The 118,237-nt window shown below is 28.1% G+C and overlaps 2 protein-coding genes across 2 annotated transcripts; both read right to left on the minus strand.

Annotated features, from left to right (window-relative positions):
- Positions 1-26,153: 26,153 nt before the first annotated feature.
- LOC112592165 (cAMP-dependent protein kinase catalytic subunit beta-like) lies at positions 26,154-30,495 on the minus strand. Its single transcript, XM_025336165.1, has 4 exons — positions 30,235-30,495; positions 28,510-28,787; positions 27,144-27,536; positions 26,154-26,322 (listed from the first exon to the last, which is right to left on the minus strand). The coding sequence occupies exons 1-4, from the start codon at positions 30,493-30,495 to the stop codon at positions 26,154-26,156; spliced, it is 1,101 nt and encodes a 366-aa protein (XP_025191950.1).
- A 4,249-nt stretch (positions 30,496-34,744) lies between these two features.
- On the minus strand, positions 34,745-107,399 carry LOC112592155. Its single transcript, XM_025336155.1, has 11 exons — positions 106,832-107,399; positions 89,862-89,898; positions 63,539-63,721; positions 50,116-50,269; positions 42,396-42,613; positions 41,340-41,476; positions 41,061-41,215; positions 40,141-40,219; positions 39,220-39,382; positions 37,980-38,145; positions 34,745-37,011 (listed from the first exon to the last, which is right to left on the minus strand). Exons 1-11 carry the CDS (start codon positions 106,843-106,845, stop codon positions 36,776-36,778), a joined length of 1,542 nt encoding a protein of 513 aa, XP_025191940.1. The 5' UTR covers positions 106,846-107,399; the 3' UTR covers positions 34,745-36,775.
- Positions 107,400-118,237: the final 10,838 nt, after the last annotated feature.

Consider the following 118,237-nt stretch of genomic DNA (forward strand, 5'->3'; position numbering starts at 1 on the left):
TAAACAAATGGCACTAAGTAAATATATCTAAGAAAATATAGTTAAAGGATAACAAATAAAAATATACAGTGAAATAATACACGTACCTATGTATATACGTTTTAGGTCGGAGTACTTACTCTAAAAAAGTCTTATTTGCAAAAAAGTCTACCGTATAATGTCGGCAAAAATGGTAGAACATGATATAATATAATATAAAATAATTTTTAATATTTATTTATTTTTTTTCATTGAATAAAACATAATAATATAAGTACAAGGACCGAAAGTAGAAATAAAACGATTTTAATCGTGGGTGAAGAAGGACAGACTACAACTCACCCCAGTCACGGAAAATATAACATAAACAATATTAGTAGGGAATGGATTTTTATGCAAATGCATATTGGAAACAGCTATTTGAAATCTGATGAGAATTTCTCTCAATTTAGATCATTCTTATTAAAAAATACTAATTGTGTTTTACATATTTTGCATAATTCAACATTTTTACCTTATTTACATATTTATAATTTTAAAGTGCATATTTATTATTTATAACGCATATTTTTGTAAAAAAAAATATAAACTTTAAAATTATTAAAGAAATACTTCTTTAAGTAGAAATTTTAGTTAATATTACTAAATATTACCAACAGTTCTAAAAAAAAAAAAAAAAAAATGATTACAATCTCAATAATAATATGTGAAAGGCCTATACAAATGGAGATATTAAATTTTCAATAAATATTTATTTGTTGAGTAAGAAATAAATATAATTTACATAACATGAAATTAATTGTTTTTACATCACGTATACTTTATACAATATGTTTTACTATCTAACAGACAAAATCAAAAGTATGTACAGATTATTTTAACTATTATTAAATAATAAATTATTGATTTTTAAAATTAACTATTTTTTTTCAAATAAATATTTTATTTATACTATTAATAATATTTTAATTTTAATAATTATATTTTCTAGAGGTAATTAACTTAAAATTCTAAAAGAAATTAAAAAAAAAGAATTAATATGAATAAAAAATTGAGTTTTAAGTATTAAAATACTTACAAGTTATAACTTTTAGTTCCACCAATCTTTTATTTAAATTTATAAATAAGATAAATAATATAAACATGAAATTTTTGAAAAAATGTTTTTTTTTCACTTTCCAAAGCAGAATATTTTACAGAGAATTTAAAATATAATAATCGAATTTCAAACAAGTAGTTAATTATATTAAAAAGTATTAAAATTTAGAGAAACGGAATGGAGTGTATGGGTGGTTACTCTTTGTAGGTATCACGCAAAAAGGTTGTTTTACTATTCTACTCATCAGAATTTAAAATAATTATAATAGTTAAAACTTTATAAGATATGAAAATACATATTACGTACTTAAATTTAATTGAAAAAAACACTAAAAAATATGTGATACTAAAAATAATCATAACTCAAACATAAAAAAATATAATGAAAAATAATAAATGCGTTAATTTAACAAAGTAAAATTTTAAGAATTAAATGATTTTATAACAAAATATAGAAAATAATTTTTTTCAAAAATATTTTATGTGTTGTTTTATAGCGACTTTAAAAAAAATCTAAAAACACATTACCTACTAAAAATTTTAAAATTTTTCGGTAAAGTGAATATTTCTATCTCCTTGTTTCATAAAATCTTTGTCAATAATCTTTTTCTATTTCATATTTTTTTAAAAGTATTTTAGACAAATTACTATAAATAGTAATTTATTGATTAATACATAAAACCAGAGCCTACCCGCATCCACATGACATACACATTATTCGATTATCTTGTATCAAACACGGGAGGGTGCTCGTTAGCACAATAACTATATTACCTAAATATTTAAATTAATTAAAAGAGATCGATATCTGTTTCTATTATAGATTGATCTTTTTGACGCGCGAGTTTAATATTACGGTCGACCACAGCAAATTATAACTGTTATTTTATGTGTTATTAGATATCATTATTATAACATTATTATCACTGATTGAATTGAGAAACATTAAGTAAAGGAGTTCAATTCAACAATTTAAAACAGCGTTTCATATGCAAAATAATTCAACACAGTTATGAGAGGGGCAAAACCCCCCACACTCCCCAATCATCACTAACTTTTTTTTAAATATTACATTTCTATTTTTTTTTTTTTTTTTTTTTTTTTAATTAATGTCAATGAACATTTTGATTTATTTTCACCTAAATATTTAACTATTTCAATTAAATTAGTTGTCACTTAATACAATTGCAATTTTTCAGAAAATAAAAACTTTTTAACAAACTGTATTTATAATATCATTGACAACAATTTAAATCCATATTTAACGAAAAACTAATATAGGTATTCGATTTAACCTCCTCCCCTCATTTCAATAAAAAATAATAGTTGGGATACAAAAATAAAAAATAAAATATTAGAAGAGCTTCCCATCTCTCCAATTCGAGTTTTAATTATCATGTACCTATGTCTTGAAAATATTTTTATTATAATGTAGTATAGTTATTTTTAATTTGAATTTGATTTCGGTTTTTTCAGTCAGTTTTTTTTTTTAAATTATTAAATGATATGGTAATTTAATTTTAAGATGCCATACTACGAATCTGAATATTTATTGAAAATTATTGTGCATACTTTACATAGTATTGAATATCGAATCAGTAGTGTTCATTGTCATTTGGTTGTGCTTATATTATAAAGAATACAGATAGTTTGAACGGAAACAAAAAATATAATTTTAATAAACACACACACTATATATAATACATGTATTATTATTTTATAACTTTAATTAGAGATGTGGTAACAAAATAAGTGTTGAGAACTATTATCAACACAAATAATCGACATTGTTGTTTGAACGTTATTTATTTATATATATATATATATTTTGTACTAAATATGTAATGTATTTTATTGTTATGTATAAATTACGATTTTTAATTGAATATAATAAAGTGATATTAACTAAAATGTTAGTTTGTATTAATTCAATATAACATGCCAGTTTCGGTAATTTAACATTCTTGACTTTTAAATATTAATTATTTATATATTATCGTCAGATAACATGTATTTTTCATCGGGGAATGACATTTACAAATTTAAAAAGTTCTTATTTTGTAAAATATATCCATCAATGATAAGCATTAAACATAATACATAGGTAATTAGCATTGGACGAAGATTAAAAAAAAAATATATATACTTAGTTTATGAATCTCAAAAATATAATCAATTAATTTTAAAATAAAAATCTATAGTTGAATGCTAATAGTCAAAGAAATACCACTTCATATAATATGTTTTTATTTGATCAATAAAGTTACAATATATATAATTAACAATGTATTTGAGTGCCAACAGTAAAATATTATTTTCATAACTTCAAGATTTTTTTATATCACGTTGATTTTTAGTTAAAAATTCATGAAATAAATAATTTCTTAGTAGTTATTGCTAAATAAAAAAAAATTACTTACATAATAAAATACTGTTTTTTATATATACAATATATTGATATATTGTATAATAATATTTTATGTTGAAAAAAAACCATTACTAATTTTAAGAAATGTAACAAAAAATAGTTTAAGATATATAATATATTTTTAAAATAAAAGAAAAAAATTGTTTCATTTATAAATAAAACTAACATGTCAAAACACGACATTTTGTATTATTGATAATATAATTTATAAATCTTATTATATTTTATTATTTTGTATTTTACAGATAAACACACATGTTTGACATCTTTGGAATGGTTTAAGTAATCAGAACATATTATATTATAAGAACTCGAAATGAAATCGGAAAATTAAGAAAATCGCCATCCAAAGGAAATATTTTTAAAATAAACCACTGTATTTACGTCACAATAAAGAATTAGGGATTTCTTTTGACTTTTCATTTTAATATTATGTTGTCACAATTTCATTAAACCCATATACTATTGTGAAAACTGTCAAAATCGAGTCAACCTACATTTGATGAGCTTACGCTGTTTATTCCAGCAGAAGAACGTGCTAACCGAAGTTATATCAAAATCGACAAGACTAGAATCCATCGACATGTTAAAAAAATAATAAAATTTTATGAATATAAATATGTATACAATTATTGTTATATCGTTTCTTATTACTAAGAATCAAACCTCAACGATCTAAAATTAAACTTAAAAAGAAAATGCTATTATGAATTTAAATCAGAAAAAATTGTTAATTAAATATATATATATATATATATATATATTTGTAATAACTACCTTATTTTATTTTTACTATGACGTATTTATGTTAAAAATTATAGAATTTTTATTTTAAATTTTAAAAATATTAACATTTCTATTTTATTACATTACTGTATAAACATGAAAAGTCAAAGTTGCAAATTATATTACGAAAAAAATCTCAAATCTATAGCTTTATTGTTGATTTATGAAATTTTTGAACATGATATTGGCCTTTTAATATTATGCATTCAAAAAATGAAAATCCAAAAATCTGCAGTTAAATATTTTAAATTTTACTCGTACATTCATAAAATAAATTTATGACTTACATTTACACTAAATAAATCTATAGCAAAACTAATAAAAATATGCAAATGCAACAAATTTTTAGCTATAATCATAGTAAAACTATAAAAATTATATCATGACTTATGGTATTATAAATCATGCTTAAATATGATTTAATGAAATTAAATTTAAATCGTTTTATACTTTATATGAACAAAACAGCTTCTACACTGTATTGTAACAGTTTATCTTTATTTGGTACAAAAAAATTACTTTTTATTTTTAAAATGTTGTTTAACTCTAAGGATCTATATGGCTATTTATATTGTAATATACCTACTGTAGATATAAATAAACTAAAATACTTTTATTTTTTTTAAGATTTATTTTCAGTTTTCACATAGATGGAATTTTTCAAGAAAATAAATTTCATGACATTTTAAAACCCTAATTATCGGATAACGAGATTCCCGTTTTTATCCTAATAGCAATAATCAGAAAAACTATAGTCGGCATAAAACGAACAACATTGAAAATGTTGTCTCAGTTAAGCAGGTCATGTTTTGGAGACTACGTGGACGTATCGATTTTTGTCGATTTATGTACTCATCACATGATCTCGACATTAGACACGAGACTGAAGTCAATATTAGCTGTCTGTTGGATAACGCGTTTAGGGTAGACACTTATCTATGTGTATAATATTTTGTAACATGACCGACTTAATAATTACGTTACCTAGACAGTAAACAACCGTAAAAACACTTTGGGTTGAGTCGGCGCTTGTTATTAATATTCGTGTGTTGGACGATCCACTTTAAAAGGGACAAGTGCGAGTAAGAGAATTTTAATTGAAATTGTATCGTTTCAGTTTTATTGTACTATAAATATTGTATTTTCTGTCATTAATAATTTAATATCGATGCTTCGTGACGGAATTTCGTACGAAAACTATATAATATGAGTAAAATGAATAAATATTATGCATTATGCAATATGATAATAATATTGTAAGTGTATGCACTATTTTCAAAAGTATTTACTTTTTAAACATAACTAGATGTTTATTGCAATACGTCATCGAATAAAAATTACAGTTTTATTGTATTTATAGTTGTTATTTTTATGTTTTACATTTTTCATTACATACATTTTTAATTTAATACTCCAATAGTTAATATTTATAAGTATTTACAACTTTTATGAGTGGAGTGGAGTGAATATAGAAATATTTAAAAATAATAATACCAATTATTAATAAAATGTATTTTTACCGAACCAATATTAAAAAAAAAAAAAATATCTTCATGAAATATATCTATATAGAATATACTAATAACTATAATTAGATAATAGGTATGTGGCTAAAGAGTATTTCAATTTGATGATTTTTTTTTTCCAAAGCTGTGTTTAAATTATATACAATACACTTACTATCCACTTGCTTTAAATAGTATTTTAGATAAAAAAAAAAACTTTTACATTTAGATAATTTAGGATTTTTTTGTTTATAGCTAACAAACCTTAAGTCATATTTTTAGTTTTATTTTCCAATACTTTACTTTATGCTTAAGGTTACCAAAGTTTAATATATATCATAAATACCAACTGATAAAATATATCAATATCGATTAAATATATAATTAAAAACAAACAGAAAAATATTTTCTTCTACAGTTCTTCATAAATTTACAATTTTTACCAAATTATTAAATTTTTTCATGTAATTAATTATAACTTATAACGTTTTAATTATCCTACTGATGATCCTTTGTTGTGTAATAAATAATATACGTGCCATACATTTTGTACATATACTGCATATTAATTTGTATACTAATTGAAAAACTTACTTGGAAATGGGCCCACAACGTTCATATTTTTTTTTAAAAGAAAATTTGTAAGTGGATAATTAATAATATACTTTTCATATCATATTATGCAGTAGTCCTATCACACCCGATATTTTAGGGGTATGATATAGGAAATTTAATGATAATTTGAAAAAGAATAAGATGTTTAATACTAAGTTTATTAATTAAATATTTCAAAGTATTTTAAAAGCAGTCTCATTTTATTGCTAAAAATGGTTGTTGCGTAATAAAGAGATTATATGGAAATACGTTTTTGAGGGGGACAAACTTACGCGAGTACATTATTTTACAGTAGATTTACTAAATTTTCACTCTACATAAAAGGTGATATTATAAGTGTCATAGTGTAATTATGTCTTCGATGTCGATACTCTATAGATTTTAATAAACAAACGAAAAAACAATAAATAAATCTATGCGAATAAAATAATATGACTTGATTTATCATTTTAAGTTATCAAAAAAAATATAATTAATTAATTAATACGCTACGACATATACATTCATTCATTTCTCCTGAGTATACTTATACGTACATGATACAAATCTGGTAAGTCTACTGTAAATATTATCTCTGATAATTTATCCTGCGCGCAAAACCGTTTTCGTGGAAAATTATTACGATGTGGGTAGCGGTAACTACGTCAATTTATATTGAGAAAGACCAATTAAACGCGGTCAATATTAATCGTAAATCATTGAAACACTGTATACGTCTTCGGAAAAACTATTTCAAACAGAAGAATATTGGGCACTCGTCGTTCTCACGCCTTGTGTTTAAATCCCAAACAAAAATCGATCGCGGATAGTAACCGACTATAGCGTGTAGTCACATTTACAGCGGACACAGACCTGACCTGATGTAAGCTTTCGGGCGCGCGTAAATATTGTCTATAATATATATAGCGTATACGCGTATTACGGATTTCCGGGGCGGATAAACAACAAACGGCCCTGTCGCACATTCAACCACTCGAAATCCAATTATTGGCAAGTAGAAGCGATACGATAATATTATCATAACCTAACCTGCCGGTTAACACGCGTACGCTGTCAACGCGGGTCCTCGCACCGGGGGGGTAAGTATAACAATAACATTAAACGGTTTCTGCTGAGCGATATAATATATTTTCGTCAGCTGCACAATATAACGAACAAATCCTTAATAAACACGACCGTTCGACGCGTATACGGCCCACACACGTCACACAACAATAACACATAAGCGTATACGTATACACGCCACGCGGGCTATCAGTTGAACATTTTATTATACCGCCAACGCGCTTTACACACTCACACGGCCCGGCGACCAAATATTGACACGACGCGGTAAACTCGCTTTCTTCATTTTCTTCTCCTCCCCCGTGGCGCCCTTCTCGTGTTTTATTGACGGGAATCCGACGCCGGATAGAGCTTACGGTTTCCGCACTCCGTGGTCTACGTGCACGTATTACGCTGCGAGTCACGGCCGGCGGTAACGACGAGTGGATTCGTAAGACGTGTTGTATCGTATGATGTCGCACCATTACCACGACCGCGGTATCCCGTGATAATGCGTGGTTAGGTCACAGACATAACGTCGGTCGCAGATGGCAGTGCAATAACCGGGCGGCGATGGTGACGGTTTGGAACCTTCGGTGATGATTATTCCGTGTTTGCATTACTCATTCAAAATCTCGTTGGACTCGAATTGCAGGTTTCAGAAAACGTCCGTCAAATCGGATCTGAATGTTTTTGTTGTTCGTTTTTCCCAAATTTCTGTTCCTAAATCGTTTAGAGTGATTGTATATCATATTCGAAGCGTTTGCACATAACATTATCGTTTTCTTTATAAAAAATCATTTACAATAAGATAATATTACGCGACAGATTGAACCTATAAGATTAATTGTTTACGATACTGCATATTTACTGAAATCTTTAATTCACAATATTTTATGTTTTTTTTTTTTTTCAGAACGTAAAATTTTTAGTGTGTGTATGATATTATAGTAGTCGAGTCTATCGTTGTATTGTCACGAATTCGTCGTGTTAGATATTTTCGAAGAAATTTGTAAAGTCATGATTATTATTATTGACTCTTCAAAAAGATTACATCATTTTCGGGGGAAGAGTTTGTTTTTTTCCACACCCGATAACAAAACCGTCGATAATGCGGCGCAGAAATACTGACTACATGACCTATATAATAATATAATATACCTGTATCAACGCCAAGTTCAGCGTATCCAAGACAACTAGGCGAAATATCAATCTCCAAACCAAAATCATTTTTCAATTTTATGAATTTTGTTTTTAGACCTCGTTGTAATATTGGGAAATGGTGATTGTGCGATTTTTAGTGCTTGAAATTTGATTCAGTAATATTATGTACAGTGCATGTGCGTAATCCGTGTTGAAATATATGAGAAAATTACATGCAATTTGAGCTACGTCTAAATATTGATTTTAGAATTCTGTGCCATAACAGAAAACGAAATGGTATGTGTAATATTCTCCACACTTTCAATGTTAAATTTGATTTTTTTTTATAAATTTACTGAATTCACATAAAATGCGACTGTATTACACTGATATATATATATTTTAATATCTGTTCAATGTAATATTTGTTTACGACCTATAATTAACAAGGTAGAGACGAGATCGATTACCTGTCTTTTATACATCCTTTTTAATCTATTTTATCATTGTACATACATTATTTTTTTTATAAAAGTTATCAATTCATATTTTAATTATCGACATTTTAATATCATAGGATTGTACATCAATATTATGATATTTACAGTTGATTCGATACTGATCGCGTAAAGGGTTCAAATTTCACAAAGAAATTTCTTATTTTTTTTGTGTAGGAGTTATGATTAGAAATATTGATTACATATATTATTTAAAGTGCTAGGTATAAAGACTTGTTATTTATTTGCAAATTTCACATATCGGAAAGTTCTCTAACATAAATCTAACAAATGGACAAAATAAATATTATTGAGTTAAAAATAAAACTATTATTAATCATTTGAAAGTGGCGCCAATTGCTATGTTTGTTAACTTAAAATTGCATGGATTGTATCATGCCCTTTTTTTCTAATTTGATATGATATACGTTACCGAAATAAGTTTTTAAATGTGATGTTAACTGAATCCTGAAAAATCTGTAATATTATGTACTATGCGAAAATATTATATTGCCATATATATTATATATTAGATTTTTAAGCGTCAGTCAAAAAATGAACTCTAAACGTGAAATGTTTATATAATAATAAAATAAATGGGTTTTTGTGCATTGACATTTTTTAATAACTGTTATATTATCTTTCAGATTAAAAAATCAATAATATAAATTAAAATTTCTCAAAAATGGAAATTATTTATTGACGACAAATAAAAACCATCAATATTTATTTTAATATCTAAAGTGAAACATACCATTTACACGTTTTTTACGATGTTCGCTATAGTAAGAGTAAATATTCACTGCTGCAAGTGTATTATATATTTTTAGACGTATATTTTGGTGTGCCTACATAATTTTAATGTTTTTTTTCGGCATAAAAATCTCAGGCCTCCGTTATTATTACACTGGAATGAGTCAGTTTACCGTGTGTATGTTGCACCGCTTATATATCATGTACACTTGATCCCAGTGGCACTGAAGTAATTTTTAAATTGTATTACATTGGACGCACACCGACTTTAACAAAATAAAATGTAGTAAAATTAAAAATATATTACTTATTAAATATACAGAATGTTTCATCAAGAGTAAAGTTTTTAATTTTGCTAAAATCAATTTTATTTTATAATAAATACATTATAAATGATATTTATTGTTTTATTGTGAGTTGAGGTTTAAGTGTGAAACATGATATTGCATATGATCCCCCTCTTATCACTTAGCACACAATGACTCTGTCAATGCAATTACTAGTCAAATTTTTACAGACTTGCCCAGTAAGTTCACTGATAATTCATTGCAATTTTTGCTTAAGATTCAATGAATTTCACGACTTGTCTGTATAAAAACTCACTCTGTAGTCTCGTGGGGTGACTTCTGTCATCAATTGCAGCTTATAGTTAGACTCATCCACAATAATCACAAAATATATATATTATATCCTATTGTTATAATTACACACTTTAACTTACGATGTTGTATCAATTATGGGTTAGTATAATTATATTGTACATATTCTATCCGTTAAAACACATGAATCGTACTATTTTATAACTATAATCTGTGCAAAAAGTATTAAAAGGATTATTTTAAAGTTTTTTTAAGAGTGTGCAAAACTCAACCCCTCTCTCATACTCCTAAAAAATTATTTCTTGCATATAAAAATATAGTGTCGATAAAATATATACTATATAACTTATTATTATGTTTATACCTAACCTATTCAAAGTTAAAAGAACTTTTAATAACATTTTTCGTACATACCAAAAAAAAAAAAATAAATAAATATATATTGAATACAACAAACTTATAAAATATAAGAATTACAACTTAATATATTCTTTTTTTTTCGATAAAACTTTTTCATCTCCAGTAATACAATTTTTAAATTTAAATTTGAAGCTTCTTCAAATGTCCTTGAACCACTCCTGTTACTTTTCTTTTAGTATATATCGACCCGGACAGTCTAATGAATTAGTATTATCATAGGTTATATAGAAAATAGAAATGTAATAAAAAACCTTTAACGCATTACATTAGTTTTTGAAAAAAAAAAAAACTGAAATTAACCTGTTAATATTACATAATTTTAATTCTTTAGCCTGCAATTGACGACTTAACTTATCATGTGCGTAAATATTATTCGACTGTATTGCCGCGCCGTATATTGACCAGACGACAAAAATGAAAACAAAATAAATTTTAAAATCCATTCAATAAATTACCGTACCGGTTATTATTATAAACTGTACGTATAACGGTATTTGTAATAGTAATATTACGAATAATAGCAAAAAGATAAGAGCCATAATACTACAACTTTTGAGGTTTTAATCTAATCGTCTAATCTAAAACACCAGGAAAACCCCAATGATTTATATTACAAGTAGGTATGTATATTATTGTCAATGGAAACAACTTTTTAAATCTATACTAATAATGTACCTATAGAATTTTTGACAATACCTATTAACAAAATTTAGTATAATTAACTGCGCGTTTCTTATAGTAGAGCTGCGCATTTTTAATTTATAATCATGCAAAATATGTTCTTACACTTCAAACGCACGTTAAAATAAGTACTGAGATATTAGTCATCGAAATCTGTTGATTTCACTTGGTGATTTGACGATATAGTCATTTTCCGAACGCCCTATTGTAGACAGTGCCTATCTCCTTCAAATATCTTGCCGTCACGTTCTCGATCGATTTGTAAGTTTAACTGGAAAAAAAACGGCTGACCTTCGCCACCATTGTAATCGTAGTAACACAGTATATAATATTATCATGATACACTACTCGGCACATAGTATTTCTATTTGGTGCCAAAATTACTGAACTTGTTAACGTTGGGCTCTAGAACATAGCACATAACATTGTTCATGTTAAAAAAAGCCTAAAAATGTGAGCTAGAGAGACTCATGACTTACTCATCGATGTATATGAAGAATTTTGTTTTTTACCGATTTCTACCCTTTAAAATCAAAATTTTGAAAATTTTTTTTTAAGTGCACGGTGAAATTATAATATTAATCTACCCTCAAAATTTTAAATCTTTAGCTCTGGGTAATAGGTTTGGCTCTACGATAATTATTAATCAATTACTTAATACAATCTTGTTTATTTATACAGATAATATATTATCAATATACCATTTGAAAATTTAAAACTATAAAATTACTAAGGGTTATTATTGGTTATAGTAAAATAATTTATTATAATTGTATATAGTATTAGGCCTGTATTTTATGGTATGTGTTTTAAAATACCCAAATGTCTGTGTAAAAATTTATGTAGCTTACATCGGACGGAGTTGAAATTGAGTAAATCTAGTAGCATAATTCAATTTGTTACGGGCTACGCATCGTGTAGGATTAGCTATAGTTAATAAATGTATCTACTTTATTATAAAACCAAAGGTTTAAAATGGATGACCACCATACAAGCCTACAGTTTTCGACCAATTTTCATGAAGGGTCCATCAATAAATTCAACAAGATCTGTAATATAGTACCATAGGCCACTTTTCAATACATATTTGAGTATGGTTGACTGACGAAAAACTAATATATATATTTTTATTATTATTATTATTATTTATACGTTTTTTCCATTGGTTACACAGAAAATAAAACAGTTATTATGATAGGATAATAATATAATTTAGATCTTTTTTTTTTTTTATAATTGATCAAATCAATTTGAATAACTATATGTTAAAAATCAGTGAAGTAGATATTATGTTAACCGAGTTAAATAATGAATAAATCCATAGGCATATAATTTGTCACGGGTAACGACGTGTAGGATCAATTTGGATATTAAAATTTATATGGTCGTATATTTGGTTTTCAATGACGACGTGAACACGCGGAGTAAGTTAGAGATCAAACGAAAGACCTACACATGCCTGAGCATACATTATAATATGACGTGTATAAAATATACACACAGGCCATGAGAGAATTTCGATAGATTAGTTTGGGTCAGTTTGAGCGTGTGCACTGGATAAAAGTTTAAGCTTTTTAAACTTCTATTCAAAATTGTTCTTTGATCGTATAAGTATTACGTAGGAAACTATTTTACTTATTGCAATAGTTCTATAGTGTATACCTTAAAGGATTATATATTTATATGGTACCTATTAAATTATGTCTGCATGTATAGATATCAGATTATCATCGTTTAAACAAAAATAATGTAAGTTAAATATTTTTCTACATGTATCACATACAATATTCTTGTGTTGCAATTAACGACTTTAATTTTGAAGTGTTTGTTATTGAAAATGTTGATGTTTTCATAAATATTTGATGTTGTACCTCAACAATAATAATCGATATAATTAATTTTATTATGATGGTTTTCACGAATGATTACGTTGTATAAACTAAAATCGATACGGCTTCATTATATTATGAGAGTGTAAGTATATTAATTTTAACACAGCATGGAGTTTTACAATAATAAAATTGTTCATAAAAAAAAAAAAAAAAAAATCAAGAACCGAAAAAAAAAATTAAATCTGGATGAAAATATTAAAAAGACAATCAATAAAATATTTAAAGTTTCTGAAATTCTTTAATTGATTCTAATAAAAACTATAAAAACTACTATATTGGTTTAAAATTAAAATTAAATTATGTAATATTTTTGTTAGACAGAGACAGCAAATAAGCATGAATATGAAAAATATGTAATTATGTAAAGACATAAGCTGATATGCGTATTTTTACGTAAAAATACGCTTAAACTAACATGATACTATATATAAAATGACTACCTAGGGAATATCCGTCACCTAAGCGAGAAATCTCTGTAAACAATAATTCGATTTATGTAGTTTTATTAATAATCGAATTATTAATAAATTAAAATAATTGAGTATAAATTTCACATTCATTAGAATGGTATTTTCTTTAATTTTTCTAATAAAAATAATCAGTATTTCCCTTATGATGGTAATACTGTCTAGTCGGCTTATTAAAACTCCATTTAGACATGAAGTTAATTCAAAACATTCTACGAGTATACGCAGTGACCGATATTATTTAATTTGTAAATTTTTAATAAAAATAACATATTATATCATCAATATATATACATACATAATTAGATTAAATATCAAAACATATTTTATATGCATTTCGGATTAAATTATGCTTGAATTAAGTAAAAAAAAAAACTTAAAATATTTGCAAAAATCCTAATTGATATTTCAAATGTTTTTAAAAGTATTGTGATTATAGTGTCGCTAATGTATTTTTAGATGGAAAAAAATTATATGGTTATGTTATTATGCAGTGTTAAATTTAAGATCACGCGATATCGTTATATGATATAATACGCCAAATCAAAGTACTTAATTGTGTGATTCAAAAATATGTTTATTATGGTCTTGTAGAAACATTAGAACCCGATATTATCCTATGTACTAATATAAAAACGACATTGCATACTCACAGTTTTATTATTTCTGATTTGTAACTTTGATTTATAATCTAGAGAACGAATAATTTTCAAATAGTATTTTCACACAGCTTAACAATAATAATAAAAATTGAAATTTCTGTCTGCCACAATAACACTTTGGGGTCCAAACTCTAACCGTTGAAACTTTATGGCTACATGTAAAAATTAATTACGGAATAAAATAAAGAAGTGTCATTGCACGTGTTACATAGTATTGTGTTCTATAAAGTCAATTAAAAGTATAATTGTACCAATATTGAATGGACCATGTTTGAACCCTATAAACACAACTGAGTTATTTGTACGTTACATAAAAGTTGTTTTATTATTGTTGAACTTTATTAACTAAGTAATATAAAAAATATATTTTTCAATCAGAGTCAATATTGCCTGTAATATTGCATTTTATATTATATATACTATGATAAATTTAATACATTACGACGTGTGAGCAGTGAGCACTCACAGTACTAACATAGGTATTTTATTGATTCCAAAATACTCTTTTTACGTTATAATATATTTTTGTGTTTCATTAATTCGTACCCAATCAATTTAAGTATTTCTTATTAATATTAACGTCTTACGCAAAGAAAACACAAGTCAAATCAATATGTTAAAGACCGACTTTCCATTATTCTCTTTCATAAATCAATATTTCAAGTCGTCGTGTTCAATTTTTATGTTTTTGTTTTTCGTTTACCATTCTATTGTTATCCAGTCAGCAGTACTTACTACTACTCGTAAATATTTTATAAAATTATAAACTCGGTATTACAATTGGATTTCACGGCACACTATCTACCTTGTTACCTTGTTGCTTACAATTATAAGTTCTGTACTCAGATCGTACGCACGACGATCTGCTAAAAATTCTGTAGGATCGCGATCAACAAAACAGTTTTAATAGAAATAGAATTTAAAAATCAACAGTTTAATTTTATTTTATTTATTTCGTTATTATTATAGATTTTCATTACAAATAAATGGATTTAACACGGTTGAATAGAATTCACGTTCGAACGCGTTCTTTTTCCACACAATCAACGAATCCGAACCGACTGGAGCAAAATCAATTCGCATAAATTAAATATACAACACTGTCGAATCTGTGATAAATTTATAGCATTATGTACAGCAGATCAGTTTCTACATGAATCGCTTTTCAGAAATTAATTACGGTTTTTATTTTTTATTTTTTTTTTATTTCAGTTTACACATCGTGGTACATCGACTGAATTTACTCTGTACCTACGTATAGTGTGCATGCGTTGTATATTTTTTCACGTGTTAAATAGGGTGTAATCGTTTTCCGATAAAGGTTTCCGATTTACATAAAAAAAAAAAAAAAAATTAATAAATTATTTATGATATTTTTTTGAGAACCCCTAATTTTAGCTTTATCCGGCGCTATTATTATATTTTTTATTTAAAAAACCAAACATAAATTACAGATTATAGATATTATAAATAGTTACAGATTAGCTAAACCTACCTCACACTTATGTAGCCAGTGATAGAGATAGGGAGTTGTAAATACTACTGAATTGTAAGTATTATTATTATTTCATCGCGGTGTTAACCGCAAATAATTGACGCGTTATTGTTTGCTGTCAGTCTAAACCTATATGTTGAAACCGCGGTCTACGACAATATAAACAAAAAAATTAAAATAATTCAACTTCTATATAATTTGTACACGATTCAAGGTGAACCGTTTTTATTATTTAATGATAATTCAAAAATGTTTTGATTATTCATGTGCAAAAAATTTAAATTTCTTATGTGACGTCAAACTAAATACATGGATAGAACTTTCCAATACACTGCTAGATTTTTTATTTAAATGTATATAATTTATGGGTACAAAAATGAGCACTATGTACCACTTGTATTTCATTTGCTCCTTAGCAAAAAACAGAGACTTTTATTTATATGTTACATAAAATATTTAAATTGTATGATAACATTGGTTATATTTTTCACCAACTAATATGAATAGTGATTTTGAAAAAGCTATGTTTAATATGTCATTGATTAAATTATTTGTTTGGGATAAATTTAGTTGATTTTCGATTTTACTTGACTCAAGTATAGCATCGACAAATTTAATCTCTAAATCTAATTATCGTGTATAAAAATAAGTTTAAGATTGGTATGTGGTTACGTCATACTTTTGATTTATTATTATTTATTTTTAAACACCAGTGAATTAATAACGAGTTAATTATAGAAGATTTTATGCCATTGCAGTGTCCATTTGATAATCACACTCCAGTATGTTTACAATATTTATTGAACAGTTAAATTTCAAATGCAAGTACGTTCTTTCCTAAGTTATCAGCGAAAGAAACTATTTCATTAAAGAGAACCACAAATGCATGTGAATCATTTTATTCGGACTTCAATCAATCGTTTCATTAAAACTCACCTACAATATTAACGTGAGTTCAGAATTTTATAAATGAAATGCAAATCAGTGTTGATTATAAAATGTCAAATGTGAATCAACCAAAAGTTCTGTAAAATATAATTAATTTAGGGCAAATAAGAAATGAACAATACACTTAACAGTGCATTCACGGGCACTTAACTTGGTTTAATTTTATAGAAAAAACTCTTTTTAATATAATTAATTTTGAATGTGTTAAAATATGTTTTAATTTTCGTGTTTTTTTATATAATTTTAATTACAATCATTTAATGCATTATTTTTCATATTCGGACGAAGAACTTGTGATGTTTCTAATCATTAATATCTATACTTACATTGTTTATACCTACTATTCATTTAATTATTTATATGTAATAGCGTATACATTGGGAAATACATGTAGTAAGATATGAAAAAGATAATAATTTATGATCATTAATCAATATCTGTGATACAAGGTGAGGCACGTACATCGTAATTATTACTATTAAATTTGAGGGATTTAGATTAAGGGGTAGGGGTTCTCGAAAAATATCTTAAATAGTTTATTATTTTTTTTTTTTTTTTTTGACAGAAATCGGAGTATAATTTTTAAGGAAAATAGTCATGATGATAACGGGCAAGGGTTATTTGGCGTTAAACAAAAAACCCCAGTTAAACTTACTGTTCAATAATTTGATAACCTAATATTGTACACATCTGTTACGCAAAACCTTATACATTGTTAAAATAATAATAATATGGTGAAAGCATAAAGTTTGTTGATTTTTTTTTCTTTAAAAACATATTGTCTGTATAAAATAGATAAAAGAGTAGGAAAACCAAAAATGTGTCATGCGTATGATAGATTAGGTTACCTAACCGTTATCCATATTTTCAAGAGCAATGATTATTTGTATAGTTTTTATGTGTTAGTATTTTGTTTGCACACATCTACACAATATTATTAAATTAAGTTGTTCTATCGTATCACAATTTAATATAAAAAAGTATACGTAATATGTAGCTATAGGTACCTTGCTGACCCGCTCAACATTTGCATAGCATATTGAGTAAATACTTTAAATGCAAACTGATTCGGAAATTAAAATAGAATGATCAATTGTCATTTTTATAAGGAATATAATATTATAATTTTTAAAATGATTGTTTCGTTTTGTAATATTTTCATTTTCAATAAACAAATATAACTAGAATTCGTTTCACTTAATATTTTACTTCTGTAAATAACAATAACATTTAATACATTGTAAATAAACTGAAATTCATTCTATGAAATTATACGGATTATAGTTATATTTTATTTAAACAAAAAAATGCATAAATCTTTCATTCTTGAAATCATTATTTATCAAACAATAAAAGCAATATTATTATACTGTATAAAATAAATTGAGCAGACTTCGAAATTGAAAAACTATATTTGCCTTTAAATAATATTGAAACAAAATATGTATCTATAAATTATTTCGATGAACAAATAAAATTAAATAAAGTTGACTAGATATTTTTTGGTGATATAAATATTATTATTAAACAGAAAAAGTTAAAAAATAAATTAATCAAAATACCAACTTCCTCATTGGCTATGGAATTCCACTCAAAAACAATTAAATACCTATTAAACTCTATAATTTTTTTTCATAATGTATCGTATATAATATTATCAAATACATATTAAATTATACATACTATATAGGTTATTGATTTAATTAATTTGAAAATGTTAAATACAGTTCTCTATGCCTATATTTTTAATTTACGAGTATTCTATAATATAAATAAAATAAATGACTAGTGTAGCGTTATTGAAAATTTAATTGTGCACAAATATTTCAAGTTGTTAACACTTTCTAGTTCATTATTGAGTAATTGCTTCATTTAAATAAAAAAAAATCACAAAGTAAATATTTATCAAGAAATTAAAATTGGATTTTAACACAATTTTAATCCTAAACTTAAAATTATGTTCATAGTTAAAGAAAATATTTATATAAGTTCTAACTTTTCACCAAACTTTCAATTAAATTATTTCAAGTATGCGTTACTTTTTCAGACTTTCATGTCTAAATAATAAATAAAAATATAAATACGCTGCTTCCAATCACATCTATTTTTGAATTAGAACATTTATCTAGATTATATTACTTTATTGGTAAAATGAAAAAAATAAAAAATATATTATTGTTATTATTTACTGTAAAGCATATTGTATTTAATACTGTTAAAATGAATGATTTATTAAAGCATTATATTTCATAAAAATGTAAACTATACATTTTTATTTATTTAAAAGTGATCACAAACTTATTCTTACATGTATACATTTTAATTTACAATTATATGGATATCCTATGTAGTTACTTACTTGTAATTTAAGACAATATAATCCTTTAATTTTCTTAATAAGCAGAGATGACCTCAATGTATTAGCTACACTTTATATTTATAATCTATAATTGACTTAAAAAAAACTAAAAAGTACTCATTAACTCATCCTTCACTAATTCAGAAAAGTTTTAACTATCTAAAGATTCTCCTTTTTATACGTCTTACCATTATACAAAATCTTCCCAAACTTTTCAACAAAATAAAATATTGTTACCCAGCCAATTAACCGAAACCCAAACTTAAACTTTAATAATAATTATTAAAAGCTAAGCATATGAATATTCTAAAAATAAACATGAATACAATAATTAGTTTTTTAATGCTTGGAATTGAAGTTTTTCAGTATTATTATTTTGAATAATAAAAAAATAAATAAATATTTTTAAGATATTTAATTTACTAACAAGGGATTCCTGAGTAAAAATTTTAAACTTTTGTTAATTTTATAAAATGCAGTAAATTTTGAGCTATTAAAACTATATTTACGTAGTTTCATTTCATTTAATTTTTCGATAACGCAGTTTTCAATAGTTAATTGAACTGAAAATGATCATTAATTCACCTTATTGAGGTACTACCTAGAGTTTGTGCAAAATTTTAACTAAATAATTATTTGAATAATTTCAAAACATTGTTATTCGAATAATTTTCAAATATAATACTAATATAAAATGTGTATTATAGAATGATTTTAATTCTTTTAATAAGTCTACGTTTATGTACCTCAGTTATAACTACGTATGTATTAATTTCGAAGGATTTATTTTATGCCTAGTACAAAGTTATGCAACATTTTATCAAAATAATTATTCAAATAATTTTTGATAAGAATATCTATACAAAAAATATATTTCCAAATTATTCGAAACATATATATATAAAATTTCATACAAAAACGTTCTACTCTGCTTACTAACAGAATCAATAATACGGTTGTCGCCTCGTAATTTATAAACGGCGATATGAGATATGACGCACGGTAGAAAGGATTAGAGAGGACTTTTTTCGTTTTGCTGACGTGTTTTTATTGTTGTTACTAAACACATACGCTCACTAGTCGCGTTTTGTGTACACTGAATAACGAAACATGGTTTATCAATATAATAAAATATAATATTATGATCGCTGACGTCACTCATTTGTCTGCAGGTACATAGAGTACTTACTTCATTATGGACATGTATCAAAGTACTATCCAATCGTAAGTCCGAATCTAGCTCACGTTAAATATGTAATTCAGAAAAATTCCAGACCAGACATAAGCATTTTAAATTGTTCAAGTAAAATAACTTGCAATATTAATAATAACAATACTACATACAAAATGCGAAATAATAGTAAATTAAAAAAAAAGAAAGGAACTAAAAGTTTGCACCAAATTTATTATACTATTATGTAACAAATTATTACACCACTTCTTCTGTTTACTTAGTACAGTACATTTATTTTTTTATTCAGTCAAAATTGAATATTTAATTTAATTTATTTTTGTTTAATACATAAATTATTTACTTACGTAACTAATTAGTAAATAATAACATATAATACAGTACAAAAGTTACTGTAACTTTACTTTACTGATGTAAATAAGTATGTATAAAAAATATTATGACAGTACTAAAGTTTAAAAAAAAAAGGCAAAATCATATAACAAATTAATTGAGTTTCTAGATGTATAACTATAATGATATTATTATGAGAAAAGTTTGGTGATAGTGACGTAAAACATATAAAATATAACTCAGTAATAAAGTTTGAAATCGACATTTCATGAAATTATTGCGTTATGATAGATTGGTTGAATATAGAAACATAAAATGCAAAACAAGCTAAATTTGTTAGTTTCGCTAAAACATTATTTTTATTGAAAGTAGATAACTAGTGATGATGTAATTTATATTGATTTCAATATTGAAGCATAATATTTAAATTACAGATTTAACAATAAATTACATAATAATTAAATAAGTTATTTGTTTTTCTATTTTTGGTTAAAAACTATAACACCTGAAAATGTATGAAAGGGAAATAGGACTAGTAGTGAGGGTTATGGAAAAACAACAAAGTCTATTTTCTAACAACTATTACTATCGGCGATAACAATAAAGTATAATAAGTGTAAGCGAATCTTATATTTATGAATAGTTTTATGATAGTCGATGCACTGCAGTACAGCAGCACGAAAAAGTAAAAATCATTGAATATTATAATAAATAATTTTAAGCCACTCCAAATAAGAGTAAAAATTGAAATCATCTAAAAAAAATATAAGTTCTGGGTTGAACGGGCTTTAAATATAAAATATGGATTTTTATTAATTAACAAAAACTCAGGTTATAATCATATTGGTTATTAATAAGTAATAATAATCGCAGCTAATTTTATAATGCAACAGTTAAAACAAAAATAATATGATTGTAACATTCATTGACAGATCAATCGAAAAAAAATCAAAAATTTAAAACCATTTTGATGAAATAGTAATTGAATAATGAATTTATTCAGAAATAAATATTATTTTTTTAAATTAAAATTTATCAAACTAAATTCTCACAATTTTATCAGATGGTTAGATAAATAATCACAAATTTTTTATTCAAAAATTGTAGTAATTTTATGATTTTATGGTAAGTATATAAATATTCGATCAATATCTAATTAATCTTTTTCAACAAAAATTTAATAAAATAGTTGCATCAAAACTATAGTAATCAAAACATGTTTTTTATGCATTATTTATCAGACATATGACAACAAGAGGTTTATAGAACATAGTTTACATTAACAATTAAATGATTAAAAACCTGTGTAAAATAAAAAAATTATAATTTATTTAATAGCTGGTTCATTTAAAAAATTATCTACCAATTTAAGTTTGATACTCCTATTTTTATTTATTATGTAATTTAGAAACTTTGAAAAATCAATAAGACTTTACTAAACCCAGTTATATAATTTCAGAATAACATAATTCTATAGGTTCGTATTCATTTAGTTGACTAGATCCAAATCATAATTATATTATATAAATGTATACGTTGTGTCAAAAATATTATGGTAATAATTTATCAATGAAATTATAGAAAAAAATACGTAAGTCATAGGTACTATCTAGAAAAAAAGGACTTCGACAGTAGTGTAGCTAAATAGCCTATACGTATCGCCGTGTAAACAAATTTTTCTAATTTTATTTAGTAAAAACATATTATTATTTTACTTTAGCACGGTAAGAACAAGTAACACGATATAATAACATGCCTTGGTTTTCATTTACAATACGTTAATATCATAAAATATTTATACTTTTGTAATATTGTGTCGAATCACAATAAATAATAAACGAATAAATTCTAATAAATAAATATTAGAATATCTATTACTTTCTGTAACACAATTTCTTAATTTGAGTAAAGTAAAAGGTTTAATGTTAATAGCTTAATCGATTTTTTTTAACTTAGTAAAGTTAAAAAATAAATAAAAACCAAAAATTAACTTTATGCTTAAATTAAATTATATATTTCTATTATTAAATACCCAAAGGATAATCTAATAACATACGTTTTAAATATAACTTAACTGCAATAACATGGAAAGTTCATAATTTAATTAACTCTGCATAACATCTTAATAATAATATTTCATACATAAGTATGAAGAGAATATTTTGCAATTGATTTGGCTATTTAAAAATATAAAACTGGAAATACAACTCTGTCATATATATTAAAGTATGTTTTGATTGTAGAATGTAAATACCTAGAATCACAAATTATTTTACTTTAAAATTTAAGTATAAAAAAAAAAAAATTGACATAAAAATATATTTTTCTGATATTTTCTTACCTTTAATTGCAATAATATACTGTAAAAAAATATACTCTTCTAAAGTTAATTTAATTTTTTTGTTAAATGGTTGTAAGCTTATAAGACTGTAACAAAACATAAGGGTATTGTTGCTTCTTCAATTTTTATTAAAAATAAAACGTAGGTAAAGATTGTTTTGGAGTTTTATCTGTTGAAAATAGAAAAATAGAATTTATTTTATTGATTATTTTGTGGTTGGTTAGTCTGCTGTGAGGTGTATGATTTGAAATAAGAGATTAGATAAAATCAATTTAGTCTTTTTTTCTAAGGAGATTTAGATATTTTTTACCGAAATAGATTTTTCTCATTCCAATTAATTTATATCAAGCTGTACTTGTAATCAGATTAAACTTCTGAAAAGTTTTAATATATAACTATAATATTTATATTGATAAAATATATATACTTGAAAATGACTGTTTTATTTTTTTGAAATTAAACCTTTTATAAGCCCTACAAAATTAGATTTTTAAAATCTGAATGCTTAAAATTAAAAATGTGAATAATATTACTGAATTAAAAAATCAATTAGTAACAAAGTTGATTTCAGTATTAATTTTCATGATGAATTCAAAATATTTTTTTTTGCGTTTTATCAAAAAACTAGATTAGTATTAATATTAAAATTTTGTGCAAAATATAGATATTCAGTAGCAAAACAAAATAATTACTATTCATGTTGTGCATTATTGACATATGCACGACAACAGAGATCCGTTATTCATTCATTTTACACTACAGTCTTATACCTTATTGATATTATTACTTACTACACACATATTGCCATGACTTACACTTAGAAAAATTCCTATATTGAACAACTTGAAAACAATCAGTAATGAATCTTCTCAATATAGTTTTATAAACTTTTCTTAGGATTTGTTAACACTTTTAAAACACAACAAACAACTTTCATAATAACACAATACGCTGCTAATTTATCAATCGTAAAACGCATACAGTGCTCGAAGTTATAAATTAATTTACTACAGCTGAATTTAGTCTGAAGTGTATTTGTTTGAAAACAAGAAGGAAATAAAATATATTGATTTAATTCTTAATTGCAGACTTAAATGAAATAGTCACATTAATCAAATCGTACAGAAGTACAATCTTTTAGATATTTAAATTTTAAACATAAAATAATTAAGTATTTTTTATATATTTTATTGAGTTGTACATAAAAAAAAATGTGTTAAAATGCCTCATTAATTTTAATAAGTTTTAATAAGTCAATAAATTATGTTCAAGAAACCAAACCGTTAACTTGTTATTAATTCAATTTATTTAAATATGTTTATTGTTTAGTAATTACAACACAAGATTAGATATATTATAAATACATGGGCACCTTTTAGGAGAGGTTACCATGATGTTATTATCTAATAACGTAAACATTATAAAATAAATTAAATTAAGAAATGTATAGGTTCTTAATAATTAACACTAAATAATACATATTTATATATATTTTTTTTTTATACTTACTTATTAAAATGTATTTTAATTAACTGTAACATATACCAATACAAATATTAATTACATAAATAATAATATTTAATTATAGCGTGTTTATATTTATATGTTGAGATAACAGTACACCATTATTTAATTTAAATTTTAGATTTTTTCATTTTACCTCTTCTTACCACCTTTTAAAATGTTGTCTATGAGCACTCATGTGCATATATTATTTATAATAAATTGTATACAAATGTATTTACCTAACATAAGCCAATGATCAGTAAAATCAGTATGTCGTCGTGTATCTGTTTGGAGAAAGGAGACTATTAATAGTTATTTGTAATGTACATTTAATAACAAAATAATAGAAATCTTAAATTTAGGTATCTTAAAATATTTATTAATCCTATATTATACACACGAAACACATATTTGTAAAGAAATTAATGTGAAGAATTTTGATATATTTAAAATTTATCTGCTACAATTTAATTATATAAACATAACAATTTAAAATTCCATTCTTAGATCATCAGCTCAACAACAAAATATAAATAGAATGTTAATATAATATAAACTTATATAAATATTATATCTATTTACCAGGATCTATTTTGTATTATTAAATACATTTATTCAACTAAAATATTATATTATATGATATTATTTTTTATTTTTATTTTAAAATGTACATCATAATTTTTTTTTTTTTATATATAACACCGTTTCATTGAGTACTTTTATTTTCTTATTTATACATAAACAATCATTGATAAAAACAGCTAATGCAACTTGCACTAAAATAAGTTATGATTAGCTATCGAACAACTATCGAACAATTAAAAAACATTATACGTTTTTATCAGGACGATTGAGAATAGTGAATACTAAAATTCACAAAGAACTCACAGCTGATTCAGAAATACTAATACAATCGAAAAAAAAAGTTACGAGTAACATTGCCATATAGGTAATCTAATTTAATGAAGTAAAAAAATTTAACGGAGTGATTTATCGTTGTATTTTGTTGATTTCATTTATATGAAAAAAGTTATTCAAGATCGTAAAACTTAAAAATGGCAGATTTAAAAACTGTTATAATGTTTTATGTCTATGATAATGAAAAATCAAAAAAATTGATAAAGCGTAAATTCAATTTCTCTATATTTAGTAACCAAAGTTAATACTTTATACACATGTCAAGTGGTTTCTAACGCACTATTTAATAATTTGAAAAATTCTTTAGAAAAATAGATACCCACTAAAATGAGTATTGTTGAAAAGTTATTATTTTATTTCTTTTATAATTTTACATAGATACTTAAATATTTAATTTAGATTACGAATAATGTCGAACATTTTAATGCCAATATACATTTTTATTCCATAATATGCGTGTTGCTTATTTTACTTATTGTTTTTTGTGTTCAGTTAAAAATCGGCAAAATAAGTTTGATCAACTCCAGCACACACAAAAGTAGCATCTTCTTCTACATAGACTTCGAAATTATGCGTATCTGAAGGACTATTATACGTCGGTATGAACGGAGCTACCATATGTTTATTATACAGCATAATCCAATCTATTTTGATAAACCATCTAAAAAAAAAAAAAAAAAACATAATAAAGAATTAATTCTAACATGACACATGTACGATAGATTCAATGTGTGACCATATTACTTAGCACTGATTTCTATACACCCAATTCGTTTTATAATTTTCTAGATATTATTGGAAAACATAGTTATTTTAAATCATAATAGAGTTGCTCTTAAAATCACGATATTTTTAAACAACAAAAAATACTTTTTTTTTTTGCCTATTTTAAAAATATAAAATATTAACCAACATAAAGTTATATTATCTACTACAAAACAAAATCGTATGTTAGATTAGCTTTTAAATATAAACGTATTTTAATAGTTAAAAATAGACATTGACAAGTAAGGTGTGTTATTTTTTTCATTCAATAGTTTTTATTGTAGTGTAAAATGAAAAATAATAATATCTAAAAATCGTATGCAACATTAATTTATCAAGGACATTATTATTTATTAGTAACATATTGTAAACGTAAACTGTAGTAATAGTGATACTAATAAAATATCACACAATTAACACACTGCAAGAAATAATTAATTTACTTGTCACACAATGAATCGTCTTTAAATACAATTCACATAAAACGCTTATTTAAACATATTCAATAGGTTACCCTTCAGCAACCAAATATTTTCCAAATTTTTGAAGTACTATTTTCTTTACAAACATATAATTTTTAAAAATATAATAAGATTAACATAATATACGTTTATAAATTTATATATTTTTAGCACGCATAGTATTACATTGTAACATATTAATTGTTAAATTATATTTATAATTACATCTACCGTATAAAATAATTAAATATTTTACCGGTGGTATTTAATATCAGTAATTCCTTTTGATAAATTTCCATATCTTTTTGAGAGATCAACTCGTAGTAAGTTTTTTACGAGATGTGAAAGGTTTGGAGAAAAATTGATAGGCATTTTGTAATTCCCACCTAAGATTTTATAGAACAGCTTTTTTTCGTTTTCAGCATTGAATGGTACTGTTCCAGCAACCATTTCAAACAAGATTATGCCCAATGCCCACCAGTCTACTGGTTTTCCATATGATTTGATTGCTATGATTTCGGGTGCCAAATAGTATGGAGTACCACAAAGTGTAGTTGTTCGATTGGAGGTTATACGCTTGCTTAATCCAAGATCTGTTAATTTTATGAAACCAACTTCGTCAATCAACACATTTTCGGGTTTCAAGTCCCTATCAACAATAATAATATGTATTATTTTTGTATTTATTAGCATGTGGATGTCACGTCTGCATGTGATGTTCTTGTTTTACAAACGTTCAGCATTGCAAATTTTCGTACAGTAGAACCTATTATTTATTTTTAACTTCAATATTAAAGAGAATTACCTATTATCAAAGTTAAAAAAAAAAAACATAATCAGTGATAAAGCGTTGACTTTGTTTTCGATATTTCAATTTTTAAGAAAGATATATGATTACGTAACATAACTTAAAATTTTTATATTTAGCTTAAAAAAGAAAATATCGAAAATAAGCCAACGCTTAACCACTAACAATGTTATTTACCTATAATTTTAATATTAGATCGATTCATCTTAATATTAAAGTTAACTACACAAATGGATTCTACCAAACTCAAATGTACTATACTATTTATTTTTAAAACAGAAGTTACACATATATTTGTAATGTTCTCTAAATATCTGTAAAAGAATATTATTTACATAAGGCCTATCGTAGGTTTTGATTGATATTTTAATTTTAAATTGAACTAAAACAATGTAAAATATTAAAATTATAATATATACAAATTTAAATATTAATGAAAACCTAAAAAATTACTTAGATATTCTCACCTTTAAATTTTATAATGGGTCAATCAACAATAACATGCTATGTTGTACGTTAAGAAAATGGATCACGGTCATAAGACTTTAAGACATAAGATATTTATTAAAATATTATGAATCGCTATCTGTTATTCAGTAGCTTATGTAGGTTTATGTTAAGGATACATTTAAATACAGTTTTAGAAAATTTTCAGAAAATACGACTTTAGTCTATAATATAGGTATAATTATATATATATTATATTACAGACGACTACCCTCAGAAATAAACCCAAATCTAACTACTGCTACCAAGCTAAACCAAAAAATAATTTCTAACATCAGGTCTATTGTTTAATACAATTATTAATTACCTATAAAGTATATCCAACGAATGTAAGTATTCAAGTGCTAGGACCATTTGCCCTGCATAAAACATAGCATGTAATTCGTCTAGTACTCCTCGTTCGCTCATTAAGCTGAATAAGTCTCCCCCCACTATAAATGGCATAATAAAATATAGATTGCACACGTCCTTTGCACAATACTCCATTTGTATTATGAACGGATGGCGTAAATTTGATAATAGCTGTTTTTCATTCGTTACATGTTGTAAATAATTTCTCTTTAAGATTTGCTCTTTTTTCATTATCTAATAATAATACATTTAAATACAATAATAATTGATACTTTACCGCCAATAAACATTATCGGACATAACACAATTGCATTAATGGAATTAGACTAATAACTAGGTATAATAAATTTAAGATGCTACTTTACTAGAATCTAATATGAAATATGAAAATACGAAGATCTCTAAGAAAATAGAAAAAATGTTTCGAGTATCAATATAGAGTTAAGCATCTATACAAAATTAATTAAACAATTTTTTTTTTTAATCAGTTTTCAACAATTTATAATAGATCAACAATTAGAACTATACCAACTGATAAAATACAAATTATGCGTAAAAACATCCGTTAAACAACTTGGTTCGATAATCATTACTTGCTGAATTTAAAAGGAAAATAAGAAGGTAGAATGTACTGCATCTTATAGATGGTAGCTGATGAGATGATGTAGATGTTATGTTAAAATATGAATGAAAGCTGATGATATAACAAAATAGGTATAACATTGATGGATTAAGGTTACCAAATGCATGAATATTTATAAATAACAGCTTATTATTTTTTATTTTTTTTTTACAAAAAATCAATAATACACTTATTATTACAGAAAACAATAAAGTTTTAAAAAAAAATGTCGCTTACATAATTTTAAATCAATATAAAACAACATTTTTTTTTATATTGTGTCTCATTTTCTCTTTTTATTTTTAAATGACATCTTATATTTTTAAGTAAAAATTATGGAATTTTTACTTAATCATTAAAAATTAAATTTAAAAAATTGTTTCCAATAATGTTGTTAATATTTTTTTGTAACAATAAGTATCTTAGTTATAAAAATCACTCGGTATATCGTGTGGTCTACAAAAATAAATATTTTTATCTATTTTATTACCAATAGGTACAAAAAGGTAATAACAGGTAATTGGACATGATTTTTAAGACACGAATAGATGAAAATTTATAAAACTTTTGAAAGTCAATGATAATTATTTTCACTTTGATGGTAACTAATAGGTCTTATTAAAAACAAAAGTAATGTTGGTAGATATTAAAACTAAATATTTTTTTTTCGTTTTAACGGTAACGATACATGACCAAATTGACATTTATAGTTGATAGGTATATTGTATATTATAATATCCATAATATCGTAGTTGAAAAATAATGATAACGAAGCTATCGTTACAAACAGACGTGTTTTTATGTTGCAAATTAACAATAGATTTTATGCATAGATACATTTCAATAAATTACTATAGTTGAAAGAAATAAAAATAAAATAAATTAGCTAAATTCCTATATTCATTTTTCATATAAATAATAAATCATAACGTATTATTTTAAAATAAAAACCAAGTATCTATTGAAAGTCGAAAACTTTACAAAACATAATACGTATATGTTATATTGTTTGTGAGAAGTTATATTAAAAATTTATATAATTAACTTCCTATTCCTTACTTTCATAGCTAAGAATTTATTTGAATCCAATTTGTGGTTGACTAACATAACACGCCCAAAAGCGCCCACACCAATAGTCTTATGTAATACAAAATCATGAAACGAAGACTCGTTCATTGGTTGTTGTTTTAAACGTTCTTCAAAATTTTTCTTTGAACATTCTAAATAATCTTGAATTTTATTTATATCTTCTAGTATGCAATCGTTATTGCGATCAGCACTAACTTTATATTCAACATTTATAGGAGAACTTACGGCCATGATAAAGCCGAACGATTTTAAAAAAAAATTTTCAACCGTAATTCATCATGCTTAAACGAGTTGAACTATATTATTGTGAACACCCGTATCCATATACATTATAAATACAAATGTCTACAGTTACCAAGGTGTAATTTATTGTTATAGCATCAGTGTTGTCTATGAAAATAATAACAGGGGTATATAGCTGGTAGACCTTAAATCATTAAAGATAATATTTAAACTTTGCATTGTACCTATTTAGAAGTGTGTGAATGAATAGTTTTCTACATCAAATTGTCGATTGTAAAATATTGGCCAACAATATCCTACTGACAAGAAAAAAAGTGTAACAAACAAAATATTATCATATTATAATGTATTTATTTAAAAAACTACATTATACCAAATTAGATTGATAATTTATCATCACAATTTTTTTATATAATATCGGAAAAAGATTTACGGTTTCCGACAGAGGTGTACCTAAATAGCCTATCTAGATCGCCGTGTGATCATAATAATATATTATATTTTATTAGAAAAACAAATTATAAATGTATTTTGTTTCAATAAAAATTGATTACATGTCGATAAAATATCTATATTTTCCCTTACAAAATATTCGAATCAAATATTTGTATAATATAGTTATTTTATCTGAGCACAAATAATTAAATAGTTTATAATAATATTATCATTTTACTTTTTACATTGAATTTAAGTGGTTTGATATTTTATAACATAATTCATAGCTTTTATTATAAAATAGTAAAATATAAAAATCGATAATATTTTAATATTATAGTTATTATTAAGAACAAAGTATTTTATTGATTTATCTCGGTAGCAACGGCTAATTTTGTTTTAAAATCCATCGTCCATCGTTTATAGTACAATTTAAAATACAATTATCTATCAGATATAATAATCATTCTTAAATTATTTTTTTGCTTAAATTTTTATAGGTACGTATTATTATGGTATATTATATTATTATAATGTCTAAAATTACTGATAATTTTCTAAAATATGTTATTTTGATTAGAATCATGTTGTAAAAATTATTTAAAATAAAATTAATCGTGAACTAATTGTACAAGATAAAACAACTACTCTAATATAATATTCTAAATTAAAAATATAATCTAAAAAAAATGTTCAATTAAACTGATAACACATTATACCCAAATAATTTAAACATCAACACTCAAAATTGGATATAATAATTGTTAATTGTGTTATTTAGTTATAATATTCAAATCAACTTTGATGATTGTAATTTATTTTTCAAAAATATAGCTATTGAATACTAAAAAATATTATGAAACAATAATTTTCACATTTTAAATCTATTTTTAATTTTAATTTTCTCGGTCCGGTTATTTTATAAACACATTTACTTATACTTGCATTCAATATATTATATCACTCAATAACAAATTTAAACAAAGAAAAAAGTGGGTAAGTAAATAATTGCTCTGTTATGAAATAGATATTGGGTGTATCCCGTAATTAAGTTAGTCACTGTCAAGTTAAATTTTAATTCTATAATTTAATGATATATACATACAAAGAACAATTCCCAGTGGAGTTGGCCTATCAGTAACTATATACCATTAAACATTAAACAAATAAAAATGTTATGTTATCTATATTTCCATTAAAATAATTTATATAAAAATAAGATTAGTATTTTAATAGGTTGAAACAATTGTTGCCAGAATATTGTATTTGAAAATGGAATAACAAATTTTAAATATAATAATATACACAAAAACTAAAAGTTCTATCAAATGTAATTAAATTAAATCAAAGTAATTAAAATTATTATTCTTCGTTTAAATATATATTTCAGTCAAATTTTAACTTAAAATGTTTATGAATGAAAAAATACGCTTTTGTAAGTTCTAGATTTTTGAATTTGAGTAACCACTGTCAATTAACAATCGTTAGTCAAGTTATTAAGCTTTAGGTAAAATTGAATATATTTTTTTAATTTTAACTACAAAATAATTTTTTTAATTTTTGAGATTTCGTCGAGCTTTTTAAAATTTAAGCCTTAAGCACTTAAATTATACCTATATTTTTAGTATTTTTATGCTTAAAAACTAATTTTAAATAGTTTATAAAAAATTTTAAAAAATCTATATATAGTAATAATTTTAAGTATCTACAGCTATTTATTTTTTTTAATAACTATAAAATCAATTTTTTCAAACACTAATTTTGCGGTTAGATTTAAAAGTTAACTTTTAAAATAATAAATATAAAAATATGTTATTCATCTTTACATTTAAATATAAAAACGTAATTAATTTCAATTTTTCTGGAACACTTTTCTTTTGAAATACTAATTTGAAGTTTGCTCATTACCTGTGATAGGGTCTAATGGTAGTAAAGATTATCCATTGCTGTCTTTGAAAGTTCTTTGTGATGATTTCGTGTTAGTTATGCAGATTTGTGAAATTCAATTTTAACTTGGTTGATTTCCACGAAACAATAAACAGGGTATCAAACAGTGTTTTTTTAAAAACCATGAACGTTAAGCTCGTATACTAGTTAATTAATGATTTTAATTAATATAATATTGCACTACAACGAGAATATGATTTATTATTATAATATATTGTATCACTTAAATCCCAATAAAATAATATGATTGATGAACTAATAAATTGTACGTAGTAAAATAATGAAAACAGCTGTCAGACTATAACCGTTATAATATGTTTTTTGAGCTGTTTAACGGATTATTAGCATTTATTTTAGTCCATTTTTGTTTAATTATGTCTAGTATTGAGTCTAATTTAGTATAACTTCCCCAGCAATATTTATCATTAACTATCACAACGGTCGCAATGCATAAGATAAATTACCATATAAAATAATATGATAGGAGCTCTATACCTATTACGTACAAATATACCCACAAAGGCTTGCGTAATCGTTTGTTCCCGTTCGGCATGCGAACATAACAGCTACAGAATATATAACATTGATATTATAATCGTGAAATATGCAAGAGTGACGTTTGATAAACATTCTCGTACAATATTAGATAATCATTATTAATTGAATTCAAACAACATCCGTGAGGTCCCCCTGCATATGGAGGATACCACAAGTTGTTGCAACGGCTCTAAACCAGTGACAATATTTTGAAACTTATTAGCAACTATTAGCAACCAACATTCTATCATTCGAAACCATATACTTTCACTACGGTTTGAGTTATATTATTTTGTGAGAAGCGACGTAAATCTCTTTACCAACGAAATTGTTATTTCGGCTCTAAACTAAAGCCAATATTTTTAATTCGAAAAAAATAAAATTGACTGAGAAGTTTTCCGCTAATGTAGTGAAACTTATAATACATTTTTTGCACATATTGTTTGTGTTATTTTTTAACTATTCTCTCAGATATATTATATTTTTTTTGAAGTTATTACTTATTATTCACATATTTACAAAATAACTATATTAAAAAAAAAAAAATATGGAATTTAAATAAATTAAATTATTCATACACTTAGATTTTCCACTCATAATCACATTAACCACTATAGATAAGTAAAGTGTATTTTTAAAACTATTAAAATGTTGCAATTTGTAAATTTAAACCATAAAACTGAACTCGTTGAAATCATTTTGTTTTAAAACTATAAATAATATGCATTATTGAATAATACAATGATAATAAGTATTTCTTAATTAACAATAATCCATCATTCATTGTTTTTTAGAAAAACAATACTATAGTCTACCATAAAATTAATTAATTAATTATTATTAAGCAGTGTAGGACATAATATATAATGTACTATATTATAACTTTATTAAAATTGATGACGTATACTTTACGCGTACCTTAGTCTATAAATAATTATGTCCAGAAGGCAAAAATTTATCATTTTATAAAATGTTAGTAAACAAACGAAAAATGCACGATTTCAATACTAAAATTATATTTAAAATAAATGTATCATAATATTATTATATTAGGTTACTAAAAATAATTTATATATTATAATATAATTACTAATATTCTGATAAAATAATTATAATAAATATTAAAATTAAACATTATGGAATTATGATATAAAAAAATGCATTTTGTTTTTATACCAAAAACACTAAATGCCCTGTACAGAGCTTAAAAAACTAGTAGGTCTATTAGTACAACCCCTATATAAAGAGCACAACATAATATTTTCTGACTGAAATATTTTTACACGACTTGATATTACATTTTAATTCGCTCGTCCTAACCACGCAGAAAAAAGTAATAAATTTTTTTTGCCTTGGAAAATGATTTTGGAAAAAAATGTTAATAAAATTAATACCTTTCCGGGCACTCATTCCGGATAATCGTTTTCACGTTCTAGTCGCTCGCATTAATTAGTTGCTCGTTAGATAGAGGTTGTCCTAACACATCGTGTTTACGCACGTGCAAACACAAAATAAAAAAAAATATATATATAATTATAATCTAAGATACAAATCTAACTTATTTAAGAAGATGTTTCTAATACAATAATATCATATGAATATTTACAAGTGACAAGTGAAATGAAAAATTCTTGCTGTTCTTCAAATTGTTATTCATCAGCTATAGAAACGATTGATAATAATAATATAATGACGACGCAATTGATTATTAATAATAATGGTTTCAAAGCATTATCGTAGAACGTCACAATTTAAGATACGATTTTAAGTACTATGTATAATTAATATATATATAATGCTTAACTAGGTACTATTAAAACGATTTCATTTCGTTAGTGAAACCGAAATGAATCGCAATGACATACGTGAGAGAATATGGAGCGAGCTTTTATGAGAGGTAGACACGGTGGATGAGTGAAAAATGATTTTTCTACAGTATGTAGATCGAGAGGTGAATATATATCATTATAATACAGAGACACGTAGGGCGAATATACATGTCAATGGTTCGGCGGCTGTAATAGTTTCTATCGAATCTATTGCATAATTTCATAATATTTCGTATCAAAATATTGATGTACCAAAACGAATTTCTCGATGTATTTAAAATAATTTTAAAATCTGTGTGTCGTATGTAACAATTTACATTTCGAAAATCTTCGCGTATCCAAGTATAATGTATAGGAGATCAGGAAGTCATAAAATCGTTAACAAGTCGTCGCTGACCATGGGCATTTATCGCAGAAACTGAATAACAGCCGAAAATATTATCATGAATGCCTTTCGAAAGCGAAATAAAAATACATATAATATTTAAAACTGTGTAATATGAAGAAGCCACCGACCGGACATGACCGTTTATAATATTATTGTAATTATGTTTTCAAGAATAAATAGTATGAACGCATATGTTGCACGCTTATTACAGCATCAGCAAATAGCAACTATTATGATATTATGGTATACAAATTAATTGACACAATATTATTTATTTACTTTCTTTTTTTTTAGTATGGCCCATTTGTTTTATTCTCTTCGTCTTAATAATAATAATAATTGAAAAAGATTTAAAAAAATTACATTAAGATGTCGTTGATTTCGTATAAATAGTGCATTAAACCTGACTTAAATTATTAAAATATAATTTGTCCCGTGAAACATGATTAAAAGGACAGTAAATATTTTAATTATTATTATATATTATTAATATTATTATCACGTGTTTCAGACGAGAAATCGCATACAGACAAGTCGAGAAATATTCAGTTAAACAACATCAAATGAATATTACGGATCGATGCTTGCAAGTGAATATATTGATATTATTATTTAAATAATATTATAGAGATGACAAACAAAAACGACAAGGCCCATCTAGAACGCCTAAAGTGTCCGCGAGCGTGCCGGGGATAACGAATTATCGACTCGACAAAAACAACGTCTGACTGTAATTTAAGAATGCATAGCGTATAATATAATTATATTCTTTTAAAACAAAGGCGAGAATCGTTTCGTCTGTACGCGATCTAGTCACGGTAATCCTCTGTCTTCTTTCAAACGTCTGCAGCGCTGCAATACCATATGATAACAACAATAATAATAATAATAGTAATAATAGTAGTTACGATTTAAAAATATATATATATATATATAAATGTATGTAGAAAATATGATAATATTAAGTCCGATATGCGAGTGATGAGAGTATTAACTATAGTATTGTATACACACGATATTATGATATGATAATGTTAAATGTTTTTGTACCTGACGATATTTTGTAAAAAAAAAAAAAAAATACAGGTTGCTATTCCCATACCCCCCCTGCCGGTGGTCAAGTCGACCCCCGTCAGTTTATTCTGCCCTTGTGTGTGAGGAAACATCTCGCCGGCGCGGCTGCGATCACGTGATGAGCTGGATCATTGGCGCACCCCTTGACCAGTCGTTTGGACCGGTAACACATGACGGTCAGCGCCAAGCTGAGGAAACACAGCACTGTGGAGGCGAGCGCCAGCAGACCGGCTAGCAAGCCGGACCTCACGCACACTGAATTCTGGCTGTTGTCCGTGTAATATCCTGTGGTTCCTGAAAATCGTAAAATAAAATTTTATATCAAATTTTATTTTGTAATAGGCGTAAGGCAGTGGCACAGAATTGGCTACGTCAGCATAACGTACTGCACGCAAGACGTTCTATCAATGCAATAATTGAGCAGTTTGTTCTGAGAAGACCGTCATTAAACCATTTTTGCTGTTGGTTGCTAACAGCGATTCCTCGCAGGACGAGTAACGGAAAGACCGAGTTCGAGGAATTTATTTTTATTTACTTAAACGTAAAGAGATAATATTTTAAGCGTTTGTTAACTTAAATGAAAAAACTACGTTAAGCATAAATCCTATATCATCCTTGTACGAGTATAATATTAAAACATTTGACCTATGGAGTCCATCACTACACGGTTTCGAGTTTTTATTAAGTCACAATTATTTCACGAATTTATAAGTATGTATTTATAATTTATTTGATACTATATGATATTAATATTAAACGCGTACATTTTGTTTTGAATGTTAATAATTGGCTATTGTTAGTTTCTGAAGAAGTTCAACGGCAAATAACTTAATTTTCATATAAAACAAGTCATTAATAATTGACGTGACATTTAACCAGAATGGGAATGTAAAATTATTATACAGATTTTTGAGCATCAGATAATTATTATTATGTTCACCTATCATAGTATTTCACAAAATTGGGTCCGAATACCTATATAGGACTTATCATAATAAAATTTAAAAAAAAAATAGTGAAATCAGATTTTTACCTCCAGCCACACACCACAATCGGCCATCCACCTCATAAACATTATTTTATAAATATCACAATTTAAATTAGCTACCAAGTTAATGCGAAATAATATAATTTAATATTATAGTAAAGTATAAATTGAACAAAATAAATTATGAATGGCTTGAAATAACTTAGGGAGGCTAAGCTGATGAGTGTATAATAAGTTGTAATAATAACAATAATAATACAATTTTTATACTCACTGTTACTAAGTGCACTAGCGTCTTCGCTGTTTTCGCCCTCTTGGAGCACTCTCAAAGACTGGAACAAGTTGATGTTCTGTGAAAGGGCCGCCGGGGTCGTTGCTACCTCCACGTCAGTGGACCGTTTCGACACGCTCTTGGCATTCCTCCAGTGACACGGTTGACTCTGCACGTGAAGATAAAAACAAACGGAACGAGACGATTAGTTTTTTTTATATACAAAAGTCAATAAGGTAAATTAAATGTACAAAGTACAATGTTATGTTATATTCAAAAGTCTATCGATAGAACGATCTAATCGAATGTCTATTTTTTATTCAGTATACAATCGTGATTTAGTAAAATCTGGTTTCAGTGCGCTATGCAGTTATTCGCAATATTATTATAGTAACAATTTACAAGTAATAAAATGAATCAATGGTATTAATACTGCCGTTTGTCTTATGATTTGTTAGAATGTTCTCCATTTAAGTGTCCCTCAAAACTATAATGATTTTTACTCATTTTTCAATCGCACGTGTAATTGATTTGATTTGATCGGTTTTATTTTTTTTTTTAAATAAAGAAAAAGTGTACAAGTTAATAAAAACAATTCATTTATACTAAGTGAATATAACATCGTCGAGTTTGAAATTAATAGTTACCTAACAAATAATAAATCGAACTAAGTTTAAAGTTAAAATGTAAAAAAATATACACTTAGCTTGGTTTAAAAAAGTTTATTTAATTTATATTGGGCGCCTACGTACATCGCATAAAGAGCATTTTATACTTATTTATAAAATTTAATATTATTCAATCAAGAGAAATAAGATTGTAACATTTTCATATTATTTTCATTTTCGTTTAAAACGTGTATACAGTAATATTGATAGTATAAAACTATGAAGACCAATAATTACAAACATTTTAAATATTAACTTGATGGATTATTTTTAAATCGACTGAAAAAAAGTCAAGTTATTTTTAAAGTAAATAAAAACTAGAAAAGTTATTATTCAAAAATTAATGATAAACAAATCAAGTTAAAAAATAAATTAAAAATATTTTCATATTAACTGAAATGTTTTAATTAGCTAATTCCCACCTTTGAATCATACTATTACAGCGAAACCGACTCTACTAAATTTATTAAAATATATTATGTTGTTGTATAATGGGTACTGATGATTTCCGGTCACATTTGTTACTGTTCGATCAAACGATCAACTTAATGGCAAAATTCGATGTGGTGACTTACCGGACATCTGCCATGACACATCCGGACGTCACATTCAATGTAAAGAGCCGGTGACCCGGTGAACCTGAACGTTTTCATGTAAGCAAACACTTGGGTCTCAAACACTTGGCTTTCGCTCCACGATCCTCTGAATCGGCTGATCAATTTGTCGTCGACAGGGCATCTGCAAAGAAAAGATAAAGTGTTCGTCAAGTCAGAGATCAAAAATACACTGTTTGCCACTTTTTCACAGTTGTCATGTGGCTACTAACATATTGAAAAAAAAAACGTCGTTTACGAGGGATTTAAATAGATGGTTGTAATGGTATTTCAAGAATAATGAAAATTTAAATGTGTACAAAGTATTCAACTGGTAGTTGTATGTCATCGCAATTGTTAGTATAACATTATAAATAAATAATATAAAAAAAGTCAATTAAATCATAACGACACTTATCGGTTGTTTTTCTGTAGTTTTATATTGTAATAATCGCATAATATAATATAGAAAAAAAAAAGTAAAAAAAAATTACATGATACATTATTTTTAATATTTATACTTGAAAATTATTTTATATATTATTTTCTAAACATCTACATATAACTATTTATAATGCAAAAAAAAAAATAAAAATATTTTATTGTTTTTGGTACCTCCGTGTGTCTATATACACAATAATAACTCGGAGATATAACGTCTTATTAAATTTATAGCTATAATTCATTATTGACTATTTCGACAATATTATTCATAATATCATTATTGTCCACGAATGGACCGATCAAATACCCGGCGGTAAAATCCTATCCGGATACTACGACAGCAGCCGGACGCCGTAAATATCACTCTATATTTGTGGTTTATAAAACCGCCACTAACGTACTTTAGTTATTGCATGCGATTACGATGTCAAAAGTTATTATATTATGTTATTCGCTCACCCGTATTGATCGATGAGTTGAATCTTCTTCTGCGCTCCGTTGTGCGCATAACAATCGTTCACCACAATATCGAAACCATCTGCAATCACACCCGGTAAAACCGTTAACAAAAATATGCAATAATTCGTTCGATAATACGTAATAATAAAATTTAACAAAACGATAATATAATACGGTTATATTATATAACTCGGCGCGTTCGAGTGCCGAGTTAACAGCGGGAAACATCAATAAACGCACGTTTTACATCCCGCTGAGGCAAAGATTGTGTAAATGTACTTCAGATTTTTTTAGTTTTAAGCAACGTGTTGAGCCGACATTAGGGTAGAAATAATTATAGAAGAATGGCTCATCGAGAAACGCACGAGTGTATGCAATTATAGAGTATGCGATGTAAAATGGGTTGAGCACGCAAAACTCCTAGTAATGACAACAATAACGATATTGTTATTATTGTTATTGTCACGGACAGACGTTGCAGGGTATCTTCGATACCGTGAAGTTTAGTCGTCTACGATGATAATTAATTATTTTCCGTTGGATTGTAAGTTATATTTTCCATAATTTTTTACTTAACTATTAAAACACATTATAGACGCCTACATTACTTTTGGATAAGTGCAGTTTAGTTATCGTTTGCTTTAGTGAATATGATATAACATTATCACATTGGATTTAGAAGAATATATATTTATTTTTTTCAACCATAATGGTCAAAATTAAAAATTTGATCGGACCAATCAATATATAAACCTATTTAGAAGCCTTCGCACATAACGTTCAGCTTATATCCATGTAGCAGGCAGTCAGCTATGTAAATTATATTGAAAATACCACTTTGATCAAGAACGCAATCTCCACTGTGAACTCGACTATACTATTATTACATGTTAATATTATTAGTTATATTTGAACATTACCATATTTGCTCCTCATGTAGATGATCAAAGTCAGCGGATCTCCGACGCGTACAGGTCCTCCAACCCTGTTTCCGGTAGTGCCATATCCGTACCGTATCTCCATGTAACACTCAGGCGGCGACAGTGTAAATACGACCGGATTGCCGGTAGCCACTCTGAGAAAACAGAAGACCAAACCACGTTAACATAATTTATAAATACGAAAAAAGTCGCCTAATTATTTTTGTTGAATATTATAAGTCAAATCAGTACAATTAAACGGATATCATGTATACGTACTCAACGTCTAAAAATGGAAATGTCACAGTCTTCCAAAAATCGTAGCCGTATTCACAAGTCACCTTGAAGTGTTCGTCCCATTCCTCTTCAATCAGCGGATTGTATTGGACGGTTACGGTGTTCCACATGAGATTTTTCTGAAAATTAAAATAAAATCTGTCAATTAAACAAATTGTAATAGAGATAATATAATTATGATATCGTGACGTGACGTGAACATAATATGATAACAAAACCTCGTTATTTATGAATCAAATGTCAGACAATAAGTAATTATATATTATTATATTATATTATAACTACGTTTATAATATTATAATATGTCATATAACTTTAAGCTTATCCAATATCAAACAAAATGTTCAAATGACCTTGACAGTTAACCTTGCTCAATATCAAACACAATGATAAATTCAAAATAATTAAAAACTGCAGTTATTAATTATTGATATACAAAAAGATAACCTACTTATTAACATTTATTTTTTTTTTACTTTTATTGTTGTATATTATATATATATATATATAACAAATTATGGTAACAATTTTTTTTTTGAATTATTAAGCACAGATTTGATTAAAACATAGTATATTTATTAATGAATCAAAGTCCGTTTACAAAAATAAAAATCCATCCAACATGAGCACTACCATTTCATCAGACAATATCACGTTTCACCATGCCTTGGAAATAATGTCCATTGTTAATACTGTTTAATATGTCTGCGCGTACAGAAGTTCAGCGATCAATAATTAATAAGTAATTAATTCTTCGAAATTTCTAATTTAGACCCACTCACACTAATGTTCATTTACTTGCCAGTTGTCATACACAGGTAAATCACCAACATAATGTCATATAAATTTGCTTACAATATTGTTATCCATAAAGACGTATATTGGACAGTAGTCCCCTAAATAGTATAATTGACATTGATTTAAAAAGCAATAGCCCAAACAAAAAAATCAAATTTGTTTGCGTAAATAAATTCAATCTAATAAATTCTTAAACGTATGCCTTATAAGGTTATATTACTCTTAGTCTCGGAAACTTACCGCTGGATTCTTCCTGGCGTCCTCTTGTCTGGAGTTCTTTCCCAGCGTACCGCAACGGTTCAGCTGTATATAAAACTCGTAGTAATCCCGACCAGTGCCGTTGATATAAACGCAGTCCGGGTCGTATGAATATCCAGACGAGTACAGCAGACCGCCGAAGGAGCCGTTGAAACCGATGCGAATTTTCATATAATCATCTTGGCACTCAGCTTCGATATCTGCGAGAAAGATTGAAAACAAAAAAAAAAACATAAATAATAATAAAAACAATATAGATACACTTGGTATTAAATTACTTCTGTTGAAATGGCGATTATATAACATAATCACATAAGTAGAGGTCAATGATAATTACTACTTAAAAAATATATTCAACTCTTTAAAGTTAATATAAGTGTGAAAACTATTTCCTCGACTACTTGGTAAAAAACAATTAACTGATCACCATCTAAATTGCACACGGTTTAGTGAACAATATGACTTTCAATTTAATAATAATTAATCGTTTTGTTAAACATTCATCCTACCTTATACCCACTTTAGAAGTTTTAAGTAATTGTACGTGTTTCTGTACAATATCATCATAATTTTAACTAAGCATACTACTTGTTTATAGCTAAGTTATTGTAATATCGTATAATGAACTAATTATGAATATAATTTTTAGTCGAGTTAAAAAAATAATAAACAAATAACTATAGATGTAGTGAATACCCGACTTCAGAAATTCGCCTATACATATATGCAATGATCGCAACTTGTACTCAAAAGAGCATTTCTAAAAACGTTTTGGTTTTCCAGTTGGCCCCAACGATATTATATACGTACGTTCTCGTACGGAATAGTTTTCAACGGACAGTGACGAATGTGCAGTGTATATTTTATAATGCAGCAGATTTGAGTGAAGTGATGCGTTCTTCCGGAAAATTCCGTGACGGGATTAAAAAAAAATGTCTATTGCAGAGGAGTTTCGACGTGACAATCAATAGTGTATTGTTGTATACTTAGGATAGCATTTTCGCTGACATATATGTATATTATTAATATATCACTGCTTTAATACCTAATAATAAACGATCCATAAGTAAAAGAGGACGGATATCCGTACAATTTTCCAAGTTTATCTAATCGAATTTTAATATTATTCTCAAACACTCGTCATAATTACGGTATATAACTTAAAGTTCTCTGTGTTATACGCATTATTTAACTCCGAATTCAGTCTTGGAAGATGACATTTTAACGTCAGTTAATCTAATAATATTAATTAAAGTTATGTATATAAATAGAATATAATAAAACATAATTTTAAAAACTACAATTTATCCAAGTTACTGCGAACATAATAATACATATACTTACAAATAAACTTTTGTTTTTTTAAGACAAAGTTGGTACATTGTAAAATGACCAGCATGCAAAATTGTAATAACCCCTCCGCTTAACAGTGCGCCATTTCAATAACTGTGCCTACTGTACTTTTTATACATATCTACATACTGCAGAGTGCAGCTGTTACCAATAAAAAAATACGAACCCGCAATAAAATTGTATTTATTTTTATTTTTGTTTTTTTGTCAGCATAACATTTAAACATGGAGCGAATATGACTTATTGTTACATTTCTGTTTAATAATATCGATGATTATTAATTTCTTTCGTTGGTCCGATGTGTGTAACCCACCAAACCATGCACTATAATAAAACAACCGGTGTACCTATCTATTTTTTATTAATTTTTTTTCAATGCGTACCTATGCGTATATACTGTTTTTCTTTCGTCATCATCGTGGAATGCACAGTATATCACCGGAAATAATAGTATACGATAACGGTAACGCGCGTCGCTCGTGTAAGAGGATAATATGTCATCTTAATACACCAGCTAGCACTATTATAATAATTTTATATTGTTATAATTTAGACGTCGCTGGTTTATAGAACTGTTATTAGGTGTTTTTTTTTCTTTTTCACTCGGGTAGTCACGCAGATTTTATTATTCCAAATTGTAATTTAAACACAGAAGATTTTGAGCAAATCCATGGCACGTTTTTACGCAAATTAGATCCGTAATCTTTACCCACCAAGTGATATTCTTGCACACTGAAATATCCGGTATCAGGTACACTTATTAACGGTGGGCTTTTGGTTGAAACAAAACGATGACGAAAAAAAATAAAACATCAGACCATAAATATTATGTTATATAGTGTGCCATTACGATGTAGTTCTGCGATAATGTTCTTCAGTACACAATTATATGTTAAATTGCTAGAAAATTATCGATCGGTTATCACTGCCATCATCACTCTAGCTGTTTCTATTTACCATCAATATACGTATATATTTATGTTTTCATCATATTAAAATGTCAATTCTTAACGGATCTCCAGCTGTTTGCTATATAATAATATAGCTGTAACAACATCGTTTCATAACATCTCCCGTTACAGTTTAATGGCAATCGAGAATCCCGTGTAACAATCAAATCAACCACTCGTCTGTCTGAGTTTTTCAAAGATGAAATTGACAAAGTATATTTAAGCCAAATTATTAGACTTTTGAAACGATGTAAACGATCAGCTGCTTGTAAAAGTAAACAGGATGTTGTAACCTTGAGTTTTAAGCGACAATCCCGCTAATAAAGAACAACGGCATAAGTTAGAATATTACTGTGATTATACACTCTAGCTAGGTCAGTGTGTTTCTAAAACTTCTTATTTCATGCCACCCCTTCTAAATTTTAAGAATCTCTTAATATCTAACTCTTATTATTTTTTATTTAAAAATTAAATTTGAGTATATTTGACCGGTTGACATTTGCTTTTATTTTATGAATCAACTTCATAACATCAAATAATCCCCCACCCTAAGTTGATAAACACTTTAGTGCATAACAAAATCGGTAAAATATATATTTTTCTAAGACTGTAAATTTTAAAGTAAATATTTCATTTAAAACCGGATATGTTTTCGGTTATATACAATAAGAAGTTTATTAGTTCTAAATTGTGGCAGAAGTAATAGCTAGGTAGTTAAAATAAGCAATTTGCGTCAACAACACGTTTTCATGACCTCATTGTTACATAACCACCCGGTGTTCTAATTTGTGATCAAATTCGGGACGAGCTCGTTAGGTCCTTATCGCCACGTTATATCAACATAAGTTTTTTGTCGTGCGAATCTTTATGCAAATTTTCAGCTGATGCTTTAGATATCATCTGATCGTCATATCGATTCGGATACACATGTCTATACGTCTATATAATAGTATATTATCATAATAGCCCTATGAAGGTATACATATAGATATATATATATTTATATATACACGAGTACACTTGTACAGTACCTCTGCCTATTATTACGCGTATACAGGACAACGACGACGAATAATTTGCGGTTGTGGACCCCGTGGGAGACTTAAAAATAATACTTTATGGTCCATTAATTTCTTTCAATAGGACTATTTAATAACGAGTACGAATTTCACGGTTTGCCTGCCACGTCCCCACCAACTCCGGAGGTGTATATATTTATTATTTCTATACATGGATATAGGTATAGGTATATAATACAGCCAATACTGTCACCGCCACCGCCACGAACAATTTTTAAATCAGTTCACAAATATTTAAACACGGACCCGTGAAAATTTTACACGAAAATTAAATATATTCATCTCGGCCATATAATATAATATTATAATATCGTCATCGTCGTTGTCGATGACGATGCGTCACTGTATTATATTAATACAATACTGCAATAATATAACATATAATATGCATTATAATAATAATATACTGATGCAGTCACTATCATCATTATTATTAATTTCACATCCTTTGCACGTTTAACAAGCAAAATGTATACTATATACATATGGGTATGTGTAATTACAGTGTTTACGTGTATATTGTCATATTGCGTCGTGTGTGCACAGAATATGTACGTGGCTGAAGGATCGCTGGACTCTTCATTTCCTCCCCCGGAGACTACCCAGGTGAATGTTAATGTTGTCAATTTAAAAATTTTCTCCATCGATTATAGTTGATGCATGTGGCTTACGACCGTTGCAAGTTTGTTAACAATAATGTAGTTAACGAACCAAACTCCGCGTACAGCAACGTCAAAACGTTTAGACGTATAGTATATTATATTTTTTAAGCTAAAGACTTTAATGCATTAAACATTTTCAAATGTACACTTATCAAAAAAGGTAAAATATTCATTAATATAAGCATACGATAAAACAACTAAAAAATAAATAAAAAATATTACGTAAATGCATGAAAATCCTTGCTTTAATTATAGGTGTGTATGTGTGTGTATATATGGAGCAATTATAATATCGTATCTATAGCCATATATCTATGGCAGTAGACAATTTCTTAGAAGAAACATTTTAAAGAAAATCGAATTATTTTTTTTTTACAAACTAAGAAAAAATAAGGATATAATGTGTATAATAATTAGTAATAAATAATAGTTATAAAAAAGTAGAAAATATCAAGAGTTACTATTGGCAGAAAAACTAAAAATAGCAATAAATTTAAAATTGTTGATGTTCAACTAAAATAATATTATTACCAACTGGTTTACAATAAAACGAGAAAATTCACCTTGCATAAACAATTCGAAAAAATAAATCCCAAAGATGACGGTTAATGACTTCTTTAAGAACTTTTTTTTTCAGCTGTACTTAATATAATATAAACACAAATCGTCTATTCTTTTTAAAATTTAGTTCATTCCTCCGCGAAATTACATTTCATACGACCTCACAGTTAAACGCGCGTGCTTACAATAAGCCTATTATCATCCACCGTGTGTAGTAGTACGATTGCGACGAGCAAAAGTCTTTTTTTTTTCATATTATTATTATTATTATTATTATTATTATCATTATTATTATTGTTGTTATTTTCTAATGCACGTGACTCGGGCATTAAGTCGTCAACGTCGTTGTATAATGACTGTCTAATGCAGTAGTTGGTCCGTAGGGGTCTTTTGTTTCCTTTTGGCCAGAAACGGCGAGAGACGTGCGGGGAGCAGCGTTGGGCACATAGATTGTGAAAATATTGAAAACCACCAAAGCGTTTAAGCGTGCCGACACGATGAATTTTACGGTTTAACCTTCCGAGTACAATAACACAATATTGTTCGGAAAAATTGAATGGCCGCATAATGCGTACATCATAATTTAGCTGTTATCACTAATCACTCCTAAGTCATAATATAATAATATTTTAATCATCTCATACACAGAAAACTACATAATACACTTCATACACGCTATAGAAGTTGTAACGCGCTCGCCATAATATCAATAGTATATTCGAATTTATAGCAGCGGATAATGCAAAGAGATAGAGCTCTTTAACTATTTATTTTTTTATAATTTGAGAGCGGAATGCTTTATACCGATTATTTCAGAAAAAGGAACACGAATATAGCATGTTGTTTTTATTTTTTTTTATAAAGTATATTTTTAGCGTACTTTTTTTATAGTTTTTAATAAACAAAATTGTATTGAAAAAATAATACTGGGCCCTTTTAAGTCTTTCGTGTGAAGACTCAGAAAAATATAAACTAATATACATTATAGATGCATTTAATTAATTAAAATTATTTCTGTTCCGTGAATATAAGTCAATTTTAGTTCCAAAAATATATCAAAAACATAGCTGTTATTTCTAATAATTTTGATGTACAACATGAAATATTATAATATAAAAAGCTCTACTCAGTAAACACTCTTAAAAAATTTTATCGCCCTTAAATATTTTCCACTCAGCTCAACTGATCCTTTTGTGTTATATGAATCTCGTAAGTGTTTTCTCGGTACGGAATTTTTTTTTTATTTTCTATAGAAGTAAACGAATAATATTGCATTGCATAGCCGTTACTTAGCATAATAACAATAATAATAGAAATAATAATAAACAAACGCCAGGTTTAAACAAGTGAAAGCTCACAGATCGTAATACGAGTACAATATTGTACACCAGATATATTATTATAATATCCTTCTGTTATTGAAATGTGTCGGCAACAGTTACGGTACCGATGATAATATTATAACTATTAAATATTTATGATAAATATAATAATATTAATAATTATTATTATCTGAGTCGGTTCAGTGACCATAAAGTCAAAGAGCGGACGTCAGCTTCAATGTTATGCGTGTTTATCGCGATGGCCTCTTCGTAATAATATAACAATATTATGATAATAACACGCAAAGAGGGAAAAATAAAACCCGTCTCAATATGTTCGTGTAAAAGACTTAATACAATATAACGTAGGATAATAATATAATAACGATAATAATCACAATGGAACTCAAACGAAAACAGATATAAGTATGGTCATGAAATGGGTTTAGTTCACATAGTATACTAATTAGTAATTGGAATTAATATCCTAATCGCATGCTGTGTACGGGACGTTTCGCAACTGCTGCAGTTGTAACAAATTGTTAGTTTCTCCTGAAACTATACAACTATTATCGATGTTAGCATTATTGTATTACTGCAGCGAACCCTGTTCACGAAAACTACAGATATATAAAAATGCAAGACATTTGATTCGATCCATTATCGTTGCCAACAAAATGGTCGCTATTCGTTATCTAAGGGTGAGTGTTTCTGTTATTAGTATTAATGAGGACATTTGAAATAGATTAAATATTATTATATCAAAATACTTGAATTTAATTATCATATCAGTTTAATTTTCGAAAATTGTACAAACATATTTTAGATAACAAATAGCGGACATTTTATTGGAGAAATTATTTTATGAGTACGAGTACGTAAAGGCTATGCCAATCGGACGTGTATAGGTAATGGCAGTCGGATATTTAGTATTTTTCTATAGCTGTGGTGAAAACGATATTGAAAGCTTAAAAGTACCGACCGAAATTATGATTATATTATTTCCGTCAAAAATGTATTCGTATGAATTACAACTGTTCCTGACATGTATACAGTATAGAAAGAGAAAATCAATGTAGGCACGCATATACGGTACATGTGATTTTCTAATAGGATTGATGAACAGCAGGGTTATATAATATATTATTTAAAGTCCAAATGTCGATAACGAAATTGGGTTAAGTAGAGAAAGGCTAATGAAGGAAAACTATTAGTTTTATTCGTTGAACCAAAATATCGTATTGAATATTATTCATATGATTTGCACCACAATAGCTAAGTTAGATAGTGGAGGATTTTTTTTTGTAATTTACCGAATCACCGTAAAAAATTTAGTGTATCTACGTAGTTTGCATTGTTATTATTGAATACTTCGACATAGTAATTAATATATTGTTAGTATTTTTAATTCTTAAAAATTTTCACGAAAACTCGATTAATTCTTATTAATTGTTTTTTAAAATTGTGTATCTACACTAAAATGTAATTATTACAGCATATAAAATTATAAAAAAATATATCTTTCATCTTTGTTTAGATAATTTAATAACGACATGCATATATTTTTATAGTATGTCGAGTCCGATTCCGAAACAACGTTAAAAGCCTACGGTGGGGCTGTGGTAGTTTTATTCCACCATTGGGCTTCAAACGAAAACCTAAGACTGCAGCGAGACCGTTCGTAAGTCTACATCGCTGCAGCCATATTTTACGACGTTATACTATCATAAACCTATTCTAGCTATTATCGCGTAAGAGAAAAATTAAATACGTACGTTGCACACGTGTCTTGTTATTGCCGTGCCGCCGTCCGTCCCAACTCTCCACGGTTTGCAGTCTCCAGTCGAGCACGGTCGAGTCGGCCGGCGATATGGGTCTGGATCGGAGCTGAGTAGTGACTGGCACGTAACTGTCACCAACGAACAACACCTGTGAAACGATGAAAAAAAATTCGGATTAATTGAGTAAATAGGTATAATTGAGTTTTAGCAGCTGTTACACGCTGTACTTAATATTATTATATTTTACACATTTTATAAAAATAAAAATTGTTTATATTGCAGTGATAACGTAAAATAAACTTTAATCGAACTCAATTCTTTCTACAGGTAGGTATTACTAACAACAAAATGACCATACGCGAACCTGTTAATTAATTCACAACACTGGACTCGTGTTGTGCGAAATTGCGTATCGCTGCAGCCGAGGTGGTCGTCGGCCAAACACTTCGCAAATGATGGTCTTAACGACTATACTATTTTTTTTTTTTTTTTTTTGTTATTGTTATTGCCACAGATTAAAATGTGTATAATATTTATTAAAAACGTGAACGTCACCGTTTACCGGAAACCGGGTAAGGTAATGTACACCGGGATCCGACAGTGGCGGCCGTAAGTATGATATTTAATGTTGTAGGTATGTTTGTATGTGTGTGTCGGTCTTAGGTACGCCCACCGGGATGTGGTTGTGGGAAGATGACCACCGCCGCGGAATCCGGACATGTTCCATTAACGTCGTTCGCAATTACCCTTCAGTTTTTTTAGATAGCTGAATGTCTAAACATCCAAACGATTACCGCGGACGCCTTTGTACACGACAATCTACTAATGGTATAATTTACCGTTATTAAACAATAATACTATAAGCGCGTCACTCCGTGTAAAATATACACTTTGAGCGTATATACAGTATATATGTGTGTATAGCGAACACGCGCATATTCATTTGCAGTTTTTCATTGTTTGAACCGTTTCTATTTATTCGAACTTGTGTTTAATTCGTCTATTTCTATAATTTATATTGTATGCCTTATGACCACTTATACGACAGGTATGAAATTTAAAAAAATCACACGACGGAAGTATAGGTATTAGGTATCTACATGTATCAAGACACCAAAATCAAGCGATTGGATATAGAGCAGAGATTCTATAGGCTACAGCACTCAACGCCTCGTTTAAACTTAGCCCTAGCGAGTTTATACTCGCCCTAAAATATCTACTAATCAAAGTCATTAGCTAGAGAATATTCCATGAGTAGTTAACACATTTTTTCAACTAGTGGAAAGTATTGAAAATTGTTCACATAGTTATAAATATAAGCCTTCAATAAATATTTCATCCCATACTTTTATATCTCAGTTCGCGATTGACCAAAGTACATTCAACTTTCTACCCTACACTAAGTAGCACATTTTTTCAGAAATATTAATTATATACACATAGGTCTTAAAATCCATTATTTTTGTTTCTCTAATGTAAAAATCTTTAAAAACTTTTTTGTGATTTGGTCAAACGGCGTTCTTTTCTATTTATGGTGAATATGTGGTTTCTTATCTACAAAAAATTGTATTCTTGTCAGTTTTTTCCTGTACAAAACTGTTTTCCTATACAATTTTACAATATCACTAACAACACCGACAACGGCAGCAGGTACTAATATAGAACTCTCATATAAAATATTGGTTTTAATTATGATAAAGTCGAGGGCAAATTGTGAATATCCTTGCCATAATCCTTATTTCATTAGATGCTCTTCAGAAGTATCACATATCTTCAGATTATTTTAATATTTTTAAAACATGTTGATTGTCATTCAATGCGCATAAAACTTATTTATTTATGTGCCCCTTATGATCCGCGGTTCCACAAAAAGCTTCACTGCAATAATTGATCGTCTATTTGTCTCCAATAATTGTAAATTATTTTGAATCGTTATTTAAATATGTATTATTTGAATTTTTTAATTCACATTTTTCGCAGATTCCATTTAATTGTCTGAGTTGAACGACTAACAAATCTAATCTATTGAATCATTTAAAAATCACGTGTTTGCGGGGCCCTAGTGTATTATAATAATAACGATAATATCAACTATGTGATACATCGAATACGTGATGGCCCGCATTGCGTTATCTAGGTCTCTCGAGAATCAATCAATTTAATAAATTTTATAGGTGCGTCATACATAATATACTTAATATAATAATACTGTGTTTCAATATATTAATAACTAAGTGAAAAAAAAAATAATAAACACGTTTCTGACAGATATGGCGATGGCGATGATGATTGAATTATATTTTTATGACGTGCGATCCGCAGTAAAAAAAAAAAAAAAAAAAAATAATAACAAACAAGAAACTTCAGAAAAAAATGAAACCGCGCGGCTCACGTACTCCCAGGCCGTAAGAAACGCACTTAACACGCGCGGTTAACGAATTAATTTATCAAGGTTAGATCGGTGGCGATTGTCGAAATAACTGTAACATTTAAGTGTGTCAAAATATGTGATACCTACTGAGAAAAGGAAAATAAAAAAAACGTATACCTATAATAAAGTGTCCGTTTTTATACTTTGATACCCCATTCTTGTTCACGTGGTAACCGCCGCGATTTATCTCATCCGAACCGTAACAAATTATTTTTTTAATACTACGGCATAAGTAAACGCGCTAGAAAAATATATGTATCTATAGACTTTAATTTGTTGCGAAAAAAATTTTAAATTCGCAATGATGTTTGTATAGTTTTATTAATAATAATATTAATATAATATGCTGCGTCTTCGCCATTAAAATTATTCATTATACATATCCTATCGTACGCAGTGGATCAGTGGTCATCTAAAATGGATACGGTTGACTCCAAAAACCACTGATCATAACATTAATTATTTACTACACATATTATAATTCGTGTCTGTATGCATTTAATGGAAATCGTGGAATTTTTAATTTACTTAAACATATTTTGTTTATCTTTTGCAAATTACATTTTTTCTTTTAAAGTGCGTAGACTGTGTACGAGTCAGTCAGCATTGAAAAAATATTACTTAGTATAAATATCTATTTTTATTGTTGGTAAGTCATTTACTAATAAATCAGATACATAGTAAAACATATAAATACATAGTTAAATTTAAGCAAAGTTAAAATTAATAATATATAATTGGTATCTTTTAAATATATAGGTATACTTACTAATATTTATTATAAAACATTTTTTCAGCAGAAAATTAATAAAATTTAAAAAAATGTAATTTATAGTATTAAAATGATCAAACGTAGTGATTAACAATACTTATAAATTATAATACATTTTATTGTTATAATTCGAGTAATTTGATATGTTGGTGTGTAATAATATAAGATACAATTAAATCGTTCTGAAAACAAATACACTACACCAAGAGTTTTGCACAGTGTTGCACCATCACACAATAACTTAAGTAATTAATGTAAAATATGTATAATTATTATTATATTTTTCAGATATCGGAGAAAACTTTTGATTTCTAATGACTTCAAAGAGTCAAACCGTCGAAAAACCAAAAATAAAACTTTGTAGAACCATTTTAAGATCACGCATATCTACCGAATTCAGTACCCTGTAGTAGTGGAATAATCTGTCGAAAACTGTAATGAACTGTAATATCGAAAACAATTATTTCTGTGGCGTGAGTGTTAATTGTGTCGAGAGCTGCGTAGTGTATTACGTACAGTTTTTAGTTTACAAAAGACTAGATACCATTCAAACCACTGCCAGCGATAGTAAAAATAAAAAAATGATAAATAATAAATAGATAATAATAATACAATAGGTGTAGTAGTGTGTTTAAGTTCGCTACGGTATTTAGCACGTTTATATTTTCATCTCTGAACGTGACATTTTATCGCTAGCAAGATTTTTCTCGTATATAACATATGATATATAATATAGGTAGGTACTACTAGGTACTTAATTGGGACTTGAAAAAAAACCTACTTAGATGTTTTTATATTTTTTTTTATACCTTCCCAATTTAATGATAATATAGTCGTATGGTATTTTTTTCTTGTTTTGTATGCATTCAATATACCTATAAATATCATTATGCTGTCAATAAAATATACAATAATAAACAACAGTGACGTACTGCACTACTTAAAGAGTGCCCTGTAAAAATACCAACTTCTGTTTTCAAATGAAAACTCCCTTTTCTACTGTAAATTCGAAAACACATTTTTTGAGCTATTCCCAACTTTTTGCACTAAAGATAATAGGTTTGAAAGATATGGGGATTTGAAAATGTTAGTAATTATTTTAATATTACTGGTTTATGAACCATTTGTAAGAATTTTAAATTAGGCTCATCAACATTTTTAACTATATTTTCTACTAAATAATTAATCAGTAATAATTTATTGTTTAAAAGAGAGCGTGTGTTTTTTTTTTTTAATCAGAAGTTTGTATCTTCATAAGTGATTATTACAAAAATATCAAACAATTTTAAATACAATTTTTAGGTATAATTAAAAATTCCAAAAATCATAAATTTTGAATAACTATGTTATTGAATTAAAAAATAGGGGTGACTAGGTGATCATGTTTGGTGAATCAATATAATATATACTATGTTTTACTGCACAATCTACAGCGTTTCGACGAACGTATAATCAATGGCAATGATTGAATACTGTGAAATGTTTTTTGATTTTCTTACGTTATATAATATTATATACGGGACAGAAAAATAATATTGTCTGGTCCGTTTTAGACCTTGCGTTATCAGACAATATCCATTGACTTTGCGGCGGAGACATCATTTAAATTGCGTCGAATCAATATTACGCAGACGAAAGTCGTAAAAAATAACAAGTTGGCGATTTGACGTATAATAGTATACGGAGACTTTTGTCGGGATTTTAAAACGATACTTTTATCTTTCAGAACTAGCTGTACATAGAACACAACGCATACACAATTAATTTTCGAAAACTCTGTAGCTACCATATAATATTATATACTCACACGCTTAAATCGACGTCACAGTGCGAATGGTATTATTTCGATTTTCGAACACAAGCCAAAAATAATAAAAATAAAATTATACTAATAAACGTGCACAATAGTATACTTGACAATGTTATAATAATATAACGGGTTGTACGTCAAAATTATTTGGCAAATTGTATTATTCAAAGAACCGAAGTGCAAATACTACTCAATGATTCAAACCGATGAAAATAATCGACCTTCCCGTATGGTACTGCAGAAACAATATAACAATTAATATTAAATTATACATTTGGTGTTATTATTATTATTGAATGCCTAATAGCATACAATTTAAACACTTTTCGGCATGTAATTTAGATTTCGAATGCACCAAATAATGATAATTGTGTTATTAGTATTAGTAATAAATTATAATTTAAAACTAGAATAACATAATATTATGCGTTACTAATGCTAAGCCAACCAATGCACGATAAAACGATTGAATCCGGAAGTGAAAACTGAAACGAAAATTCGAACGAAAAGCACAAGAATATCATTACTTAATTCCCAATAATATCGACTTACATTCTATACGAGATACTGGTCGCTTATCGCCACAACGGCGCATAACCTAACGCTACAGCTACACACAACTGTGTAATATTCTATATCATAATGTCACGAAATCATGATGTTCATGATAATTATGTATAATATTACAAAATAAGTCCATATTTACGTGGACTTTTATCAAATCCCGAACGTGTTTTGAAACCGAAACACGCGTATAATATACATTTTGTGAAATATGTTTTAAATACAAAATAAAATAATAATATAAATTATAAACGTATGTTCAAAAACAATAATTTCGTACCTATTCGACAAAATATGACAACGAGTAAATTATCATTGAGTTTTATATTAATTTTTATTATTATTATGATAGTGTTGTAAATTATAATAAATCATAATAATCGTACGTATCTATGGAAACTTTTATGCATATTATGTGCATTATACTGTAGTATAGCCTATTCTTATTTTTTGTTCATAAAATATGTATATAAATAAATAAATATATATTTATCATATATTATAGACCATTTATAGGTCCTTTGTTGCCAATATCAAATTCTTCTACTCCTCTCTATTATTAACATAGTCCATGTCTTCGTTCCCATCTAAGTCTCATCTCCTATATGTCTCCTTTGACTACATCTAACCACTGTTGTTTTGGTGAACCATCACTTAGTCTTTTCCTGTTCACTTTGTTCACAAGTACCGTCTTATTGTCAATACTGTAGTCGGTTCTCCAGGCGTGACTTACCCTAGATATAGCCTATTTACTAATTAAATGTCATGCCTAATAAAATCATATGTGGGCTTTAGATATAGTCACACAGTTGTTAATAAAATATAATATATAATGCAAGTAAAAAATTCCAAGAGGCTAAGATAGCATAACAGTTTATCAACCAATACCCAGTATTACTGATTCTATCACTAGTTTTCTGAATGAGCTTAAAGCTTTATTGAGTCCTTAAATTTCTTTAATCACTTTCTTTTTAAATTATTTCACAACAATATATCCCAATAATTTTTAGCAATATTAACATCCATCTTATTTACAATTGTTTATAAAATAATTTCGTTATTGTGATTTCAGTTATGTAATAATACCAGCCAAAAGGAACTTTTGCAATTGCCTAGCTATATTTAGACTGAAAGCTAAATAAAAGAATTAAATATTTCTGCACAGACGTTTTCAGTTAATACCAGAAGGTATTATTTATGTATTTATCTGCTTGTATTGCTTTTACCAGAACTAACAAAATATGCTTACATCTACCGTCATAAGAATTTCCGGTAATTTGGTTTAAAATATTAATGTAAATAAATGTATTTGACTTCACATTATATTATTAACATTCCATAGGTTTTTTTTTTTTAAAAAATAAAAACACTCAATATTTCATTAGGCGTACGGGACGCTGATTTAACATTTTGACGGTTGATCGAACAAATGCAGCGGAATCATTTAAAAAAATCATACGTCAGGCATATTATTACGGATACATAATAAATAGTGGAAAAAAAATCGCAAACAACAAACAGTATCCCGCAGTTATAGTTTACTGCAATGTTGAAATATTCTCGAAAATGTATATTCATGATATTTACTTATGGCATAACTAAAACTTTGTTAATGGATTTTAAATTTGGATTTTTATACCTATTATATACAAAATAAGCATATTATATGTATATCTACAGATCGCTATAAAAATCTAGATCTAAGAAGTCATGTGCTTTTATAAACAAATTTCATGATCGTTTATTTACTAATTCAAAACTTATCTTCTTTATCGATTCCTGGTAAAACTCAAAACCACCCAAAGAGTAAATGATATCTATAAAGAGTGATCTCTTACAATATTTCAATGATTAATAAACAAACATAAAAAAGAACAATGTACGAGATAAAAGAGAGGTAACATAATTTAAAAGTCGTTATTTATCAGTACCAAAATAAAATTCAATTTAAAGGTTCATTTATATGTGAAAAATGTCAGTAAAAAAAAAAAATAAGTACATAGAGTGTACAAAAAGTTTTGATTCAAATTTAATACGGATAATTATTAATGTGGGAATAAGTCGAAACATAAAAATTAAATTTTTACCAAGTTAAATGGACCATTTAATTAATACTTAAATAAATTGATAAATTAACACTATATATATTTTATTTTTTTGTAAGTTTCAAACGATTTTCATTTTTTTTTTGTTTAGGTAAATAAGAGTTTAGTGTTATTTTTGATTTAATATTTCCTTTTAATAGCTGCGCAGTGTACACCATTCAATTATAATAGAGAGTGTTATTGATGGTTGACATATTTCATCACTATTTTGAATTTTTCTTGATATGATTTTTTTTATTTGCACATCACATAATATGCTAATTGTGTCAATTTCAAATATATTGTATACAACTCATAAAAAAAAAAATCAATAAAAACATGTTTGAAGACCGTACTCGTTTAAACTTGTTTCATACACTATATTATAATAATATGACAATAGAAATCGCATGAAAAAGCTATCGATCGAGTCCTTATTCCTGTCAACAATGTATCTACGCATACGTAAAAAAAGCAAAAAATTACAATAGTTCACGAGTTTGTCAAAAATATTTAGCTCGTGAATTCCACACCTATGCTTACGGTTTATTATGTGTATAGAACCACGCAAATTCTCCGACAGAGTGTTATCGTTGTTACAATATGGTATTGAGTTAGATTATTCAACCGAATGGATCCGTTTCCATCTCAATAAATAGAGAAAAAAATTCAGACATAATCTGAGACCATTAGACCAATAACTATTAGGCATGTAATATACTGTGGCTTACAGTGCTGATGTTCAATATTATATAAGCCCAACTATATATTATAAAAGTAACAGATTTATTCCGATAAAACTTTCAAGCAAATTTTTTTACGTGTCTATGCGTTTTGTTCAAACCGACCGTTTTATTATCCCCACTGAATACTGACGGCTGCACAAAATATTATATTAGTATTGCGTAGAGCTACAACGTAGTCGAATTATTTTATTGTAAAATATTTTTCTTTTATTCTCGTTTTCTTCCTCTTCTAAATATTTTTGTTTAAGGCAGATAAAATAAAACAGTCTCCAAGAGACGCGTTGACTATTTACATATAATAATATTATATTAATGTTTTCTAGTGGTTTTTATGAGATATTGTTCTTTTTTATTTGTAATAACCGTTTTTCGAAATGTAAAAGAATTAAGCAACTCAATAGATTTTATATCATTTAATATTTTTTCATAACCCTCAAAACTCGAAACTGCACTGTAATATTATGATAATAGTACTTGTATTATTATTTCTTCCTGCTTAATAGTTATAAATATTACACTTGGACTTGGAATGGCTGTATGAATTATGCATATTTGTTTACTATTCTACTATTCGACTAAAATAAAACACGTTTTATCTATGAACAGTCAGAAACAGAAGGCAGTAACGGAATACTTTTTATTGTCTTAAACATTTTGTAGACATTAAATATATTAATATTATTATGACTTATAAAAATAATATTTTGCAGACATTTGAAACACTAAAAGATATTATGTTTTTCTACGCTTAAATATTATTAATATCTGTTATAATCTACAACTTGAACGTACACATAGAGAATTTTCGTCCAGAAGAATCCATTTGTGTTTTTAGTTTCAATATAATATTATACTGAATTTGCCTATTATCGAATATTATGTTTATTAATCGTATACTATTAAATAACGATATTTATAATATTTTGCTCGTTTAAGAATATTTAACGATAACTCACATTCATTATGAACTTTACCATCATGAATAACAGTCGTGAATATTTTTCAAACAAGAAATATTTTAAATTATCATTGACTGATTAAAATTGAGTATTAGATAATTGTGAGACGTCTAATAAAAAGTTTCATTTAACTGTAATAAAATTTTTTTTTCATATTTTTTTTTTTTTTAATTAACGTTTAAACGTTAATTACTTTATGCTTTCTATTGATCTAGTATTAAAATATTATGTAGGTAGTGGTTTTTTTTTCCTTAATGCAATTTCGTTTCTAATGTTTTTCGTTGTTCTGAGAAAAATCAAATGCAAAGCCAAACTGTGTTTATAATATAGATAACAACGAGATGATTACACTGTATACACATATATAATATATAAATACAAATTTGGGTTCAACAACCGGATAGGTAATAATATTATTAAACAGAAAATATAGTATCAGTAATAACAATAATATAATTATTATTGTTGCTGTCATCGCCGTTATTGTTATTAGTGTTACAACATGTAAGTGTCCGATGAAAAAAAAAACGCACTTGCAATTGGATTCAGAATGGAAAAATATTTGAAAAAAAAAACCACACAGTAATAAAGATTTGAGACAGTAATTGCGATTATTTAATTTGTATTTTCAGTCATTGTCTGTAGTAGACTTTTATATGTGATAATGTTCAAACAAAGTACGATAACAATAAGAAACGATAATATTTTAGACAAACGATTTTACATCAAAAAAACAAAAGAATAAAATACTTAATATAAATAGTAAATATATGTAGTATGTGGGAAATTAAAATTCTAATAATTTATAACAATATTTAGATTATATTAGCTTACGCTATCCCGCTATAACTGATATATAGGTAATTAAATTTATATAAAATATTATATTTATTTTATTTTTATATACATACATTACACAGGTATTAGGTATTTTTATAAGTTCTACATATTTTAAATTTTTTATTCATACATATATTGTTAGGCGCTTATTTATAAACGATTAAAATTATTATTTTTGAATTTTTCAAGAATATTTATTTTATGTATACTGAAATTTTTAAAAGTCAAATAAATAATATGGCAACGTTGAACGTAAATTCGTTTTCAATCGTATTTTTTTTTGGGCTTTTTGGGGTCAGCGGTAAGTTCTTTGTTAATTTGAAGTGTTTTCAATCGTTCGGCCAAAAAGGTATAACATTTTCAATCGTTCAATAGCCAATATAAGTAATACCAACCAAAGTTTTAACTTTTGACTGATAGTTGAGAATGGTATATTTATTTCGTGATTTTCAATTTAAACCTAAAAGCCTAAAAGATTACATACTCATATTGCATCAATAAACAATAATAGAAATTTAATTCAGTAAAAAGATTTAAGTTAGTCTATTTACGGATTTTTTGATACTTGATAATTTATTTTTTATATTCTATTTATTGTGTTAAAATCTTATTTGTATTGCTAATATATTTCTCAAATCTCGAGTCTTTACTTTAATGTTTTTTTATTAGAAAATAAAAAAAATTATATTCGAAAATTGAATTATATAATGATTTAGAAGAAAAGTAGACATCATTAATTTTACAAGTGTTTAGATCTAAAATTATCCTAATGAGTTTCTTGTAAGCACAAAATATTTTGTTTTATTGAATTAAATTTCACATGCATACGTAGAACATATTGATCATTCAGAAAACTTACAGCGATATAATAGGTACGCAGAGTAGAATGTTATTCAAATGAAATTTTATTTAGATAACATTATATACGAATAAATTACTATTTGGATTTTGGATTATTTTTCACAATTATCTGAGTACAAATGTATTCGAATAATTTGAAAACATAATTATTCAAATAATTTTCTAAATAAAATTTTGCACAAATATGTACTTAATACAATAATAGCATCTTAGATAATGATACATTGTTATTAGTTACTATTGAGGAACATACAGCATACATGTAGACTTACTAGAACAATTACAATTATTTTATAATATTTTATATTTGTATTGTGTTTGAAAATTATTCTAATAACAATGTTTTGAAATTATTTGAATACATTTTTATTTGAATAATCATAAGAAAAATCATTCAAATAATTATCTAGATAAAATTTTACAGAACTCTGTAAGTACGTGACATCTCACGTAATAATAATTGCATATCGAATACTCATTTATAAAGAGGCACGCTTCCAACTCTCGTTCAACCCTCGTTTTATGATAAACCTTTGTCTATCAAGTAAGGATGGATTGAATTTGCTCCTGTGGCCTATTTTTAACTTTGATTTATGCGGCACTCTAGGACCCTTGCAACTATAAGTCCTGTATTTACGCGGGTATACTTCCGCACCATTATGAACGATATAATTTACGAAATGCCTGGAGTATTTTGCTATCATAATTGTATTATAATAAAATATCAACTGTGGCAGTGGAGTTTACACATTAATTTGCAATGACGTTTTAAAACGATAGATTTTACACGATGTACCCAATACGAAAATTAATTATTTTTAATAATAAATATTATTCAGATATTCCGCAACGCACAGTATTATGTACAACCTCAGCTCGTGAATGAATACTGTTGTACGTTAGCAATGTTTTTTTTTCATTTACTTATTAATATGCTGGTTGTTTGTTATATGTTGTTGAAGCAACTATTAGTGCGTTATTAAAACTTTCCCGAGTCATTATAATACAATGGAGTCCTTTTTGCCACCCGTTTTCCAAGAATCACGTCCTAACGGTTTGTAATATTTACACATTGTATAATATACATAATACATTTGATGTATAGGGCAAAAATTGCTAGTGTTTCGTGCGCGTTGATGTTAAATATTAAATATGAGAAACTAGTGACGTCACTTGGGTATAATTTTTTTTTCCCCGGGAACACGATTCTGAAAGGAGATTACCAAGTGTTAAGTACCTATACATAATATTTATATTGGACAACCCAAAACGAATGATACGAATGACTTTGTAATATTATTATTATTATTGCTCGCTTATTATTTGTACATCGGGTACGAAAGTATAATGATGGTAATAATCGCAATAACAATAACATTACATTAGTAATATGATATCGACACTGAAAACGAAAAAAAAAATGGAAGTACCGCACTTTGAGCTTATTCCGTAAAAGATCGGCAACGATATTCAAAAACGAATAACAATTATATAATTATAGAGGTATTTACACAGTCATGTTAAGACATATATCAATTTAGCACACATACTCATACGTAACATCATATAAAATAAAACACAGTATAATATATATATATATATAAATTATATCTAACGCTAACGGTACAGCGGAATAGTCCCGAGCAAATAATATTGTTATTTTATTGTTCGCAGGCTGGGAACAAACACAAATCGACATAATCAATGTGTGTATAAGTAATATTGATGATAGAGAAACGTAACCCTTATAATATTATTATTTTATAAATTTCATTAAAACGGCCAGAAACATTAAGCTTATAGTATACTGTTATAATATCACGTCCAAGAGGTTCGGAATATGGTAATAATATCATATATTTCGGTTTGATTTTCACCCCCGCAGCAACTCGAGAACGATTAAAATGTTTTCAAGTAATTCACCTAGATCCTTTGCCTTGCAAATCGTAGACATGCTTATCAAGCCATTATCTCCCAGTATTTTTTTTTTTTTTTTACAGCTATTGAGTCAAGTATTTTATATTAAATTTGATTAGATTTTCATTATACTTTCATTTAACACCAGAATACTTAAACCCGAAAAATATTGTCATTTCAGGAAAATTGAACTTAGATTTTAGACGACTCCAGTGAGATTAATTATTTAACATCAGCGATACCAAACTAAATCATGTGCTACCACATAATATGATAAAAAAAATTGTTTATGCCAGGACATCCGGATTTGATCTTAGAATGTTATAAATATTTAATCAAATAGTTATTAAACAGCAGATTTTATTTATTGTTTCAAGGTTATTCTTGCATTATAAATTATTGTATTTTATAGGTAAAATAAATTTTCACTTACCGAATTGTGTTCGCTACCGTCGTGAGATAGAGCTTCCCTGGTGTCATTGAGCACGAACACATTCTCCCTGCCGACATCGTCGACACCTTCTTCACCGTTCGGATAGAGTTCCGTTGGTCCAGCGCCACTGCCCACCACCATGCCTCCTTCCGTGGTGATCGATTCCTGGCATAGCACTCTCATCTAAAACGGCACAAAAATAGTTAATAAGCAAATAATTGGCTGTTTATTTTATAAGAAAGAGATCATCAACCAATAATTTTTTTCTAATCACTAACAGAAATATGTATTATTGATTTTTAAACTGAATCACAGTAAGAAATTGCAGTATTTGCGTTATTCCTATAGCGATTTTCAACATAAATAAGTATTTGGTTTACCAAAAATTAAATTTCTTTTCACTATCGCCTCTTTTACGAGTCCATCCATTCGTATAGCTACAAATATTTTACGTGTATTGGTAAAAAAAACAAAAGCGACATTGGGTGAAGACGGCGGCAACAAGGAAGAGAGATAGAAAGCGAGAAAGATGGAAACTGCAAAGTGATGATAGTGGAAGCGACCGAAAATCGTGTTAATCCTTCGGATGACTTGTCGCATTGACGAGAAAAGGACTTTGGCCCCGCCGCCGACATGGGTCGTTATATTATTATCAATGTGTATATATATATATATATATATATATATTATGGCTTTGAAACATATTAATTTGATTGGATAAGCTATATACATCGTGACTCTTAAACACTGTGGTCTTGGCAGGCCGGAAGAGATGATCCGACACGATCAACGAACCGCTGCAGCTATATTATTGTATGCAGTCACATTCTGCAGTTGAATTATGTTTAATGATGATTAACAATGGCTTAGTATTCACGAATTTTTTATTGTTTTGGAAAGGGTTGTGTAATTGTATAAATTATATTAAATAAAAAATATGTATTTTTACAATTTGCTCTGCAAGGGAGAGGATAGAGCTAGGTGGGGCGAAATTGCACTCTGGAAACCGTTTGAAATGTTATAAATTATAATTATACATACATAATATATTCATATACACAAGGGTAATCCACTAAAACTGGTTATGATTTACATATTTATATATAATTTGAAGGGTTTTTATAATACTTAAAAAAAAAGTCTGTTTTCGTGTTTTATTATAAATAGTAAGTTTTTTAGATATTTTTTTATTACTACGTACATTTTTAACTCCATGATTGGAATCAGAATACTCTTTCAAAAAATACCAATGTTGAGTATTGAACGAAATATAGACTTCTAAGTGTATATAAAGTTTAGATGAATAAAACTAGGAATACGACTTATACGAAGTATCTGCAGTCCCTTGTCATTTTTTTCGATATTCAGTACCTATATCAAATGTTTTAGAAAAATATTGGCTTTTATACAAAATGGATATTATTAACTATATTTCAGATGAACTTTGCACGAAAAATGTCGATTTTTGATGCTTACATGTTATAATGTATAGTAACTATAAATATTCACCCTTTACGTTATTTTATTGACATACTTGAACCAAATTTCTATATTCTTTTAGAGTTATTATTGTGTACCTATATTTTTCTTACCGCTATTGTTTAACCGGCAAATCGTGTACTACTTTATTCAAGTTGTATATAGTACTATGTTTGAGTTTTTTATATGTTACTAAAACCAAGTCCGAATTTTATTAAAGAGGAAAGGTGGTTAAACTATATTTTTTTGAAATTTAAATCGAATAACGTTACCAAATTTAATATTTTCAAAACTTAAAGTGTTTAATAATACTAAACATTTTCAATGTAATAAAGAGAACGGTTTAATACAAGAACTTCTTTACCATTAGGCACGATCAGACGAAACAGATGAAAGGAACTACCTACCAAATTTATGCAGTGTGCAATATAAAGGATCGCCGTTAGTTATTATTATTTGTCGTATATTACTCTAGGAAAATCTTTAAATAATCTAACAATTATTAATGTTATTAATGTTAATGATTTTGTATTATGATGGATAAATCATAGACATGCAGTGGAAGGAAAACAATTATTAAATTATAATCTCTTGATGCTTGTACTCAAACTATTGCGCGCTGTCTTTTAGCATTTTTAAGTGCGCTTCAAGCTCCGATGAGTAAATATTTAACTCGCAAGCTATATAATGTATACTCTGTCTTGCTATTGACAATATAAAAACATTAGGTACGCACGGCATGACACGACAACTAGTGAATATCATAGGTATCGGGAATAATGATAATAATGCGATTCGCGTTTTAACACATCGATGTGCCGAAGACGTGATCCAGTCCACCCGAGCACCCACGTCGCTAGAATGCCGTAACAATATATAATGTTATATATTATGTTTTATTATTTATATGATGAATATCACCTGTGATGTGTTTTATAATCTAGATCTACATAATGCCGTCAGTGTTGTATAGGGACCGGATTCGTATGCATTTATATATTTTTTTCTGAATAACGCTAAAGTAAGCACAACAAATGTTTCACGGTGGTGTGAATTAAAATATAGACATTTTTAAGTACACATTTTAAAATTTTAAGATTGTATTTCGGTTATTATGTGATAAAACATACATTATTGAAATAATTAAGTATCGCAATACACTTTAAGAAAAAAATATTATTTTACTATTTTAGATATATTAGCCAACAGGTAAATTCATAAAAAAATATAAACATTGTCTCTTTTACAATCTTATGGTTTGGGAGATAATAATTTATATTATGTTTTATTGTTAAACAAAATTGTATTGTAAAAATTTAAATAAAACATTGTTATTACTAATCCATTACCCACGATAATATCATATTGATAATAATTTATCCAAATTCTAAATCATTACCATAGTGTTATTATATACAATATAATAATTAATAATTATTATGCAATACGTGCATAGGTTATATTTCATAAGAATAAGTCTACATCCATAATTTCACACCACTTTTATATTAATTATCATAAATCACAAGCATATCATATATATATATATATATTATACAAATCAGTGTCAAGCGGCGAGCGAACGTGTTTATTGTACACATTACACAATAAATGATAATATAATACATACATGTGTCACAAGCGGAGGCGGAAGAATGGACGCAATTGATATAAATTACTATACAATTGAAGTACTTAAATACGTAGGTACTTATTATTATGTTAGAATAACATATATGAATAACAAAAATATTATTCGAGCAGTGAGCTAATTCGGACTAAATACAGGAGCGGATTTAAAGCTTTACGAACTATGTGGCCACATAGAGTGACAAACTTTCGAGAGTGGCAAAATTATGTTGAATAATTATTTTGTTTTGTTGTAATAAAATAATACAATTTTTTCAGTTGGTTTTAAAATTTAAAAATGTTGAGCGATGTATTGGGATTTTGTATTTATATACTTTTACCAAAATAATGTTTATTTTTTCTCAAGAATATTGACTAAAATATAACTACCAACTTCAATTATAACTAATTTCTATCACTATTTCTGTGTCATTTTTTTTGCTGTCCATATTCTAAAAGTATATCGTGGACACTCAAAATCTAATATTAACAAAGTTGTAGAAAAAAAGAAAATAATGTACCTATAATACAATAATATAATAGTTCAATTTACATGTTACATATGGTGAATAATATAAAATAAAACTAGTAACACAATATTCAAATGGTTATTACCATAAAATCATTGTAATTCTTAAAAGGCCTAACTGCTGTTAGTCGTTATGCAATGAGCCTGAAAAACAGTAGGCTGTTTGGAAAAATAATAAGTAGTTCGCAAACAGGCTACCTCATTGCAAAGAGCCTAGTATTTTTGAAAAAAAAAAACTAATTATCCATATGGCCTACGACATATACACACAATGACACAAATATAGTATACGATACAATATACTCTCATATCATTATTACTTTTTTGTATACATTCAATAATTTTTAAGTCGCATATTGTTTATGTTCTCTCTATTCGGCGAACGTTGCAATGACATCGATTAAAGACTGTATTAAATATCTAAAGTAATACACAAAAAATACCATATCGGTTTTTGAATATTGTTGTCTTTAAATGATAAAATAACTATACTATTGGGCCAATAATAATGATTATTATAGATTTACACGTTGTGATATTATATGGTTTTACGAAAATTCGTTAGTTTGCAGTGAAATGCCAAAATTCCATTACATTATTGTATTATAATAATATTACGATTACGTATTTTTGATATTTATCTCGAGCGCATACAGAAATAAATACCTGACGCGGATAGGCGATGATAGGCGCCTATATTATACGATTAAACGGAAGTCGTAGATGATGTACACGAAATAATAATAATATTGTCTTCTGGAACGGTACTTATGTATATTATTCCACGGCCGGACGTTCGCAATAAACCCAACGTCCGGCCACAGTCATCTTCTGATCTGTGCATAACCGTCAACGTAAATAGCCTTGAATCGTTTTATAAAATAATTCCGGTGCGATGTAATCGTCAACTATGGGTACGCAAGAAGTAGATTGTCGAGTGTCAATAAATTATCTATGATTGTTGCAACGAAATATAATGTAAGTCATAGTGATTTAAAGAGACCGCAAAAATCATTCAGGACACTGAGACCACTTGAGAATTAACCCCATTCGCTACCAATCGACCAACATACGACATTTCTGTTTTACATATCGAGATTATGAATGTAATAATGACCTTACAACAAAATTCGCATATTATTATGTGAAACACAATTAATTTTAACAGAACGAGTATTAAACATTATTATAATTATTGATACACATTCGAAGGGGTCCTTTTGAGGTGCCTTTCAATGGAATATTATGAAAAAAAAAAAAATGTTTTTATAGTTTTCGATAAATCGATGAATAGGTTTAATAATATAATTACGATTTTAAATTTGTTCCTTTCTCGCCATAATACTCTTAAATTATTTTCTAAAAACGCGTCAATGTCACCAAAGTTGCAAAAAAGTTTTGGCGATGATCATATTTTCTGCGAAAGACGTTTTGGCGAATGGTAATTTCGGCATCACATCATTGATTTTCGTATTATACGTTTTTGGTTCGTATACAATGTATATACACAACGTGGAAAGTTGAATTTTGTATAAATTGCTTTTCGACAAATAAATGCGTAAAACCCAATCAATAAAAAAAAACACACACACACACACAACACACATACACATAAATTTATATATATATATGTATACATATACAAATATTATTTTACAATTTCGCCAAATCTACTATTCTTCGAAAAATACGTTAACTAAAATTTTGTTCGCTATACTTACCCAGGCATTTATAAGCCCCGAAAAGGCATTTGGGAAACTTGAATATTAATTTAAAATAATACATTATTATACTTTCTCAAAACGTCGTACAGATTTTTATATAATTTATATCATCAATATTTTTACAAACAGTTGCCGGACGACGAAATTATTATTTATTTTTATTAACAACAAATATTCACATAAGTCGTGATCCTATTACCTACCACGTTTTTTCGTCCTCCGGAGACAAGAGCGCAATTATATTTACGGTCCTTATTTGTTTTAAATTCCATATTGCCCACGCTTTTTTACATGGTATAAAATTAGTACAATAATAATGGCGTGTAGACTACACAACCAGACGTCGGCGTGTGCACGGTAATCAAAATAACATACAGAGTCGCGATTCGCGTGCGAACAACTGCCGTTTCTCGAACGCGGCGCGTGTGAGAGCTGCGGCGCGTTTAACATAATATTACAATAATAATAATGTAATGTGATATAATAATTGGTTTCGTTTAATCGTTATTCTACACACGTGCGGGAAATATCGTACGCACCGCCGCCGCCGTAATTAAATAAAACATCTGTGAGAGTATTATTATTTCATTCGAGTGTTTTTTTTTTTTTGTAGTAGTAGTAGTAGTAGTGCTCCCGCGAGTAAACAATAATTATTATTATAATTTTATTATTACAAATTACAATCGCCGCCTCCAACTCGCTGTTATTTTAATAATATATTATATAATACCGCGTGCATAAAAAAAAAAGAAAAAAAAAAGAATAATAATAATAACAGTATACAGACGTACGCTGTAACGTGTTATCGGTAAACTCTATTCGTGTACGACGTCTGTACAAAGTATTAAAAGTATAGCTGTTGTAGAATATTTCATTTTCATTCCGATTCGCTGAAAAATACATTGCCGTATCGTTTACCACATTCGACATTCGCGATCCCTCGTACAGCTTTTTCGATTTCGGCTTTTAAAATTTGATCTCGATTTTTGTTCATAAAATCACACTAAAAAGGGTTCAGTTAGTATCAGTTTTAGTGGATGTATGTAATACTACAATATATAATATCGCTTGCGCTTGTCGTGCAAAAATAACTTGATGCGATTTTTATTAATATTAACTAGTTGATATTACAATCCGCCCAAGAAAAAACACAGCTAACATAAATTACAGGACGCCGTGCTTAGCTTTTGCAGTGAACTGATACGACCACGATGGGCAATCCGTCCGATGCGCATTGGGTATAACACTCGGTGTATTTTCGAACGTGGTTTAAATTACCCCCCCACATTTTCGGATATCTCAAAGATCGAGTAGTTTTTGAATCTATAAACTTTTAAAACACAGAAAAATTAATATTCGGAAGAAATGCTCTCCGAGTTTTGAGGAATATGTATGTAAAGTTTGATTTGAATTGGTTCAGTTATTTCCCAAGTAACAAGCTCTATCCAATTGTATATTTATTAGAATTTACAGATATTATATAATAATGGGATATTTTGTCATCGATCGTTTACTATTTTAAATTAGAATTTTAAACATTAAATGATAAATTTTCTTTAATTAATATTATTATTATTTACTTTATCTATTTTCTGTTTCTATACTTAAATTTTTGACATCTTAACATTTTTTACCACTTGCAAATACTATTATTTATCTGTTACCAAAATATTAGTTCAATTTCGATCAAATCAAAATTTTGTATTAAATCAGGTAGAGTTGAAGATTCACTATACTAAGGTCTATAATGTTTTATATTCATTATATTATTACATAACTGTATAATACAATTTTTTTCAAGTTATAACTTCGTCGTTATCTTATTTCTAATTGTTATAGTATCGATTTATAATTTATTTAATAAAAATTTATCTCAATTAGTATTACTGATTTGCATTGCCATGGTTATTTGTTTAATATTATATATTTGCTTAGTAAAAAAAAAAAGTTATTAAGTTCTTCTTCTATTGTATTATTTTTTTTTTCAAAATGTATGAATTTGACTGGTATAACTTCGTTTTGCCAGCAAATTCTATTCATGATGATCATTGTTTTAATGAAGATAAAATGTAAGCTTAAATATTTACTGCATTGTGATATTTTCATTTTAACATAACTTGTTTAGGGGTATGAAAGTAACTTCTGGGGTGGTAACAATTAATAAAGACCCGAAAACCAATCGTATAGGTATAGCAATAGGTGGAGGACCTCCTCACTGCCCTTGTATATACATTACACAGGTATAGATATCGCTTTACTACATAATATTTTATAACAAATATCGATTTATATTTTGTGATGCATCAAATTATAGTCTTAAGTAAATTGTATTATATGAATGATATTATACCTTAGATTTTGGAAAATTCACCAACTGCATTAAATGGTACATTAGAAAGTGGAGATGAGCTTTTAGCTATTAATAATGAACGTATTAGTGGACGTAACAAAATGCAAGTAGCACAAATGATACAATCAAGTGTTGTAAGTTTAATAATTCTACTTATTCATGTTAAACTAAATTATTTTTATAATATTTAATGTGTGTTCATTTAATTAAATGCAAGGATCAAGTAACTTTAAAATATAACAAATTATATGCTGATGTCCAACAAGGCAAAACTTTGGATATTATATTAAAAAAAGTTAAACATAGGCTAGTTGAACGTATATCTGTCACGACTGCTGATTATTTGGGTATGTCTCGTGCAATACTCATTCATGACAGTCTTGTTAAACGCTTAGAACAGTTAGATAACTTGGAACATGCATATCGTTGTTTGGTTGATCACACAGAACGTGTACTTAGTGCGTTTTATGCTCTGACCCAATGTTATAAAGGTGCATATTATCTCAAGTTGTAGTATTCTGAAATCTAAACGATCAGTGATATGAGTGTTTGCCAATATTTCATAAAAAATATTGTCATTATTTATCTGTATTATATTCCAATAGAATTTGGAGACTCATTTGCAGAAATAGGTGTTAGGGAACCACAACCCAGAGCTAGTAAATCTTTGATGCGTTTTGCTGAATATCACAGGCAAATGGAACGTCAAGGTCAGATGTTAATCGAAGTTTTAAAACCAGTAAGTATAAACAAGTTTATAGTGTTATGTTTAATATAAGTAATAATTCCGGAATAGATATCTAAGTCATTTGGCACATACTTGAAAAAAGCTATTCCAGATACCAAACAAACAATAAGAAAATATGCTGATGTGAAATTTGAATATTTATCTTACTGTTTAAAAATCAATGAATTTGACGATGAAGAGGCTTCTAGTTCATCAAACGGTTCTTTATATCGAGTTATAACAGGAAATTATGAATACAGGTAGTTCGACTAATACAAAACAAAATATATATACCCGTTTGAATAATATCTATAGAGAGTAAACATTAAATAAAATGAGTTAAGAACGATGTTATGTTTAAACTATATTATCATGTACATTTATGTAGGCTTTTATTGAGATGCCAACAATCAGCAAGAAAACGATTTCTTGCTCTTAGAGAAGACGTTTTAACCAAAATCGAACTGTTAGAAAACAAACACGTGCATGATATTGTAGATCAATTCCAAATAATTGCCTCACAAATCGCTAGTTATAATCAAGAAATAAGTTGGATGATACTAGGAGGAAATAACGATAATAATGAACCACCGCTCTTTCCTATTGAAATGGATTTGAAATGTACTGCATTTGAGTATGATTCAGTGCAGCCAGTTGATGAACTTGATTAAGATGATCTTGATGGCGTAAAAAAATATTTTTGTGTTTTTAAATAATTCACTGTATAAATAATATTTTATATAAATTATAGGAAAGCTTAATAATCTTAGAATAAATAAAATTTTTTCAAAAACGAAAAATAAATAAAGGTAAGTAGGTACTTTATAATACATATTATTTTTTGTTTATAAAGTGTAAGTAATCGACTAAAAACAATAATTCTGTTTCAGCTTTAACATAATTACTACAATATTATTCTTGGAGACAAATTAATGTAAATTAATGAACCTCCTTAAACAGAATTTTCCCCGTTACTTTAAAGACTTTAATTTTCTTTTTTAAATTAGTCGGAAATGATATTTTTCTATTATTTATTCCACTAGTTTATACGTATATCAATATTTATGTGTAAAATACACTTTATATACATGTCTACTAATCATTTTCAATTTATTTAGTTATATTTTAATTTACACTTTAAATTTAATATCTTAAAATTTTACAGGTTATGTTATGATTTATGACTAATGATTGTGTTGGTACTTGAGCAATTAATTTCAAACTTAAATTATACGAATTTGGATAAACAATATTGTATTGTATGCACAATTAAATATATTATGTATAATACTAAAATGTATATTATGATAAAAAAATTGTTTTATAAAAATATAGTATATAATGCGTATTACTTTAAACTAAAAATTATTGATCACTTAAAAAAAATAATTTTTAACGATAAAAAAGATGTATAAATATATTGGACAATTGGAAACTGAATTTAATATTTTTAGATTATTTCCCAATATACAATTAATTTAAACTTATAAACTACAATATAAATTCAAAATAATTGTTATACTTTGCTTAAACTATACCTACCTATAGTGTTATGTCTATTTTTATTTTTATAATTTGTGATATTATTTCCAAAACATGTAGGTACACTGAATATAGATATTAATTAATTTAAATTTTACATAATTTAATTTAATTTAAAATGATTTGTTAGCATCATAATATTAAATGAACATAAAACATTTTGCATAATTTCGTTACCAAAATAGTAAACGTGTATACTATAATAAAATTTGAGATGTTAAATTTTCGATCGATTTATTATACAATATTATGATAATCCTGTTGTAGTCGGTATGCATTCAGATTCGTTACATGTAAATGTAATATACAACGAGGGGAGCTATTGGTTTTTACGATAATCTGCGTTTATATTTATTTTTTATCTTTCCGTAAACATTTTCTCTTGCTGGGTTGTAGTAGTTTAAATTGTAGAATAAAAAGGCGTAAAAAGCTCGAAGCGTGGTGCGTGCACTTCTGAAGATTGAAAAGCTGATCGCAGAATGTACTATACATATTATGTATGCGAGTAATTTCAAGAGAATCTCGAAGAACCATAAGCAAACAAAATGGCGCAACAACGATTTAATAAATAAGCGAGCAATGGTTTTCAACAAAATCTCGATCCTCAACGATGTTTTATTATCGTTACTAAGTCCCTCAACTCTACAGTACTTTCATTCACAGTGTTCTCGACACTTATATACGTAAGCTAATTTCGATATCTTTTGGAGTACCAAAAGCGTAATAGTTTAACCTTAGGAAATATTAACTTCAATTATGATTTTTGTTTTTGCTTCAATTAAAAATAATTTACAAACTTGAAAACTTTGAAATATAAACATAAAAAATTTTTACTTTTATAGTAAATATCGTACTTATGTACTGTTACTTTTATAAACATACTTAGGTAAATAACTCACTTATTGGTTATAACCTACTTGAGCCAAATAAAGAAAAATTTCCACATAATAAAAAAGCGGGGAAGGATTTTGATACCAGGCAACAAAGGACCGATTAACAACACTAAAAATTTTCAAAGCCGAGGCAAGGGTGGCTGAGGTTAGCCTAAAAAGTGAAAAATAATAAATTTATGACGACAGAGCAAGGGCAGTCATAGTCAACATCTAATCAAACTAACATACGTATGTGTAACCAATAGTAAAATTTTAAAACTCGATAAAATTTAATATTCAAGTAAACAATATCCAATTATCAACTCGATACTCAGTTGTATGACATACACATACAACGATGTTAATGTATGTAAAATTGTATTTAATGAACAATAGGGACGAGAAAGAAAGCACCGCGAAAAGAACTTCCCCTTATCAAACGTCGTAGATACTAAGCAAAAATAAATCAAATAATAGGAAAGGTATCTTTTTAAAGTTAGTAATTTACGCCTTTTATGTATAGGTTTAGTCGTGGTCCCTGCCGCAAAACATGAACTTTTAGATGCGTATTATTACATTTGTAAAAACTATAATACTCCCCGCAACTACGATACTATTATTGTTAACGAAAAATACAAAAATATATCTATATATACAAAGATAGCACTTGGTGTACAGATGTTTAACTGTTATGGTTATTTTTAAAATTTTTCCTGTACTGTATCTAAAATAATTGCAATAAACTATACTATTGTCAATAAATTATTATGTCGGTAATACAGCGTATTTGCTTGAGTAGATTTGAAAATTTATATAACCTTGTACCTATTGTTGTTTTTAAGATTTTGTATTGTTGTGCGATTTTTGGAATTTTCAATGTGTTTAAGTACCTACGATTTTTTTAAATATTAAAAGCCTTACCATTATCTATTATACTTATTAATGATACAATATTATCATATTATATTCAATTATACATACTTCAAATACCATTTGACTATATTATAATTATAAACACTGATACCGCAAGTGCATATTTCAAAACCTTATTGTACCAATAGGTACAACTATATCTATCTAGACCCTACCTAACTGCTGTTAATAATTACCAGTTATCATAAACGGGCAACTGATAGATGCACTTTTCTTATACCATCACCATTATAATATTGCACTGTATAGGTACCTATTACATGTATTATGTAATTATTTCTCTTATTTATATTATTATTATTATTGATTATTATCTATTTAAAATAATATTTTTTTAAAAATTCGTTACAGTCCAAAATAAAGTGTAACTGGCCACCATTTATAAAGTATTTATAGATACGTATTTATTTTTTTCAGAAACGTTCTCAACTTATCTTTAAGCCAAAATAAATTATAAATAACTCGGACGGGTGGTCTTGATGGATATTATTTTTATTTTATTTTAAAAAGTAAGACTATTTGTAACTAAGTCGGCGACGCATATCATTTCACACTAAATAGAATAATTTTATCGTGTTCCATCATTATTACGACTACTGATGTATAGGCATTCGGATCAAAGATTCAAAGGTGAACAGAGGTCATCAAAAAGAATACCTCAACTGCGGCCAAGACGATTTGGTATTTATTTATTTATTTTTTTATTATTATTATTATTATTATTATTATTAATATTATTATTATTGCTGTGTAGGATACTTACACATTTTTTTTTATTTTTTGTTACAATCGAAATTGCCATTTCTTACACGAGATAAATTACCGTGGCCAATAACCCTAAACAAATCGGACTTAAAAATATCTATCAAATTTGTAAAAAAATACAGATATTTATAACCATTAGCCATAGTAGTAATAAATAATAATCAATACAAATGACTATTTGAAAATTGTTTAATGACATACATAACTATTAATTAACATTATAATATTATAATTTAAAAATAATAATTATTTAAAAAAGATAAATATGAACAATATGACATATTATTACATTTATTATAGTCTATAATTAATTATTATACAAAGCATAAAAAAGAGTAAAACAATAGTAAAACGGTAAATGATAATAAATATAGTATTATTTCATTGTATAATCTTTAAGTAATCTTATTTACGAATCATACAATCTCAATCTTTGGAAAAAATAATCATAGTGTTCGGGTTAATTAATCATATCTAAATTAAGTTTTTCGTATATATATACAGAGAATAATAGTATTGGAAAATATAGTGGGCATAATAATTCTAAATTATATTATGTAGGTAGATACCATTTTTTTTTTATAAATCTTTAAACAATCTTTAAACTTTAAAAAAAAAAATTGAGAATTTTAAGAACATGCTATAAACTTATTACTAGTTGGTAGTAAGTAATCATAACTAAATATTTATTTTTTTTTTTAATTTCGAATCATTTATTTTTTTTGGCATATTTAATAGTTTGATTTTATATTTTATCAATAATTTTGACTTTTATAACTTCCGAGTCCTAGCTGTGATCATCGTAAACATTTAAATGTCCCATGGCATTCAGTGCAAAATAAATCACGAATTTTCGATATTAAAAACAATAGTATGTATTTTTTATTTTTATGTATAATGTGCATCGTTAAGTAATATGCTAAATAGCTTTATATAAAATAATGTGAGGCGCAAAGAAATGAAAATGTTGCTAATAATTTTGTCCAAAATTCGTGCGTTTCTAAACAGGACGTTTAATAAATATGCTTAAATTATAGTAATTACCTACGACCTGCTTATCTCGTATTTTTAACGTTCTCATATATTATTATAGTTTTAAGTTTATGTGTGTATTGACGTTAGGTATTTAGTATAAATTATAATCGCTCGTTTAGTAACCGTCGAAAAAATAATACGTTTATACTTATTTCATTATAATATTAAAAAATTCTAAAACTATACATTTTTAATACACACGTTATAAGTACATATTTTTTTTTTACCCCGCATTATTATAACGCGCGATGTATGAAGAAATAATAATATATTTTACGAGAAGACTTTTTTTTCGCTATATTCGATTTGCCGGCCAACTCAAGCAAAACGCATAGGTACGTTAAATATAATATTACATGTTCGTCGAAACATAACAGTATCTAATCATAATTTTCGAAACGTTCGATATAATATTATTATTTTAAGCCGTTTTTAAAGATATTTAATAATATTAATATATAACGTACGTCCTACATGCATCACAAACGTGTTCGTCTTATTCCGTTATCAACAGTATGATTAATTTGCATAGTAAGATACCTATAATAACGCCATGATAAATTTACTTTGAACGAACAACCGTATAGACTTAAATACAGCGAGTCTTATAAGTATTACCAGTTTATAATACCTTTATTTGAATTGTGTAACCTTTGAACTAGACTTTAGTTACTTGTAAAGTACGTATACCTACTAAGCAATAGCTTGATACTAGGTATATATTTATTATTTATTTCCAACCACTATTCGTGAAGTGTGTAAAATATTGTTAAACGTGATAGAGTTAATACATAGACCATAAGCGTTTATTATTGTGCTGCGATAAAAAAAATATATTTAAATATATATGATGTTATGTTTCAGTGAATGCGTTTTTATAATTTTTAGAACGTTTTTCTTAAAATTTAACTATAAAGATAAATATAAAATAATATCTTATACAGGTTTAACTTGTAACGGATTCTTATGGTAGATAGAACGAGTTAATCTTTTAACCAATGTAAGCAATAACTTGAGTTTTTTTATTTTTATCAAAAAAATTCAATACCAAGATATTTGAAAACAAAATAAAAATCGTCTCACGTAGACCTTTAAGGGGAGATAAAATAAAAATAAATTTAAAAACTAAGTCAAAAAGTCAATATTATCAAATTTTATTCATTAATAAATAATATATACTTTGAACTATTGTAATATATCGTCGCGGTGCCGTATTGCACAGCAGGTGACACCGAGTGACTGCAATGTCGCGTTATTGGAAAATCTAGAAACTTCTCAATGGGATGCGCGCTATATTAGCATCGGAAAATATTAAAGCATTGCGCATCAACGAGGTGCAATAAAATCGAGCAAATCGTGAAGATTCCTGACAAGACACGACGAGTTTCGCAACTACAACGATGGAGCTGCACATATTCTACTTGCGCGTACGCAATCATTTACAATACATAATATATTGACGATATCATTAAACTGCCATGTCTGAAAGCGACACTGACGTCTTATTGTTTGCTGGACGGACGTGTAATAATTACGCAAACGACGTAATAAGACAAAAGTACAAACAAAAAACAAAAACGTAATCTGTTCGCGGTATAATATGATAAATTTTATAATTTATTAGTGAGCAGTGCGCACGCGCCGCGAATTATGGGCCACAGCGGCAATTAATTATCAGGTTTATTACGCGCCGAGTAGTCTACGGGTCATCGGACAGTGGGCACAGGGACTGTGTATGCAAATTGATCGTTTGTAACAACAATAATGATAATAGCGATATTGTGTTTCGAGACAATAGCTTCATAATAATTAGAAGAGGCCACCGCCACAGACAACCGCACAGACGTATTTTACTGTATACCGCTGCAGCAATATATTATTACCTATACCGTGTGTGTGTGTGTGTACATAATACAATTTGCACTCAACTATAAACCTGTGCATATGATATCACAGTATACAACGTGTGATATAATTAATAACGCGTACAACACCGACACCCTTGACGATACGTATCGCCCCTCGCCATCGCCATCGTCCGTCGCATTGACCGCGCGACGTCCGTCGATGTTGCACAACGGATATTCGAACGATTGTACACTGCAATATTATATTATTAATATTATGCGGCCTCGAGTCACGGTCCAGATAGTCTCGTGTGTATGTGTGTTCAGCGAGTTTACCGTGGTCCTTGATCCGATCTAAATGTTTGATTAAGAAAAAACCACGTATCGCACAACGCGCAGCATCGCGGCATCCGGTGCGCGTAGGTACCTATGTTTCTCGAAGATCGCGGTACTTTTCCAGCCGTTCGCAGAACTAATCATAACGGCTTTTTTTTATGTCATGTATCTACACGATTTTCCTGGAAAGCTACTTGTGACCCAAGCACTTCCGTCGACCCATAAGCCATGGTTTATAATAATTATATGTAAGGCGCGATTACTGCAGGTGCAGCTAATGTTTTCACCGACCCGTTTTTTCCCCGCGCATGAGCGTCGCAGGAAAATCATTGAAATTAATATTTTTTATCTCTTGCCATACGGTACACGGTGATTTAAAAAAATAAAAAAATAAAACGAGTTGATATTCACAAATGTAATAATTTGGTGGACACAAACCTAATAAATAATTATTGTTTATTAAGAATGGTTTATAGAGGGAGGGATAAGTTGAATTTATGACGATAATACGTAATCAACTTATTTTCAATTGAGCATTCGATAAATATCTTCTCCATGTCGACTTACAACTTTCTGAATTAAATGTATATTGTTTATTTATTTGGACTTCACTTCTTAACGTTGGCATACTTAAATTTTTTCCCATTAACATTCCCACCTTATTTTAAAATATGTGTATAATATAAAGACAATACGCGAATGCATAACGCCACCCCGGGACAGGTCATCAAATTTACATGCTCTGGTTTTCTCAGGCCCTTTTTCACAACCAACCTGAGTGATTAGTGTTGAATATATACACGAGAGTGTATATACGTATATATTATATTTCATGTCTGTGTGATGAGTGAATTAAAAAAAAATAATAATTTGGCCGGAAAACCGTTTTCCGTCATAACTGGCGCGTGTCCTATCGGTTTTGGTATTTGATTGTTATATTGAATATATACATCATATTATTATTATAACAAAATAATATTATTATTATGTACATATAAATAATTTGTTGCCAGCAGCACCGATCAAAATTATACATGATAATTGACCAATCATTACGGTCACCGTCAATTTATCCTTTAATTAGATTATAACCCACGATGTTATGTGGTAATAGCATTAACTAGCATTTACTGTTTAAATTAAAGCATCTTTTGTACAATAAATTGTTAATCAAACGATTTTTTTTTAAATAATTTTAATGTATCTTCATCTAAATTAACTTAATTTAATCTAAGTATTTAATTATGGTACATGATGTACAATATGGATGAATTGATTTTAGTCACACAATCACATGAATCTTAAACAGTTTACATTCGACTCGACCACGCGCAGTCTTCCATTTAAGTCTCTCAGCACAAAATTTCGATATGACTTATTATTATACGATATCATATATTATGTAAAATTCTCGTGGTAAATAAATACAGGGCTGTAAATTTATTTAAACACCATACGAGTACAATGTTATTCTAACGGATTACGGTTGACATCGTCAAAACATGATACATAATAGTTAATACATTATATAAATCTTAAACAAATTATTTAGTTAAGTTTTATCAGGGATTCCTTTTATATTATTTAGTATATAAGCTCGAGTTGATCAAAAAAATCAAAGTAAACATTATCATATATTAAAATATTATACATAAGTATAAAGTTATTTAATAATTTATAGATATTAAGCTGTAATAGTCTAATAGTCTATATGATTATACATTTATACAATATAATACAATTAAACAAATTAGATTCAAAATTATTTACAGTATTCATTACTTTGTAATAAAAAATTATTAAATATAAAAACGTTTCTATACATAGATTGATTAATAAAAACTAATTTGAGACTGATTGTTAGCCTTTCTATTGGAAAAGTTTAGGTTATTAAGGTTACGAAGAGACCAACAATGAGCTTTAGTTTGAAAAGAACAAGTACAGTGGATGTAAAAAAGTTAACGTTCAAATGCCTAAAGTTTTATTATAAATCTTTATTTATTTGCGATTTTCCTAGTATCATATCCATATGGATAGGAGATTGAGAGACTCTTAGAATCGGCGACCAGGGCAGTTCAAAAAACGATTCTGAACCCAATCGATCCGTTTCGTATGACATTAAGTGTATCGTTATCATAACTATATCGATATAGGACTAAAAACAGTAAGACATTATATTATTATAACATGGTGTACTGTGAAGTACTAGAAGTTATATTTATTCGACCATACAAAATATATCTGTGCACGTATATCTATCATAATTTATACATATCTGCGACCAGCCCGCGGAGACGGACGGATGACAGGACGCGTCGCGTCATTCTTTGGTTTCCTATCGAACGGTATTTCTGCAGTGGAACGAGAACAATGTGCAAACGCATCCGTACACCTACATACACGCACATGCTTATATAATAGTTGGGTACACATTACATACAAATGCATGCTGTACCACTGGTCGGAGGTAAAGTTCCGTGTTGTCACGACCCAATATAACAACGCGATGGAAAAACAACAATAAAAAAAAAAAAAAACGACAATGGTTTAATATTATAACGTTAGATATTATTATATTATTGTGCATTTGTAAAAACACGCGCGCACACGCGCGTAAAGGACGAGGATACAATGTCGTTTTGTTAATTTTCGGTGTACAGTTATGCGAGTACCAATATGTGTACAAATATTACTATTATTATTATTATTATTATTGCTGTCGTATGGGTATGTATACATAACATGAAACGTACGTGCTTTATACATTGTGTTATCATCATTACGGACGTGTTTGCGCAAAATCGGACACACGCGAAGCGATCGCGGCGCAAAAATCATATCTTTATTGTTGTATACACCTTCCTAGGTATTTTTTTATTATGGCGTGTGGGCACGACGTACGTAACAATAATATTATAACACACAAGAACCGTATTTGCACACTGTGACAGCGGTGAATCGGAAGTATACACAATAACATGTGTGTGTACGCGTATAGTATAATATAATATCTTGTATAATAGTGTTGTCCGTGCCAATTTATTATCGTCATTATCGCCGGCATCGGTTCCAAGTGTGTATGTCTGTACGTATATATAGTTGTCATTTTTCGTCTCGTTCTTCGACACAAACACACACACACAGCGCGTTAAGTCTCTCCGGATGTAATACGTATATTGTGTATTATATCGTATAGCGTATACAATGCACAAAAATTATACGACGAGTGTCGTACACTAGATTTTGGCGGGGAGGGGACAGCGTCGCGTCAAGACGAACGCGAGAACGAGGACATTGACGCGCGTCCGCCAACGGAATTTACCGATCGGCAGAGATCGCGATCGCTCACGCCAAGTGCGAATCGTAAAATAATAACAATATATAATAATATAAAAGAGAGCAAACAAGTGCGCGCGCGGAACGAGCCCGGCGAGATGATGATAAGAGCGTAGAAGAACGACCATAGTACAACACAATACCGACGTCATTATGTGTGTGTGTGTGTGTGTGTGTGTGTGTATAAGTGTACATAGGTACACACGGCGCGGTCGTGGAAAATGTCAATGACAAACGACAATATAGTGCAACGCGACTGTGTGCAGCACCTGTTTCCCATCGAAATCTCACGAACCAAATAAAAGTGCCCCATTGTTACAACAATCGATAACGTGACGAATTCGCTCGGCATTGTGTACCGGCAGCGCGAATACAAGCCGCAAAACACATTTTATATTATTTTATTATTATTATTATTATTATTACTATATCGCCCGCCGCCATCGGTTCCTTCCTATTCCATCACTCCGCGGTCGAGACAACTTACTCGGTAGAGGTATATGTAGGTACAAGTGTATATAATAATATATAATGTTGTTACACGCTATTCCATCTCCCGTTTTTCCTCTGATTTTCGTCTTTTTCCTTCCCGTCGAGTCTTCGTCTAGCTGTACACACTTTTAACAGTACCACCCATCGTCGATTCGTATGTTTCCATTTTACTATATATAAGTCTGTTCACGATACATTCTTCCTCATTATCACTATCAATCATCCAATAAAATTATTGTCATAACAAAATAATAATAATACAGTTAAATTCCCGTTTTATCCGCGTTATAATATTGTTTACCATTAAATAGATAGTATTTATCTCTTTCTCTTTCTCTTAAATACATGCTGTATAATATCTTTAAGCATCTCACGTTATTAATGAACAACAATTTAACGCGCACGTAACACCTAACAACGTCTATTTTATTTTAAAAATGACAGTAGCCGATAATTTATCTGAACTTTTCAAAACTACTATCAATTTTGGCTCTAATTTTTTTTATTATTATTATTATACGTATAATTGAGTGGAGAAGTTCCCTGCTCCAAAATTGAGTACATCAGCATTACGAATTAAAGTGTTTTAAATTCGAACGCTCAAAACGTCATGTACACTCCTCAGAGATAATATCAGCAGTTCTCTAGTGAATAGTAGTAAAATTTGAACGATATAATAAGAATACGTCTTCACAAACTGTATTGATCACGTCAGGTGATGATCATAATTATTTCAATAATCAATTAACTATGTCATTGAAGCGGTGGGTCAGTGCCGTGTATATAATATGCATATTATTATGTTGTTATTATAATATACTTTATTGTGCATGTATTTAAATATTTATAACGGTATATGCGGTGAACTTTACTGCAAATATGATATCGACGACATTCACAAAAGAACGTTAATATACTATAGTTTAAGGACACGGGAATTTTGCAATCGACAAAAAAATCTGAACGTTTGATAGATACTTTGAAAAACTACAAGTCACGTAGGTATATCCGAATTTATGATGTATAATATATTGTATTTCAACACAACGGATGCAGTAAATAGGTTTTTTTCAGTTTTTTTTTTTTTTTTTACCAAACAAGAATACAAGATACGTATCGTAGCTCACATCGATTTTGAAATTATATTCTGTGTATCAGTGTCCATTGTGTGGTGTGTCACGGCGGCAACTCACCGCGCTACAACGACCTTTGGTCATTTTATTTTCGTAAGACTGTGTTTTACAATCTATAATAACTATAATAATAATGTAATTTAGTATTGTATCTTGAATATTACATTTTAAACACATCCGGTTGTTAAGAGGTGACGACATGTCACGTAACTTTATAAACGATTCATTAGTTTCGGTGCTCTTCCGGTAAAAATTCTACATCGATAGTTAAAAAATAAAAGTCAATGGTATCATTGATTGTCTACGACTTTGACCTTCCTCATATTATTATGCCAACCACATAATATTATGAAATACTGATGAAAGAAAGATAAATTGTCTTCATTACTGCCAATATACCCACAAAACTCTTGATCACGGCTGGATCGGAGGCGGTAAATCTTCGTAAAAAAATGGAACGTGTGTGTGCTGTTTGTCACGGGAATTTCTAAAACCTTAACTTGGTTATTACTTATTGGCAGACAGAATACGACTGAAATTTACTGAATCCATCTAATAATATATTTTTATATTGTACATGGACATTTCAGTACGAAAAAACATTCCCGAGATGTCGCTACATAGTACAAAGCCGAAACAAATAATACATCCTATCACAGCATAACAATAATATTATATACCGTACGTATCTAATCCCAGTGAATGAATCGTCATTAGAAACTGGACCGGATCTTACAAAAAGAACAGATCAACAGATATGTCAGTGAAACGTTATGTGAATCGTGGTCAGACGACAGAAAAGAAATCCGGTCGTACAAGAAGTACGTACTGTTTTAATCGTAGATACTTACTTAATGTAAAATGGGTGGGAACAAAACAGTCTGCATGTACTTACGATGTGAGCTTCTATGATCAAATTAACTGTTTTCTGTAAGTCGATTAGTAAATTTCGACAAAATTAAATAAATATAAATAAAAAAAACATATTTCATACTGTTACTTGATGTGCGAACTGTAAAAAACTATTTTAAAATTATTATGAAAGATGTATCTTTAATCAAAAACGAGAATTAACGAATTTTGAAACGATCGATCGATCGGTGCAACGTCGCACCGGTGCGTCATTGGCATGTGTCCTGTTCTTTGAGTCGCAGAACTGTATACAATATTAATAATATACCAGCTGAATATCGACAGGTCATTGGCGGCCATAATGATGACAATAATAATAGTAATGATAATAATAATAATATTATTATTATTATAATAGGATTACAGTATTATAGGTACTGCGACACTATTACCGGTCGAGCCTGCGATTGATTTGTGCATATTATTATCTTCATTTATTTTGGAAAACTGTTAGCGTTATTTTTTTTTTTAGCGCATTAGAAAACACCACTACTGTCAATAATAATATATTTCAATAAAGGTTATTTTATTTGCCTACCAAAGTCAAAACATTATTACTTTCAAAATAAGCTTAACCCTTTCTAGTTCTAATTATATTCAACGGAATAGATTTAAATTAATAATCGTTTATACATTTTTAGTAAGGCATCATAAAAAAATTAGTACTCTGCAATCTGCATTTATAAAATCATCATGTATTCCAACGTTATGCGTGCTAAATATTAATATTTTGCGTTAATAATTGACAAGAACGGAACAGTAATATTATGTATGTATCGATAGATGGGGATAACGACCAAGTATATCGGCTTCTGTATTTGACTTGATTTCCAGGATCGTGTATGTTTTATGCAATTTAAAATCTAATTCGTATTGAATTTGATACTAATAAAAAAATAGTGTTCATTATATAAGATTAGAAGTTTTTTTTTAATACTGCAGTGAATAATCAAAAAATTAACTAAATTTATGATATTATGTCATTAATTTTTATTCTAATTTTAGTAAAATATAATATACACTATACAGATATACAATGTACCTACATATTATATTTCAGTGTTAAACTTAACTAAAATAAACTTATCTAAATAGTAAATAACGCATGATGTACTGTAACAACCGTTTAAAACTTACAATTATCTACTGTGTAATGTTTTATTTAATTTTTATTGTATTTCTATAGTAAAAGTAAAAATTATAAATGCGATTACTGATTATGATTTATATTTTGAACCATTACATAAAAATAATGATATACTACAGCTCATAGCAAATTAAACATATATTAGGCTAGTCAATTCTCTAAACTTAACTTATTTAGCTTATAGTCCCAAATCTCGATAATAATAATAAATTAATTTTAGCTCAACTGTGTAAAACATTTTAGTTAGTATGTTATTATAATGTAATATCTTATTTATGACCATACTGAGTTATTTTTATACGATCTTAGGGTAAAAAAAGTTTGGTGATCTCCAGCATAAGACAGGTATCAATTATGCAGTTGATGTCTATCGCGATTCTATTTATTTAGATTGTTCAAATATCGCTAAAATGTATACTAAAATTCAATATTTGTATACCAGATGACAGACACACACGGCATAGTAGTAAGTGCAGTTGTAATAGAGAATGGTATTTTGCTATGTATTAATAAAAATAACATAAAGTATCGGATTTTGCTTTGCCGTAGTCAAGGACGAATGTTTTAATAATAAAATGAGAGTAGATTACAACGTAATAAAATCGACGAATTCACATAAAACTTTTGTCTGAATTTTTTAAATGACTAAATGATGCACAGGCGTAAAGATTCTCGATTTAACCGTTTGACATTTGTAAGGTCTCTCGAAATATGTACGACACTGAGCTACTGATGTATTGTATAATATTATTTTTATACATGAAAAATGTATTATTTCAATTTAATTTTCATTCTATGTAATTATTATGCGAGAACAATGAATCGTGAATACGTTTTTCAGTAAATTTTTGACTTGGTCACGATTATTTCTTTCAAAAATTACACCAAAATATTGTTTATTAATAATATATAATACAAATACAAAAATATCTGAATTATGCTATGTTATTACTTTCAGCTATGTATGTGTATAATTTATGTATATGTGTTACGAACATTATTTTTACGGTTCAAATATAAAATATATTATGTAAATCATTCGCGCTAAATACACCTACATTTATTCAAATATATTACATTTACAATGTCATGGTTTTAAATCGCAAAAACGTTACAATAAGATAGGTAGATACTATTACAATGCCAGTCGTAGTATAATACATCACACATCGCTACCCTTTTCGACGTCAAAACGGTACTTTTTAAGATTCTGACCGGAAGAACATTATCATTGCAATTTCAACATTTATTTATTTATTTTTTTTTTTGTTAGGATCTTAAAGTATATTTTTATATAGGTTATGCAATCGCGTTTCTAAATCAATTGAAAATCGGTTGGAAATTACACTTTACTACGTTAATTATATCATAGGCAAGTACACATATAATGCAGAACAACTGAACTGCATTAACAAATACCCAAACGTACCATTGTTGCAATTTAATACAATTACTACAAATTCGATGTATAATTATTTTAATTCGTGGGCTGTTGTAATTAAATTTTAACTATAATATAATATTAAATAACTTTGAAATATAAAATTTGTATATTGAACGTCTATAGTGCTTAAGTATACATTATGTTTTAAATTGAAAAATATGAAAATAAATCAATTTATATATGTTATATAGTTTGCGCAGTTGCTCAATATTCTTATAACTAATTTTTAAACGGCCAAAAAAAAAAAAAAAAAATAAGCAGAAAAACAACTATTCTACATTCGCGATTTCAGTTTTTGAAATTCGATAACAATAATAATATAATAATGGTTTCGAACTCAATATAATAAGTAATAAAATAACACGTCTCGAACACACCCACGGGTGTCGCATTCAAAGTCAGCGCAGGTATTAGGACGAACATCCAATATAAACGTGATTTATACTTTTTTTTACTTTTTCCAGGTGAAATAAGTTATGAATCATAATAATAGTGTATTGTAGGTATACACATAAAAAAATAAAATTAATTAAGACGTGAGCATAAATCGAATTGTTCCGTATAACTATGAGAGCATTGCTCTTGGATATTACAATATTATTAATCAAGTCAATTAGGTACATTCATTTTCTTCTGAAGCTATAATAATGAATGACTGTAAATTGTAATAATAATATTATTATTATTATTATTATTTAGACTGTTGTTTGGCGCGTGGTTTTTCGTTACGATACTGCATAATTATCTCGCTATTAATATAACACGACAAATTTGTAATGCTTTATTTATTATTACCCCGTTCACAATGAATGATCTCGCTTATTGTCATCATCTTTTGAGTACAATGAGAGCCGTTTAATTCAAAAATAAACGTACCCATGAAAAAAAAATGTAATTGGATCTAAATTTTTTGTTATTCTCGTATAACACAAAACGATAATTATATCTATAGTCACAAAAAAAGACGATTTAGGAAAAAACAACTCGGGCTACATGAAAAAACGACATTTTCAACATGCAAATTGAAAAATTTAATTGTCAAATATCGAAAAATAGATATGCATTTACATAAATTAAAAAGTTTTCTTATTTTTATTAGATTTCCTATTTTATCATTAAAAATATTTGCCGTATATTCTCTGTTATTTTTCTGAGTTAAAGTTTTACTATATAATTTCTTAATTATCTGGCAAACTACCTGTTAACGTTAGATCACTAAAAAGTTACTTTAAATAGATTTTATATTTTAATTTTTTTAAATTTTCATTATCCTTTAAATGCTATAATAATTTTCTTCATCAAATTCCTTAAAATAACCTAATCATCCAACCACAGCAATGAAGAGAAAAAAAATAACTTATGTATAATTTAAAAAAATTATTACTTAATCGTGGTGCGTAACCGCACATTAAAATATACCGCAATGTTATCCACTCAATATGTCTAGTTGAGCTAGTCTATTTGATAGCAAAATATCATACACTATGCATCTTTGTGCAAAAAAAATATAAATTATTAGGTAAATCACAGTAAAACAAATTCAGAGCTCAAAAATCGTAACATATCGTTTCCTAGTTGTTAGCAATATGTAGAGAAAATTTCGAACCATGTATTTTATAATAATTTATAATAATTATTTATTTGTCTTATAATAATACATTTCATGCGTCTAATCAAAATACCGATTTTTTTTAAATTTATGTACGAATTATAATATTATTTTACTATATTAATTTAGAGCTTTTTAAAGTGAGCATAATTGAAAAATAAGAGGTTATTTTGATCATTTCTAAAATTAGAACAGTTTAGTATAATATTGTTAATGCAATTATAATGGTGACTATAGTTATAAATATATCGAGCCCAGATATCAAATTATAACGATTTAAACTTAATAAAATTTATGAAAATATTTTACTTGAATAGAATAGACACTTAAATCAGAAAAATGAATAAGAAGCGATAGCTTTTTTTCAGTATGTCAATGTGCATGTATAATAAGATACTTGTTACAACTTTCATGTACTTAAAGCCACACAATGCAAAACATTGAACATATTCTACGAACAATCAATAAAACAGTTGTCTTACCTGAATCAGTAATAACGTGAACGCCGCGTACTGGCATCTGTAATAAAACAAAACAAAATCACATTAAACATTTGTACCAATATTCTAGAAGATGTATAATAACGTATAAATAAAATTATTAATAACAATAATAATAAAAAAAAAGTAGGTATTTAACTCATTAATATTATGAAGTATAATAAATTACTGTTTAAATATTTATATTAAATTACCTATTTTATGCCAATAGCATAATTTAAATTAATTTATATTGATAATCATTAACGATGCAAGCGTAATATAATTTTAAATTTCAAGTCTGTGACTTGAGATTTTACCACTGATCGTCTGATTGATTTTTCTGTTCATATAGTTTAGTTCAAAAATGTCTATCTAATATTATATTCAATATTTATAACAGCTTATAATTATTGCAAATACTGAATAGTAAATACATATTATGTAGTAATAACATAAAATAAGTCAGTAGGGGTCTGTCTGGTAATGATGATCCTTATCTAACTTGACCTAACCTCGTAACAGTTTTGCTGATTATTTTTTTTCAATTTTTTTTCCAGAAAAACACTTTAATGTGGATTAAATTTTTTATTCATTACAAATTTAATAAGAAAATATTACAGTAAAATCTCTCCTAACAGGCATCGCTCTAACAGTGGACACCTTCAAATAGCGGATGTCTCTATAGGAACAAACTCATAATAATTTTTTACAAACTGAACCGTTTGAATACCAGACTCCCCTGAATAATTAACAAATCTTCATCGACTAAGAATGTTCAATATTTTAAGATTTCACTGTATTATAATTAAAATAATATAACAAATTATATAATCAGTGTTTAAGGTTACTAATAACAGTAACTAGTAATCATTATGAAAAGTGATATTTGATACGAGTATCATTTGATTCATTAGTGTGAGTTTTTATTTCGTTATGTCGTTCATGTTATATTTACGTATTTTATTACTGTCGTACAAGTTATGTATATGACGTAATATAGTGCGTCATACGTCATATTTGCGTTATTTTTTTCAGGTAATATATTATTATTATAAAGTAACATATTGATTTTATGAATAATATGATAGTGGAGTAATTACTGTAAACAATGTAAACATAAGTACCTACCAAACGAGTTATAGAATCAAGAAAAAAAATCAAATTCAATAATTATTTTTAAATCAATTATTTAATAATTTTAGAATAAAAAATGTTATTATTGAACTTGTTTATCTTTAAAATTATAAGCATATTATAAATAGCACTGTATTGTAGATATTTGTATGATCATATCTAATATTTTTATTTTATTAAATATCATAAAAATGGTTCTATAAAATTCTAGCTAATATAAAATATATATAGTTTTATGAATTATGTGGATTAAGTTAAATTTAAATATTCTTGTACAAATACCAACACCAGTATTAAATCTATGGGGAAAATTATTCCGAGATTGATATTACCTTAGTTTTGATTTTCATAGTCATATTCTAGCATAAAGTTTAAGTATATATGTAATTGGTATATTCATCACTACGTATATTTCGACACGGATGGCGCGAGGGTTAACATGCGATGAACTGGCGTCGTAACGGTAAACCGCTGTTTTACGGTGCGTATAAAAATATAATAATGATAAATGATAATAGTTAAATATAATACAATTATTATATTTGCGTGGGAGGCATTATTATAGCGCGATTAATTATCGTCGTTGATGGATGGGCGTAAAAAAAAAAATACGATTTTACGGAAAACGACGCGCCCAAAATGCGTATAATGTGTCACGAATTCTCGACGTTATCGTTTATTTTTACATATATATTTATTAAATCTATAAACACATAAATTCACTCACACACCGACTATTGTTTATTTTATCCGTGACAATAATAATAATAATAGTATTAAAGTTTCGTGTTTCAACGAAAAATTGTGATTTAATGGGACCCGTTAAATGTCTACACAAACTATACTGTTGCGTCGTCTAATATGATTATTATTACAGCTTTTAATACTTTGTTAATAACGTTTTAATTATCCAATATCGTATGTTTTATAGCATAAGTGTTCGTAATTCTTGATTTTAAAATTTTATCTCGGTGAACGAGACTTTTTGATAAAGTTAAATAGAGAAAATGTATCCTCAAATAACCTAGTGATCTGCCTCTCTCTCTCTCTCTCTCTATCTCTCTTAATCTGTATGTAAATATGTAAATTACAACGGATCTGAAAGTTTTTGCAAGATTTCTGTCTCGGGAGAATATTAATGTACTTCGCTTTTGAAGTCCAATTCAGCCCTTATTATCGACTGTTATATTATAATCTAATTCAGAGTAGCTTCGGCAAAACACGCAATATACTTGATATTATAAATGAATGCAGGATAGAAGGTAAGCAGACTGTTTCATTGACGAAATCTCCGAGTACCAAAATACTATCTAATATTAATGTTATATATCTATATGTTTACGCACGCGTTTAATATTATTCAATATCGCCGCCGCGTGTTATTTTCGTACGTCAAATTATCATAATTCGCAGACGACTGTATTATTTTGACGAACGGTACACTCGGAAAATATTCCTCACCACCGACGTGCCACTAGCCTAACTTTGCGGTAACGGTACTGTTCCCGCCACTGGGTTCGTGCCACCGCTGAGATGTGTACCCAACGGACTGGAAAATAGTCTATTTTCATTGTTATTGTTATCATAGTCATCATCATCATCATTATTATCATCGTCATCGTCATCATCGACGTCGTCGTTCTCGTTATTATTATTATTATTATTATTATTATTCACTACTTCTACTATTATACTATTACGTTGCCACCCGTTAAGTATTTTTGTATGTTTCTATAAAACGCGATCGAGACGATCGGCGGAGAAATGATTTTAGAGAACAGCGAAACGTTATACTGCGGTTGCTGTATTATCCTATGACATTGACATCACAAAATGTCTGTGTTTTAGTTCATTCGATTTTCGATAGTCAGCCGCAGGTTTCAATACGCATTTTCCGCGATACCCATGTACCGATATATCTACGCCTAATAAATGTTTTAGCAATAATGAGTTGGACACGTGATTCGGTTTGAAAAATAAATAAATAATTTTTGATTCTTCGTTTGGTTATAAGCCGTTCTAAAAAATTAATCATCATAGGTAGTCTGTACCTATGTACAAATTTTATACATATTATTGCCGCTGAACCTAGATCGGTTCGTAAAATATATACTATAATTCCATCATCATCGCCCTCTTCACCGCTATATTAATTACAATTCGCTGTTGTTCGGCGCCATTGACTAAGGTCTGACAAATCAGCCATAAAAACAATGCTGGTTTATTGTTCGCGGCTCGATAATAAGTAGAACGCGCCTACTACCAAGATACGTTTTTCCGATAAAAGTCATGGCCTACAAAATATTGTAATTTGGCACACTGCGAATTGATGATTTTGTTTATGTAGGTAATCGTGGAACTCGCCGAGGTGAAAAAATAAGTGGGTTTATAAGGTGTAAAACCGATCAGCCTCAAAACGATCGTCCGGCATAAGTGGTAAGTATAAATATATATATTAGATATATTATAGGTAATGCAAAACGACAAGTCGTTTTTATTGGGGACACTTTTTTCTCCTTTCGTTCGCTCGATCCCGTTTCAAACAACGTATCTCCCTCTTATATAGTATATTAATATAACAAAAATACATATTATATTATGTGTACTACAATAATCTTTTTTTTTAGGTAGGTATTAATGTAATTTTATCTTTCGCTGTGATTCTCTGTATCACCACACGTGAACATTATGGTCCAACAAAAACTTTAACGATAGCAAAAAGTAGTTACAAAAAGAAATTACATTATCAGAAAAATAATGCGAATACCTGACGTGCGCAGTAATAATACGTATTAATAGGTTTATTAAATAAAAATATTGTTCAATGTTCATCAACATTATAATAATATTATATTACACATTGGATTTTCAACGTATTTTTTTAAATATATATGCACCTCATCTATTCACATTTTATTATGTATTTAATTTAATGTCATATACTCATAACCCTCAACCCTCTTCACAAACAATAATATAGTGTGTCGCTGACGAGTGGTTTATTTCTCATACAGAAGGGAATAATATCTAACAAAATAAAAAGTTATGCGGATATTCGCTATATAAGAAAAAATTAATTTTAAATCGAATATGATAAAATAAAAATAAAAAATTTAGACCTATAAACCGAATGTATTATATATTCTATACGTGTTATAATACTAAAAACCGTATAATAATATATTTGAACAATAATTTTAAATTCCCACTAAATTTGATATAATACTTTATACCTAACTCAACCTACGAAATACTGTTGTCTACTTATAATATCGAATGAAGGCGGATACAAATTATACGGAATTAATAACCGAACGCGACAATGCAATTATTATAAAAAAATATCCAAACAAATAACCTTAACCTAGAAAACTGCGCTCAATCACATAAAATATATTTTCCGAACGTGAAACAATAAAATCGTATAATACACAATTAAACAATGGTATGAGAAAAAAAACGCGAAAAATGATCTATAATGTAATTAGAGCGATCACAAGCTATATAATTACTCTTAAAATTGATGTACCTATGATGTGTTTTTTTTTTCAACAATACTTTGATACCTGCAGCGATTTATATTTAAAACCGTTTCCACACTTTATTTCAGTCGATTCATCATCGGTTACATTATGGTCGGAACAACGTTAACTGTACAATAGCCAATAGGTATATTTAATTTATTTTTTCGCGTTTGCCAGCATAGACGTTAGGTTAAGGTTAGGTTTTTTAAGATAACCAATATTATCATGTTTTTACAAAGTACCTTTTTATAAATGTTTTTTTGTAAATAATGTGTAATAACGTGCTCGCTATGTATTTCGATTTTACCAACCTACACTACTTTAATGTCATAATTAATAACTTATTATAGTATATTTTATCAGAAAATTAAAGCCCGTCACAAAAATATTATTTTCAAATACCAACAGATATAATGTGTATAATATGGTTTTTCAATCATATTATTGGTATCGTCAGGACTTAATATTTATTTATTTATTTATTTAATTTTTTTTTTTTTTTTTTTAAGTATTTTTATAAAGAAATTTAAAGTTTAGTATCAACAAAAAAAATAATATTTTGAGGTCGATTTGGACTTAATTGATACTTATTAGAATTTTATTATATTATTTCTATTTTTTCAATTGATAATGTATATTACTGCACAGTACACAGTATATTAATTAACTTTCCTATAAACCTTTTTATATTTATTCACCCAAACGGTATTTATGGTGGAATAAACATTCGACTAAACGGTTTACGCCCAAATTATAAGATAAACAGTTAGATAACATGACGAGTGAAGAGTGAATGTAGTCATTTATAACAATAGTCTACCGTAGAACCATTACCTATCATAATATAGGAAAACACAAGTTGTTTATTGTGTACCATTTGTAGGTACATCTTTGTCAGAATTAAATTATCATACATTGACTTAAAATTGTACATAATATACTTCAATAATATTATTTTGTATGAACAATATATAATATTCTGATCCAGAATAAAATTGTGCATACATTACTATACTCCAATAAAATTATAAATGGTCTAGGACTCTCGTTAATTTACTTCTTCCTATATACCTAATTAATTCGTGGTATATAGGGCTTATTATTTAATATCTTTGAAAAGATTACAAGAAGAATATTCCCATAATGGATCTAATCCGTTTAAAAAAAATGGCCTTGCGTTACTTTACTTTTGTGGTACAATATTATTTTATTGCATTTGATCAATATAGATTAGTCCGTGATCGTAATAATGTGTGTACAGCATAACATAAAGTGGCGTTATGAAATAAAATAATTAACACCGAGGTAGATCTTATGATATGAAAACCCGCGCACCTCAGTTATATTATTATTATAACATCGACCCAATAACGTAGTGTTTCGTAATTTATTATTATTATTATTTTAATTATCCGTTACGGTGCAGTTGACTCTATGACGAATAATATCATCATCGTCGTAGTAGACAGACGCTCGATCGTCTACATGCGACTCCCATGCGTATCACTTATACAGATAATATACTATATATTATATATGAACGTAATTATCATCGAGTATATAAATATTATTGTTTGATACAATATTATGCGTTTCGTATTATTCGACAACGATAGAGTATAATATAATACCATTATTATAATTTGTATTTTATAACTCAACCAAAGCACTTTATTTATAATATTATTACAGTAGTCGGTCGTTCCTCTTCTCCGTGCGCTGCCTCTACGTATAATATTGACAGTAGGTGTCTGGTATCTACCCTTCTTCAAAAGCTGACTAAATCGGCTTCGTCATCGTCACAGTACGCGCGATCACTACTATTATTATTATTGATATATCCGATAATGATGTAAGTAATAATAATAATAATATAATATTGTCGTGAGTGTGATTTTATGTTTCGAGCTACCTACCTATTATTATAATATAATTCGTGTATGCGACAAACAATTTGTTACCAATAATCCGAACGATACGGCGGCCGAATGGCACAATGCGTGCTCGTCATTATTATTCATTTGTATTACATCGTGAGACTGGACACCACTTGCTTAATAGTTATTATGTATTAATCATCATGTTATATACAATACCCCTAAGGCAATTGATGGAAAAGCTTTAAAATAACATATCTGAATATTTCTTACGACGTTCAAAGACATGAATTTTCAATATAATTAGGTATATCTATATGAATATGAATATAAAAATTTTATTACGAGTTCGACCATAAGCCAAAAATTGTTATAAATTCTATAATTATATTGTGGATATTATTTATTATTGTATTAAATTAAAATTTTTTTATAACTATAATAACTTAGCCTAATCATAATAATAATTTTGTATGGTGTGAAACAAACTGCACGCGGTGAAACACCTTATAAACATTAGGTATATAATATTTATATGTATATAATGCCAAGCGATTTAAACTGGCTCACACTGTAAACTCAACGTTATATTATAGCACATCAATGATGTGATGTACATGTACCTAATACCTATACACACACCTACCTACCTTAATACAATAATAATAATAATAATAATAATAATAACAATAATAATATAATTTCAAATATAAATATATTGATACTGCATGTATGCTACGTGATTCCAATTCGTCATAGACATCGACCGTAACCACGCGGTTTGCGCTCATGGTTATGTATTAACAAACATACCTACCATAATATAAACAGATAATAACTATGTAATATGTGTATGTGTGTGTACGATAATAGCCGAAGAAGATACGAGTAGTGTATTTTTTTTCCGCATCCATTCTCTAACGAACGGAACACCAGAGCGAACGTAATAATATTATATGCGCGCAAACACGATGTTTGTTTGATCTACATATTATAATATAAAGGTATATAATGTGCATAGATTCGTGCACACGATCGTCGGGGTGTAAATCGTTTTACTGTTATGTAGCGTATAATAATTACAATTATTATACCGTCTTACGAAATCCGTGGCGTTCCGGATGGCGGTGCAACGATATAATACCGATATTATTTTACGAGAATATAATATTATCGTCTTCACCGCGCAAATCAAATCGAAAATATTTAGCAATTTTTTTTTAATAAAATTTTTTATTCGTTTTCAAAACGTCTCCCTGCGTGGCATAACGTGTAGGGTACCCGCGGAGAATACATTATTGATACAGTGGTTATAGCTGTGCATAACAGTGTTATTATGATTTTTAAATATTAATATATCATATTATATTACCTACCGAGATCACGCATGGATGTTGACGAACGATCAACAGATTGAATATAATGAACTGTCCTGGTGTGCACACGGAGCTTGTGAGAACGGACACATTATAATTTTATAATAATAAACCCATTCTTATATGCAAAGATTGAGAGGAGATGATTTCGACTTGTTACAATAAAAAGGAATATTATGATGCATTTTCAACAAAATATTACCATAACAAATAACGCTGACTTCGGCATTATAAGTTATATTGTACACAAATATTTATATAATACCTGTACTATTGTATAAACAAATTGCAGATGATATACGATACCATGTATATCGTATACTTCACTATAGAAATCACATAATATTTTATCGATGACCGAATTAAAATTATATACGTATTTATTTTTTTCTTAAAATCGTATAACAATACTGTTGAATGAATCTTCATTCCGTCAACAAATTATTGTAAGTTTGAGACCCATATTTGGAATTTAATATTTTCGATCTAGGTCTAAACGTTACGTATTTTCAGTGAAAAAATACGATATGTTCTAAAAAATAAATTGGGTCGTTAAATATTACAGTATGTTTACCTTGACACAAACATAAAAACGACACGCGTCATTTATTGCAAGTCCGCAAACTGCAGTCGGAGTTTTCGACGTTTCATTCAACTTTAGACGTCTCAAGAATTGCGAATCGTTTCAGCGAAGAAATTAAAAAAAAAAGAAAAAGAAAAAAAAAGTGAAATATACCGGAATAGATACCGAACGATGATCACGCGTTTATATTATAATAATGCGTAAACCGTTCTGTATTATATGTGTCATGTATGTATTATTGTTATTATTGACTCTCCGGGATATCCGTTCGAGTATATATATTAATATAATGGCTGAATGACATGTAGCACTATACGAACGGAACGGGTTTAATCCGAAACGGTCGTAACGCCGTGTGAACGTGACGGGGCCGGACGATATCTGCGAGATGATTTTCGTATTTCATTTTCTGCGGTTTTTTGCGTGTCCGAAATCGCGCGGGTATGCGCAACAGGAATAAAACTTGGGCGCATTTGTCGCTGATGCTACAGTAGATAACAACAATATTATCATTATTTACTCTACGTGGTCGTATAACTACACGATCGACGATATCTTTCGATATGATATCATTGTACCGTATTTTACCTCCGTCCCGATGTTTATCTCGAAGGCAGCACGTCATCGTCATCACGCGCGACAACGACGTTGTATAATATTATAATAATATTTATGATTATTATCGTGCACATCACCTAGAGATACCTAGAAAATAGAGCTGACGAAATGGACGTTTAAGACTTTTCGAGTACGTGCCTGTCATTATAATGTCGACGCCTAAATAATTTAAAATGTAACATCTCGCCGCGATTTATCTCGTCGCGCGAACGAAGACCGCGCTGCAAAAATCGTAAAATGAACAATAATTTGTAGCTTCTTAGGCAGCCATGGTAACTTTCCAGATGATCGAGGCATGCAAGTTACTACCAAAACACCAATGACAGTGGACCACACTCATACCCATAGTATATTCGTAATGTATGTCCAATGACTTTCTGATATTCTAATTTAAAATTTCCTCGACTCCTATCTTTTTTCCTTAGCTTTACGCTGTGGCTCTTTTCCCTCTGCAGATTTTTGCCGTGCTCTTTTTTTCTTCGAGAAGTCCTCCACATCTTTTATTATATGCTTTTAGTTACGAAATCATGTTCTATGATCTATTATCCTGAAATATTATTTCATGTTGGTCAACTAACTGTATGCAGGTCAAATATGAACCGTGCAGTTGAATCACAAATACCTTTACTCATATACTTAACGTCGTGCTCTCAAAAGTCAAAAAATAAAATGATATAATATTATACTGTAAGTACAACAATATTGAGTTATTACTTCAGTACTTGTAGCAATGGAAATAATAATAATATGTGTACTCGCGCGGTCTCACGTATAATATGTCATAGTGTGACGGCTACAGCTGCAACAGTACATGTGTACCCACATATTATTATTTATTTCTTTTTTATTGTTATTATTATTATTATCGTAGTCGGTATACTCGGTAGGCACATGTACCGTTTAGAGTAGCAAAAATTCCACACTAGGCACAATACAAATTGCTATCGTACTGATAATTGAAGAATACATGGTATGAAAAACGTGACGTCTGCGTAACAGCCAGCTATATAATATAATAATAAATATGTAGGTACACTACAATGATGTACCCACATTTATACATACACGCACATAGGTACACACAAACACACACGCGTGCGCGCGCCTATATGATATGAAATGCACGCGGGAAATGACAAAATTCGTCAGGACCGCGTTTATTTGTTATCCGATTTGACCGGAACATAATAGCTGTATGTTCTTATTATTATCACCGTTGTTATTGTTGTACATACATCACGCGTGTATAGTTAGTTTTTCGACCGATTCCACGACGACGACAAAATACGCGCGGCGCGTAGGGAAATAAAAAGAGTCTGATGTATACAAATGAACAACGTAATGATAACAATAATAAAGAAAAAAAAATACTCAGCGCATAAACACCGTTACGCGATACGAATAATATAACAACAGTAATACGAACAGCGATGTATGTAAATGATAATAATAATAATATAATAACGTCCTGCACGTGTGTGTGCACGCAATGATGCAAGAAAAACTACTCTCGTCAAAAGCACACGCGACTTATAATAATATAAAATATAATATATTTTGGTATCATATTATACTATTAGTATTATATATGTTATTATATATTGCGACTTTGGGACTCTAAAGCATATACTTTGTTAATTTCTTCGACAAGGTTAGGTTAGGTTAAGTAAATGCTCTGGAAGTTTACCTCTATTGGTACAATTTCAAATTTTAAAGTAATTATTTTGTTTATTTTAAAGGTTTCTTATTACTGCTTTTTAATAGTTATTTCTGCATTTTTGATTTTTTTTTTCGTATGTTTTTTATTTTGTGACGATACAGGTGGATGAAAGTTAACGGGTTTTCAACAATCGTTGTCAACAGTACCGTGAAAAAAGTGTTTAAATTGGGTTATTTTAGCTATAGAAGCCGATATTTTCCTATAGATTTAAACATTTTTTATAAGAGTATTTAAAAAAAAAAAAATGTTCAACCGCAAGTATTTGTTATTAAACAGATAAATATAAGTATAATTACATATGAATAATTATTTTATTTTTTCAGAATCAAAAAAAGGCTTTATTGAAGGACACCGCAAGTGACATCAAACAATTTGCAGTCAGCCGCTGGACAAACTTTAAACTGTATATTATAATATGTTTATAATACATATTTAAATTGCATAAAAGTGTATATATTCGTTATTCGCTGCATACTTAGTACCGGACGATTAGAATTTTTATCCATTGAAATGTATATTCGAACAACACGTACGAACATCGAATGTTGTCTACCTGTTACGGATTTCGAATGCATGTTTAATAGGTGAAACAATAGACGTTTATAATGCGATGTAAAAATTATAATATTATATTGTATGTATCTATCACTTATAATTTGTTCGTTGTATATAATTAAATCACGAACAAGACTGTACCATATTGATAGACGTATAAATTGTGAAGATGATTTACGAGAACTGCATATTATGCTATAAAAAAGTATAGAAACTATTTACGTCTAGAGACTTAAACGCTGGTAAAAAAAAAAAAAAAAAAAAGTATGTAGTTACTAATAATGTTTATCATAGGTATTGCATTCATAATTATGTTATCGGATAATGTATAGGTATATATTAGCAGTATTGTATTATAGCGTTTAAACGTATTTCAATTATCTCGTCAATTATCGTCGCAAGCATGCATCAGCATAATAGGTATATATATTATAATACGTAGGTACCTATCATTAATACAACGAACAACGCGCGACTGAAACAATGGGAATGTCAAACCGTACACGAAAAGCCTAGGGGTCTCTGCACCCTTCACGCGCGCGTGTGTGACGACCGGATTGTAATATTATATTATACGGGCAATACGATTTATTATATAGGATTCAATTATTAGATCGTTTCCGATTTTTTAAAAGAAAAAATTCCCCTTATCGCGCAAAAAGACAATGCTGCAATGCCATTGTGCCATTATGATAGCATGTACCGTGGACACCGCACGTATTCGACACTAGCAACGGGTGCGCGCGAACGATAACAATAATTGATGATCGTTTGCATGGTAGCTAACATAAAACAATGAATGATTGAAAAAAAATGGATAAAAAAACAGTGGTTATTCGATTGCCGATGGCTTATTGTTTCGATCAAAAACGAGCGAAAAAAAGGATTCGGTAATGGACAGAATCGAAAACATTCGATGGAAGGGTGGAGGTAAGCTATTTACCTGTGCTCGACATTGTGGTGTTGGTCATATGGTCGTCGCGTACCGGAAACGTACAGTATTAACGACATAACGCAGCGGTGAGCAAAAAAAAAAAAACTGAATCAAACGAATCACGTTCGAATTCTACTCAATTTCGTCGCAATGGTTTTTCGATTTCTGGATGGACGGTTCGTAAAAAACGATATATATATATGTATATTAAATATATATTGTTGAGAAAAAAGCCAAAGCAGCAAGACCATGATCGAGCGTTGTGTCGGTTGCAATAAATATATATACCTATGATATATACACGTTTTCTAAATGGACAATCAGATGATTTGTGAAGCGGAAACAACTTGACATTAAACGAACTCGATAGACTGCCGCACGTCTGACCAGGGTGAATGCACTTATTTTGCACTATGTGAGTGCGTTTTTCCTGTAATATAGCGTATTATAATACATAGATATAGGTACATACAGAGTCGTGTAAGCCCGTAAGTCCCGTATCTTTGTAATCGTTGTGGTGCTATATTGTTAAATATTACTTAATATTTTATATATACCTATATTGTACAACAATATAAGTTATTTATATCACATAATTTGTTTTAGAACACTTATATGTATACAATTTTATTTTGAGCAATCCCTTCGATGTTCAAACACATTGTTAAAAGATAATATTCATATTTTGTTATAACGACCGCGAAACATCCCTTTATCACGCACGTATGTACTCAGTAAGCTATAACCACTGCAATGCACCTATCTTCATTGCATCATTTATGTTGACCTAGAAATTACTATACGTCACCATGCGACTAATACAATTATAATAATTGTATAGATCGATAATTGTTCGGTTTATATTAGTATAATAGTAATAAAGTATGCATGATATAATTTAAAATATTTTATAGTTGCGTTTTAAATTTAAGAAAAAAAAAATTAGATTTTTATTGAACAATGTTAAAAGGAAACCCCATCAAATAATTCACTTATCATCTTGAAGCAAACAAGTTTTTTTTTATCGCAATCTTCGGGGCGTTCGCACAGTTTTCGTTGATTTCATTATAATTAATTAAACTCTCGCATCATAACTAACCGTGAGTAAATGTAACCTATTTTTATTTGGGTACGATTCGATATAGGTGTCTAATTATAATAATTATATTATGTGCCTAACAAAAATTAAGAAAACAAACTCTAAAGAACTCCATAGTGAAAACTCCAAAAATGACACATATGAATGCTTTGTCATCCACAACACTATCTAAGCCATCTCTTTTTTTCATATCGTATGAACACGTGATTTTTTTTTTTTTTTTGATTTTTTTATGGAAACCACCGTTACAGATTTTACCTATGTTTGGTCAGGTACATGAAGTGTAATGTTTGATATAGTTCACGATTTTGCTGGTAATGTTTGGCGGTTATACGGAATATTTTTACATATTTTTTTTTCATCAATAAAGTTGACCGGATATTTGGAGTACATAATATAGGTGCCGTTTCTATATTAAAAATCCGGGCCTAGTAAACGTTACACTATACAGTAAGAATTAAAAAAAAAAAAAAATTTAAAAAAAATATACGTTTTCAGTATAATATATAATATTATTATATACAAATGCGTAAAAAATATTAATACGCTAGAATGATTGGCGTTATTGCGATATTTCGATATAACGCAAATATGAAAAATAAAAACATGTCCCATGATAATTGATTACCTATATAATTTATATTTTTTCGACGGACGTCAGAAAATCCTAAATAATATGTACACGATCGGATGAGAAAAATAATTTCTATGGATATCGTGTCAGTTTCTATACCGTTTGAATGTTTGACCATCATTTAGTATTGTACATAATACACTATCGATGATCACCATACGAAACGGATTCTATTGTGAAACAATATCATATAATCTAAATACAACGAACGATAATGAGCTCACGCGTTATCTAATGGTACATTATATCGATTACACTTAATACGTATGTGAAATATTATTATGAGGATTACGGCACTGGGTACTGTAACGGGAAATAGTTTCATCCGCGCTTATATTTAATAATATAATGAGTATATATGGATAGTCTAGCTTTCTCTGGTCATCGGTGCATCCTATGCATAATATTGTTATATATACACATAATACATGTGATATAGACAACGCACGTTCAACTTATCCCGGCCACGCGTTAAATTTTTACGTAACGTCCGTCTATTGCTATATTTTTGCTGAACAGTAGTGCACTCTACTCGTGTTAAACAGACGTATAACGGAAGAAGTATAATTATTTTTGAATAGTTGTAATATATAATACGGAAATTCAGCTAAATCTAAATGTCTGAAAGATATTCAACGAGATCAACTGTTTAATGACTGAAAGTGTAGGTTTAGCCAACAGGGATATTATGATGAAATGAAAATCCGACAATAATCGTTAACATCTTTCTCGAGAATATTATTTTATGTGATTAAACTGTAACTGACCTAATGGATTTTCAAGTAGTCGTATTATACAAGTTTTACTTTGATAATGTATATGAATTGTTCATATTACATGATATGATTTGCATCATTTACTTGTTTATTATGTACCTATTTACTTATTTTTTAAACACATAACATAACTTACTTATTTATTTTTAATGTTTAAAAATGTAAAATGTGCAATGTAACTCAGTGTAGGTACTATATTGTTTTTATTATTATTTTTTTTTTTTTTTTAATATTTATTACATTATGTTTCTTATTCTGCAATATGAAACTATCATTTATTTTTTTATTTATTTATTAGCCAATTCATATTTTAAATTATTGAATATTGGCCAAAAGTCTGTTGGTCGAATGAATGTTAGAAATTTGTACCATCCCGTATTATATATATTATATTAAACATATTAAAAAACAATATATATTATTAATGGCTTAGCGCACACATATTACATAAATCACAAATATTAGTTTATTTGAGGAAATTTTATATAAATTTGAGGATATTTTACCCACAACTTTGGGTACTTATACACGTTGAAACAGATCAGCTACGACTGCTTGTATAACAGCGAAATATACTAATTATTATAAAAAAATAAAAGATAACAACTTTTCGAAAAACACCTTAAGTTTTTTTTAATATTATTTCAACAAAAAATTTAAATAGTTAAAAAAATATGAACAAATTAACTTAAAATTAAATATTACGAAGTACACTTAAACGAATTCCAAAATGTGTTACTTTTATATTTATAACAAGTGTTTTAACTTTAAATTCGTACTATACAATCAGTGATATCCGAGGTTTTTCAACGCTAAAACGTGAATTAAAACATTAAAAGCTCCTATAAGATTTCGTAACCACGCAACCCACTTAAATTTATTTTTAAAATTAAGTTTTATCAAAATTATATGTATACTAAATAGCTATTAAAAAACTGCTAGTCATTTATTAGATATTCTATAGTTTGATAAAAAGTGGACTTAAAAAAAAAATACTCATATAATTTGTATGTGTGCACTAATCTAATATATATACATTATTTATATTTACATACACCTACATAATATTTATACATGATTATAATATACATGTACGATTTAAGGATAAATTGCATTATTATCGTGTAAACTTTTATGCGTATATACGAGTATATTATAAGTATATAATATATTTTATCATATAATACGTGTTTCCATGTATCTGAACGGGCTGGACCGATATTTCCGTTCGATACTGGAAGTTTTGCATTATATCCCATATATTATACGCGTAAAACAATAAACTAACTAAATAATAATATAACACTGTATAACATCGACGACGGTGACCCGTTTTGGCGCGATCCTGACAATATTACCTAAATCGAAACGGTGTACATATACACAGTATTATGACAGTAATAACGACGATTATTTATTAGTGATGTACCGATGTGTAACATTATATTATAGTATATTATACTGTATTATAAAAAACGATTAATCAATCAGTCGGACTCTAATAATGGAACGGAAGAGGGGCCGTTTTGAAGTGCGAAATGTATAAACACAGATATTAGCCAAGATTTATAAATATTATAATATAGGTACATCGAGTCTGCAGTACGACTTCCCCTCCGAGCCACCCGGTCGGTTAGATAAGTGGTGCATCCGTTCCGGAGTAATTACTCACGGAGTCTTATTATACAGATCGACCGTACACAATTTCGGGCGTGAACAATGAAGCAAAGATGTATAAATATATTATACACAATATGTAAAACAAGAGAACGAAAAAAAAACCCTCCTCTATTTATCAAAAAAACTATATCGTAAACTATTGTATCACGTCCGGAATTGGGAACGCGCGGGACGGGAAAACCGCGGATGTTATATTTTATACGAACGACACATCTTCTATACGATATTCTAATATTATATACTCGGGATTTCTACAACGACGATCAAAGTAGTTGATATCTACACAATGTTATTAAAATAAAATAGTAAATTTTTTTTCGACAAATTTTGCGTGTGAAACGATAAATAATACAAAAAATATAAAACTCAACGACGTAGGTATATAATTTAGTATATTATATGTACAATAATAATAATAATAATTATTATTATTATTATCGTATAGGCGTATAGTACTCACTTCGAGAATATCATTGTATGGCTGTCGGGCCGCGCTTTTGTGCGTACGACCGCGTCCGTGTAACTGCTGGTGCTGGTGTTGCTGCAGGATCGTCGACGACCCTACGTAGAAGGACGACGGCCTGGTTTAGACGACGAGTTCCGTTCGCAAGTCAGCCTCTGAATTTCTCAAGCTTATAATGTAATATTATAAAATTATGCTAGTGGCACGGGCTACACGCGGATATGCTGCAGCGGCTTGTCCCTTGCGTGCTTTCGGCAACCGTGATCGTGATCGCGGTGACAACCGTCGAAATACGCGATGGCGGCTGATATCAGCAGGTCGCGGTGGTTGGGTCCCGGATCGTTTGTCGCGTCTGACCGAACCGTGTCGTATGCTGTCGTGGACGTTTGCTAGCTCGGGACTCAGGTATGATGGTGCGACTACTACTACTACGACAACGACGACGACCCTTTTCTCTAGACGGACAAAGACGTCGGTGAGGTTTCGATGGCGCCGGTGGACTGGACGTCGTGTGGCGTGCGATCGTCGTCGTCTTCGTCGTCGGCGGGCGTCTTATCGATGAGAGATGCGTTTCTGGTGGTGGCTGGCGCGAATTATTTGGCGGCAGTAGCAGTGGTGGCGAAGAGGACCGGGCGGCAACGTACGGTTTTTCCCACCTGATTTTTTTTCGCCCGCGGATTTCGGCCAATAAACGCGGGGGCCGATTCGAGTTTTCCGAGCCGGAAGATTCCAAAGTGGGGACTGTGGCGGTCGCGGTTTTTCGTTTTTTTTTTTTTCATCTTACTCGTTGCAGTTATAATGTACCTCTCTTTCTTTTCGTTTATTTTTCCCATTGTAATATGCTGGAGTTTTCGCGCGCGTCGTTTCAACGCATCGTCGAACCCGGCCCCCCTCTCTTACCCGTACCACTCATCAATCACACAAGCGCTGCACTCCGCACGTCACCATCTCGGAGCTGCAGAAGAGCGGCGGTGGCGACTAGACGATGTAAAAAAACGTAATAATAATTTCGTCGCGGCCTAAGCATATAACGTAATATCATTACATTGTGTATACCTATACTTTTTATATTTCTGTAGTGCGTGTGCGTGCTGGTATAGCGGACGCACAGGACGTGCGACGACGATGACGACGACGACCTCGGAGTTCAATCGCCCCGGTACGGCGAAAGAGATGGCGACCGCGTAACTATGCATGTGATACACATAATATTATAATATATTATCGTAATATCATCTGTCTGTGATATACTTGTAGGTATATCTGTGGGCTTTAAAATTTTCCGCAAATTTTACTACACTAAACACCTCCCTCCCACAACTCGCGTTATAATCAAATAGCTTCACACGATGCCCACACACATATCACACGCACATTTGTTGTTCATCTTCACGGTCGATGCTTAAACAAATGTCGATAATGACTACGTTTTACTATATCGTTATTGTCGTATTCCGAGAAAGTCATTGTGACGAACGGACCTGTACTATTTGGTCGAGCCAAAGTTTCTTTTAAGTAGCGAAAAGTAATAATTTTTTGGGGGTACTGTAACGTGTCCTGCAACAGTAGCAACTTCAATGTACCAGCGCTATAGAAACAACCCGTCTGCAGTGGCATAATTAGGTACCCACAATTTCAAGAACGCGGGAGAGGAGCATTGCAAATTATATAGGATTTAAAGGAACATTAAAACCCAAAAATTTGGAGGAAACAGATGATAATAACAATAACGCTCGTTTGATAATATGTCGAACGAATACATTACGCAACATCGCTGTCTATTTTTAAGTACATTGACAAAAAAATAATTTTACTTGGGCTTTAAGGTAAAGTCAAGAATAAAACGCAACAACTAAAGTTACGATAAAAATTCCATACGGTCATGCAGATCTTTAACGCAATCGGCATAAGTACTGATTACTAATTCTCTTTATTGGACAATGATGAAAGTTCATTATAGCGTTTTATTAATATTGTTAGTAGTCTGTCAGCCGTCGTTTTTGATTTCTATTTAATTATAATTTATTAGGTATATGAATACTGAATATTATAAATACAAGTATTTTATTATGAATTTTTAAATCATAATAAATTGTAATGTAATTACAATGCATTTATTTCTCATAGCATAATAATAAATAATAATATATAGGTAATACCACATTAATAAAAATTAATTCGAAAAAAAAACAATTTTTCAGGGGGGATAAGTTTTGTAGTTATACCACTGTCCGTTTACCACTTTTCCAACCACCATTACAGAACGCATACAATGTATATAGATCTATATAGATTTGACAAGAAAAAAGACGTTGTTGACTGTGCCCCTTTAAGCACCCTTATCCATGTTCATCATAATCTAAATGCATTATGTCTTATTATCTTCTTTAGAACCTCTCATTTATGAAACTTTTGACAATGAGAATCTCTGAAAAAAATAAACATTACTTGTGTATTGGTTAGTTTGGTAGCTCTCCATTCATTAGTTCATTCGAATTGGCCGAATGTATTTTTATATAATATAAATTGAAAGTCTAAAAGGCTAAAATTTAGAAGCAACATTTTTAAAGAACGACATAACATGGCATTTGTATTCGTTAAAAATATATGAGTGGCACAAGAAAAAAAGGAATATTATCCCTAGACTTTAGAAAATTCAAGTAAAAATAGGATTGGCAAAGCAAACTTTCTAATTAAGATGATTGACTATTTGTCTAATAGTTTACAACAGCGATTCTTAACTTTTTTTTTGTTCCGTACTTCTAAATTTAAAATTTTGCTAGATTGTACCCCTCTTTATAGTTTTTAAACTTTTTCACATAACTACTTTTAAAATATTTAAATAAAAAATAGCAAGCAATTCTATGTTATATTCTATACTCATATCAATTTGATAAGTTGACGGTTAAGTTTTAATTTATGATACAAATTCTCATTTTTAATAAAATATAATGAATATTTTCGAAACGAATCATTTTAAATAAACAAATTCAACATTTTCCGCTATTAACCAATTTTTTTCACGTACCCTTTCCGATCATCTCGAGTACCCTTAAGGATACGCGTACCCTAGGCTGAGAACCACCGATTTACAAGAAAACTGAGAAAATCTTTGAACACATAATATGATACAAAATGATAATTTATAATATACTATATTATAATAAAAGTACATCTTAAACAAAATATAAGGTACTGATCTGATATATTATAATAGATAGTTATTACTGTTATTAGTATACATTTACTGTGATAAATGTATTTCATGTTATATGTGTTAGTATGTTACAACTTATAAAAGTATATTGTTAAATTAAAAGTTATTTTGAAAAATAAGTGACTAAGACACTTAACTTAATTTCAAATTTTAACTCGTTAATACCTAGCCTTGCTATTTTGAATTTTGTATGTTAGATACAATTATTAAGGTTTATGATTAAAATATTGTAAATACGTATTAATTTGAAAAATAAAAAAAAATTAAAAATAAAGAGTGTTACACGTAATAAGCGATATGATAGGTTCTTAATAGATATTCAATTCTAAATTATATTGATTTAATTTTTTGAAAATTATGATAATTTTGATCAAATTTAAAAATTTAATCAATTTAATTTATGAGTTAAATTACGTCCGTATAGCTGACAGCTGTTAGTCGATTAATAAATTACAAAGAAAAAAAATTTTGAAAGGAATGAATCGAAGAGAATACTTACAGGATTTTCACTTAATTTAGATAAACGTTTTGTAGAAACGTTTATTTTAATTTTTCAAAGTAACTTAATGAAAAAAGTTGTTACATTAATTTTGTCTATAATTTTAATATTTATGAACATTTATATTTGATAATTTTAGTTTAAAAAATTGTATTAAAGATAAGTGTATTTATTGTTTCATTTGAATTTTTTATACGTATTCAATACTCATTTTTCTCAATTTTAAATTTTGGTATTAAAATTAAAATAATAATTAATAATCAATTAGATTATGTCATTTATGATATTTTATAAATATTCTCGTATATTATAGATCTATTATAGATTAAATTATATTTATATAATTTCAATCATAAAATTATATGTGTCAGCAGTGATTTATTTTATATAGCACATAAAGTTTAATTAAATTCAGAGATCATTAGTCTACTGATTAAATAATTTATGATTGTGTGTTTTTCCTACCAATATTTCTTATAGGTAAGTTTAAGGTAATAGCTATTAAGCCAACTGGAATAAATGACTTATGATGTTACTCATATTTGCTCTCGTAAATTTATAATGTATTATCTTTATTTTATTAAATGAATTACATTCGAGATCACTTACTGTAACATGCAATAAAATATTTTAAGTTTTTACTTCATTTGATGTACGTGATAAATCATATAATACTATTTTTTTCGGCAATTTCCCACATAATTTGTCTAGTATTTTATACCGTTTGAACGGGAAAATATTCAAAATATATGCTTCTTTAGTTTGAACAAATACAATTTTGTCGTATTATGATGAACTCATTAATATTGACATAAAATCTTGATTAGGTGAAGGTAGGTCGAATAAAAACCGATTCATCTTAGTCGTGAGAAAAACCTACTTAGATTATCTTTACAAGTGATTACCTCTGAGAGAGATCTGAAAAATAGCTAAGTGTTTAAAAGAGCATTTTGAACCAAAACTTGACCAATAGGAAACATGGAAATAAAGAGTCAAGAGAAAAACAAAAATAACATTTCTTAGCCATATCTAAAAACAAATCGTAAAATACAACACAACTAAATAGTATATTATTTATTATATAAGAATAATTAACCTGATATTTTAATAACTATGAAATTAATCGCTGTTATTAATAATTATTATTTATTATATTATTTCATTTCTAGTACTGTTATAAACTTGATGATATATTTATTTATTGTTTCTTATCATGATATTAGGTATTGTGATAATGATTAATTCAAATATTATAGTAATTTTTACTCATTTAATATATAGGGTAATATATCAAACATTAACACTCGACCCTATTTTTTAATTTAGTTATAAATGTATTTAAATTTAAATTTTTTAATATACTTATTGATCATTTATTTCTTGATTGTTTTTTACTAGTTAAATAGTATTTTGTGGCAATTCCAACATCTGTTTTACAAATGGAAAACAAAATTTTTTTATCGTAAAATATTTAATATAACTTATAAGTATCTAATTCTAAATTCTAATGAGTAGTTTTTCAGTTATTAAAAAGTGTACACTATAGTCATTAAAAATAAATTTACATAACTGTAAAACATATGGAATATTAGATTCAGTGTTTAAATTTGAATTGTAGTAATTTTAATTCTGATACGTCAACATTTTCTAAAAATTCGTCTTTTATTTACCGTAGAAAGGGAGAGGATTTACATTCAAGTTATTTCTATCTCTACAGAACACTTCTAGAAAAATCTCAAGGATTCAAAAATACGATCTTTAAGTATATTTAAAAATTATAAAAATCGAATTTAAAATAATTGTATTATTGAAGAAAATAAGTGAAATTATCCTTGATAAATTAATCAGCTGTATACTGCAATCATTGTTTGTGTTTTCCATTGAACCAAATTTTTAATTTATTTTTCAAAACAATTATCCATATGGTCGGCCGTGTACAATATCGAATCAATGAAACTTTATGCAACTTTTAACAAACCGCAGATGTCTTTTCTAAAATTTAATACCTACTCTGTTATAAAACCTTTCATTTCGTTCAAAATCTCATTAATAATGCACAATTTATATCATGTTGATTGGTAAAGTTTTAAACGTTTACGATAGATACATTGTAAAATAAAGGTTTCTTTTTTATGAACTTATCCTAAAGTATGACTATAAATTTGAGTTAATAAAATTATTTTATTAAAGTTCTAAAAATATTTAATGACAACAAAGTTCAGAGCTTAAGATAACATGCCTGATAAAATTATCCTTTTATTACCTACTTAAATAGAATTGCGTGTAACCGTAACACATGATCGTTCTCTAAATTTCTAAGTTTTTTTTTTTTTACTTCGTCTAGGTACATGATAAGTCATTGAATAAGATTTTATTCTATAATCTAATTATAGTAATAGATGCACCTTATGTAATAACTATTTTCTTTAAATCGAATCAATATAAATTATAGTAATTACATATGCAATGGTTAATGATTTACTGATAATTACTGATACATATGCATATTATATGGCACACAAACTATAAGCATCATATTAATGCTCAAATTAGTTGATGCTCTATTTATTTCGCTAAAGACATACCTACGAATGATTTCACTGATGATCATTAGGTGATATAGATTATCGATTTGAGCCTTTCGTAATGGGTAAAAATTCAAAAGTTAGATACAATTTAATGAACAATTTTTATTGTAACATAAAATAGAATCATATTGATATAAAACATATACTGGCACAAATATTGACAGAATTTGGCGGTACTGTATTAACTAATGAGTGTAGTCCGTTTATTGGTCAATGGTACCGTAAAGATGTCAACAAGGGTGAATAGAATACCATTGTCAGTTCATACAACGAATGCGTACCCACAATTGACTCATTGTTACGGAAAAATGTTTCTAGTTCAAAGCATAGGTTAGGTTAGGTTAGTTAACCTAACCTAGTGCCACCTAGTGAAAAAATTAGTGTCACCTTGTGGTTAATGAATATGCCTCGTACCCCTAGTTCCGAAGCACATAATTATTATTATTATTATTATTATGATTATTATTGTTTATCGCAAATACGTTTTGTTTATTGTTTTAACTACTTCCTGCTCGATCATCCTACACGATCGCTTCTGTTGGATAGAATTTGTAAATTTTCAGTCACGTAGTGATGAAATCCAAAGAAGCAGCCAAGAGGATAAGAAAAGGAGAAGAATTATAATTAGTTAAGCATGTGTTTAATGTAAGCCGGAGGCCAATCTTAAGCAGTGTAGGGCTGTAACGTCTTTATTATTAACTAAGTTATAATGTTATTGTGTATACATATATTTTTTCTTTTTGTTGGACTTTAAATAAGCGATGTAGAGGAGCTGAGGAATTGCCACACAAGGTATTCCAAGCCCTTTACAAAAAAAAAAAGTGCATACGAACTTACCAAATAGTATTCCGTAACTACTGTGTAAAAAATTTTATATTAAAAATATTTATTTATATTCTGTATATATTTATGTTATAATAATTAAAATATACTAACTAAACTCTATATTCTTACCTATTTATTAGCTATCATTAATTTAAAAACTTTCAAGTTTCATTATTCATTAATTTCAATATTTCACATTTACCAGGTGTCCAATAATGGCTCTCCTTTTTTTTAGGTCATAGACATTTGTATAATACAAATATACCCTAGGTTTATATTATTATCTATATCTAATGCGATAATTTAGCCTAAAAAAAAGTGGTATAATGATATGTCTTCACATGCCACGAGTTAAAAAAAAAAACTCAATATTATGTACATTGTGTATAGATTTCAACACGTCATACTCTTCAGTGTTCAATGCATATTTCATAATAAATTTATAGCATTAATATTATACTCTTAACATTCACATGAGTATATGTGTATACACAATTCATACTAAAACATTAAATAATTTAGAGGTGTAAAGTTATGTATAGCACTACAATCAATCACTCGAAACATTTCTAAACAAACATGAATATCATACTAAAAGTAACTATAACAATCTGACCAGGGAAAGAACAAGATACTATTATATGTTCTTATAAACAAAAGAAGTAGCTTTTAGCCTCCCGACACCCATTGAAATTTAGCACGTCTAAAGTAATATAAAATACAGTTAACAATAGTAGATAGGTATATTATATAACTGGATTTACGAAATAAATAATCGAATTATGTAGACAATAGTATATTAAATGTTTATAGCTGCTTCATTAATATTACAATGTCGATATTATCTTTATACTGGTATTGATTGATATTCGATACATAACAATTATAATAAGAATATAACCTGATTAGTGGTTATATAATATATTGTAAATGTTTTTTATAGATAATAATTATTAGCACTGATTACTATAAAGAATAATACGTATAAGAGGTAGCCAAGTAAATGTCATATTTAGTGTTTTGATATTTTTTATTAAGTCAGTTTTTGTTAATCCATGAACATAATATGATATTGTAATAATACAACGTAGGTAGTAATATAGAATAACATCAAACTTTCGTACCGTTCACAATTTGATTATTACGAGACGGCGAGTCGCAACTTATAATTTATCTAATTTATCGTACACTAGGTGGTGTATAATACAGTTGGGAATATTTACCATCACGATCTTCGTTACCCGTCATTAACTCATTTGGTCAATATATATGCACACTACATTACGCTCAGGTGTCTGTACAATACACATGAACAATAGATGATGTCGTTGTTAATAAAACAAACCTCCGTCCTACTTCTCAAAGGTTAGGTTAACCTGCGTCGGTATATATACAAAAAGTGATTGTTTTTTATAATTATCAGTGCTCCGGGTGGTGGGTAATATGATATAATCTTGGATCTAAAATCATGGACATCATCAACATCATCATCATCTGCAGTGCGCTTCGAAATGCTTTTGTAGTCAAACCGTCGGTAACACACATTGATTAGTAAATATAATTTTGCTCATTTATTTATTCGTACGGTAGAAAAGATGATATCATAATATAATATATAATATTATGTGGTGTGCAGCAATTCGTGAAATATGTATAAGAGTATGAGAAGATTTCCGATGACTCGCCATGGCGTATTTGATATGTACGTATAAGAAACAAAGGAGTGGAATCAGAGAAATAATTAGTCTTCCGTGCATCGGTTTGAAACATCTTTTTAACAATAATTCTACATATTATAATTTTTAAATTTTCACCAAGGTTTAAGGTTTAAGATTTTAATATTTTCTAAAATTGTGATTTTTATGAATTATCCTCAAAGATATAATATATATTTATATATATATATAAATAAGACTTGATAGTAATCTTACGTACAATATTACCATTACAAAGCAACATACATAATTATCAGATCTAACCCATTCCAACCACTCTCTTAAAATGTACACAAATATGTCAATACAGTTGACGCGTGAGAATGGCGGTTGTTTTAGAAACTTGGTCAACAGAAATTGCTATCAACTTTAAATCTGTGTTACATTTTTTTTTAATTCATTCCTAATATATTTCCAATTAGGTAATTTAAAAAATTTTGTAATCCATCTATAAGTATTAGTTTAGACAAAAAATAATTTAATTTCGTGTTCAGTAGCTGAAGCGATGACGTGGTACTGGCGCTCGCAGTGTTAAAAAATATAAAACTAACCGTTTACACAATCCAAATAATACGTCATCGACTGTTTGTTACTACATACAACTATAATAATTATTATGCTATCAAACACGATTGTGATATATGAGGTTGCCGTCATGTAGGTGAATAATATAGGCGCCGTTGTGATCATAAATCATTTATCATCAACGTACCGCGCCGTGTCCGTGATAGATTTATAAACGACGATACGACCGCCAAGTGTGACTTGAGATTAGAAAAAAAAAACTCATCACTTGACTCGGATGTCCCGTAGTATCAGTACTATTAGGACACTCTGTTTTTAAGGGGTTTGATATAGGCAACTTCGTTGCAACATTAAATCTTATTTATTTTATATTTAAATACCAATTAAAAAAAAAAAAAAAAACGTGTTTCCATATAAGCATCGTTGTTAGTTGTTGTGTAACTACATGTTTATACAGAAACACGGTTTCGCCTGAAAAAGAGCTACTATAGCCATAGTTGAAAAACAAAAATTATTCATGTAACACGACACAGAGAAAATAATAATAATATTTAACTGTTTAAAAAAATATTATTTTTTAAATTGTTTATTTTACATCTTCATACTTAAACAACTTTTATAAGTGGAACGACGAATATATTCGTTTTAAAATTATGCGTTTTTGTTTAGGTTTTGTTTGTCATAACTTCTAGAGCTATAAATATGCTTCATTCATTAAATTTAAAGGTGGTTTAGTGAAAACAATTTTATCTAAATTATGATGGTTTTTTAATAGAGAAAGAGAGAACGAAAATTAAATTATTTTTAAATTATTTTAGTTCTTATTTAGTGTTATTTTTAAAATAAATATTCAAATGTCATACTTTTTTTTCAATGTATAATGTATATATTATAAAACTGTTTTTTTGTAAGTGAAAACTTGAAAGCTTAATACAAAATTCTTTATAAGTTTTTTTTCTAAAAATTAAAAAAAAACTTAGTTAAAAACCACATTTATTTTTTAAGAGCAAAATTTTAAAAATTCAAAAAGTTTTCATAATTTTTAGTTTTAAATAAAAAATTTCAATTAATTAAAACTATCATAAATTAACTTAGTTATTTACGTTTTCTGGAAAACTTCGAAAAATATTTTCCCGGTGTACTACGTTCTCCAAATAGTTCAAAGATAACTGAGTTAAACGTAGGTACATAAAATGTTTAATAACAATAGTAATAAAAATGTATAAACATTTTATCTCGTTCCATACTTTGCGGTCATCTCTACCAAACTTATCACTAAACGTATATTACAAATGTACAACATACTTTTATATTGCTTTGTAATTTATTAGTTTTGGCTTCGCTATCCTAAAAACTATTTCGATCGTTAACATATTTTTCGTCAAACTTTGAAATCACAATAAACTACTTTTAAACACTGCTACAGACAACTCATAGGTACTATATTATAGCAGAACTCATTTACGATTTGATTAAATTTTTTCACGTTGAAAAAAAGTTAATAATACTCAATATTACTTTAATGTACACATTAATCAATGTCCAACGAGGAATAATTATGGAAACACACATTACTTATATTGTGTAAAAAATAAATAATACTCAATAAAGACAAACATTTTTTATTTTATTATTCTATAAGCTTAAAATATTAAAATGTTTCATATTTTATTTCTAATATCAGCGCTATTATTCTTAACGATCTTTACTGTGTACTCACATATGCTATTGTTTGCGTCGTATTTACACGAAAAATTGTACATTTAAAAAACTAAAATAAAAGACAAAACGGTCAGTACAATAATATCTATAATCCAAATTGTTGTCATAAATCTGTCTCACGCACTGACAACAATCGTTAATATTGTGTAAGCCAAATGATTTTTTTTTTTTAAATGTAGTTCTCAAACTGACATCAATTTGTGTCCTCTACACTATACCGCCACGTCGTCTAATCACCTCTGAAAAATGTATTATTATATCTTCGCGTTAGTGGCAGATCTGACGTGCAGCATTCCAATCGTGTATCGTCTA

Source organism: Melanaphis sacchari, unplaced genomic scaffold (genome assembly GCF_002803265.2).
Source record: "Melanaphis sacchari strain LSU unplaced genomic scaffold, SCAv2.0 Contig159_pilon_pilon, whole genome shotgun sequence".
NCBI classification, from domain to species: Eukaryota; Metazoa; Arthropoda; class Insecta; order Hemiptera; family Aphididae; genus Melanaphis; species Melanaphis sacchari.

Coding starts and splice junctions, on each gene's coding strand:
- LOC112592165 (XM_025336165.1), bottom strand. CDS start 30,495: ATGGCCGTAAGTTCTCCTATAAATGTTGAATATAAAGTTAGTGCTGAT. Junction 27,537..28,509: donor TCGTTGGATATACTTTATAG/GTAATTAATAAT, acceptor TATTGTTGATAG/GGACTTGAAACCCGAAAATG. Junction 26,323..27,143: donor ACTGATATTAAATACCACCG/GTAAAATATTTA, acceptor TTTTTTTTTTAG/ATGGTTTATCAAAATAGATT.
- LOC112592155 (XM_025336155.1), bottom strand. Junction 42,614..50,115: donor TAACAAGACACGTGTGCAAC/GTACGTATTTAA, acceptor TCTTTCTCGCAG/ATATCGAAGCTGAGTGCCAA. Junction 37,012..37,979: donor CGCTAGTGCACTTAGTAACA/GTGAGTATAAAA, acceptor TACGATTTTCAG/GAACCACAGGATATTACACG.